This window comes from Danio rerio, chromosome 20 (genome assembly GCF_052040795.2).
Source record: "Danio rerio strain M-AB ecotype USA chromosome 20, GRCz13ab, whole genome shotgun sequence".
Classification (NCBI taxonomy): Eukaryota; Metazoa; Chordata; class Actinopteri; order Cypriniformes; family Danionidae; genus Danio; species Danio rerio.
This window is the reverse complement of record NC_141040.1, coordinates 55465564-55609742: the sequence shown is the minus strand read 5'-3', so window position 1 is coordinate 55609742 and position 144179 is coordinate 55465564. Positions and strand designations below refer to the sequence as shown.

The 144179-nt window shown below is 37.0% G+C and overlaps 6 protein-coding genes and 4 long non-coding RNA genes across 21 annotated transcripts in view; 7 read left to right on the top strand and 3 right to left on the bottom strand.

Annotated features, from left to right (window-relative positions):
- mia3 (MIA SH3 domain ER export factor 3) overlaps positions 1–23394 on the top strand; it is a 449841-nt gene extending 426447 nt beyond the window's left edge. Inside the window, exon 29 of the transcript XR_015518871.1 lies at positions 23054–23394. The gene's annotated coding sequence lies outside the window, so the exon portion shown is untranslated. The remainder of the gene's footprint in view (positions 1–23053) is intronic.
- Positions 1307–5119, bottom strand: si:ch73-91k6.1. The gene is made up of 6 exons (XR_015519058.1): positions 5015–5119; positions 4326–4363; positions 3946–4020; positions 3484–3650; positions 2987–3172; positions 1307–2598 (listed from the first exon to the last, which is right to left on the bottom strand). It is a non-coding gene; the product is annotated as a si:ch73-91k6.1 (long non-coding RNA).
- On the top strand, positions 13387–16250 carry si:ch73-91k6.2. The gene is made up of 2 exons (XM_087298899.1): positions 13387–13461; positions 13605–16250. Exon 2 carries the CDS (start codon positions 13719–13721, stop codon positions 14958–14960), a length of 1242 nt encoding a protein of 413 aa, XP_087155025.1. The 5' UTR covers positions 13387–13461; positions 13605–13718; the 3' UTR covers positions 14961–16250.
- Positions 23395–25964: 2570 nt separating the features above from the next.
- Positions 25965–48843, top strand: rnf8 (ring finger protein 8, E3 ubiquitin protein ligase). 2 transcript variants are annotated; one of them, NM_205766.1, is given in 9 exon segments: positions 25965–26200; positions 28338–28466; positions 28679–29072; positions 35171–35463; positions 37757–37819; positions 37903–37992; positions 41825–41932; positions 42135–42346; positions 48512–48843. In NM_205766.1, coding segments are annotated over 9 exon segments (1458 nt in total). In that variant the 5' UTR covers positions 25965–26074; the 3' UTR covers positions 48555–48843.
- LOC147832355 (uncharacterized) lies at positions 38237–41524 on the bottom strand. The gene is made up of 3 exons (XR_015519206.1): positions 39124–41524; positions 38860–39068; positions 38237–38691 (listed from the first exon to the last, which is right to left on the bottom strand). It is a non-coding gene; the product is annotated as an uncharacterized LOC147832355 (long non-coding RNA).
- Positions 48844–56742: 7899 nt separating the features above from the next.
- drc5 (dynein regulatory complex subunit 5) lies at positions 56743–68399 on the top strand. Of its 6 annotated transcripts, none has more exons than XM_087298869.1 (5): positions 56743–57052; positions 57281–57450; positions 59198–59766; positions 63412–63861; positions 68162–68399. In XM_087298869.1, exons 1-5 carry the CDS (start codon positions 57018–57020, stop codon positions 68327–68329), a joined length of 1392 nt encoding a protein of 463 aa, XP_087154995.1. In that variant the 5' UTR covers positions 56743–57017; the 3' UTR covers positions 68330–68399. The 6 variants fall into 6 exon arrangements, 5 of the variants coding, with proteins under 5 accessions (XP_087154995.1, XP_087154999.1, XP_087154998.1 ...); XM_087298873.1 differs by having other exon boundaries at positions 57029–57168; positions 57290–57450; XM_087298872.1 differs by having other exon boundaries at positions 57029–57168.
- Positions 68400–74181: 5782 nt separating this feature from the next.
- LOC147832354 (uncharacterized) lies at positions 74182–78482 on the top strand. The gene is made up of 2 exons (XR_015519136.1): positions 74182–77287; positions 77463–78482. It is a non-coding gene; the product is annotated as an uncharacterized LOC147832354 (long non-coding RNA).
- On the bottom strand, positions 78176–99907 carry tmem151ba (transmembrane protein 151Ba). 5 transcript variants are annotated; one of them, XM_087296182.1, is made up of 4 exons: positions 99764–99907; positions 99541–99685; positions 82064–82211; positions 78176–80486 (listed from the first exon to the last, which is right to left on the bottom strand). In XM_087296182.1, exon 4 carries the CDS (start codon positions 80406–80408, stop codon positions 79023–79025), a length of 1386 nt encoding a protein of 461 aa, XP_087152308.1. In that variant the 5' UTR covers positions 80409–80486; positions 82064–82211; positions 99541–99685; positions 99764–99907; the 3' UTR covers positions 78176–79022.
- Positions 99884–101146, top strand: LOC147839501 (uncharacterized). The gene is made up of 3 exons (XR_015519201.1): positions 99884–100343; positions 100518–100828; positions 101002–101146. It is a non-coding gene; the product is annotated as an uncharacterized LOC147839501 (long non-coding RNA).
- Positions 101147–104867: 3721 nt separating this feature from the next.
- nfkbie (nuclear factor of kappa light polypeptide gene enhancer in B-cells inhibitor, epsilon) lies at positions 104868–140350 on the top strand. 2 transcript variants are annotated; one of them, XR_015518029.1, is made up of 6 exons: positions 104868–105447; positions 119584–119686; positions 131057–131267; positions 133918–134027; positions 134138–134856; positions 136506–138340. XR_015518029.1 is itself a non-coding variant. In NM_001080089.1 (6 exon segments), coding segments are annotated over 6 exon segments (1032 nt in total). In that variant the 5' UTR covers positions 104885–105136; the 3' UTR covers positions 139879–140350.
- Positions 140351–144179: the final 3829 nt, after the last annotated feature.

The window sequence follows — 144179 nt, the reverse complement described above, 5'->3', positions numbered from 1 at the left end:
ACCTCACAGTAATGTAAATACAGTCATTATACTAAGTTTTATTTATATTGTGTATTAAATTACCCAATAAATTAGATTTTATTAACGTCTACCCCATCCTAATTCTTAAAAACTGTAAATACACTAAGTATTGTTTATTAAATTTCCCATTAATTCTTATGTATTAATGTCTCCCCCTACCCTAACCCTACTGCTCAAAGTGATGTAAAAACAGTCATTATACTGAGTATTATTCATATTGTTTATTAAATTACCAATTAATTGTGTTTATTAACGTCTAGCCATAACCCAACCCTCACAGTAATGTAAAACAGTAAATATACTGAGTATTATTCATATTATTTATTAAATTACCAATTAATTGTATTTAATTATTGTCTACCCCTATCCCCTATATTATACTGAGTATTATTGTATGAGTGTGTATGGTTGCTTCCCAATACTGGGTTGCAGCTGAAAGGGCATCCGCTGTATAAAACATATGCCGGAATAATTGGTGGTTCATTACACTGTGGCAACCTCTGAATTTAATTTAAATGAATGAATGAAAAGGTCGACTAACTTATAAAAACGTGTGTGAAGAGAAAACAGAAATGCAAGCTGGGACTCGAACCAGTGACCTTAGGCCACTGTCCTAACCCCTGAGCCACCGTGCCCCATTATTTACACAATAGATGTTTAAAAAAGTCATATGGTAAGCTAAATTGACCATAGTCAGTGGCGTACTGACCCCACTTTTCCCTCTATAGTTTGTGATCGGCACCCTAACCCCAAACCCCCCCGGTCCTCTTTTTTAGATCGCTCCACCACCACCCACACCCCGCTCTTCTCCAGAGGGCCCCATCAATAATCCGTGCAGGGGGGGCTGTATTTTGCGCAACGCTACTGGCCGTAGTGTGTGTGTGTGTGTGAATAAGTGTGTTTGGGTGTTTCCCAGTACTGGGTTGCATACAGAAGGGCATCCTCAGTGTAAAACATATGCTGGAATAGTTGGCGGTTCATTCCGCTGTGGCAGCCCCTGAACACTGTCAGAAAAAATGTGCAAAATTTGTACCTTTTGGGGTACAATGGCTTGTCACTGGGGCAGTACCCTCAAGGGTACACCTGTTGTACCCTTTCACATGGGTACATATTTGTACCCTAGCAGTATGTACCTTCATGGGTCAAATATGTACCTCTGCTGCCTAATTTGTACCTTACTTGGGCTATGGTACAATAATGTACCTTTAAAAAAGGTACAATTTCTCCTCCATAGGGATGAATTTTGTACCCTTTCATTTCAGATTTGTACTCCATACACAATAAATTTCATTTATCACATTTATTAAACATATTAAATATCAACATTTTTACAGGATGAATGTTTAAACATTACATCATTTTAAAAGAATAAAAAGCAATCTTTTTCCATGAGTACAAACTGCACGATAATTGTAATTTTATACCTGTAACATTTTATCACAAACACACATGGAAAGATTCAAAACAATTACATTGTCACCTTTTTAGAAGATGAAAGTTTTAAACTATCACAAAGTCATACCAGATGCATAAACTTAAAAAATAGCTGCTTAAACATTTTAAAACATTTTATAAAACAGCAAAAAAACTTAATATTATTTTTTTAACATCAGTGCATCCCATTTCACTGAGCATTTTTACCAATGTAACAAAGTAATTTTTCTAAAACAACAGTAGACCTAATAAAGTACATTTTTGTTAGTGCACTGCATTCTACATTTTCTAAAAGCATCAAGAATCTCAAAGCAATCTTTTTTCCATACAGTACATTGAAACATGTCACTTAAAGTATACCCTTAATCATTTTAGATCTCAAAAACACTTTTGATCAAACAGTTTTACACATTTGATTTGAAATTTCAAAACATTCTTAAGAAACATTTTATCAGAAGAGTATGTTTCAAGAGCCTGAAAGTCCGTCTGTCTTGGTTTATAACACCCCATTCAAAGTCAAACTCTTACTGTATTTGCATGGAAATATGAATCATACAACAGCAGAATTAAAAACTTGCTACACAGAAACCAGTGCAGTATTGACATTTAAAATGTATTTCATTAGGAAAGAGTAATTTCTTCTCCATTAGCGGTCTCACATGCACACGAAAACAGTTCAATTTGAACACCTGAATGTGTCAATCTCATCAAGGATGTTGGGCGGAGAAAATTCTTAGCATTGTTTCATCTTGTGCTTCTCAGTTGATTTGGGCAATGTTATTGAAATGTCTATAGCTGCTAGTCTTAAAATACTGATGCAGACTCGAAACGCATGCACCAAAGTAAATGCAAAGATCCAAGCATTGCTGTTTGATGCAGACCCAGCAATACCAGTTCTCTCGGACAGCTGCACTGAGTTGTTTTTCTTGTAATTTTGGATCTCCATCTTCACACCGTTGCTGACGTTCAAATTTAAATTGTTGTTCCATCTTGGGGAGTTGCTGATGTTCATCCTTTGCATTCTTTATGTAGCGTGGATAAGCCAAGTTGAAAACACAGTAAACGGCGAAGGATGTAATAATGCCTCTAAAACGGACTTTCAGCCATCTGTAGAGTTGGGTATGGAGCATCATCATCATCCCACTGTAAAAAGAAAAAGTAAAGGACATCAATAAACAATGTAAAATCTGTCAGAACTGCATAACATCTATCAGAGTATTACAAAGTGTTTAACCAACAGTACCCAAACCTCTTCCAGTGTAATTACTGTAAGCAATCATCTTCCTCTTTAAGAATATGGGGGAGCAAAATTAGAGCAGCACGAAAGTCAGAATCTATTGCAAAATAAAATCATCCATCCATTTATTTTATTTTCGGCTTAGTCCCTTTATTAATCTGGGGTCGCCACAGCGGAATGAACCTCCAACATATCCAGCATGCGTTTTACACAGCGGATGCCCTTCTAGCTGCAACCCATCACTGGAAAACACCCATACACACTTATTCACATACTATGGCCAAATTAGCTTACCCAATTCATCTGTACCGCATGTCTTTGGACTTGTCGAGGAAACCGGAGCACCCGGAGAAAACCCACGCCAACATGGGGACAACATGCAAACTCCACACAGAAATGCCAACTGACCCAGCCGAGTCTCAAACCAGCAACCTTCTTGATGTGAGGCGATCGTGCTACCCACTGCGCCACCGTGACAACCTAAAATAAAATAAAGACAAATAATGAAGTACTCTTAAATAATTTAATAATATAAAGGACCTGTTTTTAAAATAAAGAAAAAAATATTGGAATGTTTAGCAAATGCTGAATAAAAGATATTGATGTATTTTTATGAATTACATTTTTTTAAAGAAAAACATTAAGGAATGTTCTCTATATAAAGGGTTTGTATATAAGGCCCATGAGTTTGAACTTGCTAAATGCAGCTTGAAAAGGCACTTAATGATCACATCCAAAAAATAAGGGTTTGATCTAGCAAAATTATTATTACGTAAGTTTTATGTTAATACCTGTTAGATCATCTGCAAACTTCTATTCTCTTGCTTTTTTGTAGACTTTGGCCAGTGGAGATGCTTTTTTTCTTAATCAAGCTCAGGCACCTTTAGCACAAGCTGTCCTTGAAGCTCTGACTTGGTTGGAGATGGTTGATGAATGCATTCAGTCAGGTTCACCATTACTATAATAAACAAAAAGGAAATTAGTGATTCACTTTAACTAAAAAAATTATCTAATATTCTTTGTTGCCATTTCCCTTTAGTTATCATTGTACAAATAGTTGTAAGCTTGAATGCACATATGTTCACCACAAAGCTTAAAAATTAATTTTTTTTTACAATAGTCATAACATTTATAATAGTCATTTGATCCTACACTTTGGCTATTACTGACATTAAACTTTTCATTTAAATTGAGAACTGATTTAAAATGTGTGATCTCACTGACAAGGGTGTTTTTAATAAAGGGTCACACACCTTATTTCACTGGATACACAGGACATTCGCATTACTCTCAAAAGATGATGCATCCTCACCAATTGCAGGAATCACCTATTGGATCAAATATAAGTCCATAATAATGACAATCATAAAAATTCAAATATAACTTTAACACTTCACCTAACAGTTTCATAGAAAAAAGGAGATTAAATTTAAGACTGCACAATGAATTCCTGGGGGAAAAGTATACACACACACACACACACACACATACATAATATATATATAAAAAAAAAAAAAAAAAAAAAAAAAAATATATATATATATATATATATATATATATATATATATATATATATATATATATATATATATATATATATTATCAACAAACAGATAAAATACTAAATACTTACGTTATTACACTCTACTGCTTCCTCGTCCACTTCATTTTCTGAAAGAAAAAAAATTATGATCGTTGTGAACTTGAGGTTAACAGCAAAAAAAAAAAAAAAAAAAAAAAGCTTTAAATTAGAAACTTTGATAAATGACCCGCACCTCGATCTGACACGACAGATGATTATGACTCTCTTGGACATGCATTTATAACGTTATTTAAATATGTAACGTTCCAAAATACAACTGCTATAAATGGACGTGGGTCAAGATATGCATAAACTAACGTTAAAGTTATATTGTTTCAGACATAAAGGCATTCACTTCACTCCTTTCCGGAGTAAACATGGACGGTAGCATGGACGTTAGCTTCCCAACACTAAGGAAATTCTGAGTTTATAAATAACGTATGCAATAAAGACTTAACCACATTATCCAAACAAAACTAACTTAAATGTGTTTGAACTGTTTCTCTGGACGTTTCACCGCTGTTTTGCCAGTGTCTCGAGCTCTGTCTCATGGCCAGGTTATGTAAAAAATCATATTTTAATTTCTGGTCAACCTTAAATTACAAAAGGGTCCCCTCACGCGGCAGGTAACTTGACGGTAACGTTAATCTTAACTACATACACAAGGCAAAGTAACGTCAAATATGAATTGAATATGACCCAACGGATATTTACAATAAGTTATTTAACATTAAACTTGCCTGCAAATGTCTGTGCTTCGTCTTCCAGCTTCTTTGCGTCCTTCAGGTCCATCCTCCATCGACGCCGAGAAGAGCGTCAGAACAACAGTGCAACAGCTGGAGATTAACCGTCACACGTAATCAGATGGCATTATGAATGCACGGCGCGGGCAAAAATCCTATTGGACAACACGAATTCAAATTTGCTGGCTGCTAATGCTAAGTGAAAGTCAATGGACAATGCCCCGCTGTGCAGACCCGCAAGTTAAAAAAAATATCATCTAATGTTTCACAAAATGTAGTTTTAAGAGTATTTCAGGCGAGAATGTAGTTGTTTTAAACTCGAATCGGCAGTTTATTTAAAAAGACAGCGCTTCTTTGACAATGTGCTTCAGTGAAAGCGGACTCTGTCAGCGGGAGCTTTATGATTCTCTCCCCCGCCGACAGCAGCTTTTACTTCGGCCAGTCAATCTCGCATCTGCCGCTGGATTCAATCTCCCTCTTGTAGTTAAAACACGATATTTATTACATTTTGTGTATATCTAACGGCCAGTTTTTGGTCTTTTAAATCTATTATTTGTTCTCAGCTGTATTATTTTGGCAGTATTATTCTGTTACGTTTTAAAATTGTTTTATTAATTAATTTATTAATACTACAAGGTTGCACTTTGTCTTTGTTTACCAAGCTGGTTACCTTTAATTCCTATTGTATTCATCTACTTTATAGTTGTATGTCCATTCTAGTAGTTTATTAAATCTGATAATCAAAGAAAGGTCTGTGTATAATTAGCCATTTCACTTTACATTTAGGGGGATTTATGTTAACATTTTCTTAAATCAAAAATATTAATTTATAATATTTATAAGGCCATGTTTTATATAATTAAATAATTTAATTTATAATGTACAGTTTTTTTGTGTGCATTTCTTCCAAATAACCAACAACTCATGACATAAATTAAGGACCATTTCATACACGTTGACTTGCTCCTTTTTCACACAAGTGATTGTACCTTTCTTTGGGCCTTAAATGGCCCAAACATGCACCCTTTGACAGTTGGGAACATATTTGTACCTTTTTTACCCTTAAATGGTACATATAAGTATCTTAGGGTGCTACTTTGAACCATTGAGGGTACAACTTCACCATTTGTACCCCAAGTGTTCACAAATGTACCCCAACCGTACCCTTTTTTCTGACAGTGAAGAATAAAGGGATTAAGCTCAAGGAAAATGAATGAATTAACATTGTTTTTATATAGAAACTTTGTTTAGTTGTTTGTTTAGTTTCAGGGGTCGCCACAGCGGAATGAACCACCAACTACTCCAGCATATGTTTTACACAGCGGATGCCCTTCCAGCTGCAACCCTGTACTGGGAAACATCCATAAACTCTCACATTCATAAACTGCGGCCAATTCAGTTCATCAGTTCCCCTATAGCTCATGTGTTTGGAGTGTGGGGGAAACCGGAGCACCCGGAGGAAACCCACGCCAACAAGGGGCGTAGTCTGTACATCTCAGCACTGAAATGAGCTTTTTTTCTCCGTCCTGTGCCTGTCTCGGATCTCTCCTTTATCATCACATGTCCAGAGACGGCGTTTATTATATCAGTGCTGACCTCCATTAAACCCTCACCACTGAATTCAACCACAGCTTGTTATTATGACAGTAAGGCCTTTGTTTAATAGCCAATCCTGGGAGCGCTGTTTTTATTAAGTAAAATTGCTAATGCGGGTTTTTAAGAACTGCAGATCCACCCGTTCATTAAAAAACCTCAGCGAGACCTCAGTTTACTGAAAGCAGCTCATGTTAACGATCCTGTTGGTTATGCAGTGCATTGACTGGAAGGTTGAAAATAAGTTCACTTGCAGTTTCATTGGTATTATGCATTACATTTAATTTAATTGCTGTTTGTCATCCTAAATATGACTATATATAAAGACTTCTTAAAATATGTAGTCTCTTGTTTTTTAAAAGAAATGTTTTAAAGACCCAATTATACAGTCAAAAATATTTGAGTTAAAATTTTTATTTGGAGAAATTATTTATTTATTTATTTATTTATTTATTTATTTATTTATTTATTTATTTATCTATTACCTACTTTTTTATTTATTTATTTATTAGTTTTTTTATTTGCCTACATGTTTATTTATCCATTTATTCATTTATTTATTTATTTACCTACTTATTTATTTATTTATTTATTTATTTATTTAATTGCCTACTTGTTTATTTATTTACCTACTTATTTATTTACCTATTTATTTATATACATACTTGTTTATTTATATATTTATTCATTTATTTACCTATTTATTTATTTATTTATTTATTTACCTACTCATTTATTTATTTATTTACCTACAAATGTATTTATTTATTTACCTACTAGATTATTTATTTATTTACTCTTTTATTTAAATATTTACCTACTTATGTATTTATTTACTTACTCGTTTATTTATTTATTTACCTACTTATTTAATTATCTATTAATTTATTTATTTATTTATTTGCCTACTTATTTATTTATCTACTAATTTATTTATTTATTTACCTACTCATTTATTTATTTACTCATTTATTTATTTATTTACCTACTTATTTATTTATTTACCTTCTTATTTATTTGTTTTTTTACTTATTTATTTATTTGCCTACTTACCGACAAATTTATTTATTTATTTATTTATTTATTTATTTATTTATTTATTTATTTATTTATTTATTTAACAACTTATTCATTTAGCTATTTATTTATTTATTTATTTATTTATTTATTTATTTATTCATTAATGTATTTAACTCCTTACGTATTTATTAATTAAATTATTTATTTATTTAGCTTTTATTTATTTATTAATTTATTTATTACATATTTATTAATTCATTTATTCATTGATTAATTAATTTATTTATTTATTTATTTTGCTGTAGGTTTATTGGTTTAATTACCCACTTATTTATTTATTTGTTTATTTACCTAATTATTTACTTACTTTCTTATTTATTTGTTTATTTATTTATTTACCTACTTATATATTTATTAATTTAATTTATTTATTTATTTATTTCACTATAGGTTTATTTATTCATGTATTTATTTATTTATTGAATGCATTTATTTATTTGTGTATTTATTTATTTATTCACCTACTTACCTACTTATTGATTAATTAATTAATTAATTTACTTATTCATTTATTTTGCTGAGGGTTTCATTATTAATCATTTAATTTTGTGTATTTACTTACACATTTATTTATTTATTTATTTATTTATTTATTTATTTATTTAAAACTTAAATAATTGTTTATTTATTATATAAAATAATATAATCATTTTATTATACTAATTATTTGATAATTCTTTTTATAACACTACACTCTTAAAATGCTGTTTTGTATTATTGTAACCAACTGGCGAGTGACGGGTTGCAGCTGGAAGGGCATCTGCTGTGTAAAACATGTTTGGGATAAGTTGGCGACCCCAGATCATTAAAGGGACTAAGCCGAAAAGAAAATGAATGAATGTAACCCATATTTTTAATTGAATTTAAAGACATGGTTTAACCCAACTGTTGGGTTTATAGATTTATATATCACAGGAATGGGTTAATAAAACCCAGCATTTTTAAAAGTGTGTGCAAAGTTATGTTAATGTTTGTTTCTTTTTGTCTTTTTAGTACTATTATATGAATTAAAATATTTTACATTCACTTAATACATGTATTTTCTTGTGGATATAGCAAACTAAATAATGCAGTGAACACGAGTAAACATTATGTATGATACAAAGTTAGACATAAGCATTTGATTACTGCATTAATAATGCCAACAAGCAGAAATGTCATGTTTAATAAAGTCTGTTCCTTGCAATGTCTTTGTTTTTGATTGTTGAATTAATTCATTAATTCTGCTTATTTATCAGGGGTCACCACAGTGGAATGAACCTCCAATTGTTAAATTACCAAGGATTTTCATTCATTTCAGTTCATTTTCTTTCCTTTTTCTTTCAGTGCACTTACATACTTCACCAGTAGAGGGAGTCAGTCATAATTTTAAATGGAAGTCTATGCCTTTTTAAACTAACATTTCAACAATACAACACAACAATTGGATTTGATGTCGATAGTAAGAATATTATACAATAATACACATGTAATCAGTCATAGATGGAAAGAAGACCTCTTGGTTAACAGGAGCTCTGTTTATTTATGAATTGTGAATTTATGCAATGCATTTAATATATATGATGCTCTTCTTTCGCCATCTAGAGGTGATCTGAATAATCAACAAGAGAGCTAAAGTCAGGTTTCACCCTATGGTTTCACCTCTTTAATGTCATGCTAAACAAAAAAACAGGTTTTTGGTCTTGGTCTTTTGTCATGTAAAAACTGCAGGACACTCCAAAGACGGTATAGATACACACGATTCACATGTAGCCTATTTGCGTTTACTTAGACATTTATATTCAAAAAGCCTTTTTTCAGGTTTATGAAATACCCAGGGCCCGGTTTTTCAAAAGGTTTAATCCGGATAAAATTTATCCGGATTTAGTAATCCTGTTTTTAAGCCCTTATGCTGAAAGATTATAACAGTCTGATTTCTAACTGCAGGGCCCGGTTTTTCAAAAGGTTCAAATTGATCCGGATTTAGTAATCCTGTTTTTGCGATCCATGATCACGTAATCCAGCTTACTTTTTGAGCCAGTTTTTCAAAGCAACATCGGATTGGATCAATCTGATCCGGATAGGAACTTTTCAGGATCACTAAATCTGGATAACCAGTGCTCAAACAGGATCGGAAATCACAATGTAGAACTATAGATATGTAAAGAGTAGAATAACCAGCATGGGGTCAATATAACTTTATTTTTATTTGAAATGAAAATTTAATAATTATTAAAATAATAATAATAATAATAAATAAGAAAAACAAGAAAAACCCCACCCCATCCTCTTCCAGCAGTCCGCTCATCTGAGACCTACAACACTGAGGATATTTATAATAAGTTTCAAATATAGATGTAAATACATTAAAAAAAGACTTAATGTCAAAAACTGCACAATAAGTTCAGACTTCCTCATCTGATGTGGAGAGAGCAGCTTGTCTGAGCACAGCCTTTAGGAGGCGGATTTCAAGTCATTGGCCTTGGTTTGCTGCAGTTTGGTTAGGGTCAGTTGTTTCTCTGCCAGATGAAGCTGCGCTTCTGCCCTTTCAGTCTCTTTTTGCAATTGTTGAAAGAGATTTCAAAAATCAGCGATTGCCATTCTTTGCATTTTTTTTGTTGTTATTCTGTAATCATTGCATGCATCACTAATAAATATTCTAAAAAGAAAAATATTTTTCATTGTGATGAATATATATGTCAACTAGTGACAAAATAAAATGTATTGTTTTTGGTCAGTTTTGACAGCTGTTTGGCAGCTGTCATTATTTTATGAGGCCAAACTCGTTCTACTTTGTTGTAGTCTGAAAGGCTGAATAAGTTAAAGCCTATACTCACTATAGCCTGACAGATGAACAAATAAAATGAAAACCTTATGAATAAATAGTATATCTCGTAAGATACTGTATGATCCAAAAATAGTATTATTCAATAAAATGTTTAAGTTTTCATTACATTTTGGGCATGAAATCCACACTAAATCCACCCTTCTGATGGGATCAGTTTAATCCAGGTTTTTTGGATCAAAGTGATCCAGATCCTACAAAAAAGGTCTGAAAAACCCAAACTAAAGGTTTGATCCGGATCAAAACCAAGATTGGATTACGTGATCTAATCCGATTATGTAATCCGTTTTTTCTTTTGAAAAACCCATTTTCAAGATTTTATCCAATTCCTGATCCAAAATCCCAGTGGATTACTTTTGAAAAACCAGGCCCTGAACATGAAAAAGAACATCTGAAATGAACACATGAAAATTCATTCATAAAGGGAGTAATCTACTGTATGTAGATGTACTCATGAATTTTATTGACACTAAAGTATCTGTGAATGCCATTTTGTGTAAACAGCTGATTTCTATTGACTTTTGTGTTTAGCTTATACACTTAGGGGTGTCAAACTTAATTCTCGGAGGGCCGCAGCCCTGCAGTTTAGTTCCAACCCTGCTTCAACACACCTATCTGTATCAAACAAGCCTGAAGCACTCGATTAGTTTGATCAGGTGTGTTTGATTAGGGCTGGAACTAAACTGTGCAGAGCTGCGGCCCTTTAGGAACTGACTTCGACACCTGTGACATAGATATTAATAGAAAATAATGTCACGTACATGTGTGTTTGCAGCATGTGTACTGTTAAATATTATGTCAAACACGTTTCGCTATATAAATGAAGTTGTTAATTTTATATGAATGTAAATCTATACAGTGTATAATGATGTTTTTAAATGTTGTATTTTTTATGTATTTTATAAATGCATTTTATAAGATGTAGATCAAATATGTACCATTAACAACATTAAATATTATATAACTACAAGATATAAAAATGTGAATAAATTACATTAAACATTCTGATCTAATTATATTAGTTGATCATTAGTATAATCTAAAAAAGTGTGTGTATATATAACTTTCAGTGTATACAATAGTGTAAATACATATTGAGATTTTATAAAGGAAAGACTAAATCATTTATAAATGTACCTATTTAAAAAAATCATCCTATTTGAGACAAAACAAAAGCCATGGGTACATCTTTAGATTGAAAAGCTCACTTCTTAATCTTATTGTCTTTAATGTATATATTAATATCATGACGTTTTATATGTAAATATAAATGTAAATCTGCAACTCTATAATAGGCCTGGTTTCACAGAATAGGGCGCACACTAAACTAGGAATGTATTTTTTTATAATAAAAAATGTTTTATTAATATCCAAAACTACAAATATAATACTCAATAAGCTGAAAAATAACCAATTCAACAATTAGTACAGACAGGACACACAATTAGTTCAGAGACAGCACACAAACTAAACTAAAACTGTAATTTTTTTATATATATAAAAAATATTAATATCTAAATTTACAAAAATTATATCCAAACTTATACTCAATAAGTTAAAAAATAACAATATCAACAATTAGTATTATGTTCCTAACATAATTTCCAGTGTAAATAGTGACATATTGAGGTTTTATAGGTTAAATTATTGTAATTTTAATATTATTTAAACAATTTAAAGGGGGAAAGCATCAGTGGTGTCCATTTTGAGACAAAACAAAAGCCACGAATATATTTCAATGAATAATAAGCGAACGTTTCTTTCAGCTGAAACAGATTAACTTAGGTTACAATTTAAACTAAGAAATAAAGTGTGTGTGTTTCTCATTGTGTCTGATGCAATTGTTTTTTTAATGTATAAGCTAATAATGTTTTATATGTAAATATAAATGTAAACCTGCTTCACTATTTTAGACCTAGTTTCACAGACACGCCACAAACTAAACTAAGAATGTAATTTTTATTAACAAAACTATTAATATCCAAAATTAATTAATTAATTACTAATACTTTCCTTCTTAGACTTTACAGACCTGAAACTTGCCAATAGCACTTATTCATTGTTGCTCTTATAGTTGTGTAAATTGCTTCCTTGTCCTCATTTGTAAGTCGCTTTGGATAAAAGTGTCTGCTAAATGACTAAATGTAAATGTAAAATGTAAATGTAATGTAATACTCAGTAAGCTAAAAAAAAAAAAAAAAGGAATTTAACAATTTGTAGAATGTTCTTGACATAATTTCCAGTGTAAATAGCAACATATTGAGATTTTATAGGGCAAAATTATTGTTATTTAAATATTATTTAAATAATTTAAGGGGAAAAACATCAGTGGTGACCATTTTGAGACAAAACAAAAGCCACAGACACATTTTAAGATTATAAGCGCAAGTTTCTTTTCATTTGAAACAGCTCACTTATTTCTTAATCAAGTTTTTAATGTATATTATAATAATGTTTTATATGTAAATATAAATTTGCTACACTATGGGGCACAGACTATACAAGACTGTCATTTTTATTTAAACATGTTCTCAAATGAATATCTAAAATTACAAATTTAGTCAAAAAAATACTTCAACATTTAGTACTATGTTCCAGTTATTATCATTTTAATATTATTTAAATAATTTAAGGGTAAAGGCATCAGTGGTGTCCATTTTGAGACAAAACAAAAGCCACGGATACATTTTAAGATTAATAAGCGAAAGTTTCCTTCAACTGAAACAGATTACAACACATTTTAAATAAACCAAGACTAGTAAAACCGTGAAATAAATAGTGTGTTTCTCGCAGTGTGTGTCGTGAGTGTTTATTAGCACTTGTGAGGAGGAGCGAGTGTGTGTGTTCCTGTTGACTGTAAGTACACGTCAGCAGAGAGAGAGACCTCCTCATCCAGTTCACTTTCTCTTCCTGCTTACAACTTTGTTGCACATGACACTTTATCAGGGTGAGTAGCTCTTGCTTTACGAATAAACACACTTTCTACATTGAATAAGTGACATTATTAGCGCGCGCTTTGCTTGACGAGGCGCGAGTTTAGTTCGCGCCTTTATTCATGTGACAAACTCACCGTTGAACTTGTCTTGACAGAAACCACAATGTCCGCGTTTCACCTGAAAAATGCCCGGATTCTGCCCTCAACAGGCGTATAACAACAGTAAACATCCCATAATTCTGCTTTCCATGGTGCTTTGACGTCGAAAAATGAGATTCCGGTTGTTGAAGAAGAACTTTATTGTGTTCCTCGTTATTGTGATCGTCTTCATAATGTTGTTTTACACCATACGACGGACTAAAGATGACTCAAACATGGAGGAAACTGATAAAGAAAGCACACATACTGCTGTGATGGTTAAATTTGACTATGGAACCATCCAGAATATGAGAAAATCCATCTATGACAGCAACTACAGACAGTTTATCCAAAATGGAGATCAATTTCCCTTAGATCCAGAGGTGGTGATTGTGGTGCAAGTCCACAACCGGCCGGCGTATCTCAAAATGCTCATACAGTCCTTAGAAAAAGTCACTGGAATACAAAACGCACTTGTGATATTCAGTCATGACTATTTCTCTGAGGAAATTTCCGGTATGGTCAAGGAAATTGCGTTTTGCAGAGTTCTGCAAATTTTCTTTCCCTACAGCATTCAGCTTTATCCGAATGAATTCCCGGGACAGGATCCTCAAGATTGTCCGAGAGACATATCCAAGGATGACGCCATCAAAAAGGGTTGTTTGAACGCAAAGCATCCTGATTCCTACGGACACTACAGGGAAGCGTCGATAACGCAAACTAAACACCATTGGTGGTGGAAGCTGCATTTCGTATTCGAGCGAGTGCGAATTCTCCGAGGATACAACGGATATGTCGTATTCATAGAAGAAGACAACTATCTTCTTCCTGATTTCCACGAATACTTAAAATCAATGTCCGAGCTCAGGAAAACCAGTTGTGGTGATTGCGATGTTCTCGCATTAGGCAACCATAACAGTTTGTCAGGCTTTCACGAACTTTCTAGCAAAACCGAGACGTCAGGATGGCTGTCTACCAAACATAACATAGGAATGGGAATCACCAGAGAGCTCTACTACAAACTAATGGGATGCAACAACGCGTTCTGCACATACGACGATTATAATTGGGACTGGACCCTGCAGAACTTGTCCGGCACGTGCATTTCGAAGCCTATCAAGGTTTTGGTGGCACTCGGAAGTCGCGTTATTCATACTGGAGATTGCGGCCTTCATCAGAAAACGGACTGTCGGCCGGAAATGGCTCAGGAGAAGGTGGATTCAGCTCTCAAGGATGTCAAATCTATTCTTTTCCCGCCAATTTTAACGTTGACGGATAACGGGCCGGTTGTACATCAGCCTCACATGAAGAATGGAGGTTGGGGAGATATTCGAGATCACACGCTGTGCGTCAACTACGCCGCTCGACTCTGAACTTTATAAACGAGTGCCATTCAAAATATCAGGTTTACACGTTTCAGGATTAAAATTTTGCTTATACCAAAAATAGGAAGAGCTATAATGGTGTGTTCATGTAAATCTCACAAAAAATGGGTCGACATTTCACCACATAATCAAAATACACAAAAAAAATGATTGGGTTGTTATGACCCACGCTGTAAAAAATGTCCTTTATGTTGTCAGAGCAAAAATTGATTGGTAATTTGTTTTTATAAATTTAAGTTGATTGACCATAAAACAATTAAGTTGCCCCCCAAAAAAACTAAAAATTGTGTTTGAACTCCTTTGACATTTTTTTTATTGCAAAATTGGGTCAAATATGGACAAACCCAAGTGTTTTTGTTTTGTTTGTTTGTTTGTTTATTTATTTGTTTGTTTAGTGTCATTTTTGTTTTATTGAAAAAAAAAAATATCCAGCATTCGGTTTGTTCGTATTTGACCTAATGTTGGCAAACCTTCGGTTTTTAGACTATAGTTTATGCAGTTTTATTTTTATTTATTTATTTATTTATTTTTACCACAGATGTGTTGTAGAATTTACGCTTTAAAAATATGGGTTGTTTGTGGGTCAAATGTTGAGTAACTTGGGTTGGGTTGAAAAATGTAATTTAAATTTCATTTTAAAAAAGTTACTTAAAACAGTTGGGTTAATTATAATAATATTACAACAGGTAAACCAACTTTTTAATTGAGTAACTTTTTTTCAAAATTAAATTTAAATTACATTTTTCAACCCAGCGTAATATTTTTCTGGTAACCCAGCAGTGGGATAGTTCGGCACCAACCTGCTGTTGGGTTATTTTAACCCAATCCATTGGGTCGGTAAGGTTAACCCAATAATTAGAAATCCTATTCCAACTAGGTGATTTATTATGGATGCGATTCATTAAGCATTCAGATTGATTCAACATAGCAGCAATGTTTTTAAACCCTCTATTGGGTAAAATTTTTAACCCAACTTTGAGTGTACCAAACATTGGGTATGACAATTTTGGTCCCAATATTGGGTTAAAGCATTTCCACTAAGAAAATGTTTATAAATTTAGTAAATTATGGTAAATAACTAATAAAGAAAACAAACTAACTAAATTTTTTTTATTGTAAAATAAAGTAAAAACAAACTAGTTTTGCAGAACATTTTGCAATATTTACAATAATATTGGAAAAATATATTATAATAATGACCCACATTGAAATTTCATTTTTTTTTCTAATAAATGCAAACGAATGACATTAACCGATTGAAAAAACATAAAAATAAAAGCATTTCCTTGTAAAAAAATAAATAAATAAATTATATATATATATATATATATATATATATATATATATATATATATATATATATATATATATATATATAGACAGCTTTGAAAATGTTTTTTCAGTGCAGTTTTTCAATCATTTACTATAATACGGTTACTGTATAATGAGAGTTTTACTTTTTCATGATTGTAAAAAACTAAAAAAAACAAAAGCACTGAATTAAAGGTGAAATAAGTAAAAATGGTATAATAGTAATACTTTACTATGCTAAAACCCATCCAAATGCAAAAATAATCAATGAAAGCTATATATGAAGTAACTCTGCATATTTTTCAATGTGATAATGAGAATTTGACAGCAAATGAGCTTGATTTGTGTTAAAGTTCACACCAAAAACACACTTCTGCTAAATCTGGTTTAATTTTAGTTATGGGTGTGTCATCATTACAATAAAACACATCACATGGTTGATTTTGTGGTGAAATTTGACCCGATTCCTGAGATGAACGACATTTACACCAAGTTAAAAATTGCTTTATATCACTGACACTGTTAAAAGCTGGGGTTTGGGTCACTGTGTTTTATTAATTTCTTTTTCTTGTGAGGGAATTTCGTTATGAACCTTCCAGTGAACATTACACTGTAAAATAGCTGTTAATTAACCGTATTTTGTGTGTTTTCTGTTTGTTTACGGTTGTGAATTGCATTATGGGATGTTGATCTCTGATCTGTCGACTTCTGATGTTTAGAATTCTACTCTACAGTTTAACAAAGTGACTTTTATTGATACTTTAGTCTGAGATAATAATGTATACGTAATAATTCAAAGAGAAATAAGTCTGTAAAATAACAGATAATGTACTGGCAGTTTATTACTAGGTGTTTTTAGCGTAATATACAACACCAACACAGACAATATATAACTTTAAGTTATTAAAAATGCCAATAAAACTCACTTTTTTTTAACTTCTCAAGGTTAAAAAGTTGTTGCAAGACATATCAAGATCCCATAATGCAACTTGGAAGCATAAATAAACTGAGAAAATTAAAAATATAAGTCACAAAATACAGAAAACTGCTAATTTACAGATTATTTTTTACAGTGTAGTTTGAATGCAAGTCTTCCTTTTACTTGTGTTTTATAAAACTATTCCTGGGTTGTTCATTATTTGGGACCTATTTTGGTGGTGTGGTTTAGACGTGCGACTGTTTTGGACCTGAATTAACATGCCTTAAAAACAATGTTTGATTTGCGTATGGCTGTTTTGCATAATTTGCATGTGCGCTTTCCTCCTTTATTCCTCATCTTCTTGGTGAGTTTTTTTCTCACAGACAATAAGTCGATAATTTCTTTATCGCCTTAAATTGTGTTTAATATTTTTTGCATTAATATATCTGGAAGACAGGATTGTAGCATCAGCTTTTTTGGATTGGTTTGCATCCATTTTTTTTTTATTTTTTTTTAGGTTTTTGCATCCTATTCACTGTGATTTGATTGATTTTTCACAAATACGACACTTAATATATTTAGTGCACTCTGCAAAAAAAAGTCTTAAGTTAGCAATTTTCCATATTTTGTCATTCATGTTTTTATATTATATATTACAGGGTTCACACGCTTGAAAACACATAAAAGAAATAATGGATTTAAGGCCTGGAAGGTCTTGAAAATTTGAAAGGAAATTTGTTTATGGTTTTATTTCAACAAATGTACTCTTGTCAAAAACAAAAAACTGACAAAACCTATAACTATTAAATCTATTAAAATCGTTTACAATAACACTGACAAACAATGCACTTTTTATCAATATTTCAGAAACCGCATTTGAATATTACCAGCATTAAATTCGACATTGACATTTTTAGTGTACATAATAAGTATAAGTGAAACGTAAAGACTTTCATGGTGCTGCATAATGTATGGTGGGGTATGCTGACAAAGGCGCTTGATTTAAAACTAATGGTGCTTTAAAAGGTCATTGAAAGTCCTTGAATCTGCTGTTCATGAAAGTGTGGGAACCCTTATATTATTATTTATTTCTGCTTTTGATTATTCATTATGGGACCTTTATCTTTTCTCCAGCAATTTTCAATGTTGCAAAGAATGAAAGTGTTTATTTATTTATTTTTTTTTTAATAGTTTGCAGTACTATATTGTCTGCTTTGGTGTTGTATATTATGCTAAAAACACCTTGTAATAAGCTGCCAGTACATTTTCTGTTATTTTACCGACTTATTTCTCTAATTATTATTACTTATACATTATATTATTATCTCAAACTGCTAAAATGTGAATTAAAGTCACTTTGTTAAACTGTAGAGTTGTTTTTTTAACTTCAAAAGTCGACAGAGCAGACATCAACATCCCATAATGCAATTCACAACCGTGAACAAACACAAAAATAAATGATTAAATACGGAAGCTGTTAATTAATGGATATTTTTACAGTGCATGAAGTCTAAATGTGAAAACTTTAATTGCTTCAACTTAAAAACATTGAGTTTTTTTTTTTCAATTTAATCTGTGGTGGTTTTCTGAAGTGAACTTAAAAACTTAATTATTTTAAATTGATTTGTTTAAGTCAGGAGTGTCAAACTCTCTGCGCAGTTTAGTTCAGGGGTGTCCAAACTCAGTCCCGGAGGGCCGGTGTCCTGCATAGTTTAGCTCCAACTTCCTTCAACACACCTGCCTTGATGTTTGTGTGTACCTAAGAGCTTAGCTGGTTCAGGTGTGTTTAATTAGGGTTGGAACTTAAATATGCTGGACACTGGCCCTCAAGGACCGAGTTTGGGCACTCCTGGTTTACTTCCGACTCTAATTAAACACACTTGATCAAACTAATTGAGTCCCTCAGGCTTGTTTGAAACCTACAGGCAAGTGTTTTGAAGCGGGGTTGGAATCAAACTGTGTTGGGCGCTGGAGTTTGACATCGCTGTTTAAGTTGATGCAATGTTTTATTTACCAGTGAATTGTTTAAGTAGTGAAATGTTATCTGTACTTGACTTAGAGTCCAAGATATTCACCTTTGTGCTTTTTTTGGAGAGTTTTGAAGGTACAAAGGTACAGCTGACCTCATCTGTTTCCCCTTACACTGTAAAAAAATATCTGATAATGAACAGTTTCCATAATTAAGTGGTGTTTTTCATTTATTTCTGGTTGTGAATTGCATTAGGATGTTCATCTCTGCTCTGTCCACCTTTGATGTTGAAAATTCAACTCTACAGTTTAACAAAGTGACTTTTATTGACATTTTAGTAGTTTTGAAATTATGTATAAGAAATCATACATAGAGAAATAATTCTGAGTAGAAAATGTGCTGGCAGTTTTTTGTAGCGTAATATACAACACCAACCTAGACAATATAGCACTGAAAACTAATAAAAATGTCAATAAAAGTCACTTTTTTGAATTTTTCAAGGTTAAAAGTTGTTGGAGGAAAGATTAAGCTCCCATAATGCAATTCAAAACAGAAATAATTGGAGAGAAATAAATAAAAACATTATAAAATATAGAAAACTGCTAATTTACGGAGGTTTTTTTTTTTTTTTTTTTTTTCCAGTAAACACTTCCCCTTGAACTGTAAAAAATATCTGATAATGAACAGTTTCCATATTTTAGTGGTGTTTTTTATTTATTTACGGTTGACAATTGCATTATGTTCATCTCTGCTCTGTCCACCTTTGATGTTGAAAATTCAACTCTACAGTTTTATAAAGTGACTTTTAGTGACATTTTTAGTAGTTTGAAAAAATATAATGTGTAAAAAAAAATCATATATATATATGAGCGAGAGAGAGAGAGAGAGAGAGAGAGAATAAGTCTTTAAAATAACAGAAAATGGCAGGTTATTGCAATTTGTTTTTAGCACAATATACAACACCAACCCAGACAATAAAGCACTGCAAACTATAAAAAATGTCAATAAGTCACTTTTTTCGAACTTTTCAAGGTTAAACATTGTTGTAATAAACTATTAAGCACCCATAATGCAATTCAAAGGCATAAATAAATGAAGAAAAATAAATAAAAACGTCACAAAATATGGAAAACTGCTAATTTATGCTTGTTTGTTTTTTTACAGTGAACAATTGCTTTTTCCAGCTGTGTGATTCCTTGCACTAAAAATATCTGATAATGAATAGTTTCCATACTTTAGTGGTGTTTTTCACTTTATTTACGATTGTCAATTGCATTATGGGATGTTGAGCTCTGCTCTTTCGACTTTTGATTTTAAAAATTCAACTTTACAGTTTACAAAGTGATTTTTATTGACATTTTATGTATAAGAAGTAATATATAGAGAAATAAGTCTGTAAAACAACAGAAAATGTGCTGTCAGTTTATTACAAGGTGTTCGTAGCATAATATACAACACCAACCGAGACAATACATCACTGCAAACTATTAAAAATGGTCATAACAGTCTCTTTTTCCAACTTATCAAGGTTAAAAGTTGTTGAAAGATCAGGTTCCCATAATGCAATTTAAAACAAAAATAGAGAACATTACATAAAAACTTCATAAACTGAAAAACCACTAATTTATAGTTGTTGTTTTTACAGTGAACGCTTGCTTTTTTTCCAGCTGACCTCATCTGTGTTTCCTCACACTGTTAAAAACATCTGATAATGAACAGTTTCCATATTTTAGTGTTATACTGCATTTGTTTACAGTTGTGAATTGCATTATAGGATGTTAATCTCGGCTCTGTCGACTTTTGATGTTAAAAATTCAACTCTACAGTTTAACAAAGTGACTTTTATTGGCATTTAAGTGGTTTTGAAATTAAATCATGTGTAAGAATACATTAATATAGAGAGAAATAAGTCTGTAAAGTAGCAGAAACTGTACTGGCAGATATTTACAAGGTGTAATATAAAACACCAACCCAGACAATAAAGCACTGCAGTGCAAACTGTTAAAAATGTCAATAAAAGTCACTTTTTTTTTTTTTACTTTTCAAGGTTAAAAGTTGTTGGAGGAAAGATTAAGCTCCCATAATGCAATTCAAAACAGAAATAAATGGAGAAAAATTAAAACAAACATCACAAAATATGGAAAACTGCTCATTTACATTTGTTTTTTTACAGTGAACACTTGCTGTTTTCCAGCTGACCTCATCCGTGTGTTTCCTCTCTGATTTCCTGTCTTTGATTTCCGTTTTAGACTTTAGGGAGGAAAAGCTGACATGTTGAAAAGAGTTGCCAAAATGTGTGTGTGTTTGTCTGTCTCTGTGTCTCCAAACTAGAGGGCCAGTGTCCTGGAGAGTTTAGCTCCAACTCTAATCAAACACACCTGAACCAGCTTATCAAGCTTCTATTAGATCAGTGTTTCTCGACCACTTTCCTGGAGAACCACCAGCACTGCATGTTTTGGATGTCTCCTTTGTCTGGCAACCATTACAGGTCTTTCAGTCTCTGCTAATGAGCTGATGGTCTGAATCAGGTGTATTTGGTTAAGGAGACACGGAAAATGTCCAGAGCTGTGGCCCTCCGGTAACATGGTTGAGAAACACTGTACTAGATATACTAGAAACTTCCAGGCAGGTGTGTTGAAGGAAGTTGGAGCTAAACTCAGCAGGACGCCGGCCCTCCAGGACCGAATTTGGACAAACTCTTGTCCTGGAGGGCTGGTTTCCTGCATAGTTTAGCTCCAAATTCCGTCAACACACCTGCATGGAAGTTTTTGTAAACCTGGAAAGAGCTTGATCAGCTGGTTCATGTGTGTTTAATTGGGGTTAGAACTAAAATATGCTGAACACCAACCCTCATTATTGAGTTTGGGCACCCCTGGTTTATTATATGAGACATTTGTTTTGCTCTAATGCAGTGGCCACAAACTCAATTCCTGGAGCGCCGCAGCTTTGCATAATTTAACTTCAACCATCTTTAACTCAACCTGCTTAATACAGTAGTCTTGAACACCGTGATAAGTTGGATCAGCTGTGTTTGATTTGGGTTGGAGCTAAACTGCAGAGCTGCGGCCCTCCAGGAATACAGTTTGACACTGACTGTTTTTCTTTTGTACGGGTATAAGTGACTGATTTGTAGAAGCGAGTTTTCCTTAAGCAAATCGCAATGCTATCTGTCTTTAAAAGCCATATTTACATTTGTTCTTAACACTTTGAGCCAAAGATGCCTTGATGTCTTGAGTTTAGTTCATGTAGTGGTGTAAATGTTCAGGTGGGAATTCTGTTGTTTTCTCTGATTTAATGAGTTTATAAGTGAATGAGGGGTACTTTCTGATCATTTGTTTTGTTTTTGTTGTTTTGGGAAGTGTTTCCCCAAATGCCATTTTGGCTGTTTGTATTAAAACGTTGATTGTATGCTATATATTCTTTTGTGTTTGTGTTTCTCTTTCTAGCTTATAATCCAGTTAATCTCAAGCTGAAATCATAAAACGACTTATGAATCGATGAAAATTGTTTAAAAAAAATAATTGATTAAAAATAATAATATTTGACATTAATAAAATAAAATAAAATTTGGCTGTATATGGGGACTGGTTGGGGCACTAAGGCACAGCGCACACCTCCCACCAGTGCCAATATACAGCCATATCGCACTGCTACTCATGTCATATATATATATATATATATATATATATATATATATATATATATATATATATATATATATATATATATATATATATATATATATATATTAGGGGTGTCACTATTTCGATTTTTGATCGAAATTTATGCTCAATTTCAATTATCGAATCAAAAAATAGAATCGTCGATGCTGCCACGCCCCCATGTCACGTCAGCTTGGCTTGCCAAGCGGGAAAAAAACAGGCTTGTTGAAGTGCTTGTTAAACTGCAGACGCAGGAGACCCGTCGACAGAACTTAAACCCTCTCCTCTTTCAATGAAGTCGCCGGTGTGTAAGCATTTTGGATTTCCAGTGAGTTATGTTGACAACGTTCGTGTTGTCGACAAAAAACACAGTTTTGCAAGCTCTGCTATGTACGTATTACGTACGGTTCGTCCGATAGACAACACCGGCATCGCGATCCTCCGCCCGCCCCCGTTGCAAATCCGCTCGCGAAAAGTTCACACTCAGGCCCTGTTTACACTGTGTTTGTTTTTAAATGGCATTTTAGAACGACAACGATTTGACATCCACAGTGGCGTGTAGCATTTCTGAGCAGCCCTCCTGACCACACAGACACAGACGCACACACAGCCATATGAGCTTGAGACAGCAGGTCCAGGCAGTCAGAGGACTGCTTCAATCTTTCACTCACTTGTACTTAGTCATTTTAGCGAACACCTCAGATACTGTTGGCTGGTTCCTGTTGGTTGTGCGTCTTTTTTACCGACGCCATTATAACGACACAGATCACTGCCTATTCACGAGTCCCGCAGAAAAAGTGATTGACAGGTGGTAATTATGTGCGTATCTTGCCTTTATTCATTTACTGTATGATTTGTTTATGGGTAAAACAAAGACCATGCAGGTCAGGTAGTTTAAACGGTAGGCTACTAATAATTAATTGGTCATTAATTAATTATTCATAATCGAATCGAATCGTGCCTTTAGAATCGAAAATGTAATCGAATCGAGGATTTGGAGGATCGTGACACCCTTAATATATATATATATATATATATATATATATATATTTATTTATTTATTTATCATGATGATAGCCATGACTACATAGACAGACTATAAACAAATATTGTATAATCCAGACGGTTATTTTGCCAAATAATATATATGTGTGTATTTTTACATCAGCCACGACTCAAAACGAGTGTTTATGTGAACCAGCCTAAAACAGTACTACAGTATTTCTTTTATTAGGTGTCGCTAGGGCAAGGCAGTGGCGCAGTAGGTTGTGCTGTCGCCTCACAGCAAGAAGGTCGCTGGTTCGAACCTCAGCTCAGTTGGTGTTTCTGTGTGGAGTTTGCATGTTCTCTCTCTGTGTTGGCGTGGGTTTCCTCCGGGTGCTCCGGTTTCCCCCACGGTCCAAACACATGCGCTTTGGGGAATTGGGTAGGCTGAATTGTCTGTATTGAATGTGTGTGGATGTTTCCCAGCGATGGGTTGTGGCTGGAATGGCATCCGCTGCGTAAAAACTTGCTGGATAAGTTGGTGGTTCATTCCGCTGTGGCGACCCCGGATTAATAAAGGGACAAAGCCGACAAGAAAATGAATGAAAGGTGTTGCTAGATTTACAATAAATACCCACCACATATGTTTGTTTTTAAATATGATTTCTGAGCAAAAACGCACTGGTTTGTCATGTGAAGTGTTACTTTTTTCAGCGCTGGTCAGAGTAATCCAATCACAGACCAGTCCAATCACTATATATTCGATGAACTTTGAGAAGAATTTAGTCAGAATTACTACCTTTGTTTCCAGTTTTTAGGACAGGTATTTGTGGGCTTGATAAAGTAATTTATAAATGTCTTTATTAAGACTTTCTTCTTAACAACATTGATATAGCAAACTTTTTTTATGTCGCAAATAAAGTCCAAAAGTGAAGAATTGATGTTATTTATTCCTTGATTGTTCAAGCTACCTCACAGAAGTGCTCTGTTTGTTCAGAGAGTTGTTGAATGTTAAAATAAAGTGAATTATTTAAAAAAGACATTCTTCCTAATTAATAATAATTAAATAATAGAGATTTTGTTTATTGATTTCAAAAACGGTTAACAATAAAAATCTGCAGCAAACTTGGAAACTAGAAAAATGCAGAAATTGCGTTACATTTTGTATATTACATTTTAAAGAAAGATAAAAATGAAAAATACATAGAAATTAAATAAACATGAGACAAAAACGAGAGGGAATATTATATAAGGTTATACATTGAAAGCCATTTTTGACTTTTAAAAGATTTTTTTACGCCCATTAAAGAATAAATAATATGACTTATAGTTAACAAAAAATAACGAGTATTGGAGTCTTTTCCAAAAATGTACATTTGTAAATAAAAAAACGTGTCAATTATAATAAAAAGATTAACAATGTACTGAATGCAAGCAATTGTAATAAAAACAGTTATGTGAAGAGAATTTAAATAACTTTCAACATTTATCTTTTCTGAGAGATGGGTGCATCGTTCAGTCCAAAATAATTTCACATAAATACATTCACAAAAAAGATGAACAATGGCTGGATGATAGAGGAACCGTAGAGGACTTCTAGAGGTCTCCATAATCCTGGACCAGGCCGTATCCTAAGCAGATGCTGTGGTGGTCATGGAGGAGTGGAGAGCATGTGACTGATTCCTGAAAGACACCAGTGACAGACTGAGCACCCGCCAGTGATCTACTCACACCTGCAGCTTCTCCACGATGGATGCCCAGCATTCTCCAGCCTCTGGCGCCTAGACTTGCAGCTCTGCACAAGTTTGGGCAGAGGAGAAATGGCCAGTATATATATATATATATATATATATATATATATATATATATATATATATATATATATATATATATATATATATATATATATATATATATATATATATAAGTAAATTATTACACGTATAAGATCTATGTAATATTTTATATGTAATTTCTTTTACTTTGTTGGTTAGAAACTCTGATCCGCCAACTGCCATCTAGCGGAGAACCATGCGCTGTCATTGGTAAAGTCACAGCAACTCAGCCAATTAGATTCAAGCTCCAAACCTAGCAGCCAATCAGATTATACGTTGAGCGTCACATGACGTTCACTAGCGCGTAGAGTGGAGGTGCTGTGTTCTTGTGAAAAGCTCTTGCGCAGCTTTCATGGCGGAATGTGGCGGACAACACACAATAAAAACAACATAATTTGGCATGAATTAATGGAGCAGGAATAATGGAAAAGACTGAGGAACCTCCTTCCTCAAATAACGAAGAAGACAGTCCTGCAAAAGAGAAAATCTGGTGTTTGCAGCGTGTGGGAAGAGATTCTGACTGGCTGCGTCTGTTCGAGGATTCTGAGGTGCATGTTTGCTGAATAAACCCCGTGAATTAATGTATAATTGTTTAAATTAATATAATAGCATTGATATTGCAGCTTCATGGGGCGAAATTAAGGCATGTTTTGCTCTAAGATTGCATCTATCATCCCAAATCATAACAACACTGTCTAACGTTAGCATTGGTGATGCTAGCTTCGAGTATTTCGTAATAATATATAACGTTATGCAAGGTATATTTATAAAATGTTCATATTGACTGTGATATTTCAGCTTTGTGGGGAAAAATTATGTCATACGTTGGGTTGTTTTCTTCTCATTTTTACCTATTAATTCCAAATCATAACATCAATGACTAGCATTGATGATGCTAACGTTAGTCACTAAGTTACTTTTCAAGTTGTTCGTTTTAATATATGTTTATTTATAACATTTACATGCTGACTTTGATATTGCTGCTTTATATGTCAAAATTAAGCATTATGTTGGGTTGTTTTGCTCTAAAATTTCACCTATTCCAAATCCTAACAACACTGACTGACGAGCATTAATAATGCTAATCACTGTTTTTTTAATTTCACGTATTAATATATGTATATTTATAAAATGTACACACTGACTTTGATATTGCAGCTTTATAAGGCGAAATTAAGCCGTATGTGATGTTGTTTTGCTTTTAGGTTTAACTTACACCTATTCCCAATCCTAACACTGACTGACTAGCTTTAATAATGCTAGTTACTGCCTATCCAGTTTTTCATATTAATATATATGTGAGCAATTCCATTCATATGTCAACCTTGCCATGAAAAAAAAATTAAGTTTTCACCAAAAAAGCAAAACCGTTTCTGCATTTTTTGTGTAAGCAAGCTTTTTATAGTGCTTTAAAATACTTTAAATATCTCTGTCAGTGTTTTCAAACAATTGTATTTGATTTACCAAAGTGCTAATTTCAAATCTGTCACATCCATAACGAAGCTTTCCCCTCATAATTGCAAAAATGTAAAATCAAATGAAATCGATCATGTTTGTTCTACAGTGAGCCGACTCTTATCTATTTGATCATCATTGTTTTTTTTTGGGTTGTGCAGTTTAATTCACAGAATTTCTGCACAGTATGTTGTGTACTGTAAACTCGCAGACGTTTTTGTCACGTCCATAACGCATGTTTATTTCCCTCATTTTAAATAAAGAACTTGTTTACAGATTGGTATTTTTCTGATCCCACATCTCTGTGGCTAGTTGTTTTGAAAAAGTATAAAGAGCTGTTTCAATATAATGTTCACAAATACTTCCTCTGTCAATTTATGTTTTGATATTTTACTGCAAATGTCACATTCATAACGCTGGAATTGCTCTTGTATATTTATTAAATGTACGTATTGACTTTGACATTGCAGTTTATAAGGCAAAATTAAGCATTATGTGGGGTTGTTTTGCTCTCATTTTCGCCTATCAATTACAAAACAACACCTACTGACTAGCATTGTGATGGTGCATCACTGGTAGCATCGCTGCATTTCGAGTTGTTTGTTTTAATGTATGCAAGTATATTTATAAAATTAGCATAATGACTGTAATATTGCAGCCTTCTTGGGCAAAATTATGCATTATGTGGTGGTGTTTTGCTCAAATTTTTGCCTATTATTTCTAAATCCTAACAACACTGACTGACTAGCATTAATAATTCTATTCACTGCTTTTTGAGTTTTACATATTCATATATATGCATATTTATTAAATTAACATACTGACTATGATATTGCAGCTTTAAAAAGCAAAATTAAGCATTATGTGGGGTTGATTTGCTCTCATTTTCACCTATTAATTACAAATCATAACCACACTGACTGGCATTGACGATGCTAGTCACTGCTTTCACATATTTAAGTGTGAATTAAGTGCATTTTTGCTGTGGAGGTAAAGTTGGGTTTATGTGCGCACTTTCTGACCTTCTGCTTAATAATTTAATTTTAATGTTCTTGTCACTGTTTTAAAATGATTGAATGAACTAAAACCCAAACTTGACCTAAATGTTTCTGCTGTCTCTGAATTCAGTGTGAGGGTTTTACTCTTTAATTGATCACTCGTATGTCTTCGTCATGAGCTAATGATCTGAATGTGTGTTTGCTGACTGCTCCTGTGTCTCCTTTGCATCAGGTTTCTGTTGGCCGTGGTCTGAATGTGACCCATCAGATTCTGTCATCCAGCTGCCCGCTCATGATATCCAGAATCCACTGTGTGTTCAAGCTAAATGAGGGCAGACAGTGGACCGTGACGGACAATAAGGTGTAGTATTCGTCTGTTAGACTATTTGTAGTTCTGTCTGTCTCTCTTTTAGCTCACCTGTTTATAGGAATATCTTATTTTCCACTGTTTTGGTGGAGTGCACGTAGAGCTGTAAAAAATACTGATGCTAACAAACCTTATATAAATTTTTACTGGACGTTTAATGAGTTTGTTTATTGTGTCGAACTTCTCATCGTTGTATTGTTACCCAGAGTCTGAATGGCGTGTGGGTGAACGGCAAACGGATCCCACCCTCGAGTCCCTGCATCCTCCACCAGAGCGACTCTGTGAGACTCGGCGTCCCTCTTGATGGAAACCCCGTGGAGTTCGACTACATCCTCGTGCAGAAGAATTTCGATGACGTCAAGTCATTCCTGTCTGGGAATCTCGGAAAAGACTCTGGCGCTGCGTCATTAAGCCAAAAACTGAAAAACTCTAAGCGCAAGTTTGATGGAGGAGATGAATCCGAGCCGTGTCTCACTCAGCACTCCAAATCCAAGCTGTACCGCAGCTCCGCCCCAGATAAATCCCGCGCTCAGCCCTGTCCATCCGGGGAACGCAGGGAGACTCTAAAGCTTTCCTCTAGACCGCTGGAGGAGGATAGAGGTGAGCAATTCCATGCAAATGTCCACCCTGCCATGAAAAAAAGAAAGTTTTCACCAAAATAGCCAATAAGTATTTTGTGTGGGCTTGTATTCTACAGTACTCTAAAAATACTCAAATTTCTCTCTCAATGACTAGCCAAATCCCTCCGTCAGAGATGAAACCTTTTATCAACGCTTACATTTTAAACAAGTGGCAAAAGGAATGGGATGCATTAGAAAACAACAAATTACATAAAATCCAACCTGAAATTTCACACAGAATTTTAAGACATTTTAACAATCGATTTGATCAAGTAGTTTTTACCAGATGTCGTGTTGGGCATATGAGAATTACACATGGTTTTTTGCTCCAAGGTGAAAACCCTACTCAGTGTTTGTGCTGCAAAACTCATCTTACTATAAAACGCATTTTACTGGACTGTCCTGCTTTTACTGATTCCAGAAGACTTTTGTATGAAATGAACTCTTTTAAGGACATTTTTAAAGGGCCATGAAACCCCCCTCGTTTCAGCAGGGTGTTTTCACACCTCTACTTTGGAAAAAGTCAGAAAAGTGGGCGTGTCCAGCTCTGTTTAGGGGGGAGTGTCGGAGGAACTAAAGTGGGAGGGTGTGTGAGTGTCTATTTGGGCACGCGCGAGTTTCAGTCAAAATACACACAGGAGAAAGAGATGGTGTTTAACCTACATGGACATCTGTAGTCGAATTATTTGCCAGATTATTAAATGTTGGACTTTAACTGCAGTTTGGCTCTTTCATTCAGGGAATTCATTCATGCCCCTCGCGACAAACAAGATATTTGATTCGAGGAACTGCTCTAAGCGTGTATTTTTCATGCAATGTTTGATACCGCACGGCGAATGAGAGAAAAAAACCCTCCGCATTTCCCGGAAACTTAGATGCACACGGCAGGTAGCGTCAGAAAGCCGCGTGTGTTATTCCGGTCACTAAATGCGGTGCTATGTTTGCACTCAGTGCAATAGTTAACTTAATTCGATACGAACAAACTGAATAAACAAAGAGCACTGGTCGCTCACTTACCAAATCTGTAGAGACAGGACAATCACCAGCAACTAGAGCCGCGTCTTTATGAAGAGAATACTAACGTTACAAGCGAATCCGGATTTCAGCGTTTGCAGATGAGAACAGCTCTCAGGTAAACAATAATCCTCCTTAGACACGTAAGTTATTGTTGTCGAGCGTCGCGTACACTGTTAATCCACACGTGAGTCTGAGCTCTCACAGAGAGAAAAGGAAAACGAAACTTAATGGCAGCAAACTATAAAAGCAACACTTCACGCTTGTTTTGCCAACACAACGTGGCGTCTCTGGTGTAAACAGTGACACTAATGAATATTAATGAAGTTGCAAAATAGAGCGCGCTGATTGGTTTGAACCAAGCCTTACTCATGCATTAATGCATCACACTGTAAGACGTAATAAGACTCACTCTGGCACAGACGCCCAGTCTGCACGCTGGAATACACGCTATTATGTCATGACCGTGACGCAGCTTCAAAAATTTGTTTCAAACAGGAAGTACAAATTTGCTTGAAATAACGCAAAAACAACCAATTTACACTTTTTAGTGAAATATAGGTGTCCTAATAGTGTTTTTAGCAGTGTGGGACACATATACGACTGTCAACAGCTCAAAAAATGTGTTTTGGTGTTTCGTGACCCTTTAACAAAGTGAAACCAGAAAAGATTTTAGAATTTTTATCATGTATTAACACAAAAAAACTTATTTAATTCATGTTTTATTTTGTTTGTTGATTTTTAATTTGTATATTTATTGTTGAAAGATTCCTGCCATGAAAATAGCCTTGGTTGCTGACATGGCATTAAATAAAAAAAAAAAACATTTCATTACTCTCAATGACTACAATTACATGGACATGAGTAATCTAATGATTTGCCTTAATCTGAATAAGACAATAATATGATTAAGGTGTTTACATGAGCTGCTTTTTGAATGTTACTTTCAAGTTATAGCATATAGATCGATTAACGTCATTACGTCACCACGTTCTCTGGAGTTTCATGTAATTTCGGGAGTTTTATTTTTAATTTTGACTGCAGTTTGGCACTTTCATTGAGAAACATTTCATTCTTTCCCCTTATGACAAACTCTGGGACCCCGTTTACACTAGTGCGTTTTAGTTTTAAAGCGGCGTTTTAGAATGAAAACGATCCGCGCCCACACTAGTGTTTCACCAAGCAATTCTGAACAACTCTCCGTCTACACTAAAACGCTAAAAACGCACATCACGTGACCACACACACACACACTCTGGCATGTGCTGCAGCATATCTACCCCAAAGGAGAGCTGTGCTCAGAGTGTTCATAAAGGATCCCCCGCTGGATCTAATCTCACTATATTTGTTAAACGTAATATTTAATTGATCTTCTTTTCTATATTTAACGACATATTCCCGACTTTGGTCTTTTGAATCTATTACTTGTTCTCAGGTAATGTGTTTTGACTGAGCGCAACGATAAGTTAATGATTAATGTATTCACGTACATTCTGTATCGCTTGCTTTTATTTCCTTTAATGTTTAAACTTATTGTGCGTTATACTTTTATAATGGCCATTATTGATTATTAAACTGATATTCAGCAAAAGAGAGGGTATGTTTCGTATTTTCACTGAAAACGAAGAGAAGGCAGTAATGGTACAGGCTACGTTTTGTTCTAAATATGCATACAGTGAAGATGACGCTCATATGTGCTGCACAACGGCTCAACATTTCTGCTGTCTGTTCAGTTGTAAATTTATAAATGAAAATAGCAGATCCTTATGTCATGTTTTCATTTTATTATTAAGATATAGTGAAACAACGTAGCCAGGATAAAGTGAATATGGTTATAAAGTACACTGCTCCCTTTGAAGACTTACCTGATGTGTCCTCGGGAGTCTGTTTTCCATATCAACTTGCAAAGACTGAACTTACAGGCAGAGGATGCAGTACTGAAGTGTGTGTGGGCTACTTAATATTGAGGAAAAAGCCCCAATCAGAGAAGCGAAGGTCGGAAGCCCCGCATCCGTTTTCAGATGTCTCCGTTTTCCCCCATCTACACTGGGACGGAGCAGCAGCGTTTTAGAATGAAAACGGCCTCTTCAGCGTATCCAAAACGCTCCGTTTTCGGCACTCGAAAACTCCAGCGTAGTGTGGATGAATGGCGTAACCGAAGCAAAACTTATGCATTTTCAAACTAAAACGCATTAGTGTAAACGGGGCCTGAGGTATTAGATGCGAGTATGAAGTAAGGACTGCTGGAAGAGTGTTGTTTTAACCACCTAGGGCTTGAGTGTCCACATACGTGGACAGCACGCTTTAGCTCTTAAGTGGCTATTTAAAATACTTTAAATTGTTTATATATTGTTACAGACATATGGTGTCATCCTGCAACTGTCTTGCAGCATATGAAATGTCCCAAACACTATTTTTAACTGTCCAAAATGGGAAAAAAAATCTTGTTTTTAGTCTCTGATAGTCAAAGCAAGTTAAAAAAAATTCTATGCATGAAAGGCACATAGTTTACCCCTTTTTAAGATCTAATATTAATATTATGGTTCTTCTGCGTGTGTCAGTTTAGGTTCAGTTCAACACATAGTTCGGATGTTTTTATTTTAATGTGTTCAAAAGTGTTATTTTGGGGGCGTGTACACGGCTCGCTGTTTTAGGGGTGTGTTGCTTCACAGTTTCAAATTCCTGCCCAACGTAACAAGGAGGCGGAGCCAAGAGCTCACCACTCTGTTTGGCAACAGACAGGCAGACAGAGAGAAGCAACATGACTGAGAGGATCAGCATTCGGCCTACATGTACGACTCGGACACAGACCAAGCAGAGAGTACACAATCATTTGTGTCTTTGTATAGTTTTACAGACAACTGTGTGCTAGTTTAAAGTTCCGAGATTGTACAACGAGACTAATAACCATGCACATCGCATTAACTTTGACTGAGGCACCGGATGACCCGCTTAGAGCCATGACACGGCACACCAGACATGCATTGGTTACATACATTAAAGGTGCAGTAGGTAAATGCTAACCGCTTAGCATATTATCTTTGTACGGCGGGGAGGGACTGTGATTCAAAGCCACACCCCCTGAAATCGCGAGCGCGCGCACCACGTCACAACAGCAGACAGAGCGAATATTCAGAGTAGCGGTAAACAGTATAGGAATGCTGTCATTGTTCAGAAATGACCCAATGTGAATATAAAAGCAACTTCAGCTCAATAAAGCAGGCTATAGGCGGAATATCACCATTTACTGAAGTTTTGTTGTTAAACTAAATATAAATCTGCATTATCGATGCTGTAAAAGAACCAATCACTAAAATAATCACATCAATCTTTCACCGGGAGATTTCAGTGGCTGAACATCACGTCTGAGCATATAAGTCATTCATAACAGAACACAATCTAACATCAGCTTAGCCTGACTAAAATTGTTTTAAAACAGAACATGACCTGTCTAACAGTAGTACTCCAGCCATGGTGTCGTCCTTCCTCCAGCGTGCTAAAGTAACCCCAATATTGATTCAGGTTTTTAAAAGTTTCAATTCAGCATTTGATTTCTCCCGGTCTGTCTCGTGACCGCGTAGCCGCTCATGCAGATGGGCATGCTCGAATGGCGGATCTGCGTGAACAGATGCGCAGAAGTCTGAATCTACATTTGCTGACAGACTGACTGAGCGGCTTATCGGAATTAAGAGAGATGTCGGTCCGACTCTATTTAATTGGATGAACATTTTTTAGTTTTATGCTTTACCCAGAATATAAAAATACATATAAACGCATTTAGATCATTTACTGTAATCATTACTATTGGACTGAGAAGAGACCTTCAACCAGCACAACAAAAAATGTTTCTGAAGACAATCCCCTACTGCACCTTTAACATGTTATTTGAAATGAAACCAATCAGATGGAGCTCTGTGGCGCGGCAGAAATATGAAGTGTCCCGAATTGTGGCTGGGCGCCGCAGACAGCTGCCGACATGAAGCGCCGTTCTGTGTACCTTGATAGAAACCTGATTTTAGAATTATAAAATGCATGGCGCTGCGCGGCGCTTCTGGTGTGCGATCTGCAGGCAAGTTTGTTATTTAATTTTCAATGGAGCGACACTCACGTGAGGCAACTCGCTCGCACTTTCAGCTGTACCTAGTTAAGATCACCCTCACAGGGAGCTGAGTTACAAACAATAGTCCCGATTACAGTGATCATGTGGTGAATGTTGAGCCCAGTGAGCCTTACATCTAAAAAAAAAAAAATAGAGCAAGGGTGTTCCTCTAGTGACATCGCTTTTACTCGCACGCTGAAAATGGCGGACGTGAAACAACAAACTGAGGATCTGGTGATGCGCCTGTAAATTAATATTGGTGGGTGGGGGACCGCACTCCTATGTCAAGTTGTGGTCGCTCTGAAAACCGCTCCAATAAATCCACAGTTTTTATGTTGTTAAATTTGAAAAAAAAAAAGACACTGTGTGTGTTTATATCAGCCCAATATGACTGTCTATACAATATACTTACACACGTCTGTCCAAACAGCTTAAAAATAGATTTTTTACCATAGGTGGCAGTTTTTTTTTGGCATAACATACTTCAACAAGACAATAGAGATGGCTAGTCGTAATCGTGTTTAGTTAAGTTAGGTACTCCTCTCAATGAAATCAAAAGAAGGTCAACCTTTTGGTCTAGCAGGGAGTTAAAGGGTTAGGCAATATTTTGGATTTTGCCTCCAGAACAAATCACTGTTATACAAGGACTTGCCTAATTACCCTGACTTAACCCTAATTAACCTAGTTAAGCCTTTAAATGTCACTTTAAGCTGTATAGAAGTGTCTTGAAGAATATCTAGTCTAATATTATTTACTGTCATCATGGCAAAGATAAATTAAATCAGTTATTAGAGATGAGTTATTAAAACTATTATGTTTAGAAATGTGTTGAACAAATCTGCTCTCCATTAAACAGAAATTGGGGAAATAAAATATACAGGGGGCTTATAATTGTACTTTGTGAATGTATATTGTAAGTTTTTACTGCAAATGTCACATGCATAACGCTGGACTTGCTCGTGCAGATAAAGCAGGCAGCAGCTCGAGTACGTGCAGTGACAGCAGTCAGCATCTGGCGACTCTGCATCGATACAATAGGAGTCTGATGGTGCTGAAGGGCCGCGTGGGCGACACGCAGAAGCGGGCGGCGGAGCTGGAGCAGCAGCAGACGCAGACGCCAGAGCGAGAGAAGGAGATGCAGGACCTGCAGACGCAGCTGGAGGCGCTGCGGGGTCAGCTGAGGTCACAGCAGGAGCAGGCGCTCAGACGCATGGAGACGCTGGAGAAATCCTTCTGTGAGGAGGAGCGGCGGCTGGAGGTGAGACGACAATCAACTGTTCCATTCACTTGATCTTGTGCAGTTTATTTATAAACTAATTTCCAGAGGATCACAGGCTCATGATTGACCATGACTGGTCCCGCATTAACTAACACATGATTTACCAATCAAACAAATCCAAACACGCATAAATAACCAGATTTCCTTAGCTTAGATATCTTCTTCTTGAAGAATCCCCCAAGCCTCCCTGACTCCTCCCCCTTTTTTTCTAGCTTAATCCAGGGTATGGGTGGCACGGTGGCTCAGTGGTTAGCACTGTCGCCTCACAGCAAGAAGGTCGCTGGTGCAAGTCCTGTCTCGGGCCAGTTGGAGTTTCTGTGTGTAGTTTGCATGTTCTTACTGTGTTGGCGTAGGTTTCCTCCTGGTGCTCCCCCACAGTCCAAAGACATGCACCATAAGTGAATTAAATACCTTAATTGTCCATAGTATTAAAGCGAGAGAGTGTGTGTTTATTTTTGATTGTATTCCGCCATATTCCCTGATAAACAAAGGAGTAAACCGAACTAATTAATTCAGGGGAGCTTGAGACCTACATGACCTGGGCTTGAGAATCTTATGAGCTTAGAGCTCTCTTTAGGGCACATTTATTTATTTATTTATATATATATATATATATATATATATACAGTTATAAATACAGATTAAGTCAGAATTATTCGCCCCCCTTTTTATTTTTTTCCCACAATTTTTGTTTAAGGGAGAGAATTTTTTATTTCACACATTTCTAATCATAATAGTTTTAATAACTCATTTCTAATAACTGATTTATTATATCTTTTCCATGATGACAGTAAATAATATTTGACTAGATATTTTTCTATACAGCTTAACGTGACATTTAAAGGCTTAGCTAGGTTAATTAGGTTAACTAGGCAGGTTAGGGTAATTAGGCAAGTTATTGTTTAACGATGGTTTGTTCTGTAGACTATCGAAAAAAATATATAGCTTAAAGGGGCTAATAATTTTGACCTGAAAATGGTTCATAAAAAATTTAAAACTGCTTTTATTCTAGCCGAAATAAAATAAATAAGACTTTCTCCAGAAGAAAAAATATTATCAGACATACTGTGAAAATTTCCTTGCTCTGTTAAACATCATTTGGGAAATATTAAAAAAAGAAAAAAAAATTAAAAGGGGGCCTAATAATTCTGACTTCAACTGTGTGTGCGTGCGTGCGTGCTTGCGTGGGAGTAAACAAAGTAAAAACAAATACTACCCTTTGTTATAGCCCCAGGGCCCAATGTGTTGTTCTTCTGGTCCTGCAAACAACTATTAAAAAACTAAACAATAAAAAAACATTAAGTAAGCAATATTAATTATTATTATTATTATTATTTAGGCCTACAGTATATTTTCCTTTTTTTGTTTGAAAACGGATGTGGAATAGACGAAAGATACCCTGATTGTAAATGCAGCCTCTCTCTGGTCTCTGCACTGCAAGAAAAGGTTTTCTTTCTTTGTTTTTTTTTTTTTTTTTTTTTTCTAGTCCAAATATCTTAAAATTCTTAAATCAAGAAGCATTTTCTAGACTAGCAAAAAAGAGTTTTTTTGTTTTTGTTTTTTTTTTAAACAAATTATATGCCAAAATTAAGGGAGTTTTTTTCCTTAAAACTAGCAAAATAATAATCTTGTTTTTCCTTTTGCCTACCCCACTGGCAGATGATTTAGCTTGTTTTAAGGATTATTAGTTGTTAAAATGACTATAATTAAAATGAAAGATTCTTAAGATTAAAATATGTGTTCTTTGGAAGAGTGTACTTACATTGTGATGCTATTATTTTGTCATTCATGCATCATATAAGCGGCAAATGGTGCTAAAATGACAATGTCATTTATCGCAATATATGTTGGTGCAATATATCATACAACAAAAAATAGACATCATGACAGGCCTGTGTGTTACCACAGAAATGTTTTTTTTTTTTTTTACTATATTAAAATTTGATCTGGTTAGTTTTGTCTTCTTTTCTTTGCTTGAAGATGATCGTCTCATTTCATCACATATTTAGATGAATTAATAAAGCATAAGCTGTAGCTGGAATGTCTTGCTTTATAAAAGTTGTATGATTTTTTGGAAACTTGATCTGCTTGCTTTTCTGAGTCGTGATCTAAAAGCTGGGTCATTTTCCAATCCTGTTCTGACTTTCATATCATTTCTTTTTCCTCTCAGTAATAAAAATAACAGTTTTACTATTAATCCCTGCCACAAGGGGAAGCTGTAGGTCATGGTATCGTCATCTGTATGTTTACTCAATTATTTTGTTTTCCTAAGACTGAAAAAGCACAACAGAATGAGGTGGGCTTGAAAAAACAACTGGAGGAGGCGTTGAAAGAGGTAAGAGAGCAAAAAGCTGCAACTCATGAATATTTCATACGTTCAAGAGCAAGTGTTGCATAATGGTTCCTTTACTTTGACAGCACCGGAAGGTTATTGAGGAGCTCAAACACGCTCGGCAAGGATTCAAGGAAGTCCTTCAAGCCAAAGATAAGGAGCTGGAAGTTACAAAGGTAATCACGGGAAAGCATGAAAACGCATATAGAGTCACATTATCTTGCATGTAAGGAAATTTAAAACGAATGCAGAGAAATAAAGGAGGACAGAGGCTTACGGAGTTGGCTAAAAATTACTATTCTGCTCCATATTTTTCCCCAATTTCTGTTTAAGGGAATGAAGCTTTTTCTTCAACACATTTCCAATCATAATAGTTTTAATAACTCATTTCTAATAACTGATTTCTTTCATCTTTGCCATGATGACAGCATATAATGTTTGATTAGATATTTTTTAAGATACTAGTATTCAGTTTTAAGTAGACGTCTGCATTCCTGGCTTACCGCAGGACCTGATTTCTTGTGGCGTGGGAATACATTTTCGATTAATGCCGAGTTCAGACTGCATGATTTTCAAAGTAGTCGTGTCACCAATGTGTTCACACTGCAGGACTATCTGGGCTGGCGTTTCGTCGCTGCTTTGTTTACACTGCAAGATGGATCGGCGACAGGGGCTTTCACATTGCATGACTTTACTATAGGAAGAATCGCCGACAACTTCGTCCAAACTACGTCTCACAGCCAAAAACACGTCGTATATCTTTTGTTATTAACTACATAATGAGAAAGAAGCCTTTAATGGGGTAAAAAAATGTACATATTTGCTCTAGAGCTGCACAATTAATCGTAAAAAGATTGCGATCTCGATTCGACCCCCTAGACCAGGGATGGACAAACTTGATCCTCGAGGGCCGGTGTCCCTGCAGAGTTTTGTTCCAACACTAGTCAAACACACCTGAACAAACTATTTAGTGTCTTCAAGATCACTTGAACTCTATAGGGAGGTCTGTTTGAATAGGGTTGGAGCCAAACTATGCAGGACACCGGCCCTCCAGGATCAAGTTTGCCCACACCTGCCCTAGACGATCTTAATCCAGCATTTCTACGATTCTGTCAATCATATTTTCAAGATCAGGAGAGAAGAAAAGGCGGCTGCACGAGTCTTCATTGTGTCACATACGTTGCTCAGTGACATGGACACCTCCAAATGATGTTGAATGTGTCACATACTGTATTTATAAGGTATAGTTCACCTAAAAATGTCATTTTTGTCTTCATATAATGATGTTTTTGCGGCCGGGAAATCACACGTGACGTGAGCTGCTGACCGTGAGCTGTTATCACAGAGAAGGCGCAGGTTCTGTTCACTAAAGTAGATGCGCGCGCGACTATCATTAAGTAGAGCGCGCGTCTACTTTAGTGAACAGAACCTGCATATGTTGCGAGTAACAGGTAATACAGCTGTAAATAATATTCAGTTTGTGGCACAGAGTTTGGGAGCAGCGTGTGAAGTATGAACAAGCACTTAGTAGTCAAAATGAAACCGAAAGTGTTCTCTTCATTTAAATGATCATATCGCATTTTAGAGTTATGATTACGGCAAGCATTTGAGATGTTTTTTCTTTCATAGCGAACCCACAGTTGTGCATGAAAATAAATGTTTACAGTGTCTGTATAACTACTCTATCAGATTATATTCAACAATATATAGGCTAATGGCAAACGTCTGATTTTACCAGTGAATAAATTTGTCTAATATGACAGATTGCAAGCATATATCTCAAACATAATAATTCAACATCAGAATCATTATAAGTAGAATACAATTATTTATAGAAACCAGTAGACCTACACATAATATTATTGATGTTGTGCCATATGTTTGTTTTTACCATACCTTTATTTTACATCTACAGAATCGTGAGAAAATCGTGATCTTTATTTTGAGCAAAAAAATCGCGATTCTCATTTTAGCCAGAATCGTGCAGCACTAATTTGCTCACATGGGTTTAAAGGGAATTAGCCATTTCTCCTCAACTTAAGTTGATAATAAACTAATTTCTTTCTGTATGAAACGTCAAACAGACACGGTTGCTCCCGAGTCCTGTCAAACCTCCACTAGTTTTTCCTCCATTTCGTGGGTCCAAATAAACCGAAAAAGAGCGATTTTAACTTCTCCCCCAGCCTCCCGCTGGCGTGCAGCAGGTACACACAAACGCACACACAAGTGAAAGCTGCTCTCTCATTGGCTGTAGGCGATCGCTGATGTTATTTTCAGTCAAAACTCAATTCACACGGCATGATTTGAATCGCCGACAGCTCCAGATATTCAGCACGCCAAATATCTCGCAGACATCGGCGACTCATCTCAGATCGCGTCTTTGATAGTTCATACTGTGTGATTGTCACTCACGTGCACGAGCAGTGATTTGCCTGAGATTTCAGGCATTTGTCTGCGATTTCTCAAAACCTGTCGGCGAGCCAAAATCGGGGCTAAAATCACGCAGTCTGAACTAGGCATAAAACACGGTAGCGGTCGGTAACTCTGGTGTAATTTGAACGGGAGCAGGCGGTCTAACAATATCGCTTCCGAGTTCTGACGTTATTTCAGAGCAGCATATCTGTGATTTACTCTTGGCTCATGGCTTTACTTTGGCAGAGCAAAATATAGACGCGCTGTCCTTGAAGGTCAGTTTACTGTGAGGAAACCCACATCAGGCAAGACTGATATATGGGAGTCTTTTACATGCATCATAGATGCAAATGGAAAACGAGTTACTCTTTGCGTGATGTGATACCTCAAAGGTTTACCCTCATTCAAGGGGGTTGCACACCTGATGGGCTGCAATTTAGTATTTTGAACAGATTTCTATCAGGAAACGCATACAGTCTGCAGCTGTCCGCAGCGCCCATCTATGACTCAGGACTCTGTTCATATTTCTGCCACCTGAATAGTTTCATTTTAAATGACATGCTTTGAATTTGATGCGAGCAGCAACTGGCAGCCAGTGCAAACGGATGAGTAGCGGAGTAACATGTGCTCTTTTAGGTTCATTAAAGACCACTCGTGCTGCTGCGTTCTGAAGCAGCTGAAGAGGTTTGATAGAGTTAGCTGAGAGCCCGGCTAGTAGAGAGTTGCAATAGTCCAGTCTGGAAAGAACAAGAGCTTGAACAAGGAGTTGAGCTGCATGTTTAGATAGGAAGGGTCGGATCTTTCTGATGTTGTAGAGTGCGAATCTGCACGATCGAGCAGTTCTAGAAATGTGGTCAGAGAAGTTTAGTTGGTCATCAGTCGTTACTCCAAGGCTTTTCACCATTTTGGATGCAGTGGTTGCCCCGTCCATCTGGATTGAAAAGTTGTGATGTGGAGTCGGGTTGGCAGAAACTTGGGTAGCGGGTGAAAAAAGACTGAACATATGGCGATAGCAGTTGGGTGCAGACCTCTAGCTTAAAGTGATATTTAAAGGCTTAACTAGGTTAATTAGTTGAGTTAGGCAAGTCTTTGTATAACAGGGGTTTGTTCTGTAGACAATACAAAAGTAATATTGCTTAAGGGGACTAATAATATTGACCTTAAATGAGTTTAAAAATGAAAAACTGCTTTATTCTATCTGAAATAAAACAAATAAGACTTTCTCCAGAAGTAAAAATGTTATAGGAAATACTGTGAAAAATTCCTGAAACTGTTCAACATCATTTGAAAAATATTTGAAAAAGAAAAAAAAATTACAGGAGGGCGAATAATTCGGACCAAGTCAAAGCAAATTTAGAAATCACTACTATTTTTTTTTAATTTGCGTTTTCCATACGGTCTTAACCTTTTCTGTTTTGGGATTGTCGGTTGAATGGAGAAAATTTAAACTGTCAAGTCACCCTAGCACCCTTGCTAGGGTGTTGGGTGCACCCTAGCACCCAACACCCTAGCAAAGGGCCTTCTCGTAAAACAGCCCATCATGGATCACTATAGACTGACGATTCTTGAATTAAATTATATTGTGTTCTCCCACAGGAAGAGAAAGAAAAGGCCAAGGCTCAGAAAGAGGAAGTGGTCACACAGATGACTGAGGTGCTGGAAAGTGAACTGCAATGCAGCATTTGTTCAGAGCTCTTCATTGAGGTAAAACAACAACAACCCGTGATCAGCTGTAGGAATGACAGGGAAAGAACCCAGACTTACTGAAAGATCACAGCCTTTTTTTTAAAGTTCACTAGTGTCTAAAACGGTGTGTAGGATGATGTAAAAGTCCATTGGAATTATACAAAGAGCCCAAAAGCATTTGAAAGGTTCCCCTGTTGCTCATGACCTCTGACCCCTGCAGGCCGTGACTCTGAACTGCGCCCACAGCTTCTGTCAGCACTGCATCAGCGAGTGGCGCAATCGCAAGGATAAGTGTCCGATGTGCTGGCAGAACATCACGTCTCAGACACGCTCGCTGGTTCTGGACAACTGCATCGACCGCATGGTGGAGAACCTGAGCGCAGACATGCGGGAGAGACGCCTGGTGCTGATCAATGAGCGGAAAGGTGAGAGGTGCGTGACGTCACTCCTGTCTAGTATGAGTTATGGTCTTTGCACACTGAAGTTAGAAATATACTTATGTGTTTTTCCTGCATTGTGAAAGGTGCTTTGTAAGTGCAAGAGGGCTTTCACAGCTGTAGATTGATTGTTTTGTTCCGAAAACAGGGATCAAAAGTGTTTCAATGCTGCTTTTTGTTCTTGATGCTGTAAACTTTCACACAGCCAAGCTTCTACAACAAGTCACGTGCAAGTAAACTCGAGTTTGCTTTATTTTCTAACATTCCACTCCATCATACGACTAAGGGTGTCACGATCCTCCAAATCCTCGATTCGATTACATTTTCGATTCTAAAGGCACGATTCGATTTTCGATTATGAATAATTAATTAATTAATGAACAATTAATTATTTGTAGCCTACCGTTTAAACTACCTGACCTGCATGGTCTTTGTTTTACCCATAAACAAATCATACAGTAAATGAATAAAGGCAAGATACACACATAATTACCACCTGTCAATCACTTTTTCTGCGGGACTCGTGAATAGGCAGTGATCTGTGTCGTTATAATGGCGTCGGTAAAAAAGACGCACAACCAACAGGAACCAGCCAACAGTATCTGAGGCGTGTGCTAAAATGACTAAGTACAAGTGAGTGAAAGATTGAAGCAGTCCTCTGACTGCCTGGACCTGCTGTCTCGAGCGCATGGCTGTGTGTGCGTCTGTGTCTGTGTGGTCACGTGATGTTTCAGAGGCAAAGAGGAAGGAGGGCTGCTCAGAAATGCTACACGCCACTGTGGATGTCAAATCGTTGTCGTTCTAAAATGCCATTTAAAAACAAAGACAGTGTAAACAGGGCCTGAGTGTGTACTTTTGGCGAGCGGATTTGCAACGGGGGCGGGCGGAGGATCGCGATGCCAGTGTTGTCTATCGGACGAACCGTACGTAATACGTACATAGCAGAGCTTGCAAAACTGTGTTTTTTTTTGTCGACAACACGAACGTTGTCAACATAACTCACTGGAAAACTCACTCCAAAATGCTTACACACCGGCGACTTCATTGAAAGAGGAGAGGGTTTAAGCTCTGTCGACGGGTCTCCTGCGTCTGCAGTTTAACAAGCACTTCAACAAGCCTGTTTTTTTCCCGCTTGGCAAGCCAAGCTGACGTGACATGGGGGCGTGGCAGCATCGACGATTCTATTTTTTGATTCGATAATCGAAGTTGAGCATACATTTCGATCGATTTCGATTAAAAAAATCTAAATCGTGACACCCCTGCATACGACGTTACTTTAAAACCAGTTAAACTCTGCAGACCCGGTACCGGGACCGTGACGTCATCGACTTTCGCTTTAAAATTTAAAGGGCTAGCATTGCACCAGACCCCCGTAAGTTGTTTCGTTTGAAAGTGTAGAATCTATATTTTATGCACATATTCTTTAAACTTTTGTACAGTAGAATAAAAACCAAAGTGATGCATAAGTTATTTACACTTATACACAGTATTTTGGAGACCCGAGCTGGGTATTTTACATTGGTTCATTTTCATATTTTTTATATGACACATGTACAAGTTGTAGCTCAAATGAAAGCTCTTGCCGGTGCTTATACGGTTCTAGCAATCTTTTACTGAATTATATTCACATATCAAACAGTTGCCGAATGAGTCGCAGTGTTTCCATGGTGCAGAAGTGAAAACAATACATTCATGATCAATAAGCAGCCCCAGATAGCACAGACAGCTGTCATCTCTTACCTTATGTTGTGCGCTTCAGGGCCATTTCTCCTCTGTTTTTGAGGTGATGTGCATAAGTAATCCTTTTATATGTCTGACGTGGTCCAAACACAGTGAATTATGTTTGATCAAACAAAAGAATAGTGAAATATGAAAACAATGATCGCTCCCTTTGGCTTGTACAGCACCTCTCATCAGCTGGAATATAATAACTTTTGCATAGATTATGGTGGAGACATTTCTCTTATTTCCTATGATTACAGACATGTGCAGGAACCACCAAAACTAATTACAGCACTCTAGACCACACAGAACCTAAAAGGTAGACTCTCAAATTTGAGTTCATAAAAAAAAAAAAATACAAAAAGCGCCTCTTTTTTTAGGTGTTTATTATAACACAGACGACACATACAGATATTTTAAACACTTTCAACAGTGTTTCATGAAAATTCAAAGGGTTTTCTTTAAAATGATAACAAATTTTTGCATTTACACCTCTGCATGTGGATTTAGGAAGCTTTTAAATTTGGGTAGGCAAAATCCAGGTGGAAATCCCAAAATAGCAGCAAAGTTTAACTGGTTAATTTGATGAGAATTAAGACAAGTAAAAAGGTGCGCTTTCATTTTGAAATGGTGACACCCACAGACATCATTATCACCAAATATATATCACCCAATTTGCATACTTTTACTTCACCCTAAAAGTGTGTACTTTTTTTTTTTTTTTGTGAAGGAAAAATATACACTGTTGAGTGTGTAACAGAAGAGTGTACAAGCTTTGGGACATACTACTTCCTTGTTAGCAGATCGTTGTGTTGCTTAGTTAGGAGCCCTGCCAATCATCCACATTTCTCTCATATTGATTTTTTTACCTTCTTGGAGAAGCAGCAGCAGGTTAATCTCCCGTCCGCGAGTCTTTCATGCAGAGAAATCATCTCAGGTCTTTGGATAATTCTGCATTGAGACGTTAATGTCCAAACATATCTTTATACAAGTACAGTATTGTTGTTGAGTTGAAATGTAACACAGAAAAGGTGATTGAAATATCTTAGTTGATATAGTTGGCTAGGTATTAATTACCAGTCATGCAAACATCTGTACCGAAGTCTCTCTACTTGATGGTTGGTGTCGTGTGTTCATCATGCTTGTAGTTTATTTACACTCTTCACAAGCGTTTGCAGTTCTAATTGAATTCATGTTCAATGCGCAATGTATTGTGGGCAATATCAGTGGTTAGAGTATGAACGCTTCTACAGTTAATACAACATACTACGATTTGGGACTGTGGCAAGGGGGCGGGGGGCGAGAGCCGTGGGAACGGAATGAGGTCGCCGCGTTAGTGAATACACCTGTGGCCTGCACCGGCCTCGAATCCCAGGAAGGAGCATTGGGCTATAAGGGGAGGAACGATGGCAGAGGAAGCCGAGAGAGGACCGGGCCTGGACATGTTGTTTTACTTTTGCTTTCAGTTTGACTGCCATCCCTGTTATTAATAAATATTTTAAAACTGCGTCGGTTCTCCGCCTTCTTCTTATCGGTGGCCAAAAGGACATAAACTTCATTGCAGCCGAAACCCGGGAGAAGGAGGGACACGTTGTCCAGTTGCCCTCGCTGCTGAGAGGGGGGCGAGTGTTCGGGAGAAACCCATTCGTCTGCCCAGAGTGCTTGGGTGGCCTGAGGCTGGCGAGGTAAGGATCTGCCTGCTGTCTTCTCCCGGCATGGGGAGGAGCAGGGGACGTGGGGCTCACCAACAGAAGGGAAAGCGCTGAAGGGAGCCATCCCACAGAACCCGGGGGAGTGGCCGCGATTGGCCATGATGCCATAGCCTGCATCCGTCCACCGAAGCAGGAGACCAAAGATGCCGCCAGCCAGCCAGGAGAACCGCCGCCGGACACCAGAAGATGGACGGGTGGGTGGATTTCTCCACAGGGCTCCCAACACGTCGTCGCATCTGTCAGCTGGTGGAGGACCGAGTGCAGCATATCTAGAGAACCGAGCCCCAATTTTTTTTTTTTTTTCCTCTCTCCCCTCTCTCGGTCTACTGTCTTTCCTCCTTTTTTTTTTTCCATCTCCTTTTCTTTCGGCCCGTCATATAGGTCTAGCGGGTGTTTTGTTCAGAAATTAACAAAACAATAGGCCCAATACAAAATATTATATATTAAAAAAATATGGAATGAATACCAAATGGTAATTTCAGTCAATTTTCCTTATGGATAAACAGCTCTCGTTAATATTTTTAGCATATTCAACATGAAACGCACATTTACATTTAGTAATGTTGATGTCATACTGTACGCTCTACTTATCATTCTCCTGTATATTAAGCCGTATATAAGACTATTACAGAGCCCATATCACAGTGTATTATGATTGTTTCATTGGATCAATTGCTTTCTCACTACAATCAATCTGCTCCCGCGTGTTTCAAACGAGAGAATACCTCATTCAGGCGATCTCGAACCAATTGGTGTGTCGCGGAACTGAGTGCTCAGTTCCACACCAAGCCAATTGGTCTGAGATCGCCTGAATGAGGTGGTCTCGACTCGGTTAAAACTAACTCTGCAGCGGTTCGGTTGTAGTGGGAAATCAATTGAACTCACAAATGAACAGTAGCTATATCATAGTGTATTGTGGATATGTAATGCGTATACACTCATCGGCCACTTTATTAGGGACACCTTTCCAACTGCTGTATCATGCAAATTTGAACTTTGAACGTGACATGGTTGTTGGTGCCAGACGGGCTGGTCTGAGTATTTCAGAAACTTCCGATCTGCCGGAATTTTCATGCACCGCCATCTCTAGGGTTTACAGAGAATGGTCTAAAAAAAGAGAAAATATCCAGTGAGCGGCAGTTCTGTGGGCGCATATGCCTTTTTGATGCCTGAGGTCAGAGGTGAATGGCCAGACTGGTTCCAGCTGATAGTAAGGTGACAGTAACTCAAATAAGCACTCGCTACAACCGAGGTCTGCAGAAGAGCATCTCTGAACACACAACACGTCCAACCTTGAGGCGGATGAGCTACAGCAGCAGAAGACCACACCGGGTGCCGCTCCTGTCAGCTAAGAACAGGAAACTGAGGCTACAATTCACACAGACTCACCAAAACTGGACAATAGAAGATTGGAGAAACGTTGCCTGCTCTAATGAGTCTCCATTTCTGCTGACACATTCGGATGGTAGGGTCAGAATTCGGCTTCAACAACATGAAAGCATGGATCCATCCCGCCTAGTATCAACAGTTCAGGCTGGTGGTGGTGGTGGTGTAATGGTGTGGGGAATATTTTCTTGGCACACTTTGGGCATATTAGTACCACTTGAGCATCGTGTCAACGCCACAGCTGACCTGAGTATTGTTGCTGACCATGTCCATCCCTTTATGACCACAGAGTACTCATCTTTTGATGGCTACTTCCAGCAGGATAACACGCCATGTCATAAAGCGTGAATCATCTCAGACTGGTATCTTGAACATGACAACGAGTTCACTGTACTCAAATGGCCTCCACAGTCACCAGAGCTCTATCCAATAGAGCAGTTCTAAAGGCAAAAGGGGGTCCAACTTGGTACTACTGAGGTGTACCTAATAAAGTGGCCAGTGAGTGTATATGGGTATACAAAGAGAGAAGGCAAGATATTATTCCTACTGGTAAAAGTCAGTTTTATGTGGAACATGAAAGTGAAAAGCTGTCTAACTGAACTAATAAAAAAAAATTATAATGTCATTAAACTTTTTGTTAACTTCTGACACAGAATCGATATACATTTTACAACCCTTGACAATTAAAATGAGGCTCTGTATGAGAAACTCTTTCCTCTGATTTATGTCCGTGAGTGCCTCCGGTTCGGGCATCTACCCAAACGGTCAGCATTTTCGTGTTGAGTTCATGTTCTCCCCGTGCTTGCGTGGATTTTCCCCGGGTCCTCCGGTTTCCTCCCACACTCCCAAAAACATGACACTTAAGTAAATTGACTAAACCAAATTAGCACCAAATTCGATGCAATTCTGTCAGCAACGCATCACCTTAGCAACCCTCACGCAGCAGGAGAGGGGGGAGGGGGGTTCTCGAGATCTACCCGAGCTCAAACTCCCCTCTCGCCCTGCAACGGGAGGGAGCCCCGGGCTCGAGGCTCTCATGAGCTCAGGCTCTCTCCCGGGACAGCGTGCCAAACTAGCTTATTACCAATCATCAGCTAAGTGTGAACTCTTGAAAACAAATTCTGACCAATCTGAGGAGAGTTTACTTGTTTTACTTGGTTTACTTGAGTGACTTTTTTTTGCTATTTTGGTCCGATTAGAAGCTTTGTTGTGCTGTGATCTGCACCGAGAACGAGCAGCATTGTAACAGTCTCTATTTCAGAACAAAACGATTGATTTACAGTTGTGAAAGCACCCTGAAAAACACACTAAAATATACATGAAACATACTCTGTCCGCAGGTCTAAAAGTGAGAGCATCTCCAGCAGTGGTGGTAATAAATGACGACAGCGACAGTGAAGACAGCAGTAGCAGCGACGGCGACACTTTCTTTCAGAGCAACAGCTCCATATTCCCGGACTCATCCGGATCAGACGACTCTCTGATTCTAGAAGATTCATCCTGGACTGAGGAGGACGATTATCTTTGAGTAAAAGCACTCGTCAGGACGCAGGCACAACCCGTTTCTTTTGGTTTGGTTTGGTTTAGACATGCTATTTTTTATGTTTGTGGCTCACTGTATGACACGTTCGAGCTTTCTCCTGTTAATAATAAAATTTCTAATTATTTTGCACTCGTTTAAGTGCTCTTTATGTCAAATTTAGGATTTATACATTTACATTAAGTCGTATAGCAGACGCTTTTGTCCAAAGTGACTTACAATTAATGCCTTGAGACGAAGAACTATAGTCCATATTTTCACATGTTGAGTAATAAGATTTATTTCGTTGGATCGTGAACATTATATTATTTATTTATATTTTACCTGAAGATAGATGACAAAAGCTTCTCAATTCTAAGGAGATTCCAGTGTCAGGATTATAAATCAAAAGTTCATTCATTCGTTCATTCTCTTGTCGGCTTAGCCCCTTTATTAATCCGGGGTCGCCACAGCAGAATGAACCGCTAACTTATCCAGCAAGTTTTTACGCAGCGGATGCCCTTCCAGCCGTAACCCATCTCTGGGAAATAAATCAAAAGTTATTGTGGATTAAATTTCTCAAATGTGGAAGAGCTAGTGTGTAATAACCAATCGGCAACCTCCCGCTCTCCCTCTTGAGGCTAATACGGAAGTAACTGAAACTGCCATTCATTGAAATTCCGCTAGTCCTGGCTTCATAATAGAGCAAATTTCTAATGCTGCGTTCACACCAGACGCGGAACGTGCGAGTGATTTACATGTTAAATCAATGCAAACGCGTGAATAGACATCCTGCGGCGCGATACGTGCGAATGACGCAAATTGCGCGGTGCGATACGCGCGAATAGCGCCACGCGAATTGAGCGTTTTGCGCATTTGACGCACTTAACAAGCGTTTCACGGGAATCACTCGAGTTCGAAAATTTGAACTTCAGCGGACATTTGCCCTGCGTTAACCAATCAGGAGCTTGCTCTTGTGGGGGCGTGATTGTGACGTATCGCCTGTTGTCAGTGTTCCTAGGGAAATCCTCCAGCCTTCGCCAACAACAGTTCATCAAACTGGGCTTGGCTCAGTCATAAGCACCACTGAAAGCCTCCGTCAGCCAGGTTCAGTTTCTGGAGAAGTTTATGAGCTCACAGAACTACATGCACTTCTGAAAGGATGTAGTGGACTCAGACACGACCCTAAACGTATCGACGCTGTTTTTCAGTCTTCATAAAGGACATAAACACTGTTATTTTCTTCATAATATCCATGTTAGCCATTTAGCTATGAAGCTAGAGTCACCGGGCAGACAGAAGCCCTGCCCATCACGCGAATCTGCGTCTGTTCTGAAGCGGGGTTTGACGCGCGAATGAAGCAAGTAAACTCAAATGTTCACGCGCGAATCTGGTTTGAACACAGCATTATAAGCCCACTGATAAAATGGCTGACTATACAGCAGAAACAAAGGTGTTTACAGCCCGGTACAAAAAACGATTTTGGTCTATATAGCTAATAATACACTTCATGACAACTGTGAGGGGGTTAGTTTTTTCATAACTCATCCGTTTCCTTTATATTAAGTTTGCATAATTAATTATGGGCGTGGCCACCTAAGTGACAGCTTGTTCTCGCTGGTCACCGTCACTTCACCTCAGCTGATTAGCCGCTGAACTTGGCATATACATTGTATTTTTGTTTTGTTAAATGTTTCTTTACAGTCAATTACTTTTTTGGAATTACTTCCTACAATTATCAGATGATATGGCATGCTGTGTGCACTTAATTGAGATCACAAACCATTCATGTGGCCTCCATTTCACAGGTGAGTAAAGTTACATACTTATACCATCTCTATACATGTATTTGTTTTATTTAAGATCATTTATATTTTTCTTTAGAGCTGTAATGCACTCCAGAATCTGTCAGATTGATTAGCTGTAGGCTCTAGATCAGTCATCTGAAGCGTTGTCATACAGTGTTATGCTGGATTTCATCAATAGCCCTGCATTAACTAACACAGACTATATCTGAAGTGTTTGGAAGTAATTTGTGATTTCCTCCTGTAGAAAAGCATCATAAGAACAATGTTTAGTGGCCCAACATATTACAACATTGTTTTTAAAAGTCTAAACACTAGGGCTGTGCAATTAATCGCAATCGCAAAAAAATCTAATAAAATATAAAAATATATTTTGAAATAAATAATGACATTGACATCAATTGGAGGGGCCAATTAATTCGAAGTAGGCTACGGAGAAAAAAAAAAAAAAATTGGTGGGATTTCAAAGGGCCCTCTCCCTAGATGGGGCCCTGGGTAGTCAGGTCCACGTTTCCCCCCACTACCACACCCATGTGTATGTGTGACTATTTATACATGCAGAAAAGTGCAGTGCTTGTAAAATATAGATCTTTTGAGTATGCTTTCATCTACCAATAAGAATGCGGCACGTTTGAACTCATTTGAATGTTACAGGAAATTAGCTCTGTTCAGAAATGTTTTGTCTAAGTATGAGCACATATATAAAATGCACATCATATGATAACACTGTCACGCCAAGACTGACTTCATCCTAATAGGATCAGGTATGTTTTGTCATGAAGCATTGCTTTCATTGGTCGTTTCCCATTATCCAGTCTCTGACACACGAGGGCAGCATTGTCATATGATTGATAATAAGTGCATCATTTGGCATCTAAGTCTGCAGCTTTACATGTTGCATTGCATTCTGTGGCACATGTTATAATTCCTACATGATTTCTAATGGATAAATAGGCTAAAAATTGTAACTAGATATCGTCACCATCATTTTTTAAACCATGGAGTGATTAAAAGAGATGGCTCTTAAAAAACATTATCAGCAAAATGAATAACACAATAATTTGTATTATGAGATTTTAATTTATGGTGATTTATTCTTCTGACTTAAAGGTGCAGCGTGCAGGAATTTTGCAGCCTTGATCAAATCCAGTTACAGGCCAACCCACTCACAACACACTGACCGTGGGAAGATGAGATATTTCACAAATATTTAAGTCCAAATTGTTCATCCTACAATAAAAATTTGCTGTTACTAGAGCTGCACAATTTATTGTGCCATCATCAATGTGCACATTTACAATAGTCACATTGCAGGATATGCAATGTTGAGTTATCATTATACACTACCTGACAAAAGTCTTGCTGGCTATGCAAGTTTTAGGAACAGCAAATAATAACTTGACTTCTAGTTAATTATTTGGTATCAGAAGTGGCTCATATGAAAGGCAAAGGCCTCTAGATTACACTTATTTAACCTCAATAAAATCTGATCATGTCTTGATTATTAATGATTTCATTAGGACAGTAAGGTCTGACTCTGCTTAGACTAAAGTCTCATCACTGAACAGAAATAATGTCCAGTATAGAATATAAAGTCATGCTGCAGTGGAAGCAGAATGAATATTGTGTCTGACTCCATCATGAGCTTGGAGGACTGCATCCATACATCTCTGACATGACTCAAATCACTGATTAATAAAGTCATCTGGAATGAAGAAGAAAGCGTTCCTGCAGGACTCCCAGAGTTCAATAAGCGTCTTTGTGTTCATCTTCAACGCCTCCTCCTTCATCTTACTCCAGATGTGCTCAATAATGTTCATATCTGGTAACTGGGCTGGCCAATCCTGGAGCACTCTTTGCTTTCAGGAGCTTTGATGTGCAGACTGAAGTATGAGAAGGAGCGCTATCCTGCTGGAGAATTGTCCCTCTCCTGTGGTTTGTAATGTAATGGGCAGCTCAAATGTCTTGATACCTCAGGCTGTTGATGTTGATCATCCACTCTGCAGATCTCTCGCACACCCCCATACTGAATGCAGACCCCAAACCATGATTTCTCCTTCACCAATCTTGACTGATTTCTGTGAGAATCTTGGTCCATGTGGGTACAGTAGGTCTTCTGCAGTATTGGTGATGATTGGGATGCAGCTCAACAGATGATTCATCAAAGAAATCCACCTTCTGACACTTTTCCAAATGATCAACTAGAAGTCAAGTTATTATTTGTTGCTTTTACAACTGAGATCCACGACAAGACTTTTGTCAGGTAGTGTAATTGACAAAGAGCTAAGTCCAGGACACATGTGTAGTTATTTCAGAGTTTATCCATAATGGAGTGAGATTATAATTTTCACTTTTTTAAGGCATGGCAGAGTTCAAAGTATTCAGGCACCAGACAGTTTACCATTTGTAACTTTATTATTGCTGTAAAAACTTTTGCAGTGTTATTTTAGATTTGATTTTTTTAAAGTCCTTTGCCTGGATACTATTTGACTGTCCTGAAAATCATAAAACACTGTTTATGAGACTTTTCTCATTGCTCTTTTGTATATTTGTCATTTGTTTACAATTTATGGATAATTAACTTCTCTACAAAATTGTCCCAATCAATTGAATTTAATAAGTGGACATGGTCAGCAACAGTACTCAGGTCAGCTGTGGTTTTGACACGATGCTCAGTTGGTACTAATGAGCCCGAAGTGTGCCAAGAAAATCTCCCCCACACCATTACACCACCACCACCAGCCTGAACCGATAATACAAGGGAGGATGAATCTATGATTTTATGTTGTTGACTCCAAATTCTGAGCCGAGCATCCGAATGTGGCAGCAGAAATGGAGACTCATCAGAGCAGGCAACGTTTCTCCAATCTTCTATTGTCCAGTTTTGGTGAGTATGTGTGAATTGTAGCCTCAGTTTCCTGTTCTTAGCTGACAGGAGCGGCACCCGGTGTGGTCTTCTGCTGCTGTAGCCCATCTGTCTCAAGGTTGGACGTGTTGTGTGTTCAGAGATGCTCTTCTGCAGACCTCGGTTGTAGCGAGTGCTTATTTGAGTTACTGTTGCCTTTATATCAGCTGGAACCAGTCTGGCCATTCTCCTATGACCTCTGGCATCAACAAGGCATTTGCGCCCACAGAACTGCCGCTCACTGGATATTTCCTCTTTATCAGACAATTCTCTGTAAACCCTAGAGATGGTTGTGCGTGAAAATCCCAGTAGATCAGCAGTTTCTGAAATACTCAGTCTGGCAGCAACAGCCAAACTCACTTAAATCATCTTTCTTCCCCATCATGATGCTGATTTGAACAGCAGCAGATTGTCTTGAGCATGTCTGTCTAAATCATTTGGATAAGTTGGACAGGTGTACCTAATAAAGTGACCTGTGTGCGTTTGTGTATTATATATATATATATATATATATATATATATATATATATATATATATATATATATATATATATATATATATATATATATTTATATTTATATATATTTATATATATATATATATATATATATATATTTATATTTATATATATTTATATTTATATATATTTATATATATATATATATATATATATATATATATATATATATATATATATACATACATATATACATACATATATATATATATATATATATATATATATATATATATACATATATACATATATACACACACACGCACAGTCCTACTGTATACAATTGCAAATGTAAATGGTCATTTCAGCATTTTATTACCTTATGGAATTAACATAACAGGTAATGTTTTTATTTTCTAATTTAAATAGTAAAGTAAAACATTTAATTTTTTAATGAGTTTTATTACTTTAAAATATATATTTTTTTGGGGGGGGGGGGGGGGGGGGGGGATTTGTTAGTTATTTATTTTTCGTTAGCATTTCTGATTAAACCGTATATTTAATGTTTTATCTAAATTGAACTTCATCCTATCTCATTTCCGTGTGCTGATCCAAGGGGGCAGCCGTCTTAGGAAAGAACCCCAGACTTCCCTCTGCCCAGACACTTCCTCCAGCTCCTCTGGGGGGATTCCGAGGCGTTCCCAGGCCAGCCGAGAGACGTAGTCCCTCCAGTGTGTCCTGTGTCTTCCCTGAGGCCTCCTACCGGTGGGACATGCCTGGAACACCTCCATAGGATGGCGTCCAAAACAGATGCCCGAACCACCTCAGCTGACTTCTTTCGATGTGGAGGAGCAGCAGCTCTACTCTGACCACCTCCCGGGTGACAGAGCTCCTCACCCTGTCCATAAGGGTGCGCCCTGCCATCCTGTGAAGGAAACTCATTCCGGCCACTTGTATCCAATATCTTGTCCTTTTAGTCATGACCCAAAGCTCATGGCCATAGGTGAGGTGTACATTAATATAACACATATAAATAATGTTAGTTGGTGTGTTTGGGTGACCGTGTGATAACCCTGACTGTGAGAAGGGCTGCTTTTGATTTACCACCAATCATAACAGTTTACACTACAGGTTGCAGGGCTTTGGGTTATTCTTACATGTAGGTCTGCCTTGGCTTGACTTTGTGTGCCTAAAAAAACTGATGTTTGTTTGTTTGTCTGCTTTTGCCATCAAAACACACCGCCTGCAGAAGCGTGATGTGAGCTTTCAGTGCAGAAGTGTTGAAGAGTCTGAAATCTCCAACATTCAGCAGCTTTCAGATTTCTGCAAGCTGATGCTAGCAAAAGCAGCGTTCGCAGGTTAGCGCTGATCATGCAGTTGTTCGTCTAGACAGTATTTAAAGGCATAGTTCACCCAAAAATGAAAAGTCTGTCATCATTTACTCGTGCACCAAAACCAGTTTCTGTTAAGCACAAAAGAAGATATTTTGAAGAATGTTGGGCGCCGGTAACCATTGACTTCTATAGCAGGTAAAACTAATACAACCTTTACCTTATTAATTAGTAATAAACAGCGAATTAGTAGTTTATTAAGCTAGCAGTGTTAGTTAATGGTTTATTAATACCTTGAATTGTGACCTAAGCTAAAGTATTGCCCTAAACACTATATAAAATCTTTTCAATTTAGAAATAACTGTAATAAATTTTGCATTTAAAGGGATAGTTCACCCAAAAAAGGAAATTCTGTCATCATTTACGTGTTTCAAACATTTATTATGTTGAGCACAAATGAAGATATTTTGAAGAATGTTGGATATACCGGCAACCATTGACTTCCATAGTATTTGTTTTCAATGGAAGTCAGTGGATACAGGTTTTCAGCTTTCTGCAAAATATCTTCTATGGTAGAAAAAGATGGATAGAACAGTATAAGAAACCCATAAAGATTAATTAATCTTAAGGGAGAGTACATATGAGTAAGTTTTTTTTTTGGGGTGAACTGTCCCTTTATTAAGAAAGTAATAATGTGTAAAAAAAAAAAAAAAAGCTAAAGGTGAATATGATGGGAATTTCATATACTCTAGTATAGTGTTTCCCAACGGCACACCCAACAGTACAGTTTTTAACCTCTCTCTGATCAAACACACCTGAATCAACTCATCAGAACAAAAGAAGAGACTCCAAAACCTGAAGTTAATGGATCAGATAAAGGAGACATTCAAAATTGTTGGTGTGCCTTTAGGAACAGGGTTGGGAAACACTGCTCTAATAGTCTGAAATTGGATTTGTGAGAAAATATTCAATATTTCTCTTATATTTCACCCCATAATAAAAAGAAATCACCCTGTTCTCATGAATGTAATGTCAAAAAATGACACATAAATTTATGATAGCTTGTAGTTTTCAGGTGAATTGCTTGCTAATGGTTTCTACACTAATGTTTGCACACTTTTAAAAGATTGTTACTTGTAAACATTGTGTTAATTTAAATAAATATTTAACCTTTAAAATGTCGAAGTGTTGCATAATTTACAATATTTTATACCCCTCAGTCAAACCTCATAATCACCAAAAACATTATAGACTATTATAGAAGGGGAAGAGAAACTTTATTTATTTATTTATTTATTTGAGGAGTACGAGGCTGACATTAAAATCCAAGGACTCTAATAAACTGATTTATATTTAAGAAATAATAATAAAGTAGCCTTGTGCCAAAACTACTAATTAATAAACAGTTTATGCTTAAAACAATATGCAAGTGTATAGTTCATAACTTAAAAGTCTAAAAAATAAATTGGAAGTCATGTTAAATGAAAAAAAGCGAGGGCAAGGCTGAAATCCTTACCCTTAACAACATAATTACAAATTTAATAATTAAAGACACACTTGAATAAACTATTTTATAAGGATATGCAATGTCATCTGTAACGTGAATGATGTTTTATACTAATATTTACAATGGATAGAATTAATAATGCGAGAGAAACCTACATGACTGATATATGTTGTACAGCTTAAGGCTTTAGATCTTTGTCCTGTTTTACTGTTTTTATTGATTGTGAAAATTATGTTTGTTATTATTTTAGTGACTGATTATTAGCATTTAGCATTTCAGCGGCTGGTGACATGACAAAGCGCGCGAGCAGGTCTTGTTACCATGGCAGCATCAAACTTTCCCGAGGAACAGAAAGTGTGAGTCGACATTTAGAAGTCACTTAATTAATTAACGTTCAACGTTTTCTTTAACTAAGATTCGTCTTTTATTTTGCGTTCATATACTAAAAAGCTACATTTATTCGAGGACAAAGGTAAAAATGACGTCGTGAAAGAAAGTCGTCCATACAGGCAGCAGTGATGAGGTAACGTCATCTGTATTATTTCATGCGTATTTATCCAAGATATTTGTTTTATATCTGTCAGTTTTAGCAGTATGTCTCGGAGTCAGTCTTCTCAGAGATCCGGGGTCATGAACTCCGCTTCTGACGGCCAAAAAAGGCGCAGTATCATCGCGGAGGATCATGAGTGGTCGCTGGCGCTGGTTCCTCTGCTAACAACACTCTGTTTACAGCATATTATAAAACACTTCGAAGGTAAAAAACCCACACAAGTCTGTCAGTTAGTTTACACTCTCATAATCACCGTAAGGATTACAAATAAGCCTTACATGCACTCAGAATTGTCAGAGTAGCATGTATTTAAGTTACTAAATGAGCATTTAGGTAACGTTAATGCTTGTTATTATTATTTTTTTATATTATTATAAAGTAGTGCTTTCAAACAGCTTGTTAATGGAGACAAGGTTTTAGTAAATATTTTTGTAAATATTAATAATTTCTTTAATATCTTTGCCACAATAAAGTGCAAATTAATGTTGTTAACTTTAATTTACAGTTAAAGTTTACAAATATATATATATATATATATATATATATATATATATATATATATATATATATATATATATATATATATATATATATGTATAATATCTGTTTGTGTGTGTGTGTGTGTGTATATGAGCAATTCCATGCAAATGACAAAAAAATTTTCGCCAAAATATCGAAACTTTTGTGTAAGCAAGTATTTTACATTGGTTTAAAAATACTCAAAAATGTCTCTGTCAATGTTTTCAAACTATTATATTTGATTTGCCAAATCACACATTACATACTTTGTAAAAATTCTGTAAATTAAACTGCACAAGCCAAAAGAAACAATGCTAATCAAAAGTATAAGAGTCGGCTCACTACAAAACAAACATGATTGATTTTATTCGATTTTACGTTATGGATTTGACATCTGTCTGTTATGGATGTGACAGATGTGAAATTGCCACTTGTGCGATTTTGGTAAATCAAATACAATTGTTTGAAAATACTGACAGAGTATTGAGTATTTTTAAAGCACTGTAAAATACTTGCTTACCCAAAAAAAAAAAAAAAATATATATATATATATATATATATATATATATATATATATATATATATATACATATATATATATATATATACATATATATATATATATATATATATATATATACATATATATATATACATATATATATATATATATATATATATATATATATATATATATATATATATATATATATATACATATATACATATATATATATATATATATATATATATATATATATATATATATATATATATATATATATATACATATATTAATCCAGAAGAACAAACAAAAAGCGATGAGGGGTAATTCAAATATTTGGTCGGTGCTCTTTGGATAAGGGATTCATCAAAACAACAACAAGAATTAGTCCAAGGCACTCGAGAAATATATATATATACATACAGTCAAGCTTAAAATTATTCATACCCCTGGCAAATTCTAACTTAAATTTACTTGATTTCAACAATGAAGTTGTTTTATTGACCATAAATGACACAGGCTTCTCCTAAAAGATAATGAGAAAAAGTACAAGAGGCATTATTGTGGAAGAAAATATTTCTCAGATTTATTTACATTTGAAAAAACCTTAAAGCTGTGGTCACACTGCACTTTTCACCCGATATACTTACAAAACGTGACTTCTCTGCACAGAAATTAAATATATGGAGCAATCACTTAATCAATACTTTATTAGTGTCTAATCGTCTTGTTTAATCCCGCCCCTTTTCACATCACCGTACAACAGAACTTCGTCAGCTCAAACTCTAGTGTGACCAAGGCCTAAATGAGAGTTTGCCTGGGGTATGAGTAATTTTTTTAAATCAAAGAAACTCATAAGCTCATAAATAATAAATAGTAATAAAATTGGCATTTTCGTGTGAACTATCCCTTTAATATTTTTTGCAGAGAAGCCCATTCTGCATGAGCTCCAACCCAGCTTTAAAACATACGTCCTCCAACGACTGCCAGCATCTCTTCCGTTGACCATCACTGCAAACCTTATTAGCGATGAGAGCTACTGGAAACGCTGCTGTGAAGCTCGCTGGGGACTCGCTGACATCTCCACGTATGATAACAGCTGGAAACAAATGTTCTTCGAGCGTCACCTTCAGAGCATCATTGAACTCTTTATACCAGACACAACTGACACCAAAACAGTGCTAGATGTGCTGCCTTTGTGTCAAAACTATGTCAAGCAGCTGCGGGTTTCTCAGCTGCTGCCGCCCATTAAAGAGCCGTCCCGGTTTGACGAGGACGACGGGTCAGAGTCTGCCAGTGATATGGGCAGTGATGGACCCTCCATGGACCACTTTGATTTCCGAATGCTGCTGGACAAGCTGCCGAATCTGAAAGAGCTGAGCGTGGTTTATTGCGTGAAAGGATGTGGCATGAACTTTGAGTGGAATCTGTTCGAGTTCACCTTCAGAGACTGCGAATCCCTGGCTAAAGCACTCAATTCCTGCAAGACTTTACAGGTTTTTAGAATCATGTTATTGGCAATAGGGTATACATTTACATTTAGTCATTTAGCAGACGCTTTTATCCAAAGCGACTTACAAATGGGGACAAGGAAGCAATTAACACAACTATAAGAGCAACAATTAATAAGTGCTATAGGCAGGTTTCAGGTCTGTAAAGTCTAAGAAGGAAGGCAATAGTTAATTTTTTTTTGTTTTGTTTTTTTTTTAGTATAGTTAGTGGTATATCCAGAGAGACAATTGCAGATTAGGAAGTGAAGTGGAGACTAAATAGTTGAGTTTTTAGTCGTTTCTTGAAAACAGCGAGTGACTGTGCCGTTCTGATGCAGTTAGGGAGTTCATTCCACCAACTGGGCAGATTAAATGCGAGAGTTCGGGAAAGTGATTTCTTCCCTCTTTGGGATGGAACCACGAGGCGACGTTCATTCACTGAACGCAAGTTTCTGGAGGGCACATACATCTGCAGAAGTGAGAGCAGATAAGAAGGAGCAAAGCCAGAAGTCGCTTTGTAAGCAAATATCAGAGCTTTGAATTTGATGCGAGCAGCAACTGGCAGCCAGTGCAAACGGATGAGCAGCGGAGTGACATGTGCTCTTTTAGGTTCATTAAAGACCACTCGTGCTGCTGCGTTCTGAAGAGCTAGTATACAGAGAGCTAGTGTTTTTTCCCCTACCGATAAACCTCCGGTGAAATGTTTTCAATTTCATACTGTTACAGCATCAATCTTGTAGTATATTTGAAGTATAATCAGTTAAATAGATTTAAACATTCATTTAGTTGTTCGAGTGTAAAACGAGATGAAAAGCCCTTTGAACAAGCGCTGTCAGGATCAGCAGGCGAGCGCAGAATCCCCATTGAAAATTGATACATGTTCATATTTAAAAGATATGGTGCATAACAATGTAGTTTAATGCAGTGCTTCTTGTACATTCTGAGACCCACCTTATATTGTATATCTATCAGGCAGTGAAGATCACTGATTTTTAGAGAACATAGATATTAAACGCGCTGATTTGTAATGGTATACAGTTCACCGAACGCGATTCAATTGGGTTACTTAAAATTAAAAGTCCTTCTGCATATACCCTATTATATTTTTGATGATTCTGAGGTTCGACCAAGGGGTATAGGATATTATAGTGTCAATACATATTTAAAGGGTAAATATTTATTTAAATGAATATAACCAATCAGTGTTTCCTCTAGGATTTTTTCCAGCTGTGGCGGCTGACTCTGTTGGCCATTTTACACCGATCTACCTCTATATGTGGAGTTATTTCATTAACAATGTCATGGGCGCAGTATTAAGTCGTAATCGCATTTATGTAACAGCCTACAAGCATGTCAATGAGCGCTGATTTCCTCTGTTCGTGCACAAAACTTCTTGCGTGCCCTCAAATAAACTCGGCTAAAGTGTGATTTAGTGCGTTTATGTACCGAGTATGTCTCCATCATTTATTATATTTGCTAGGAATATTTATGAATGTCTCCGATAGACTTGCGGAGCGAACCACTGCATTAATGCATCCTGAAGTAAAGTGAAACGGCTATAAACTCCAGCAAGATAAAGTCATTATATGCAGAGCCACAGACCTTCATCTATAAATAAAGTATAATTATGGAAACTGTTTATCATAACTGAAAGCTACACCGTGTTTGCTGGCCTCACGCATCGCGCACCTGTCAGTCAGTCAGTCAGCACATCCCCTTAAAGGGTTAAACAGAACGCACAGCACTACACAGAAAAGTTTGCGCTGTTATTATTGACTTTTTCCAATGTTTTCGGTGGGATTTTAACCCGCTATTTAAAAAAAACGGATTGAATATTTTGAATAAGAAGCTGTAATGTAGCCGAAGCGGGATGAATTTTGGTGTGGTGCGCCGCCACGGAAGAATGAATGTAGCGGAAACCATGCCAATATCTAAAAAATACATACATTGAAATGCAAATCAAAGTATAAATAGCAGAAGTGAACAAATAGATTTTCCATACCAGCAAATATTAACCAGACACCAAATATAAAAGCAGACACTAACCCGTATAACATCATCCCCAATGACTAAATCTCCAAAAGACAGACGGAAACATCGGTGAATTGTAGCTTTGACATGGTCATGGTCACGCAAATTACAGCTGCGAGTGAAGTATATTGATCGCAGGTGCTCAGTTTGTGATCGCATCTCGGTTTTGTTCTGTTGATATGTAATTTAAAATATTCGTAGCCTGAAACATATGAAAATATGACTGGATTGTATTGTGACGGCTTAAACGGAGCAATGCTCATAACATCGAGCGAAAGAAGAGAAAAAGACAGCTGGGAAACATAACCTGCTTAGTGTTTCTGTAGGAAACGCAGTTTAGATCTTTTTAGGGTGAGAGGTGTGTGAGTTATTGCCGTCTATTACTGAATGTGTCAGGAATGTCAAAACCAACTTAACCTGGCTTGTTAAGCGCCCCTCACACAGCTTGATCCATCCTGGCATTTCTCCTCTTGGGTTTTAGATTTTAAAAAGGGAAAAAATTCCACTTCCCCGTCCAAACTTTTATGATACCGGGTATCAGATTTGCACAATCCATATGCACAAGGCTTTAGCTTGTTTCCCTTGCTCGGAAGCTTGACAGACCTCCTGCGCGTAGCTACAGTTGCTTAGCCACGATTGGTGTGTGGCAATTTTCGGGTGTGGCTTAGCAAAGGGTCAATTGTGGATGAAAAGCATCGTCAATGCACCAAGATATCGAATTGGACAGAATCGATGGCATAATAATTGTAAACAAACCCTGAGGCTAGTGTAGGTTCACACCCCTATTTAGAAATGTGTTGAAGAAAATCTGTACGTCAGGGTTTTTCAAAGTCTAAGACAGAGGGCCTCCCTTTTGGCACAACTTATCCATTGGCGCCCCCCTCCTCCCAAACACGCACGCACACACACACACAAAATTCTGGAAGTTTTCCTGCTACCTCATCATGCTTGGTTTCAAGGTGTCGCCGAAGTTTAGCGGGTCTCATGCTGTCATTAGCCAAAATATCTTGACAAACCACACATAAAGGTCATGGTTCATCAGCTGGTCCTGTCCACGTAAATCCTAAACTCAAATACTGATCATCATATCGTCGTCTTTTGGGTTTAAGCCCTGAACTTGAAGGCTTTGAATCCGGGGGTCTCAGAAACCGACCCATTGTATTAGCAGGCATATACCTGTATTGGTGGGCTTGCCAAACAGAAGCGAATTCACAGCTGTGGCCTTTTGGGTAAAAAAGGTTTTCTTATTTTTGACGTATTATTTTTTTTAGCTTTGTTTAATTAAAACGTTTAAAAATAATACAAAATACATATAATAATTAAACTTAATAATTATATTTTTATTATATGATATTTTTTTCCCGCGCCTCCCCTGACATGCTTTGGTGCCCCCCAGGGGAGGCGCACCTCACACTTTGAAAACCCCTGCTGTACATTAAACAGGATTTGGGGGAAAAATATACAGGGGGGCTAATAATTCTGACTTCAGCTGAATGTTTTTAACTTTGTTTTCTAACTAAGATGTTTTCACTGGTCTTAATATTTAGTTAGCATTCACACTGCTTTTTTCGGAGCCTCGTTGTTGACATTTAGTTGTGTATATTCCCACTTTTCTCACAGGTCTTCAGGATCCATCGCAGTAAGGTGGACGATGAGAAGTGTTGCGTGATCGTGAACCACCTGCTGGATCATCCGTCCCTGCAGGAGCTGGACTTTTCACATAATCACATCAGTGACCGTGGAGCCCGAGCCATCGCGAAACTCCTGAACCGCAGTCAGCTGAAGACACTGATCGTCTGCAACAACCAGATCAGAGGTGCAGGAGCTCAGGCTCTGGCTCACGCTCTGGCCAAGAACAACACTCTGACGTCCCTCAACCTGAGACTTAACCGCATCGCAGATGAAGGGGGACAGGCACTGGCTCAAGCTCTAATCAAGAACAAGACTTTGGTGAATCTCCACCTCGGGGGAAATAACATGACTGAACCCGCAGCCGTGGCTCTGTCTCAAGCCCTGGTGGAGAACTGTGCCCTCAAGAGTCTAAACCTCTGCAACAACAGACTGGGAGCTGTGAGTACATGTACATCAATCCAGATAGAGTTGTCAAAAGTATCGGCAATCAATGCTGAAATATTCAAAAGGTGGGGCTTTCTCTGATGACGCGTAGGAAAATGTCAATCAAAGTGTTTCTGCAGACTGTTTTTATCAAGTCTGATCATAACAAATATAATGAATTATTTTTACCATTAGAGGCTGGTTATATTCACACACTGCTGCCACATAAGTGCTATTAAACCCCTTTTTTGCACAATAAGTCCCCTTTAAAAAAATTCCAGCTGTCGTTTTTTTACATTCTTTACTCTTTATTTTCTTGACATTTTAACAAGTTTAGGCTACTGAGATTGGTTTGTTGTTTGCTTTATATGTGCAGTAGCTTTTAAAAACAAGTCTGTGGCCCTTAATTATTTATATTAATTTACCATTTGTAAAATGATGTTCTCTCTGTTCAGTTTTGGAAAATCATCAAATCGAATTGAAAGCTTGTTAAAATCAAATCAAGAATCAAATTGAATTGAAAGCTTGTTAATCAAAATCAAATCAAGAATCAAATTGAATTAAAAGCTTGAATAATTGAAATCGAATCGAAAGCATGTGAATTGAAATCGAGTCGAGAATAGGATTGAATCATGAATAGGATTGAATCGAGAATAGGGTTGAACCGAGAGTAGAATTGAACCGAGAGTAGGGTTGATCCGAGAGTAGGATTAAACCGAGAGTAGGGTTGAACCGAGAGTAGGGTTGAACCGAGAGTAGGATTAAACTGAGAGCAGGGTTGAACCGAGAGTAGGATTAAATCGAGAGTAGGGTTGAACCGAGAGTAGGGTTGAATCGAGAGTAGGGTTGAATCAAGAGTAGGACTGAACCGAGAGTAGGATTGGACCGAGAGTAGGATTAAATCGAGAGTAGGGTTGAACCGAGAGTAGGGTTGAACCGAGAGTAGGATTGGACCGAGAGTAGTGTTGAATCGAGAGTAGGATTAAATCGAGAGTAGGGTTGAACCAAGAGTAGGAATAAATCGAGAGTAGGGTTGAATCGAGAGTAGGGTTGAATCGAGAGTAGGATTAAATCGAGAGTAGGTTTGAACCAAGAGTAGGAATAAATCGAGAGTAGGGTTGAATCGAGAATAGGACTGAACCGAGAGTAGGATTGGACCGAGAGTAGGATTAAATCGATAGTAGGGTTGAAACGAGAGTAGGATTGGACCGAAAGTAGGATTGGACTGAGAGTAGGACTGAACCGAGAGTAGGATTAAATCAAGAGTAGGGTTAAATCGAGAGTAAGACTGAACCGAGAGTAGGATTGGACCGAGAGTAGGACTTAACCGAGAGTAGGATTGGACAGAGAGTAGGATTGGACCGAGAGTAGGGTTGAATCGAGAATAGGGTTAATTTAAGAATTGAAATTAATCAAGAATAGGGTTGAATCGAAAATAGAATTTAATCAAGAATAGGATTGATTTGAGAATAGAATCAATTTGAAAGCTTGTGAATTGAAATCAAATTGAGAATCATATTGAAAGCTTGTGAATTGAAATCAAATCGAGAGTATGATTATATCAAGAATATGATTGATTTGAGAATAGAATTAGCCTTTATTCACATGGCTAATCTTTAAAAAAACCTAGGCGTTTTTAGAGAAAGAACTGCCTTTATCAGGCTAACAAACGAATATTTGTTCAGCATTTTTCGAGTGACTTGGACTGATTTTTATGTTTTTGTTTTAGTATTTTACGGTTTTACAATAACGTATTTTCTGAGAAATTTATTAAAAAGAAAAAAGTAAAGAAAAATCAAAGGAAAATTTAATTCCCTTTAAATTATGTTTGATTTTCTTTTCCCACTGACAATTTCTTTGCCGTTTTTAAAATAAACTTCACTTAATTTTTATATTTAATGTTTATATTTTTAAGAGAATTTAAAATGTTTATCTTTTACAGATATTTTGCATCTCAAATTAACATATTTTGATTTAATAATGCTTTACTATCAGCACTGCAAAATAAAATCCAAATTATTGAGTGCATTTTGATTTTAAGACCTAATTATAATTTCATCATTTCATCTTTAGCTGTTAAAACAACCTGAAATAAATCATATAAATAAATAAATCACAAGTATATACGCCAATGACGTTTTGACAACCACTAGCAACCCCCTTGCATTTGCTCTCATTTTTCTTAGTCCTGTGTAACATTTTTCTCATTGCTTTTAATTGCCAGTGAAGAGATGAATATGAAATGATGCAGCGCTGTCTGTCGTTCATGTTCAATTATTCACGGCCGCAGGATAGATGTGCTCTAACACACAGACATGTGGGATGGGGATTACCTCTCTCCTGGGACTGCATGCATCCGCTCCTCCCATCTCCATTTCAAGGCAAAGCACATTCCCAGTATTCAGAAGAGAGCTCATACATTAGTCTGCAGACTCGGAGTCAAGGCTTCTGCAGAGTGTGATATGCTTCGTCATTGGAGCACCTCAAACTTGATATGTGAGAGTGTGCTGCTGTTTACAGCAGAGATATGCACCAATAAAATGTTAAATAAGATAATATGTCACACACTGAAATTGTGGCTGCATTTATTTAAAAATGGCATCCTGTAGAAACATTCAATTCAACATTTAGTGTATGTGGATGAAAAGAACTGACGTCATCAAGAAATCACTGTAGACGCTATATAATTAAATGGGTTTCTGGTCTGATTGTCTGCCAGCACATGTTGTTGTTGTTATATTTAGTAATGGGCATCTGCTAATCCAGATTATTCAAAAATATTTACACACACACACACACACACACACACATCTATAAGTAGTCTGTATTATTTACATACATTCACTGGCCACTTTATTAGGTACACCTGTCCAACTCCTCATTAATGCAAATTTCTAATCAGCCAATCACATGGCAGAAACTCAATGGATTTCGGCATGTAGACATGGTCAAGACGGGCTGGTCTAAATATTTTAAGAAACTGCTCATCTACTGGGATTTTCACGCACAACTATCTCTAGGGTTTACATAGAATGGTCCGAAAATGAGGAAATATCCAGTGAGTGGCAGTTCTGTAGACACAATTGCCTTGTTGATGTCAGAGGAGAATGGCCAGACTGGTTCCAGCTGATAGAAAGGCGACAGTAACTCAAATGAGCACTTGTTGCAATCAAGGTCTGCAGAAGAGCATCTCTGAACACACAACACGTCCAACCTTGAGACAGATGGGCTACAGCAGCAGAAGACCACACCGGGTGCCGCTCCTGTCAGCTAAGAACAGGAAACTGAGGCTACAATTCACACAGACTCACCAAAACTGGACAATAGAAGATTGGAGAAACGTTGCCTGCTCTGATGAGTCTCCATTTCTGCTGCCACATTCGGATGGTCGGGTCAGAATTTGGCGTCAACAACATGAAAGCATGGATCCATCCTGCCTTGTATCAGTGGTTCAGGCTGGTGATGGTGGTGTAATGGTGTGGGGGAGATTTCCTTGGCGCACCTTGGGCCCATTAGTACTAATTGAGTGATGAAGAGTAAATCATCTCAGACTGGTTTCTTGAACATGACAATGAGTTCACTGTACTCAAATGGCCTCCACAGTCACCAGAGCTCAATCCAATAGAGCACCTTCGGGATGTGGTGGAAGGGGAGATTCGCATTTTCTTTTCGCCTTAGTCCCTTTATTAATCTGGGGTTGCCACACAGAATGAACTGCCAATATGATTCACACTCATACGCTACAGACAATTTAGCTTACCCAATTCCCCTATAGCGCATGTGTTTGGACTGTGGGGGAAACCGGAGCACCCGGAGGAAACCCACACCAACACGGTAGGAACATGCAAACTCCACACAAAAACACCAACTGACCCAGCCGAGACTCAAATCAGTGACCTTCTGAGCCAACGTGTCGCTCCCGTTTGTCTGTTTTATTAATATCTATATATTTTTTTTTAACTTGTTAGACTAACACGTACTTTATACTTACTTTTTCTTTTGCATTATTTACAGAATGTTTGTTGTGTAGTGTGGTGTTGCATAAATCAAAGTTGATTTGATTTGATATACTCTAGCAACAATTCATGATGTATGAAATCAAATCTCGCCTACAGTTTTTCTCATTTAAGGTGCTTTACTTCAAAAGATGTCGTGTTGCACAAGAAAAATGGGATTCTAGTGTCATTTCATGTTGCCTTTTGTTAAAGGAGGAGGCTTTAACTGAAACAAATCAGCCCTTATTCTCTCACAGTTATTATTTATTTCTGTGCTCGGTAATCTGAATGTAACACCACATCTCGTGTGTGTCCTGCAGGACGGAGGGAAGGTTCTTGAGGAGGGAATGACCCATAACTGCACTTTGGTGGAGTGTGACATCCGTCTGACCGATGTGGATCAGGACAGTGAGTACAGCATCTGTCAGGCTCTGCACGCCAATCAGATCAAAACCAAACACAACCACGATCCCAGTGCCAAAGTCTGAGCCATGCATACTGTACACGCTATTATTAGTCACCGGAAAACTCTGCAAGCTAATAAAAATATTAAAATTACTTGTATATACGTCTTGCTTTAATACTGTTATACCAATGGACAATTACAAGCATCTAATTTTCCAAAAAAATTTAATACAACACTGTAAAAAATAAGTTGACTCCACTTAAAATTGTTAGGGCATTGTTTGGACTCTTTAAATACAAATACTGTACACTACCTGACGAAAGTATTGTGGTCGATCCTACTTGTAAGAGCAACAAATAATATACCCGCATGGACCTAAGGTCTCACAGAAATCAGTCAAGCTTGGTGAAGGAAAAAACATGGTTTGGGGTTACATTCAGTATGGGGGTGTGCGAGAGATCTGCAGAGTGGATGATCAACATCAACAGCCTGAGGTATTAAGACATTTGTGCTGCCCATTACATTACAAACCACAGGAGAGGGTGAATTCTCCAGCAGGATAGCGCTCCTTCTCATACTTCAGCCTCCACATCAAAGCTCCTGAGAGCAAAGGAGGTCAAGGTGCTCTAGGATTGGCCAGCCCAGTCACCAGACATGAACATTATTGAGCACGTCTGGGGTAAGATGAAGGAGGAGGTGTTAAAGATGATTACAAAGACAAAGCCGGACCAATGTAGCTCCACCTTTTGGTGCCCTTTCTAGTTTCTGGTACCCTTTCAAATGAGTGCTGAAAAAGTGGTATAGTACGGTTTAGTTTGGCACGCTTATTGACAGTGGAAACAGCCATAAAAACGTACCAAATCGAACCATACCGTACTACTCAGTGGAAACTGGCCATTTCCTTACAATTTTAAGTTGAATCAGTGTTTTTTTTACAGTGAAATGCATATGCAATAATTACTGTCGGTGCCTTTTAATGGCTAATCTTATATAGCAAAAAAAAGGATTTGCCCTGATGCAAGCTTCAAAAATCTTCCCTTGTTTTCTGAATAATAGTTAATGAGGCATAAACATACAGAAGTGAGAAAGGGTGTCATTTTCTGAAGAGCGACTGGAGGTTTGTTTGCTGACAGACCGTATGACCCCCACAGGGAGAATTAGCTCATAATTAGCAAGCCGTTTATTTAGTGGCAAAGGTCAGTGTGAGCGAGATATTGAAGATCAGATCAGCTGTTTTTACGCTCAACTTAATCACTGTTAGCTGATTATACAGATTAGGGCTGCACAATATATCGCAGAATTATATGACTCCCAAATACGGTCATTTTGAATACATGCTGACAGTAATGTCATCCTGATTCAAATTACAACACACAGTCTCTGCAGTTTTATCGAGTTTTATTCAACTTGGACACACATATTTGGCCCCCAACCTGAGATATGCCACAAACTGTTTAGGCAACATAGTGTTTACAGACTCAGTGAGAAATGACAGATTATTGTGCAAGCACTGTTTTCACTGAAGAGTCCTTCATGGCAGGATAAAAACATTGTGCATGGCATCAGAACGGCAGAAAACTACAATAATCAGGGCGATATTTAATGAATCCACCCAGTTTTATGAAACATTCAGGAAGAATGTTATGATCTGTATCGTGATGCTGTATGTAATTCTCTTTACACAATAATGCACACACATGATGTCAGTATGAAGTTAACAAATCTACACTCAAAAAAATCAACTAGGCATGTATTGGATTTACAAAATAAAAATTTGTCAGATTGAAAAGAACAAATCAAGTTTACGTATGTTAAATGATTAATTCATGTTATTTGAAACTGAATCAAGAAATAATCAAATGAATTTGATCAGAACATGTTGATTCAATGAGACTGAGACGCTTCAAATCGACAACTCTCACTCTGGAGAGTCACTTCGCGCATATCAGTAGGTGGCGGTAGTGTGTTTGGATGTCACCATACGAAAACAACAAGAAGAAGTATCACCGCGTGTTTTCGGCACAGTTTGGGAATTGGTTTTCCCAAGAGCTTGAATGTTATGCATGTTATGTTGTTGGCTGTATGTTTCCTGTACATTTTATACTTTTACATTTTGAATAGGAGTACCAAAGTGAAGAAAGCTGTTTAAACTCAATTGGTAAAAAAAAATTATGTTAACATCCTACAGGTATTGCTTGGGGATCAGTTTTCTTAAGAGCCAAGGTTATCTTGTTAGCTAAATGTTTCTTATACATTTTATATTACATATTACAATTTTGGATATTATATTATATAATATATTATATATATTATATAACATTTTGTATCAGAATATTAAAGAAGAAATTTGTTTAAATGTGATTGATGCCTGCTAAAGGCTATAATAAAAAAATAAAAAAATAAATAAATATATATATATATAACATGTTTTCTGTCCTTTTTGTGTTGAATTACTTAATTTTAAATCTTGCTTCATAGTATTGTCATTTAAAAAATGTAATTTAAACAACTGAGGTTCCAACTGAGGTTTGCGTAGGTTTCTTCCGGGTGCTCCGGTTTCCCCCACAGTCCAAAGACATGTGGTGCAGGTGAATTGGGTAAGCTAAATTGTCCGTAGTGTATGAATGTGTGTGTGAATGTTTCCCAGATGGGTTGCGGCTGGAAGGGCATCCGCTGCGTAAAAAAACTTGCTGGATAACTTGTTGGCGGTTCATTCCGCTGTGGCGACCCCGGATTAATAAAGGGACTAAGCCGACAAGAAAATGAATGAATGAATTTAAACAACAATATTGAACAAGAAATTTACTAGCTGATTTAACAAGACATAATTTTGTTAAAGTAAAGCTTTAGTGTTACATTGAGTAAATTAGAATCATTTTAATTAGAATAACACAATACAAACATTTTGAGTCAATTAGTTGCAAAGAAGTTAGACTGACATATTGAAACCATGTTTTATCTACAAATGTGCTTTGTGTTCATACAACATGTTCAAAGCAGTTTAGGTTTACTTGATTGGATTAGATGCATAAAGGGTGCCACGATTAAATCATGTTCATTCAACAAATTTTTTTTTTGAGTGTATTGAAAATTTCCACATTTTTCTCTGTAATTTAAAAAGTACAAAATGTTTTTTATTATATCAAGACGTACAACAGGTTTTATTTTTCAAAGTGTGATCGCTCAAATACAAATGAGGAAACAGCTGTTTATTGTTTAAGTGAAATCAATGATAAACTGTAAATACAGTGCTCCGCATAACGAGTTCACCCCATTTTGAAAATGAATATAGGCTGTGTATTTTGGTGCATTTAAACAAAACAGATTTATTAAACAGATATATTTATTAAAATAATATTTTAGTCACCAAACATATTTAAAAATTGAAATATAATACAATTAAATTCAAGCAAAATATTGCGAAAATAATTACAACCTACAAAACTTCAACTAAATATTTTATTATTTTTGCTTCTCTTGATTTTTCCTCTTTTTAAATTTGTATTTAATATTTTTCTATAACATACATTTGGCTGTACTAGTTTTTGGAACATTACTGTAAGTTATTTTGTTAGAAAAGCTCCAGATTTGGTTTCAGTACTGACTAATCTAATGTATATGCACAAATGCAATATTGTATGGCTTCCTATTACAAATAGGAATTTAAAAGGGGTGTTTATATCAACAAAGGCTCATTCTGAAAACGTACCTCTACATTTCAAGAGCCTGCAAAATACGTCTCAGGAGTTATGTATTTTTGCAGTTTTTGTTTTCGGGAATCCATGTAATCCATGCCGCTGTGTAAGCTTTTTCATATCTCAAATTTCTCTCGCGAGTGCCATTCACACCTGCTGTTCATAAACCCACCAGAGGCCGCTGTTGACTTACTGTTTGACTGACTGACTAACTGACCGAACTATCGACCGACCCACCCTCCTCCTTCCCTAAACCCAACCAATTTTACCGATTCTCAGGTTTCTCGCCTTCAGCTGGTCCAAAACGCTGCTGCTAGATTTATTTGTAAAAGCAGAAAATATGACCACATTACCCCTCTTCTAAGAAGCCTTCATTGGCTGCCTGTGCAATTCAGAAATGATTTTAAAGTGCTTTTACTGGTTTATAAATCCCTCCATAATCTTGCCCCATCCTATTTCTCAGAGCTGCTTCATCCTTACACTCCTGTTAGATCTCTTAGGTCGAGTGAGCAGAATCTTCTTTCAGTTCCACAGTTTAGGCTGAAACGTTGAGGAGACAGAGCTTTCTCTGTGGCAGGTCCTCGCTTGTTGAACACCTTGCCCCTTGAGATCAGAATGGCTCCATCATTATCCATTTTTAAATCACTTCTTAAAACCTGCCTTTTTAGCTTGGCTTTTTAAGATTATTTTAATAGTTCATTCTATCGCAATTTTTTTTACATTTTTGCAGATGTCTCTCTTGCTTTATTTCCATGTTTTTATATTCTGTCTTTTTATTTTTTACCTTGTCTTATGTACAGCACTTTGGTCAGTCTTGTGACTGCTTTTAAATGTGCTTTATAAATAAATGAACTTAAACTTGAACTTTATTGACCCGCCCACTCACTTCTCTAAACCCAACCAACAATTTTCAAAGGCAATCTTAAAAAAGAAAAGCCTTCGCCTGATTTTTACCACGTTTTCAGATTTCATCACTTTTTTCACCCTGTTATTTACTTGTTTACTTAATTTTTTTGGATTCTGTTTTTGTCTCGCCTGCTTTCTGGAACTGTTTTTCATCGGACTCTAATTCTGTTGTCGTGGTCAACTCCTCTCTGTGTCTCAAGTCTGCCGACGTGCATGACGAGGACAAACTGGTTACAGCCTTAAAGCTGTCCAAACGGAAGTAAGAAGTCAGCTGCTAAGCGCAAAAAGGAACGACATCATACCGCCACGTAGCGTTAATTTAAAAAATGAAATGCAGCCACAGGGTTTAACGCTAAGGATTTTTTCTACTGGCCTGATCGGACCAGTGGTTTAGATTTTTACTTGCCCTGCAAATATTTTCACTGGCCCTACCGAAAAAAAAAAGTTAATAGCTATTTCTTAGCCACAAATAAAAAAAAAATGTGTCAAAATGTTTGTTAATTGAGAATTTAAATATTTAAAAAAGTTAATAAATGCATAATAAGCAAAATTCAAAGTTATTTGCAAACAAAAGTAGTAAAATGTGCAGGTATTTTATTGCAAAACAAAAGATGGCTGACCTGCCAAACTGACGACAAACATTTTTTAGTCGTGGTGTATTCTCGTAAATGTCTGCTTCCATGACGTTAGAAACAAAAGTTTTCCATTAGCATCATCACTTGATGTTGCCGCCATGTTGCTGTCTCTACGCTGTACTGGTTGTTAAGAAAAAATAACGTTCTCACAACATCCAATCAGATAAGAGGAACTGAGAAAGTAGCATTTGACGGCTTAAAAACACAAACTGTTTCTCCATTCTGACTGTATTTGCACGCAATTGACAAATAGTCACAGGCAAATTAAACTTTAGTGACCGGGCATCAGTGGCCCGATTGGGTCAGTAATGATCCTGTCTACTGTCCCGAGAATCTCACATGCTGGCTCCGGGACATCGGGCAGTCCTCATTGTTGAGCCCTGAGCCATACGTACTTCTGGCTGCATTATTTGCGATCTCCAGAGATGTATATAGGGCTTCGTTTTCAGAATGAGCCTATGTTGGTTTATATATGTCAAGCACTGTATTTGTGAATTATTAAAGTACAAGATGTGATAACCTGGAAAGTCCTCTGTTTATAGCGTACATTTTTACTTAGTTGGTTGTTGTACATAATAAGAGTTTCTTGAAATGTATGAAGAAAGACTTTCTGGTTTTATTTCATCAATAAAACATAAAAATGAACCCCAAATTAGTGTTTTAAATAATTATTTTGTATTATTTTCATTTTCTTTTTACTTCTATTGAATGCACTCAAAAGAAAAACATGAATGTTTCTGCGTGCAACATAGAATTTATTTTTCCTCCTCTTGTGTGGAAAATGATCCAGGTTTAAAAAATAAATCTCATAATTGTGACCTCGAACCACAAAACCAATATTATGTTGCATGGGTTTGTTATTGGAAATAGCCGAAAAATACATTGTATACACTACCTGACAAAAGTCTTGTCATCGATCTAAAAGCAACAAATAATAACTTGACGTCTGGTTGATCATTTGGAAAAGTGTCAGAAGGAGGATTTCTCTGATGAATCATCTGTTGAGCTGCATCCCAATCATCACAAACACTGCAGGAGACCTGCTGGAACCAGCATGGAGCCAAGAATCTCACTGAAATCAGTCAAGCTTGGTGAAGGAAAAATCATGGTTTGGGGTTGCATTCAGTATGGGGGCGTGTGAGAGATCTGCAGAGTGGATGATCAACATCAACAGCCTGAGGCATTTGTGCTGCCCATTACATTACAAACCACAGGAGAGGGACAATTCTCCAGCAGGATAGCGCTCCTTCTCATACTTCAGCCTCCACATCAAAGCTCCTGAAAGCAAAGAAGGTCAAGCTGCTCCAGGATTGGCCAGCCCAGTCACCAGATATGAACATTATTGAGCATGATGGAGGAGGAGGCGTTGAAGATGAACACAAAGACTCTTGATGAACTCTGGGAGTCCTGCAGGAACACTTTCTTCTTCATTCCAGATGACTTTATTAATCAGTGATTTGAGTCATGTCAGAGATGTATGGATGCAGTCCTCCAAGCTCATGATGGAGTCAGACACAATATTCATTCTGTCTCCACTGCAGCAGGACTTTATATTCTACACTGGACATTATTTCTGTTCTGACTTTTTTAATCATGATCATATTTTATTTTGCCAAAATAAGCGTAATCTAGAGGCCTTTGCCTTTCATATAAGACACTTCTGATACCAAATTATCAACTAGAAGTCAAGATATTATTTGCTGTTCCTAAAACTTGCATAGGCGACTTTTGTCAGGTTATGTAATTCAAAATTATTGATTTTTCTTCTATGCCAAAAATCATTAGAGTGTTAATTGTGCTTCAATAATTAAATTTTGCTCCATTAAGCCATTCAGTAAATTTCCTAATATAAATATTTATTTTTAGCACTAATATGAACTAATTAATACAGATTTAAGAGCATTTTTCTCAGTATTTAGACTTTTATGAACCCTCAGATTCCAGATTTTCAATAGGCAAGTTTATTTATATAGCATGTTTCATACACACTGGCAATTTAAAGAGTTTTGCTCAAACCAAGAATAAAAGAAATCTAAAATACAAGTATAAGAAATAAAAATGATAATAGTTGTATCTTGGCTAAATATTGTCGCATCCTAACAAACATAAATCAACAGAACGCTTTCAGATGATTAAAATTTGACTCTTATTATTGGTTTTGTGGTCAGTGGTCACATTTGACAACCTCAGTTTACCAAATTAGATCTCCACTTAGACCATATTAATTTATTATTTAACTTTATTCTGTCACTTTCTGTCCACTCTGATATTTACAGGATGTTTATATGTCAGAGGTCATGCAGAAGAAGTCAAGTGGGGCTTTTATAGATTATTCACCAATGCTTTATACAAATGACTTTTAATACTATGAAACGGCTATAAACGTTTTAGAGAAGATGTATTCATAAACTGAAGCAAACATGTTTCCTTCAACTTGCTGTTTCATGATTTGACAGCACAGGAACATCTATATTTATATTTCAGATTCATTTTGAACATCCAGGGTGTTATTTTTTTTCTTGCAGGGGTTGATCTCATGCACAAAACTTCTATTACATTTCTTTCACAGTAACTTGAGAAACATATACAAGTGCAATGTCAACACATAAGCTTTATAAATAATTAAACAGGGGCACTAAAATAACACTGAGGCACTTACATTCCTATAAAAAGAAGAGGTAGTTGTAGACAAATGTAAAATCAGAATAACTGGAATGATTTATTCGATGCGAAACGTACAGATGACATATTTTCTGAAATGAAAGATGATGCTCATTTCTTATCTAGCAGGATTTTCAAAGATGATGTGTTTTGTGTGAGGTTTTTAGGTCCTTCAGTCTGCATGATTTCAATTATTTATAGCACCGACTCTGTTTCTGTAAATAGACCAAAGTGTTTGGAAATAGTTTTATAGATCATTTCTGTTGTAAAGCATCTTTTTTTATTAAAAGTAATGTAGGAAAAACAGGACCAAAGCCATTTTTTCAGATGCAAAAACCTTTACGTGCCATCTGATTTTTATGTCTAAAATATAGATTTTTCTCTGCCTATATGTTTATGATCAGTTATCATTTATTACCAACCCAGGATCATTCTGATTAGGTACCCTTATATACATTTCTGGAGAGTGCCAAATACATCCCAGGCGGTATGTTTTTTTTTGTTTTTTTTTTGGCAGTTTTTGTTTTTGCAAATCCACCAGAGGCAGTTGTGTACGCTTTTTGACACCTCAAATTTCTCTCGAGAGTGCCATTTGCACCTGCCCATCTCACATAAATCCACCAGAGGACGCTGTCGACTGACTGATCAACTGACCCACCCCCCTCCTTCCCTAACCCCAACCAATAGTGTTTTCAAAAGCACCGATCGACAAGCTCACTCCCTTCCCTAAACCCAACCGACAGTTTTTTTTAAAAACACCAATTGACAATCCCGCTTTTCCCTAAACCCAACCGCTAGTGTTTTCAGAAGCACTGATTGACCAGTGCCCACCCACTATCCTAAACCCAACCGACAGTGTTTTCAGAAGCAGCGATCGACAAGCCCACCCATGATCCTAAACCCAACCGCTAGTGTTCTCAGAAGCACTGATTGACCAGCACCCACCGACTATCCTAAACCCAACCAGTAGTGTTTTCAGAAGCACCAATTGACCAGTGCCCACCCACTTCCCAGAACCCAATCGATTGTGTTTTTAAAAGCACAGATTGACCAGCGCCCATCCACTTCCCTAAATCCATCCGGTAGAGTTTTCAGAAGCACCGATTGACCAGCGCCCACCCACTTCTCCAAACCCAACCGATGGTGTTTTCAAAAGCACCGATTGACCAGCGCCCATCCACTTCTCTAAACCCAACCGATAGTGTTTTCAAAAGCACCGATTGACCAGCGCCCATCCACTTCTCTAAACCCAACCGATAGTGTTTTCAAAAGCACCGATTGACCAGCGCCCATCCACTTCTCTAAACCCAACCGATAGTGTTTTCAGAAGCACCAATTGACCAGCGCCCATCCACTTCCCTAAACCCAACCGATGGTGTTTTCAGAAGCACCGATTGACCAGCGCCTATACACTTCCCTAAACCCAACCGACAGTGTTTTCAGAAGCACGGATCGACCAGCGATCACTAACTTCCCTTACCCCAACTGGTAGAGTTTTCAGAAGCACTGATTGACCAGCATTTTCACAATGAACCTGTGTTGGTTATTACACATTAAAGGCAACGAAAATAATAATAATCTTTGCCATAAAAGTAAAATTACTGAACCTACACACAGGAGCTTGAAAAAAAAAATGTTATATGGCAGTGAGAGGTTTTTGCATCAGGCCTCTTTATAAATATTTGATCTGGTTTCTGTTAAATATTGGGATATTTTCTACTTTTTTCTACTGTTTTTAAATACATTTTAATTGTATATAATAGCCCTGCTTCTTCTTTAACGTATTTTAATGTGAACGATTTGTTGCTGCATGTTACTGCAATAAAAAGAGTGGTTTTGATGTCTTTTCTATCAGTTTGTGCCATGGATCCAAAATGTTATATTTTTGCAACAATCATTTAATAAATTTTTCTTTGAATAATTAATTGAGAGTCATCAAGGTCATCAAAAATGGCATTTGGTTTGAAGCTTATGTAGGCCTACAGTTCAACATTCATGTTATTGAATAAACAGTAAGTAAACACAAGCACATCTTATTGAACATCATTTATTTTCATCACCAATTATCACAGTAGAACAGCTTCTCAAGCAGTTTGTGATGCTTTTTGGAGACAGGAGATGAGCCCCTGGTCTAATGCGCCACCTGGTTTGATAAACCCGTTCTCAAAGACTTACTTTTAGTCATTATTTAGGTAGCACACATATTCTGAATGCCTTCAGCAGAATTCAAATGAGCCATTTTAATCTAGATTAATTCCAAAATTACAGGGAGATTAATCTTGATTTAAAAAATTAATCTATGCCCACCTATAGTTTTAATACATTTATAATGGTGTTCGCGTTTTACGTTCATGCTTTTTCAAAAAACCATATAAAAGAACAAAACACTAAATTTGGCTATTCATAATCCCTAATAATAACCCCTGTATAGCAGTCCCACAACATACCTTCACATGTGTCACTCGATGACACTCAAGGTCTAGTGACTGGCAATGATAGCCTAGTGTCAATCAAATCAAGCCTAGTGAATGGTTAATGTTGTTTTGGTGTGTTTACATTGATGAATATGGCCACAGTGTAAATGCACAGTACAGTTACCATCTTATTGCCACATTATATCGTTACGATAACCTGATATCGCTAACTCCAGTGATTTCCTGAAGATAAATACCAAAAAATTACACAACTGGAATAACTACAGCAGTCGCCGTCATCGATCTTATATGAAGTATGATGACGTGTGCAGCTGTTGTAGTGCTGTCCCATTCCTTAGGGGTAAATTTGAAGCCCTTCCTACTCTGTTTCAAGGGCCAAAAAAAGGATAAAAAATAGAATTGGGATTGGGCCCAAGTTTGTATTATGTTCTCTTTTGCGAATGCTATAACGAAGTCTCCACACAGGACCCGTTGCGATGCAGTGAATGGTGATCATGAGCAATGCAGCCCTCGTTTCGATGTATAATCAGCACTGGGAAATACAGCGCGTCCTGATAGGCTGGTGGAGAAGGCGGGCTCTCCTCATTGGCTAGACATCTTGTGCTTTCCGTTGGACATCCAGGATCATTTAGGCTACTACTGCGACTTTGCCACAGACAGCTGCGCCGCGAGCCATACAAGCGGCCTAGGGAAAACCGGCTGCTGCTAAATGCTAATCGTGGATTGCTACTATTGCAGATGCTCAACGCGCTGCGCGAGAATATCGACGAGCTGCTGATGGAGCGATGACATCGCTCGCAGTTTTGTCGGTATCCACCAAAACCATTTCCGCCCGCTGCACCAATCCCACGAGCCGAGAATGTGTTGCAACTTGACTGTTGCGTTAAATTCATTAGCACTGCTTCAGAGTAACTAGGAACTAGCTGTTGGTTTGAGCGAATATGCCACTCGAGCTCTGTGCTATCGATTGTGTTCACACGCGGGATGTGTCGACAAAATGGCCGCTCTTGATCCAGCGGCGTAACTGAGACATAATCAAACCCAAAAAGCTTCTCCACGTGATAATGAAGATACGCCGTACGATACTCCGTCAACACCCTCAACGGCCACGATAACGTAAACGCCGCCGCCAACCAAAAGCTACATGTTGATGCATACCAAGGAAGACGATTCGGGTCAGCAAACGCAACCATGTACTCCTTAAATTCCACATTTTTAAGATGCATTCCTTCACGCGCCTCCATGTAATCGTCCAATCCTTCGTTCTCAGTGAAAAAGCGAGCTCGCTGCGTTAGGTAGGAGTTCTCGGATTCGACGTTGGCGAAGCTAAAGCACTTTGTGAAGCGTAGCTTGGTCACTGGGAAGCCATCCAAACCTGCGAGGTGTTTCGAAATATCCTTCACACCGCAGTTACCGTAATCGAACTCCGCTTCAGCGACGTGCGTGTTTACGCGTTCATGGTAAACCTGCGTGCTTGTGTACGCATCTCCATTTCGGTAGCGCGTTACTTGTCTCGTCCGTCGTATGTAATGATAACTTATAGCCTTCCACCAGATGCATGGCGTAGCTTGTTGCATGCGCTGCACACGTTCGGTGACGCTCTCCAGGTCCACTTTAAATTGAAGTTCGTTGCGTGAGTAGCACTGCCAACATTCGACGAGGTAAACCACGTAGAGCATGACGAGAAAGGCCACTGGGATGTAGATGTAGCCGTTGGAGCAGGGGCTGTCGTGGTATATCATGGACTTTACCTTGAATGTGCTGTCGAAGCTGAGACGCGTGACTTTCGTGACTTGGCACCAGGTCATTGCGATCACACAGCAGTACATTAGCAGAGACAGAAGCAGACATTTCCAGTGCGACTCGCGACACAGGGACTTGCTCAGGGACTGCTTCAGGGGCCGCTGCTGTAACGATATAAAGGATAAAAAGAGAACAAATATGACTCAGGGTTCTTACGGGTGCTGAAAATCCTGGAAAATGCTTGATTTTTAATATAGTGTTTTCAAGGTTAGAAAAGTGCTTGGATTTTGGACAAAGTGTTTGAACCTGATTAAATTTGAAATTGCAAGGCTCAAAATTGTGACTGTTTTCTTGGTTGCATATGCGCAGTTTAATCTATGTAACCTTAAAATATATTTGCGAGCATATGTGCGAGTGCATAAATTGTTGTCGTGCGTGTTTTTAATGCAAAATGTTCAGCGCATGCGCGTATTTATGGAGCTAATAATAAGCCAAAACAATCTGAATTTGAATTGTGTTCAAAGTTAATAATACTGATTATGTCCTATTAGAAATGTTTTGAATTTGTATTTCTTAACTTTATTATTGAACTGAAACTTTATTTTTTATGTCAGATTTTTATAAACATTTTTAAACTTCAGTTGTTGTTTTTTTTGGTTCTGAATTCAAAGACTGCAGATATTCGGGATGTTAAAATACAGTTTTAAGTTTTTAAGAATTCAAATTAACACGATTTAAATTCAGATTGTTTTGGTACTATTAGCTTCATATGTATTTAGTAGACATTCACCCAGAATGCATCTTTAGACCTGAAACGTCAATCTAATGACTGTAAAAAATAACGACTGGTCAGGAAAGTTTGGTACAACACCCAAACAAAATCTGACTGTAAGCTCAGTTCTTGAGATATTAACTTTAGGTAGAAAGAGACCAAACTTAAAAATATACTTCATCCATTAACTGAACTGAAGTCTAAAATACTCAACGATTTAAGTTGAAATGTCATATTGTTACTTAAAATAGCACAATGGATTTAAATGTGAAAAAGTACATACAACATATATAAACATAATTAACCGTGGTTATTAGGTGCTATAAAAGCATACAAATGCACCTCGAAAGTGCTTGAAAAGTGCTGGACTTTGAAGTTGGAAAAGGTGTAAAAACCCTGATGACTGTTGTGTGCTAAATACAAGTGAATTATTTTTCAAACATTTTCCAAATGATGTTTAACAGAGCAAGACATTTTTCACAGTATGTCTGATAATATTTTTTCTCTTCTGGAGAAAGTCTTACTTGTTTTATTTTAGCCAGAATAAAAGCTTTTTTAAACCATTTTAGGGTCAACATTATTAGGCTTCTTAAGTAATATTTTTTTTGACTGTCTCCAGAGCAAACCACTGTTATACAATGACTTGCCTAATTACCCTAACTTTACCCTAATTAACCTAGTTAAGCCTTTAAGGGTGCTTTCACACTAGCACTTTTGATCCGCACCTAGGTTCGTTTGACGTCGTAGTATGGTACGTTTAGCTGGTGTGAACGTGTCTTCTGAACTCGGCTGCGCACCTGTGAACCGTACCCGAGTCCGCCTGAAAGAGGTGGTCTGTGGTATGGTTCATGCAAACTCTCTTCTGATGTGAATGCAATCGTACCAAATCACGGAAGTGAACAGCCAACTGTACAACAAACTATCATTTTCATAACATTTGTTCGTGTGTGTCTGTGTCACGTTTCGTACCTTGGTGACACGCGCGGGACTGAGCCAGGGCAAACACAGTGATACACAGTGATGTCTGCTTGTCTCCTCCAAAAACAGCCTCTGCTGGCACTCTGTGATGTTCTGAATGTTTAAAACATTTTTGCGGCAGATGGACACATGTCGCTTTCTGTATGTACAAAAGCTTCAGTTTAAGCAGAATGACTGTGATGTGCGCTTGCTTTTGTGACCGTCACCTAGCAACAGCCGTAAACAAAACAGCAGCTGGATGATGCAAGTGTACCGGGGTTCAGAAGGAAAAAAGACAGTGTGAACACAAACCAACCGAGGAGGTGGCAGGGGGAGACAATCGCACTTGGGTACGCTCCAGGCAAATGAACCAAGTGTGAAAGCACCCTAAATGTCACTTTAAGCTGATTACTAGTATCTTGGAGAATATCTAGTCAAATATTATGTGTTGTCATCATGGCAAAGAGAAACGAATCAGTTTCTAGAAACGAGTTAGTTAAAACTATTATGATTAGAAATGGTCATAACCCAATATTTCAACACAGGCTCATTCTGAAAATACATTTCTGGAGAGCGCCAAATACTACCCAGGAGGTATGCTTTTTTTTTTTTGGAGTTTTTTAAGCCACCAGAGACCGCTGTGTACCCTTTTTGAGATCTCAAATTTCTCTCGAGAGTGCCAATCGCGCCTGCTGTTCTCGCGTAAATCCACCAGAGGCCGCTGTCGACAGACTGACTGATCAATAACCTTACCCAATCCCTTCCCAAAACCAAACCAACAGTGTTTTCAAAAGCAATCCAAAAAAGAAGAAAAACCCTCGCGGCTGCCTGATTTTTACCATGTTTTCAGATTTTACCATATTCTCACCCTGTTTTTTGCTTATTTAATTTTTTTGCCTTTTTTTACCTGCTTTCTGGAACTGTTCTTCATCGGATTTGTACCTTGTCATCAAGGTCCACGTCACAAGTCCACTGATGTACGGGGCGAGCCACTGAGCAAACTGGTAACAGTGGGAAAGCCGTCTATGTGGAGGTAGACGGTCAGCTGATAAGCGCAAAAAGGAATGGCATCATACCACCCTGTACCATTCATTTTAAAATCGAAATGCAGCCATACGTAGCTCTGGCTAGATAATTCACACTCTCCAGGATTGTGTATAGAGCCACGTTTTCAGAATGAGCCTGAGTTGCAACGTTTGGTTCAGTTTTAATTAATGCTGTCAAAATTTGTGCGTTAACGCATGCGATTAATTTGAAATAATTAACACGATAAAAAAAATATTACGCAATTAACGCAGTTGCAGTTTTTTTTTTCCTGTTGTGGCCGTGGTTGTTTCAACATACAAAGAAATGTAGATAAGACCACGGAGGCACTTTTTGAAGGCAAGTTTCAGTATACAACAATTATTGTCGCATCACCAGACTCTCCAGCGTTTCCTCCAGAGTTTCATGCAATTTCAGGTGTGTCATTTTTAACTTTCGACTTCTGTTCAAATGGAATTTGATACCGCATGGCGAATGGAAAGAAAAACCTCAGCATTTCTTGACTAGGTGGTCCTTTAAGGTAATTAAAAATTGCTGCTTACATGGTAGACTGTTATTAAGAGTATTATCTTAATCATATTAAAATCGGAATAGTCGAGAGCTGTCAAAGTCAGTCTTTCAGCATGCGCCCTCCAATGTTTCATTAAGTTTGCCGTGTTTCATGCTTTAACGCAAGTTTTGTAAAGTGTCTGCTTCGCAATTAATTTTCAAAAAATGTATTAAAAAATGTGATTAATTAGTTAATTTTTTTAATCGATTGACAGCGCTAGTTTTAATATAAAATGTATTATTATTTTGGTAACACTTTAGAATAACTATCCATTATAACTAGGTAATATACCATTAATAAACTGGTAGTTAACAAGTTATAAATGACTTATTAAATAAAAGTTAAAGGTTTGTTAATTATTTTCAACTGTGCCTTATAGGTGGCTAATAGATAACTTACAAGCTGTTAGTTAACAAGTTGTAAATGACTTCTTAACTGTATTTTAATGATTTAAAAATATAACTAATAAATTAGTAATAGATCATGAACAAGCGCTTAATAAATAACTTAATAAGACTTGTTAAGTATCAGTTAATAGTGTATATATGTTATTGGGACGTTATTCTAACGTTGCAGCTGTTTTTAATTTATTAACTGTTAGTAAATGAGGAATAGTTGCAACTTTAGAATAACGTCCCCATAACATACGTAAGCTATTAACAAACGCTTAACTAATATATTTACTCACACTTTACAGAAAAAATTCCATTTCATTTCATTTTCCTTCGGCTTAGTCTCTATTTCTGAGGTCGCCACAGCGGAATGAACCGCCATCTATTCCAGGATATGTTTTACACAGCGGATGCCCTTCCAGCTGCAACCCAGTACTGGGAAACACTTATACACCCTCATTCTCTCTCACACACACTCATTAAATAAGGCTAATTTAGTTCATCAGTTCCCCCATACCACATGTGTTTGGACTGTGGGGGAAACCGGAGCACCAGGAGGAAACCCACGCCAACACAGGGTGAACATGCAAACTCCACACAGAAATGCCATCTGACCCAGCAACCTTCTTGCTGTGAGGCCACAGGGTTAACCACTAAGCCACCGTGCCGCCCAAAATTAAATACATAAACTATAATAATAACGAGACTAAACTTGCAGCATGTTTTTGCATATGCTTTACAGATCAGAATGACTGAAACAAAACCAGCCATTTCATGCTGAGAAATGTCTATATGCTCCTGAGCATGCAACCTCATGCCTGTCTTATATATGCCCTTAACATGGCAGCTGGCATTAAATAATTGATGATGCTCTTCCATAATTATCCGCTCTGCCTTTTTAACCGCGGCCCCTGAAGCTCTCAGAGAGAGCCGGAGCACTTATGACAAGCAGCCCTTATGAAGTATTTCTCAGCCATTAAAACGCAACGCATAATACTGTCAGCATGCTTTTATAGCCGAATTTCTTTGTTGGTTATTTCAGGGGATTCAATTCTAGGGGATCCTAAAGAGCTAAAATTGTATATTTTATACATTTATTTATATGACTTGTGAGTCAGCAGGCATCTCTTGTTTTCACAAGTCTTCTATGAGGAAAAAGTATGCGAATAAGAGATTATTTTAGCCAGAATTACATGACTTTTCAGGAATTGATGAACTAAATTGGTCGTAGTGTATGACTGTGTGTGTGAATGCGAAAGTTTATGGGTATTTCCCAGTGCTGGGTATCTAAAAGAGCATCCACGGCGTAAAACATAAGCTGGAAAAGTTGGCGGTTCATTCCGCTGTGGCGACCCCTGATAAATCAGAGATGAATGAATGAACATGACTTGTCTTTAAAAAAATTAATACATTTGATTTTTAATAATATTGAGAGTTAAATAAATCACAAAAAAATCCTGCACAGGGAGATTTTAGATATAAATGTTTGTCCATGAACCACAATTATGTTTACCAAACACCAAAGAATAATATTTGAATGTTCTGAAGTGTATTTGAAATAATTATAATAATAAATAAATAATATTAATAATTATGAAGTTTTTGAACAATACATTATCTTGCATAGTGCATTAAACCAAAATACTCCCTAAATACTATTATTATTGTTCATTAAAACTGTGAACTTTGTAAATTATTTATAGCTATAGCTAGCTGTTCTTTATTTTATGCACAAATATTGAACGTATTAAAAACCAATAGACAAAAAAGATAATAATAAAATCTAAATAAAGCAAAAAAATCAAACTGCAACCATTTTTCTAAAAGTTTAATGAACAACAAAAACTTTTTTATTTACTTATTTTAAAATAATAAATGTGAAATTCATATTTCTGTAAATAAAGATTAAAAAGAATAATAAATGCAAAAATAATCATAATATATTTGCAAAATCAGATTAGAAAAGAATAAAAAGAATAATAAATGCAAAAATAATAATAAATAATAATAAACTTTATATAATACAAACTAAATTGAACTGCAACCACATTTCTAAAACTTGAATGAAAATTACAACAAAAACTGATTTTAAAAAGAATAATAAATGTGAAAATAATCATAAATAATAAAATTTAAATAATACTAAAAAAATAAAACTGCAACAAAACTTCATGAAAGTTGCAACAAAAACTGATTAAAAAGAATAATAAATGTAAAAATGTGCATATATTCATAATAAAATCATAATATTTCTTCAAAAACTGATTAAAAAAGATTAATAAATGTATAAATAATCATAAATAATAAAATGTAAATAATACTTAAAAATAGATCTGCAACCGAATTTTAAACGTTTAATGAAAATTACAGCAAAAAACGATTTAAAAAGAATAAAAAATATTAAAATAATCATAACTAATAACATTTTAATAATAGAAAAGAATATAACTACAACAAATTTTCTAAAACTTTAATGCAAATTACAACAAAAACTGATTTAAAAAAGAATAATAAATGTAAAAATAATCATAAATAATACTGAAAAATTATAATAAACTTTAAATAATACAAACAAAATCGAACTGCAGCCACATTTCTAAAACTTTAATGAAAATACAACAAAACTGATTTAAAAAAGAATACATGTAAAAATGTGCATATATTCAAAATATAATTATAATATTTCCTGCAAAAACAGATTAAAAAGATTAATAAATGTATAAATAATCATAAATAATAAAATGTAAATAATACTAAAAAAGATCTGCAGCCGAATTTCTAAACGTTTTATGAAAATTAAAACAAAAACAGATTAAAAAAGAATAATAAATGTAAAAATAATCATAAATTCATAATATTTCTGCAAAAACAAACTAAAAATAATAATAAACATAAAGATAATCATAAATACTTCATTAAAAAAATGTAAAGAATGCTAAAATATAGAACTGCAACCACATTTCTAAACTTTTAATGAAAATTACAATAAAAACAGATGTCAAATGTCCAAAATATTTTACAATTGATACTAAAATAACAGCACATCCAATTTATTCTGCTACCAACTGATGCATTTGTGCTTAATACAATAAAATAAGATGAAAACCATGCGTCAGCTGCTTACTAAACATCAGGGACCTCCTTTTGTCTTTAAGAAAGAAACGCTGTTTGATTTTGTAAACACTAATCACTTTCTTTGACTACACAAGTGCTCCAGCCAGTAATTTCTTGTCACTTTGAAGCGTAATTACCCAATAAAGAGCTTTCATTGACCCAGAGGGGTTTTTATGCACGAGGAAATAATGATCAAAGCGGTTAATCAGCATCTTTCAGCAGCCAGATGATGTGTAGAGAGAAGAATAAGAAGCTCTTTGCTAACAATCTGTCTTTGCAATGGGAGATGAAGTGTATTAAAGGGGATCGCTCACCCAAAAATTAAAAATGACCCCATAATTTACTCATCCTCATGCCACTAGATATGAACACGACTTTTTTCTTTAGTAGAACAATAAAGGGGGCAGCGCAGTGGTGCCTGGGTAGCAGTGCAGTGTCGCCTCACAGTAAGAAGGTGGCTAGTTCGTGTCCCGGCTGGTCAGTTAGTATTTCTTCACTTTTACTCGAGAGCTTTTTGCGTCTGGAAATGGTTCGCCGCTCGTCTCCTTTTAAAAAAGACGTGGCTCCAGTTGGTGTTGATTGTCCTGCCTCTACAGATTTAGTAACCGATCAGTGCTGTTTGTTTGTTTATTCAGAGGCAAAGTTAGTCTGTATCGTCAGCAGTACTCTTTCAGTGTTTAAAGACAGACCTTAGTCACAATGATTGAGTTACTACGTTTACAGTACGTTAATATGACTACAATATTATGGACTGAAAGATCCGCGGTAAATGCTGCTCTGCGAGTGTAAACATGTAAACATCTAAATTAAACTACTACCGTTGTGTAGGATTTTCGCTGCATTTTGTGACAGGAATAACACACACGGCTTTCTCACGCTACCTACCGAGTGCATCTAAGGTATCGAGAAATGCGGAGGGTTTTATTTTTCTCCCATTCGCCGTGCTGTATTAAAACTACTCTACCAGCAGTTCCTCACATCCAATATCTCGTTTGTTATATAAAAACATCTTTACTGCTTGGTACAAAAGACGGCTTTGGTGCATATAGCCATGATTAACCTTCATGACAACTGTGAGGGGGAAGAATTTTCATCCGTTTCGTTTTTATTAAGTTATATTAAGTGTGCATAATTAAGGGCGTGGCCACTTGAGTGACAGCTAGGTCTCGCTGCTCGCTGTCTGATCACCTCAGCTGATTCCGGCTGATTGTTAGCTGAACTCGGCATATACATCGTATTTTTGTGTTGGTTAGTGTTTCTTCACGCAGTCAGTCGCCATTTGGGGTTATTTCCAACAATTATCAGATGATATGGCCTGCTGAGTGCACTTAATTGTGCTCACAAACCATTCACGTGGCCTCTGTTTCCCTGGTGAGTGAAATTATATACTTGTATACCATCTCTATACGTGTATTCATTTTATTTAAGATAATTCATAATGTTCTTTAGAGCTGTAATACTCTCTAGAATCTGTCAGATTGATTAGCTGTAGGCTCTAGATCAGTCATCTGAAGTGTTGTCATACAGTGTTATGCTGGATTTCATCAATAGTCCTGCATTTACCAACACAGACTATATCTGAAGTGTTTGGACCAAGCGGCAACCTCCCGCTCTCCCTCAGGAAGCCAATACGGAAGTAACTAAAACTGCAATTCATCCGAAATTCCGCTAGTCCTGGCCACTCCTGGCTCCAAAACAGAGCAAATTTCAATTGAGCCCACTGTTAGAATGGCCAACTTTACAGCAGAAAAAAAGGTGTTTACAGCCTGGTACAAAAAAGATTTTGGTTAATACAGCTAATATCACCCTTCATGACAACTGTGAGGGGGTGATTTTTTTTATAACTCATCCGTTTCCTTTATATTAGGTTATATTAAGTTTGCATAATTAAGGGAGTGGCCACTTGAGTGACAGTTAGGTCTCGTTGGTCGCCGTCACGTCACCTCAGCTGAATCCTGCAGTTTAGCCACTGAACTCTGCATATTTATCGTATTTCTGTGTTGTTTTATGTGGCTTTACACAGTTGACTGTCTTTTGGACTTGTTTCCTACATTTATTAGATGGCATGGCATGCTGAGTGCACTTAATTGTGCTCACAAACCATTCACGTGGCCTCCGTTTCCCATGTGAGTAAAGTTATATACTTGTAACAACTACTTTTTTTTGAAGTTACGGTAAAGAAATTGAGAGACCACAAAACAACTTTCAGAGATTCATGTGTATTTAGAAATGTATATGACAGCAGGTATGAATAATTATTGTTACACACTGGGGATATGAAATGATCAGCAGTCAACTCATTAATGATCACTATTAGACAGAAATAAGCATTCGATAAGTGTCTTTCTCATTGAATCTAGTATTTATAGCAATCCAAAAAAGATACCAACAGTCCTTAAGTGAATCACATGAAAGATCAAGTTCAGCAAACAGTTCATCAATGGCTGGCCACAGAATCAGTAGGAAAGTGGATGGAAAAAGTCTGTGGATATGAGGATGGATTGTCCAGGTCCTGTTTTGATGACTTAAAGTGGATACCAAAAAACCCTATCTGAGATAAGAACAAAAATGTTCCTCAAATAAGTGCAACAAACAACAGCGCAGTGAAGAAGCCTTTCCATGTGCTAGGCACCATACTTCCTACCTACTGCTTCTTCTCTACCTCCTTTTAAGCAGATTGGAGACTTACTACCTAGATCGCCCTCTAATGGGTGAGATAGCTACTACAGGTAGAATTTTCAAATAGTAACAGGAAAACTGTTACATACTTATATACCATCTCTATACATGTATTTGTTTTATTTAAGATCATTTATCGTTTATATTTATATTTAGAGCTGTAATGCACTTCAGAATCTGTCAGATTGATTAGCTGTAGACTCTAGATCAGTCGTCTAAAGCGTTGTCATACAGTGTTATGCTGGATTTCATCAATAGTCTTACATTAACTAACACAGACTATATCTGAAGTGTTTGGAAGTAATTTGCGTTTTCCTCCTGTTAAAAAAAGTCATAAGAACAATGTTTAGTGGCTCAATGTATTACAGCAGTGTTTTTAAAAGACTAAACACTTTATTGATATAGTGTACAACCAAGCACAAGTGGTCAGAACACAAACGAGTCGCAGGTGATGAAGTATTAAGCGTTCTCCCAAAGTAAAATGTGTCTGAACCAGGTCCAAGCTAAATGCCAGCAGGTGTCTGTAGCTCCGCCCACTCTCCGCCTCTTTGCCCTTGTTTGTATCCCACCGTGGGTGTAATGACGCGCGAACATAATGGCGACGGTTGGCCACGCCTACTTGTAGCTTCATTTGCGCTCTTCAGAAACCTATGGGTGACGTCACCGATACTACGTCCATATATTTTACAGTCTATTATTTGAATCAAGTCTTACTCATTAATCAATGCAGCACACTCAGAAACGTAATACGGGACTCTCAGGTACAGACGTCCAGTCTACACCCTGGAATACACGCTAAGATCTCATGACCGTGATGCAGCTTCAAAAATTTGTTTCAAACCGGAAGTACGAACTTGCTAGAAATAACGCAAAAACAACCAATTTTCACCTTTTAGTGAGATATATTTATCCTAATAGTGTTTTTAGCAGTGTGGGACACATATACGACAGCTCAAAACATGTGTTTAGGTGTTTCGTGACCCTTTAAAGCCTTTATTCGTGTTTTTAAGAGCACGAAAGAGAGTTTGTGCTATACATGCAATATAGGGATGTGTGTTCCCACCAATGTCAAGAGCAAATTATTATTATTATAATTATTTTTATTATTATTATTATTATTATTATCATAACCTTTATTTTGCCAGGAAAGACACATTGAGATTAAAAATCTCTTTTACAAGGGCGTCCTGGCCAACATTAGGTAGTAAACAAGTCACATGAGTCCACCAGACAACAAACAAATAACAATTACCAGTTAACATGAATCACACTGACAAACTATTCAAAACATCTACAAAGCTGTGTTTCAACGTCTAAATCTTTCATAGTCTTTTTAAAAGCATGTAGTGAAATCAATTCTTCAAACTGCAACTGTGTTTGCAGATTAATCCATGCAAAAGGTGCTGCATACTTAAAAGCCTTTTTCCCATCTCAGTCCGCACTGTAGGAACAGACAGTATACAAACATCCTGTGACCGAAGGCCATAGTTAAGAACAGGCTTTGTACAAATGTAATTCTGTAGATACTGTATGATGGGAGTAAACCCAGTATAGATTTGTAAACGAGGATATGCCGATGCTTGAGCCTACGAATGGACAAAGCAGACCAACCTACCCTAGTATACAGCACACAACAATGAGTAAGGGATTTTACATTAGTTATAAATCTTAGTGCACCATGGTAAACAGTATCCAATGCATGCAGACTTTGAGATGAAGCATGCATATGTAACGGAGGCCAGCTAGTGAGTGCTGTGCAGGTAAACTCACTCCTCTGACCTCTAATGGTGCTCTAGCGACCTATGCAAGAGACCATGGTCTTTAGCCTCCTTGTTAGAGCGACCGACTCCCATGCGGAAGGTCACTGGTTCTTCAATACTAGCTCGGGGCAGGATGGGCGGTGTTAAACTGGCGGGGTTACACATATAGATAACATCACTGTAGTCCAATATCGACATGAATGTTGCATCAACCAGCTTCTTTTTAGCATCAAAAGGCAGATCTTAATTCTAAAATAGAAACCTAAATCACTTTTAATTTGTTCACCAATTGCTGAATGTAAGAACCAAAAGAAAGTGTATCATCAATTGAAATTCCAAGATATTTGTACTGGGACACCAATTCAATCTCTGCACCATGGGTAGTAGCGATAGGACCTAGCTTTTGCTTGGCTTGTTGTGAATTTGAACATGACATGAGTTTTGTTTTATCGGCATTTAAAAGCAGTTTTCACTCAGCTAGATTTTGTTGAAGTACATTGAAAGTGATCTGTAGTTGAGAAAGGGCCAGATTAGGTGTAGATGCAGCCGTGTTTATAACCGTATCATTCGCATAATAATGAAAATTGGCATTTATGATATTTTGACCAATATTATTTATATATAGTATAGTAAAAAGAAGAGGCCCCAATACTGAACCCTGTAGAACACCTTTAATTACATTTAAAGTACTAGAAACAAGGCCATCTAAATCTACCAACCCAAGCTCATTCTGGAAACGTAGCCCCGCAGACGTTTCTGGAGACCGCGATTTACGTGGTCGGAGGTACGTACGGCCGCGTTTAGTTTTTTTTTTTTTCGAGCGAACGCTACGGGGCGGTGTGATGCCGCTCCACTCCTCCTCTTTGCGCTCGCCGGCTGACGGCTCGCCTCCATGTGGAGGGCTTTCCCGCTGCAACCAGTTTGTCCGCTTAGCTCGCAGCGTTACGTCGGCGGAGCGGAGGCCTGGAGGAGGAGGAGCCAGCCACGGGTACAACAGGGATTGAGTCGGGGGAAGAGTGGTTCCAGAAATCAGGTAAGATGAAAAACAGAATCCAAAAAATAAGGGTGAGAACGCGGCGAGATCCGAAAATGCGGTCGAAATCAAAGACAAGGGCTTTTGCTTTTTTTTTCTGGACGGCTTTTGCAAACCGTCGATTGGGTTTAGGGAAGGAGGAGGAAGAGGAGGGCGGCCGAGTCGGCTGATTGGCCGGCTGCCCGGTTGATCGTTCAGCCAGTCAGTCGGACGGACGGTCGCTCCACAGCGGCCTCCGGCGGCTTTTCACGCGAGAACAGCGCGGGCACGAACGGCGCGCGCTCCTGAGAGGCGTTCGAGACACGAAAAATCACGCACAGCGGCCTCTCGCGGATCCGCAAAAACAAAAACTGCTCGAATCCGCTTGTTAAGTCATGACGTGTTTGTGACGTATGTAATACTGTTTCCGGGTCCAAGTGGCCATTCACTTGAGTGGAGAAATCCTTCGTTTATGATCACTTTTTATTCCTATCACACATTAAAGTTAATTTTATATAAAGTCATAGTGTACACAACAATCTCTGGGCTTGCTGCATAACAAATACCAATATTTTAACAATTTATAAAACAATGAATCACTTTCTGGCCATTTGATATTAGGCATGGACATATATATTGCGATCGTGACTTTCGAAAGTATTAAATCGCTTTGTAAACGTTTATTATTACCATTTCGTCAGTCTCCCCATTCAGTTAAATAGAGCGCTTGGACCCGGAAGCCGCTCCGCATGACGTCACACTTAACAAGCGGGTACGTACCTCCCGGGACGTATTTCGTGGTCTGCAGAAACGTCCGCGGGGCTACGTTTCCACAATGAGCCCGGGTTCAAATCTACACAATTGCCTTTAATACAAATAAAAGATGCTGTATGTTTATTTTTGACTCTTCTAAAGCATGAAAATATCATAATCTGTTTGCAGACAATTAGGAGACATGCTGAACACATCTGAAAAATGATGCTAAAGTATGAAGCCAGATCGGTCTCATTTACAAAACTAAATTTACAAAATAAAATTCATAGACTAGCAACCTGATTCACAAAATCTAATTTCATAAATCCATAACACGTATGACAGCACATTATATTAGACTAGATATTCTTCAAGACACTAGTATTCAGCCTAAAGTGACATTTAAAGACTTAACTAGGGTAATTAGGGTAAAGTTAGGGTAATTAGGCAAGTCTTTGTATAACAGTGGTTTGTTCTGGAGACAATCCAAAACTAATATTGCTTAAGCGGGCGAATAATTTTGACCTTAAAATGGTTATAAAATAATTAAGAACTGCTGATATAAAACAAATAAGACTTTCTCCAGAAGAAAAAAATATTGTAGGAAATACTGTGAATAACTCCTGAATCTGTCAAACATCATTTGGGAAATATTGGAAAAAGAAAACAAAAATTCACCAGGAGGGCTTATAATTTTGACTTGCACAGCCATAATGACGTACATCTTCAATAGTCTGAGGCTGAGTAAATCAACTGTGCATTTACACTTCTGGATGAACTCTCCCTTTAATGCGAGTTCAGACTGCGTGATTTTAGCCTTGATTTTGGCTCGCCGACAGGTTTTGAGAAATCGCAGACAAATGCCTGAAATCACAGGCAAATCGCTGCTCGTGCACGTGAGTGACAATCACACAGTATGAACGATCAAAGACGCGATCTGAGAGAATCGCCGATGAGTCGCCGATGCCTGTGAGATATTTGGCGTGCTGAATATCTGGAGCTGTCGGCGATTCAAATCATGCTGTGTGAATTGAGTTTTGACTGAAAATAACATCAGCGATCGCCTACAGCCAATGAGAGAGCGGCATTCACTTGTGTGTGTGTGTGTATACCTGCTGCAGGCCAGCGGGAGGCTGGGGGAGAAGTTAAAAGCGATCATTTTCGTTTTTTTTGGATCCACGAAATGGAGGAAAAACTAGTGAAGGTTTGACAGGACTCAGGAGCAACCGTGTCTGTTTGACGTTTCACACAGAAAGAAATTAGTTTATTATCAACGTTGAGGAGAAATGGCTAATTCCCTTTAAACCCAGGTGAGCAAACATGTACATGTTCTACCCTATTAAACGATTCTTTCTCATTATGTAGTTAATAACAAAAGATATACGACATGTTTTTGGCTGTGAGACGTAGTTTGGAGGAAGTTGTCGGCGATTCTTCCTATAGTAAAGTCATGCAATGTGAAAGTCCCTGTCGTGTAAACAAAGCAGTGACGAAACGCTGGCAGAGATAGTCATGCAGTGTGAACACATCGGTGACACGACTACTCTGAACATCATGCAGTCTGAACTCGGCATAAGACTGAAGCTCGAGCACTGGGGATGAATCTGTCCTCTTAACCCTTAAAGACCGAGACAGCCGCCCGCGGCTAAAAATAAGTATTGCTCTTAAATGTTTAATAACTTTTGATCCGCTGATCCGATTCATACAATTCAAAGATTGGCATAAAGAAGAGAATCTCAGCTTTCCAGCGCTGTAACATAGTACATTCGCGGACTTTCAGAGGCTCCGGAATCAGTGCGGTTACGTCATCAAAATTTGACAACGCTGATTTGACAAAGAAACGCTCGTCACTGTGTCTCCGGACAAACCAGACATGAAACATTGATGCATTGTCCCTCCTCCATGCCCAGATTGGTTCAAACTCACAATCTCTCAACCAATAAGCATAGGTTTCGCTTTCTGGACCAACAATGAGCTTTTTGAACAACACGGAATGAGAGATAGGCTGTACATTTACGCGCGGCTAAATAAAACGCAAAAAAAAAGTTTTGCATGAAATAATTCTCATACTAAGTACTTTTGCATGCACAGCAGCACAGAAACATGACAAAACAGTGACACAGCAAAGACGAACTGCTGTTTTTGCCGTTTTCAAAAGACGCAAATGAAGGTGCGGCTGTTTGTCTGCATTGCAGACAGCCATATCCATATCCATAGACAATCATGTCCATGCTGGCACATAAAACCTAAGGATGGTCCATATTGAATCTAGTTTAGTTATGTAACTATTTATAGTATAGTAAATATTTATATCCATTTTTTTACTGAGGATTTGCACCATGTTTATTTGGACTTTGACGCATTATTTATTATTTTCTTATTTTTTTATTTGTTCATTGTAAGTGGTGTTGTTTATAGTAACTGAGAATATATTATTTGGAAAAAGTCAAAATTGCTTCACTGTTCTGTTATTTTGTAACATTTTTTTTTCTGTTTAGTTCATTCCCAAAACTTTTGGGCAAATACATTGTCAGTAAATAAATGCATTTTTTCCCCCATTGAAAAACGCCTTGGAATAACATTGAAATAAATTGCTATAACTTGCTCAGGGAATGGTGGATGTAGACAAAATTTATTTTGGAAGTATAAAACATCATAGCATGTATTTCTAAAGAAAGAAAAACAAACTTCATAAGGTTTTGTTTGTAACAACTAGAAAATGCCACTTTTTTAAAAATCGTTTCTGGAAAATTCTGGAATATTTTCTGTCTGTTCATATGTTTTTGGACCAAAAAATTTTTTAGACTGGACCTTTAAATGATACAGATTAAAACTTCAGGTTCTCCTGTTTAAAATGATATATGACACTTGAGGTTGACTGCTAAAATAAAAATAAAAACTGCTTTTAAAAAAATAATAATATAGGCCTATTAGGTGCCCACAAAATACCTCTAGGTCTTTAAGGGTTAAGCCCTTCAGCGGTGAAGTAAAGCCAGTGTAAAGTGCTGAAGGCCGAACCCCGAGGCTCTTCCAATATACTGATATACTGAGAATTTTCTCTGCTGCTGTCAGCCTGTGTGTTTGGGGACGTGAGCGCGAGGCGGCCCACTTTCATTCTGACTAATTTTAGTGCTCAGGAGCTTGTCATTTTAGTAACGTGACATAACAGACTGACCTCACCATCACTTCAGTGGCTTTTTAGCTACGCAGCGGGTCTGTAACATGCACTTTGACTTTACTGTATACATATAAGCATGTGAAAAAGTTTGGACACCCTAATAAATGACAGATTTTACAGACCCAGCCATTAGTTAAAATGTGACATTTAATTTAGTTGAGAGGCAACATGGTGGCTCAGTGGTTAGCACTGTCACCTCAAAGCAAGAAGATCGCTGGTTCGAGTCCTGGCTGGGTCAGTTGGCATTTCAGTATGGAGTTTGCATGTTCTCCCAGTGTTGGCGTGGGTTTCCTCCGGGTGCTCCGGTTTCCCCCACAGTCCAAACTCATGCGCTATAGTTGAATTGGGTAAGCTGAATTGGCCGTGCGTGTATGTGTGTGTGTGTGTGTGTGTGTGTGTGTGTGTGTGTGTGTGAACGAGCATCTATGGGTGTTTCCCAGTACTGGGTTGCAGCTAGGTGGACATCTGCTGTGTAAAACATATGCTGGAATAGTTGGCGGTTCATTCCACTGTGGCGACCCCTGATAAATAAGGGACTAAGCCAGGGTTGTCCAAACTCGGTCCTGGAGGGCCGGTGTCCTGCAGATTTTAGCTTCAACTTGCCTCAACACACCTGCAAGGATGGTTCTAGTAAGCCTTGTAAGAGCTTGATTAGCTAGTCCAGCTAATCAAAACAAATTAAGCCTATAGGCAAATGACAAACTGGCCAGCGCATTAAGCTTTCTTCAGTCAGAATTTGGTCATTTGAATAATAAGAAAAATCTAAAATAATAACAATCCAACGTTTGGTGTTTCGAACCACCAGAACTCTCTTGGCTACGAAACTTAATAAAAACTGAAACTTAATAAATTGTATGAAGAGAGGATTAATTATTAATATATATGCATATATATACAGTTGAAGAATTATAGCCCCCCTTTGAATTTTACATTTTTTTATATATTTTCTAAATGATGTTTAACAGAGCAAGGAAATTTTCACAGTATGTCTGATAATATTTTTTCTTCTGGAGAAAGTCTTATTTGTTTTATTTTGGCTATAATAAAGGCAAATTATTATTTTTTTAAACAAGATTTTAAGGACAAAATTATTAGCCTCTTTAAGCTATATTTTTCTTCCGATAGAGTCCAGAACAAACCATCGTTATACAATAACTTGTCTAATTACCTTAACATGTCTAGTTACCCTAATTACCCTAGTTAAGCCTTTAAATGTCACTTTAAGCTGTGTCTTGAAAATATCTAGTCAAATATTATTCACTGTCATCAAGGCAAAGATAAAATAAATCAGTTATAAGAAATTAGTTATTAAAACTATTATGTTTAGAAATGTGCTGAAAAAAATCTGCTCTCAGTGAAACAGAAAGTAGAGAAAAAAAATAAACGAGGGGTCTAATAATTCAGGGGGGCTAATAATTCTGACTTCAACTGTATATATATATATATATATACCCCCATGTTTGATTCACCCGTCCCTACGAATTTCAAGTGCAAACCTACGCCCCTGTATGCAACGTTGCATTTCTGCATATTCGAACCAATGTTGGGTCACGAAAACATTTTTTAACCATTTTTAGAGTGAATTAATCTTGTTATCTCCTCACACTCTTGTACACACACACACACACACACACACTGGGATATAAAAACAAATACTCTCTCACTCTAAAAGGTGCTTGTTGTAACCCAACGTTGGGTCAGATAATAAAGACAAACCCAACCATTGGTTAAATAGTGTAATTAAAATTTAATTCCCCACCGGGATATAAAAACAAGTACACACTCTTTCTCTCTCTAAAAAATGCTTGTCGTAACCCAAAAATGGGGTCAGATAACATAGACAAACCCAACAACTGAGTTAAATAGTGTCATTAAAATTTAACTGGAAAAAAATAACACTGTTTCTCCAACACAATCTCACGACAATTCGTATCTTTTTCATTTAGTGGCTAATTCATACGAATTTGTACGATCTAATTCGTACAATTTAGTACGATTTGCTAATCCCCCAATGACGGTTGGGTTTAGGGGTGGGGTTAGGTGCCACGCCTCCTTTTTAAAATCGTACTATGTTGTACGACTGAACTCGTACGAATTAGCCACTAAACTGCCAAAACGTAAAATACTTACATTTTCTCATGAGATCAGGCTGGTTTCTCCATATTCGAACCAAAGTTGAGTTACGACAATAATGTTTATCCATTTTTAGTAAGATTTTATCTTTCTGAGTAGCACAGTGGCTTAGTGGTTAGCACTGTCGCCTTACAGCAAGAAAGTTGCTGGTTCGAGTGCCGACAGGGTCAGTTGGCATTTCTGTTTGGAGTTTGCATGTTCTCTCTTTGTTGGCGTGGGTTTCCTCCGGGTGCACCCCAATCCAAAGACATGCGCTATTAGTAAATTAAATTGTCCATAGTGTGTGTGTGTGTGAATGAGAGTGTATGGGTGTTTCCCAGTGATGGGTTGCAGCTTGAAGGGCATCTGCTGTGTAAAACATATGCGGAAATAGTTAGCAGTTCGTTCCGCTGTGGCGACCCCTAATAAAAAAGGGACTAAGCCAAAGAAAAATTTATTAATTTCTTTTTTCTCCTCTCATTCTTAACACACACACACACCATAAAGCATCTATATCTTTCTCTCGCTCTCTCTCTCTCTCTAAAAAATGCTCATTGTAACCCAAAATTGGGTCAGATAATATGGACAAACCCAACCATTGGGTTAAATAGTGTAGTTTAAATTTAATTGAGAATAAATAAACAAATAAAACTACGCAGCGTTGCGTTTCTCCGGTGTGTTTTAGAGTTAAACCATTGTTAATGTGAATTAATCTTGTTAACTCCACACACACACACACACACACACTCAATCCATCCTCTAATATTCCAATATAAGCATAAATCTAAAATGCATTCATCAGGCTTTCTGTGTGATCGTCTGTTAAGCACACGCATCAACGCCGTTCATTCTGCTTATTCGTGGTTTGCAACAAAGCGTCGTCAGATCGACTCACCGGTTCCCGCGGCGCGTCCGTCTGCTCGCGGTGCACTTCAGCGGCACTGCTCTCGGTAACCGGAGCCGCTGGAGACATGCTGGATCAACAAGAAGAAGATCCTGGAGACATACTGGATCAACAAGAAGGAGATCCTGAAGACCTACTGGATCAACAACAAGAAGAAGATGATGAAGATGATCCCGGAGCATCATCCATGTGTCATCCATGAATGAAAACAGACCGTCAGCGAGGCAGCATCCTCAAAATCACAGTCCGATAACAGATACAAGGAGGGAGTACGAGGAGCATCCTCTCCTTCAGGACCAGTGTTTCTGTCAACAAAACTGAGAATCCGACCCGCGTCCTGATGCAGAAGACGTATGCTAATGAAGCGCGTTCACGAGAGCACGTGAACGCGGAGTGAATGACAATGAGAGAGAGGTAGGCTGGCTATCACACACACTGACACGCTGAATTGTAAATTGTGTTTAAAATTTTGATTAATAAATATTCTGTTTAATTATTGTTGTATCCTCAAATGTTGATTGTTAAATGTACTGTTAATTATTGTTTTTGTTATTTTATGTATCAGTATTACGTCATTTGTCTTCTTATGTTGTGTTTAATGTATAATGAAAGTGAATGAAAGCTAGTGTGTGTGTGAGAGAGAGAGATATCACACACACACACACACCGCGGAAAAGTACTGTATATAAAACCAACTAAAGCATAACTGTAAAAATCAAAGTTGTGCATCATACAGTATAATATTTAGACAATTTTAGAGTTGATTTGAATATTTAATCTCAAATGGTGTCAGAGTTTAATTCATTTAAGTGTTTATTGTGTATCTGAGAGACTGGAAATATGGATTCATTACTGTATATAAAATCAGCAAAGGCACAACTGTAAAAAGCAAAGCTTGTGCATCATAGAGAATAATATTTAGACACTTTTTAGAGTTGATTTGATAATTTTATCTCAAATGGTGTTAGAGTTAAAGTCATTTACAGTAAGTGTTTACAGTGTATTCGACTTAATAAAAATATGGATTTAGTTCTGTATATAAAATCAACAAAGGCAAAACAGTCAAATACAGAGCTTGCACATCATACAGAATAATATTTAGATAATTTCAGAGTTGATTTGAATGTTCTATCTTAAGAGTTTAATCCGTTTAAGTGTTTACATTGTATCCGATATACTGAAAATATAAACTTATTACTGTAAATAAAATCAGCAAAAGCAAAACTGTTAAACACAAAACTAGTGCATCATAGAGAATAATATTTAGAATTTTTTCAGAGTTGATTTAAATATTTAGTCTTAAATAGAGTCAGAGTTTAATTCATTTAGGTGTTTATGGTGTATCCGATATACTGAAAATATCGATTTATTACTGTATATAAAATCAACAAAGACATAACTGTAAAAAACAAAGCTAGTGCATCATAGAGAATAATATTTTAATAATTTTAGAGTTGATTTTAATATTTTATCTGAAATGGTGTCAGAGTTTAATTCGTTTAAGTGTTTATTGTGTATCTGGTATACTGAAAATACAGATTTAATAATGTATATAAAATCAACAAAGGCAAAACTGTAAAAAAACAAAAAAAACAAAGCTTGTGCATCATACAGTATAATATTTAGACAATTTTAGAGTTGATTTAAATATTTTATCTGAAATGGTGTCAGAGTTTAATTTGTTTAACTGTTTATTGTGTATCTGGTATACTGAAAATATAGATTTAATAATGTATATAAAATCAACAAAGGCAAAACTGTAAAAACCAAAGCTTGTGCATGATAGAGAATAATATTTAGATTTTTTTTAGAGTTGATTTTAATATTTTATCTCAAACGGTGTCAGAGTTTAATTTATTTAAGTGTTTGCAGTGTATTTGATATATTAAAAAATATGGATTTATTAATGTATATAAAATCAACAAAGGCAAAACAGTAAAAAACAAAGCTTGTGCATCGTAGAGGATAATATTTATAGATTTTTACAGTTGATTTAAATCTTTTATCACATATGGTGTCAACATCTCATTGACTTTTACCATTTTTACATTAAAAGCTATTTTAAAATAATTATAAAATAAATAAAGTGATATAATTCCAAGAACAGAGGCTTGTGCAATAATCAGGACGTTTTTCTGAACATTGTGGTCCTGGTATTATCGTACAATTACATGGTTGAACTGTTTAATTTATTCGTATGGTTAATTCTTTTTAAATCGAGAAATTAAGCCTTGTGCAACATAAAGGGCACATTTTTATGGCTATCTGACTTATTTTTGGCTTAAACTATAAACAGGAGCAAAGAATGTCTAATGAATGTCAAACTAACTTTACCGCGGTATCACACACACTGACACACTGAATTCTAAATTGTTATAAATGAATACTAAAAACATTCATTTTAATTTCGGCTTAGTCTCTTTATTAATCTAGGGTCGCCACAATGGAATGAACCGCCAACTTAATCAGCATTTGTTTTACGCAGCAGATGCCCTTCCAGCTGCAACCCATCTCCGGGAAACATCCCAATCATTCACACATTCGCTACGGACAATTTAGCCTACCCAATTCACCTTACGCAATTCACCCATAGATATTGGAAACATCTGACCATTGACTTTCATAGTATTTGTTTTTCCTACTATGGAAGTCAATAGTTACAGGTTTTCAGCATTCTTCAAATCATCTTATTCAGTGTTCAACAGAAGAAAGGAACTCATATTATAACCACCTGAGGGAGAGTAAATATGTACGTTTTCATCTTGGGGTGAACTGTCCCTTTAAGGCAATGGTCTCAAACTCAACTCCTGGAGGGCCGCAGCTCTACACAGTTTAGCTCCAACTCGACCCGCTTAATATTCTGCAGTAGTCTTGAATGCTTTGATTAGTTGAATCAGCTGTGTTTGATTAGGGTTGAAGCACAACTATGCAGAGCTGCAGCCCACCTGGAGTCTAGTTTGAGACCACTGCTTTAAGAGAATGTGTGATATCTCCTCAGATTACGGATGTAAACACAGACTGTAGCACCACCTGCAGGACATTTGTGGCACTGTTCCTTTTGTTTAATCAACATTTAATCGTGTACTTTAAAAAAAAAAAGCTAAATCTGCACTTTAATACGTATCTGTGAGGAATATTTGTTGCTGGTTCGAGTCCCGGCTGGGTCGGTTGGCATTTCTGTGTGGAGTTTGCATGTTCTTCCCGTGTTGGCGTGGGTTTCCTCCGGTTTCCCCCACAGTCCAAACACATGCGCTATAGGGGAGTTGATTAACTACACTGGCCAGAGTGTGTGTTTGAACGTGAGAGTTTATGGGTGTTTCCCAGTACTGGGTTGCAGCTAGAAAGGCATTCGCTGTGTAAAACATATGCCGGAATAGTCGGTGGTTCATTCCGCTGTGTCGACCCCTGATGAATAAAGTGACTAAGCTGAAGGAAAATGAATGAATGAAACTGTGGTGATATATTATGCCCTAAATCTGTAGAAAACAACATTTTTGGTAAGTTATTTATGCTAATGTAATTGTTGCATCGCCATACCAATTAAAACTACTGAAAAATAGCCTATTAATTCAGGTACTTTCCTATAGTATGGTTCAAAAACACTATTAATTACTATGGTATTTCTTCATGTGGGCATGTCCCTCTGAACGTCATACAAGCAAACAAACAATCACAGAACAGACACAGAATCACACCATACACCAGAATAAAAAAATAATTGCATCTAAAATAAATGTTTGTTTTGACATTTGTGTGTGCCGGCCACTTTATTAGGTACAACGTACTAGTTCCGGGTTGGACCCCCTTTTGCCTTCAGAGCTGCTTTAATCCTTCGTGTCAGAGATTCAACAAGCTACTGGAAATATTCCTCAGAGATTTTGCTCCATATTGACATGATAGCATCACGCAGTTGCTGCAGATTTGTCGGCTGCACATTCATGATGCCAAACCCCCGTTTCGCCACATTCCAAAGGTGCTCTATTGGATTGAAATCTGGGCACTGTGGAGGCCATTTGAGTACAGTGAACTTATTGTCATGTTTAAGAAACCAGTCTGAGATGATTCACGCTTTATGACATGGTGTGTTATCCTGCTGGAAGTAGCCATCAGAAGATGAGTACACTGTAGTCATAAAGGGATGGACATGGTCAGCAGCAATACTCAGGTGTGCCAAGAAAATATGCCCCACACCATTACACCACCACCACCAGCCTAAATTGTTGATACTAGGCAGGATGTATCCATGCTTTCATGTTGTTGAAGCCAAATTCTGACCCGACTATCAGAATGTGTCAGCAGAAATGGAGACTCATCAGAGCAGGCAACGTTTCTCCAATCTTCTATTGTCCAGTTTTGGTGAGTATGTGTGAAAAGTAGCCTCAGTTTCCTGTTCTTGGCTGACAGGAGTGACACCCGGTGTGGTCTTCTGCTGCTGTAGCCCATCCGCCTCAAGGTTGGACGTGTTGTGTATTCAGAGATGCTCTTCTGCAGACCTCGATTGTAGCTTATTTGAGTTACTGTCGCCTTTCTATCAGCTGGAACCAGTCTGGCCATTCTCCTCTGACCTCTGGCATCAACAAGGCATTTGCGCCCACAGAACTGCCGCTCACTGGATATTTCCTCTTTGTCGGACCATTCTCTGTAAACCCTAGAGATGGTTGTGCGTGAAAACTTAAATCCCCTTTCTTCCCCATTCTGATGCTCGGTTTGACCTGCAGCAGATCGTCTTGACCATGTCTACATGCCTAAATGCATTGAGTTTAGAAAATTGTGTTAACGAGCGGTTGGACAGATGTCCCTAATAAAGGGGCCAGTGTGTTTGTATTTTATATAAATATACATAAACATTTTCTCAAATATATGCAAATAGTTATTAAATATATGCATAAATATATAGTACATCTTCTTAAATTATGTCAAAACAAACTTTTTTTTTGGATTTCTGCCCAACACAATATATATATATATATATATATATATATATATATATATATATATATATATATATATATATATATATATATATATATATATATATATAAACAACGTGATTCTGTGCAATCTGGGGAAATCCAGTCCATTTAAAGTACTGTCGCAATTCAGGGTTTGTGAAGGCTTTAGAACCAGTCAGGTCAAGTCACAGGTGCTTAAAGGAAGTGACTGGGATCCCAAAATCAAGAGTCTACGGTCTTTCAGGAGATTCCATGGGGTTGTCATGTGTACTTGCACTGGAATCTGGATCTCTCATGAAAGTTTTGCCACTCCCAGTGGGGAATTCCCACTGTAGAATTAAAAGCCGCTTTGACTCCGCCTACAGCATCGCTTCCCCATGCTCTTCACATTACCGTCTGCTCTTTTGGCATAAGTTTCATTACTAAGTCTGCTAGTCTACACTTTAGCTCAAACTCGCGCGTAAATAAACCAAGCAATCATATAAAATACATCTGTAATTGGACTATTTGAGGATTCATCAGTGGTGGGATGAGAAACAAAAGCGAGTGTCTCTGGTGTCATAATGTCACGGTGATTTCTTTACGTGCTTTTATTGTTTTTCTGCTAAATTGACGATACGCATCGAAGCTTCGAAATGTCGCGGAGCGGCGGCGGCGACCAAGATGGCAAACCCGATCTCGACGAAAATCGGATCGACTCCGGAATCGACTATGCACCCAGAGAACCCAGAGAACAGTTTCCGAGTCTGGCCAACTCTGAGGAGAAGGATAAACACAGTACAGATGAGCGACTGGACTCTGCTTACGGCTCTTCGTCTCTAACAGTGGACAGTTTGGGGGATTTTATCGAAGAATGCCGCATTTCTAAATGTGAAAGCGCGACGGAATGTCAATACACTGAAGAGGAAGTGAATTTCTTAACCACTGTCACTGAAGATGGAGACACGTACGTTAAATCTTCATTGATACGTTCAAATGTATCGCCTGGGTGCACTTTAAATGAGTTTGAATGTCTAAACATTGAGTTTTATTTACAGTTTTAAGTGAGGTGCTTACGTTAGGTGTTGATTCGTTGCGCGCCGCGGAGTGATATTGAGAATAGATCTTCATTGACATGTTGAAATATATAACCGGCGTTATATATTGTTAATTATTAAATTAAATTAATTTTAATGTGTAAATATGGGTTGTTGTGAGTTTTGTAAACTAGTTTTAAGCAATAAGGTCCTACTAATATTAAGTTTTGATCATGCCGCGGAGAAATTTTATTTATTTTGTAAACGCATCCTATTCGTTTTTTATGTATTTATTCATTTATTTACATAAAAATGCACGCATTCTGTATTACAACAATATGAAATACACAATTTTGTGGTTAATCTCAAGTGTGTAAATTCTTCACTGCAATATAGTGCGTGTTGTTGCTACACTTAATAATATTTGATCAGTGATAACAGGTGTTTGGTTAATAATTAATTCCGATGTTGTTTCAGTGTTGAGAAACTACTGAAATATTGTGACAGTTATGTCATTAGATACATATTCTCTGTTTACATGCAGCACTACTTGCATCACTATTTTATGCATGTTATATTAGGGACTATATTTTCCAGCGGAAGGATTGTGTTTATTCAATAAGTATTTTGCTGATCCTTATTTTAAAGACGCATTCATGTTCATATACAAACCAACAAGGGACTTTACAGTGTTTTATTGTGAGTGGGTTGCGGTCTGTTTTTTGGACTCAATGGGTTAATTTTAATCCCCAACAAAGCAAGACTAAGAATATGCTAAACGAAGAAAGATGGCTTTACACTCTACAAATGTCCACTGTGGCATGATTATAAAGTCTTAACACGATCAAACAAGTTTCATTTTAATTTAACATGCCTTAAACATTTAATAAATGTTATATTAAGCTGATTAGAAAGGCTTTGTGCATGAAAAGAAGTTAGAATACTGTAAAAAAAAATGTAAGTGAATATTTTTTTCTATGTTGCTTTAACTTATTTTAATAGGTTTGAAGTACATTTTTAAAGTTATACACAGTTATATTTTTATTCAATTTAATTGATGTAAATTCAGATGACTAGACAAGTTATTGTGATTCAACTTAAAAAATGAAGACAGCAAGACTTTTTTTATTTACAGTGACATAACTTTAATAATAAGGGTAAAGTTTTAAATTATGATGGCAGGACTATATCATCATCCTTTTTTAAGTGCAAGAAAACAAATAAGCTCTCCTTTCAATGCATGCACATTCATTTGTATGCATTTTTTAAAATTCATTCCAATTGAAACATGATTTAAAATAGCTCATTCTTCCTTTTTATTTCAGTAAGCGTCAAGAATTTTGCTAGTGCATTCTTTAAAACAACGTTGAGTGATTTGTTTAAGTTGGCTGAGTGACACATGCTCATATGACAGATGCAGGTTTGATCACAGTAGCAGGCTTTTCTGTGTTAACACTGCAGTCAGTTAACAGACGTCTAGAAACTGGATCTGCCGTTTATGGCGCATGAGAAGCAGAAAGCAGAAGTATGCAGACAAGCGTGGAATTCCCCCTCATTGAGTCAGAAAACACGCTCTGATGGCAGCGCTTTTGAAAAGTGCAACGCTTTAAACGCGCACATTCATGTGATTTTTAATGCTTTTAGAGCACGTGTCGTGTAATAAACATGTTTATGCAAGCACTGACCTTTACACCAGTTAGTGGTTGGGTCTGTAACGTATGTGTTCAAAAACAAGTGGGCACGCACACACGCATTCTGGTTAATGTCAGCCTGCTTTCAATTCAATTCTGCACTGTTTTCATAGTGAAGGTGGTGGTATGATTGTATTTTGAGAACGTCTTGATTCACTTTGAGTCATGCTATTGGTTTTAGGTGCTGTTGCAAGAACAAAACTCCATTGTCTTTTTTTTTTCCTGAGTGTCATCAGAGTAAAGAAAAGTCACAGGCCGTATAAAATCCCCAGGAAGTGTCTAGAACTGAGTGTTGTCCCGCTCCAGCAATGCACTTTCATTATTGGGGTTGAAGGTAGTGGTTTTATAAGCATTGCAAACATCGTAAATATGAGCCTTTCAGAGTATAGTTGACGTAACAAATGAAGTGTTTATAATGGGATGCATGCATTTCTGATTATACAGCTACTTTAATGTTGGTAATTGTTACTTGCATGTTTTAAACAGTTATATCCTGTGCTTAAAGGCACTCTATGTCAGATTTTTTTATCTTTGGCATGATGAGAGTACATAATATTTGACTAGATATTATTCAAGATACTAGTATAATGGATTTTAAAGGCTTACCTTAGTTGATTAGGGTAATATTAGGGTAATTAGGCAAGTCATTCTATAACAGTGGTTTGTTCTGGAGACAATCCAAAACAAATATAGCTTAAGGGGGCTAATAATATTGACCTTAAATAGTTTTTAATAAATAAAAAAAACTGCTTTTATTCTAGCCGAAATTAAACGAATAAGACTTTCTCCAGAAGAAAGAATATTATAGTTAATACTGTGAATAATTCCTGAATCTGTTATACATCATTTAGGAAATATTGGAAAAAGAACAAATAATTCAGAGGACGAATAATTCTGACTTCAGCTGTATGTGCGTACATTATACCAAATCAGAGTTTGTACGTATGCCAATTTTAACGACCGTGCATGTGGTGTGTGTTCATGCTAAAGACGTCACACACCCTTTATTTCCATTTTTTTAAAAGTATTTTGGGCTGCCCAATTCCAGAAGAGAACTGGTCCTCTTTAAAAACCGCAACGCTTTCGTATTTCAGCTTCGCGCTCAAGAAAACACACAACAGTTTTAATCCAAGTTTATTATGCTGTCCTGGCGCCATCTTGTGGATAGACAACATCAACCGTCTTTGGTCTACTACACAATGGCAGGCTAATGGCGGCCGACGAGCTCTCTTAGAAATTGTAAATATTTTAAAATAGGCACTATTCTTGCAAATAAACCGCATAGTTGTAATCTAAACAACTACATTCTCGACTAAAAAAGCCTCAAAAGTACATTTGGTTGTCTAACAGCAGTAGTATTTGTCAAGCTGTAGCGTCTCTGTGCTTGTTGCTGGCTGTATGTGGGCGGAGTATTACACACAGGTGCATGCACAAGCCCCGCCCGTAATAGCAAAAGTGGGCGGTGCTCACGGAGTAATCCTCTTTAAACTTTGTGAAAACCGTTATTTGAATATTATTTATTCACGATGTAGTCATTTGCTCATTTCTTTTAAGAAAACGAACTGCTCGAAACCAAAATAATTTTATCGAACACATCTGGGGTCCGTACGTGGATTACTCAATTAGCTGTATTTGGTTATTGACGATTTGACATGATCCAGGATCAGTTCGTTCTTTAAAACTCATCCGAGAGTTGTTGTCATAGCATCAGTGCTGGTAGCTCAAACTTGCTCGGGAGCAGCAGCTTATTTCATATAAACTGGATAAGATTGGGTCATTTCAAGCATAGGTAATAGACTGATTTCACACGGCCGCCAATTTTAAAAGCGAAATCGAGGCTGCGGTGGGAAGAAACCTGAAAGTATCGTTGGGAGTTTCATAGGAACGTTGTGTAGCTGGCTGTATATCTTATCAGCGAAGAGAAAGTGACACAAATTTATAATTTCACTGCCCTCCGAGAGACCCGAAGGTCCGTTCTGAATGAATGGTGAAAATGAAAAGGGATATCAGAGCTCATTTAAAGCTAAGTTACGGGAAATGGCACTAGTTTGCTAACGTTTTCTAACCCAAACACACGTTTTAGATGCCATTTATCAAACTTAAGTTAATGAACTGATGCTTTCACTATATTAGACTCGCCACGATACTGAATTAAAAGAAAAACTGTCAATTCCCCACTAACATTTAAAGCACTGTTAATGGCTTTCTTAAAACAGCGCTGATTTGCCATTGTGTTCATGTGCTCAACAGAAATGACTGTGATTGGCCGAGAAGATCATCAGTTCACCCTCTGCTGTTTACCGAGTGCAAACACAGACGAGCGATCTGCTTGATGACTCGACTGATCTTCACAGCTGCTTCACACTCCAGTGTCCGTGTATCTGTGTTTGCACTGGGTGAAGAGCGGTAATCTGATGAGTACTGGGGAATACTATGGTAAATCAGCGCTGTTTATGAACGCGCTCAGTGGCACTTGAATGTTAACAGGAAATGGACGTTTTTAAAACTTCAGTACTGGGACAACACTATAACAGACAACACGAGGGTGTGCTGCAGATGACTACATTGTTTTATTGCTCACCGAGTTACATAGGCTGAAGCAGGAAAGCGTCCTCACGGTGTTTAACTAGTGCCATGAACTGAAGCCTAGGAGGACACTTCAGCATATTACTCTTAAAGAGATCTTGTTTGATTCTAATTTGCTTTTAATTGTTTAAATTTAAACTTACTGAATGATATTAAAGTGATGTTTACACCATTTCTGCATTTTAAAGTCTCTGCAACAGCTGGCGGTTTGTAGTGCACAGCATGTTACTGCAATGTTTACAGTGCTGGTCCTATACTTCTAGGTTTCTTCCCACCGCAGCCTCGCTTTGGTTCTTTAAAATGGCGGCCGCGTGAAATAGGCGTATACTAAAAATCTGTACCGAATGCTGACATTTTCTTACCGTACGTTCACACCGGAAGCGGCGAGAGCGTCCAAGGTCACTCTGACCACCCTGGCGACAACGCTGTCTGCCTTCAGCTCCAGAGCGTCAAAACTCGCTACATTGATCTCGTATTTAAAGGAGCCGTTGCAGCATATCAGTTAAATTCCTGCATAAAGCATGTTTCTAGCATGAGAATGTTGCGCACTTCATATCAAATTCATTTAACAATGGAAGATCAAGTTGCGTGTGGTGTGGCTTTGCTCTATTTATCCAATATGTGTCCATATGTCTGAAATATCCTGAAGCAGCAGTACTGTTTTGTACTGTTTTGTTTCCCGCTTTTTTAAGATTAATTTATATAACATTAATGAACATCAGTAACTCGCCAGTAACTTATTTAATGCATCTTCCTGTAAGACAACATTGTAAATCCGGCGACCGCAATCATCAAACCCTTGGGAATAACTGTGGTCGGAACCAAAGTTCACAGGTCTGTGTTCTCTGAACTGCTATCAAGCGGAGGACGTCTTCATTCTGATTGGTTGCCGCCGAACCGCACCATAGCTCATTACCATAAAGTTGACTTGATTTCAACTCTCCTCGACGCCCACGCCGGAGATGACGCGCCGCGCTGCTCCTCGCCGCTTATCGCCGCCGGCTCTCATTGAAAATGAATGACTTCCGGCTACTTTGACGCTCTCGCCGCTTTCGGTGTGAACGTACGGTTACAGTAGTAACCTATAGATTATATACACTTAAGAATAGTAAAATAGTAAAAAAAACATATATAATAATTACGTATTATATCGAACGAACCGTTTATTGCTAGTTTTAATGTAATTTAGCTCACATGGATAATTGAATAATAATCAGATGATGTCATTACGCTGCTGTGCCGTCAGCCAATCGTTGCATTGCTAATCATGATTTCGAGGATCGATAGGTCTGTCCTTTATAACACATGCAGCGGTCTCAGATCAGTTCATCCTGACATTTCAGTCTGATTCGCAAACTTGTGTGAAGAACCAAATTAGCGAGATTCTGGATCTGTTAATCGTGATAACTGATCTCTGTTTAGATCATTTAAGCGAGATATGAAAAACAGACCCAAGGTCTTTTTTAAATACTGTGGCTTTTCCTCGTTTCCCTTCTTTCCGTCTTCCTCTGCTTCATACTAGAATGATAATAGGTGTTGAATGCTTTACTCATCCATCAACATGATTTCTGCTGGAGTCCTGTTGGATGATGAAGACTACAACCCCCATCGTTCCACACTCAGGGCCCTATTATATACCCGGCGCAGTGTGGCGCAAGGCGTGGCGCAGTAGTCTTTTGGTAGTTTCAGCTTGGCGCAAGAGTCGTTTTGAGGCGTTGCGCTACGCTGTTTAAATAGCAAATGCATTTGCGCTCAGATGTGCGCCCATAGGCGTTCTGGTCTAAAAAGGGAGGCGTTCTGAGGCGGACCGCTGGCGCGTTGCTATATTAAGAAACTATAATAGATTTTTCATTAGACCAAAACTAACCCGGTCTAAACTCCAGCGCAGAGTTGCGCCTCGCTTACACACTGCTTAATACACACAAGAGAGCAATAGGCAAATATCTTTACATATGAAAAAAATGTAAATATTAAGGATATATATAGGATAAAATAAGAATAGATAAAGGATATAAATATAAAGGATTAAAATATTACAAAACATATTATTTTCTAGCCTACATAAATATGAAAAAACACTGCTTTTATGTCTTCTTCATCTCGGGAGGCTTTTTCAGTTCATTCATAACAATTTGTTTTTGTATAATGTTATTATTATTAGCAGTATTAGTTATTATATCCATATTTATATTTGTTTTATTAAAAACAAGCTTAGATTTGTTCACCTGTCAGGTTTTAGACCATATGGGGCACAGCATGTGTTTTAGGATATAACTCAGGTTTTTGAGCACATTTTGTTATTATTGTTCATTTATTCATTTGCTGGAAATTAGAACTGAATTTAGAAATAGTTTTGAAACGAATATTTTCGCTTAACAAACAAAAGTATTTATTTCTAGACTAATTGATGTCTGTGCGTAAAGGTTTCCCTATCCAAGAGCGAAAGTGAAAGTAGATCATTTATCTCTCATTCTCACGCAGTAGATGCTCTGTTTAACAGTTTTCTGTTAAAAAAAACTGTTAACTGTTTGCTTGTGAAATGCTCATTTTTTCCACTTAGACTTACTTTACGTCCTGTAAATAGCGAATGCGCTCTTGGCGCGACGCAGCTAACTCTTAAAGGGAATGGGAGATGAGACTCTAATTGGTTTATTCTTTAAACACACCTATAACTCATTAAGAAAATAAACTCAACCCTTTTAGACCATGCGCTGAAGCGCAAGGCAGATTTCCCGTCCTTAAATTAGCAAAAACGCGTCCTGACACGCCCTGAAAGCGTTTGCGCCCTGCGTTTTGGGCTTTGCGCATGGACCGTCAAAATAGAGCATTCAGTCACTCAAAATATGTCTTTGTTTGTTGTGAACACATGCCCTCTAGTGGAGAAACTGTGCTTTTAACCCCATCTATAACTGACAAACTATATATTTTAAGTGTGTGCATATTTGACCAGCAGGAAATATTATATAAATATTATATATAATAATTTAGTAATATGCAACCAAATAGTTATTTTCACTTTCATGAAATGGTGAAAAAAGCAGGGTAAACGCTCACTTTGTTTGTGTTTCACGAAGCAAGGTCATGAAGTGGAATAAACAATGACCGAATGTGCATGTTTTGGTGAGAAAATCCTGCAAATTTCACACACACAAAGTGAATCATGCTTCATTTTCCACAGTCAGATTGATCACACCGAAGCCCTCTCACAATATTTACATGCTGAAACCGCTGGCTTCTACCTGTTTCCTCCTGGTTTACTGTAAAAGGTTATCGCATGTGGGGAAAGTAGGTGAGAAATTACACACCTGAGAGGAAATATTGCAGCTAGAGGATTGGAAAAAAAAAGACAATGAGTATGTATTAATTTATTTTCCTGCACGCATCATTTACCGGTTATTTGTGACTCAGATCGAACATTTTTATGCAACCAGTTCAGGCCATATTTGAATTCTTAAATCAGTTTTGTTTCCCCCTCACAGAGTCTGCATTTGTTTGATCAAAACTACACTGTAAAAAATTCTAATCTGTCTCAATGCAAATCAATCAAGTTAACTTAATGTTTTTTTTTTTTTGTTTTTTTTTTTTTTTACAATTTTAAGTTGATTGAACATAAAACAATTAAGTTTTCCATAAAAATAACTCAATAACTCATTTTAGGTACGAAGTTTGAACAACCAGCAACATTGTGTTGAGTGTACAGTAAAATCCTCAAAATACGCCTTTGTTTGTTTTAAATACACGCCCTCTAGTGGAGGAAATCACACACTGTGTGTTTAATCTGATCTAAAACTGACAGATGTATTGTTGGAAGGCGTTAAGTAAGTGCTTTTTATATTTAACCACTGTTTAGCAGGAAATATTAACAATAATTTATTCATTTGTGACTAAAAATGTAGAAAAAGTGAATATAAACACATTTGCAATAATTTCAAGTTCAGTTTTTGTTAATAATTGAAGCAATATTTTCTCTTATTCGTCTAAAAATGTTGAGAATGTAACTGAAAATGCATTGACTTGTCATGGATGATGTAGGAAGTCTCCAGGGAAAATATTGCATGTCAAGTTGAAAGGATGTAAATAATTATGCATAGTGATGTCCAGGGGCCTCATGTATCAACGCTGCGTACGCACAAAAACTTTGCGTACGCCAGGTTTCACGCTCAGAATCGCTCACGTTTGGATTTACTAACAATGAACTGAACGTGGGAATGTGCGCAGCTTCACGGCAGCTTTCTGGCTGGCGTACGCACATTTTTTGTGCGTGTCTGTATTATTTCCATTGGCGACTCCTAGAGGCAGTTGTGTTAAATTCCTCTCTACAAAGTGTCTGAGCCTTGCAATGGCAGCTGTATGAGACGGGTTCATATAGTAGGTATGTAAGATTTCCATACCATACAGTTGACCAGCCAAACATTAAAGCACAATTTGCAGCGGTCGCCTGTTTTCCCAATGTAATCTGAGCAATCTACTGCACGCACATTGCTATAAAGACACTATCTGAAGATGAATTTGCATGCGTGAATCAGAAACATTTCCATTCAATAAATGTGCAAATAAAATATGATGCACAAACTTATTGATGATTCCTACTTGTCTTTCTCGTGATAAATAGTAGGCAAAATATGATATGTAGCGGGGGAAAAAACAAGAATGAGTTCATCAGACGCTGGATTCGAACCGAGTTCATGCTCGAACGTGTCAGTACATGAATATATGCGTCTTACGAGCTGCGCCACTAAGTCTGCTAAGGGTACTGCAACATTTTACAGATATAAACCACACTATTTCTTTTTTTAATTCACTCAGTGCGATGTTCAGACCCAACTGTGTCAACCGCATCAGCTAAACTCTCCCACTCTATTTTTTTCTTTTGTTGTTAATTCCGGAGAACAAACTTGCAAATAACACCGCTTTTCTCCGGTCTACCTCCGAAAGCAGCACCTCCAATTCACATTCTGTTCAAAGTTTCTCTTTTTGCTTAATTTTGCCATTGCTTTTTCGTTGGGTTTTGACATTAGCATAGTCATTAGCATATTCATACGGGGGAGGAGGCAGGGAGGGGTTTTGTGCTCGTGCATGTTGCGCTCAGTTTCACGTTCATTCAGATGTACAAAAGAATATGCGTGAGATTCGGCGTACGCAGTGTTTCATACATCTGAATTTTTTTCTGCGTACGCACATTCACAGCTTTGTGCGTACGCAATGTTTTAGTAAGATTTCCACGCAAGTCTTCGTACATGAGGCCCCAGATGTATGAATAGTTATTCATATTAGTGCCAGTAGTTATTTCGATAGTATAATTGATATTCAAAAATGTTATACTTAAAAATAACTGAAAAACTGTGTTGAGTCAGCTCATTTTAAGTAAGAAGTTTGAACAAGCAGCAAAAATATCTATAATTTATTTGAGTGTGCAGTAAAATCTGCAGTGTTGTGTAACGACATTAATGGAAAGTTTTAATCACAGTAGATCTCTGAATAACCAGAGACAAATCATGCACACACTCAAAATGGGTCAAACAAAACACAAACAGGACGATGTTGATGATCGTAAAAACAATACACTGTAAAAATGCTGGCTTCCACACAATTCCAATATGTTGACCCGGCACAAATCGATCAAGTTAACTTGAACTTTTTTACAAATTTAAGTTGATTGAACATTAAACAAGTAAGTTTCCTTTTTTATAATTATACTTCTAGGGGTTTTTACCTTTATTATATAGGACAGTGAAGTTGAGACAGGAATACATAGGGAGCAGAGAAAAGGGATCAGGATGAACTCGGGTCGTCATGAACACCTTAGGACTATACAGTATGTCGGCACACTTTTTTTTTTTTTTAAGATTTATTTTTGGCCTTTTTTTGCCTTTATTATTAGATAGGACAGTATTGAGACAGGAAGCTAAGTGGGAAAGAGAGAGGTTAGGGAAATGTCGTCGAGCCGGGATTTGAACTCGCGACGCCTTGACGTGCTATTGCCCCATATGTCGGCGCACTAACCACTAGGCTATTGCAGTATGTCGGCACACTTTACCACTAGGGTCTTAAAATCAAAACCTTGATTAATTAAACATTTTAACTCGATTACAATTCATGAGAGATTATTTATTTATATAAATTTTCGCCCTCTAGTTCACTGACAGGTTTCGTACAGTAAATATGCTCACAAATTACAAGTGAGAGATTTGTGAATGAAGGGTGCGTCACTTCATTTGAAAATAATTGAAGGAAACGCACACCATCTACTATCATTGATTATTTATTGAACATCAATGCTGTACAATTGTAATTAAAAACACATCTCTGCACCGCCCACTACCAACCCGACCAACTACAAAGCTTGCGCTACGTGTCGTTGTGGCGTTTAGTTAAATATTTTTGAGAGGTGTGCAGGTATGCTCATATTATAAAGAAAGATAATATAAATGCTCATATTACCAAGACATGGCGGGGGAAATGTAATGTAATGCAGTGCTTCTTGTACAATCTGAGACCCACTTTAAATCGGATATCACTCAGCCAGTGGAGATCGCTGATTTTTAAAGAAAACAGACCTTAAACGCACCGGATTTTGCATTGGCATTCAATTTGCCGGAAGCGCTTAACCCAGGTTTCTGGCAAATTAAAAGTCCTCTTAGCATGCTTCAGCATATACCCCATTGTCTTCAGATGACCCCAAAGATAAAAGTCTAAGAGGATCAGATTAGGAGACCTTGGGGGCCATTTAACTGGCCCACGATGACCAATCCACTTTTGTGGATGATTTGTGAAAAGATTTGTGAAAAGATTTGTGAATGAAGGGTGCGTCACTTCATTTGAAAATAATTGAAGGAAACGCACACCATCTACTATCATTGATTATTTATTGAACATCAATGCTGAACAATTGTAATTAAAAACACATTGGCGGCTTTCTGCACCGCCCACTACCAACCCGACCAACTACAAAGCTTGCGCTACGTGTCGTTGTGGCGTGTAGTTAAATATTTTTGAGAGGTGTGCAGGTATGCGAAGACTGCGCCGGACCGTACGCATGAGCTTGGCAGAAGTATATCAGAATAATATAATGAGTATAAATAATAATACAGATACATATCCATTTATATGGATACACCTTAATAAAATGGGAATGGTTGGTGATATTAACGTCCTGTTTGTGGCACATTAGTATATGTGAGGGGGCAAACTTTTCAAGATGGGTGGTGGCCATTTTGAAGTCGGCCATCTTGGATCTAACTTTTGTTTTGTCAATAGGAAGAAGGTCATGTGACACATCAAACTTATTGGGAATTTCACAAGAAAATCAATGGTGTGCTTGGTTTTAACGTAACTTTATTAATTCAAGAGTTATTTACAAGTTTCTGACCACTTCTAAAATGTGTTCAATGTGCTGGATGTGTCCATTGTGTTGGATTGTAAATGCAACCCTCTTCTCTCACTCTTCACACACTGATAGCAACACCGCAGGTGAAAGGCTTCAGACTTCCAGAATCTGTAGTTTCATGTGCTGCACATCTTGTATCTTCACACCATAGAAAATAGGGTATATGCCGAGCTAGTGCTGTTCCCATGCTGATACACTTCCGGTGACCTGTTATTGTGAACTTTTTACGATTTTATACGGTTGCTTATACAGCATCGATGTTGTAATGTCATTAAAATACACTCAGTTAAATAAACTTTAGCATTTATTTAGTTGCTAAAGCGTAAAACAAGAGAAAAAGCCGTTTACTCGCACGCACCCGTCAGAATCGGCAGGCTAACGATGAAACTCCATTGAATATACTGGGGTAAAATAAATGCTCATATTATAAAGACATGGCGGGGGAAATGTAGTTTAATGCAGTGCTTCTTGTACAATCTGAGACCCACTTTAAATCGGATATCACTCAGCTAGTGGAGATCGCTGATTTTTAAAGAAAACAGACCTTAAACGCACCGGATTTTGCATTGGGATACAGCTCACCGAAAGCGCTTAACCCAGGTTACTGGCAAATTAAAAGTCCTATTAGCATGCTTCGGCATATACCCCATTGTCTTCAGATGACCCCAAAGATAAAAGTCTAAGAGGGTCAGATCAGGAGACCTTGGGGGCCATTTAACAGGCCCACGATGACCAATCCACTTTTCAGGAATCTGTTGATCTAGGAATGCTCGGACCTGACACCCATAATGTGGTGATGCACCGTCTTGCTGGAAAACTCAGGGAACGTGTCAGCTTCAGTGCATAAAGAGGGAAACACATCATCATGTAGCAATCTTAAATTGAGAGAGTGGCCTTGAGGTTTCCGTTGATGAAGAACGGCCCTGCTGTCTTTGTTGTCTATGGTGTGAAGATACAAGATGTGCAGCACCTGAGGCCCCGTTTACACTAATGCGTTTTAGTTTGAAAGCGCATAAGTTTTGCTACGGTTACGCCATTCATCCACACTACGCTGGAGTTTTCGAACACCGAAAACGGAGCGTTTTGTAAACGCTGGAGAGGCCGTTTTCATTCTGAAACGCTGCTGCTCCGTCTCAGTGTGGATGGGGGAAAACGGAGACATCTGAAAAAGGAGATTCGCTACCTGATTGGGGCTTTTGTATCATTGCGTATCCTTCCCTTATTCGTCAAGCCCCTATCACATGACTATACACATGGCTACCGGAAGACAGCAGACCAGCCTTCACTGTAAACAACAACACGGACACAGAAATGAGAGCGTTGTTTGCACTGTTGTCTGTTTTAGGCGCCATTGTGCAGTTATTCATTTGTCACGTTTAGTAACAACTCGCCCTCGTCGTCTGTCCACAAAAATACCTCTCTTGCTTTCTCTGCCATCGCGTTCATTGTTCAACCGGCGTTTGTTGACAAGCAATAACCAAAGGCTGTGCGAGACACATGCTTCCTGTTTATACTAGAACGCGCATGCCCAGAGTGCGCGAATAGTCACGTGATACACGTTTTTGGTGGCGTAGTAATGTGTTTAGAAACGCTGGTGTGGATCATTTTTGATCTTAAATGGCAATTTAAAACTAAAACGCACTAGTGTAAACGGGGCCTGAAACTACGGATACTGGAAGCCTGTGCTGGCCTTTCTCCTGCGGTGCTGCTATCAGTGTGTGAAGAGTGGGAGAAGAGGCTTGCATTGACAATCCAACACAATGGACAGCACATTGAACACATTTTATAAGTGCTCAGTAAATGTTTTTAAATGTTCAATCATTCAGAAAGTTATTAAGTGGAGGAAATCAGGCTTTACTTTTCTGTTTCTTTGGTTGTATGTAATAAGCAATAAAATCCATGTGGGGTGGTTTGCAATGGCAGTACTCCACTATTCAGAGCAGGGTAGGGCCCTTATTCAGCTTGTACAGGGCCGGCCCTGGCTACCACACAAGTTAGACACTAAAATGTGAATTTTAAATGTCAATGTATGGAACGTTTTACAATCAAATTCAATGTGAAAATGTCTTTGCATATTTCCTCGACCCCACAACCGGCTTTGTTCTTGTAAGTGCGAGGTTTTCAGTAACCCATGCAGTTTTTAATCATTAGATAGCAAGACGAGCTCTGAGGTGGATGCGTTTATAATAAAGTTCCATCGTTGCGCAATGCTTGAATGCAAGCCGCTGCCATTCGCTTTACTCTGACATATTTCTCAGTATCATTCAACCTAATTATTTTTTTTTTCCATCACACATAGAGCTGCTTTTAGACTGCGGTTTGCATGACAGTTCCTTCCCTTTACCGTCGCCGGCTCTACTTCAGCTTTTAACCATCAGCTTTTCTTGTTTTTGTGTTTCCAGGATTCTCCACTTGGCCATCATTCACGAAGAGCTGAAGTTTGCACAGTATTTGGTAGACCTGTTCCCTCCGGAGCTGATGGATATCCAGAACAACTTGTATCAGGTATCGGGTTATGATTGCATAACAGAATGAGCATGCGTTCAAAGAACTGCACACGTCGCGCTCATGTTTCATGAATAAGACCCTGCAGGAACAGGAAAAAAGAAACTTGAGGGAAATCTTGCATGAAAGTTGCAATGAGTTTGGTTATTTTTGTTTCCCCTTTGAGGGGAAACTCCCTGAATGTGTATCAAAGAACGATGGGGGTTTATTACACTCGTTTGGCAGCCTCCGGTTTCAATTGTTATTTTGAAATTTGGGGTTTATCCGGTGACAACAGATGAGGGGCTTTCTGAAGAAACCCCCCTCATAACTGTTGTACTTAAGAAGCCTAAATTGAGTGTTTATTGACTCTTTGTTGGCATTTTGGTTGAGGGAAGCTGCAGTGTGGGCAATTCAGCATTCACAGTTTCAATTAAATAGCAGTGAATAACCTTTAAAGGGGGATGGTTCCCTTAAAAATATAGGTTTGATGGCTATTCACTGTATCTGAAGTGTTTCAGAACATGTATGAGTTATTCTGTTGAATACAAAAAAATATTTTGTAACAATATTGGAAACCGGTAACCATTGACTTCCATTTAAAAAAAAATAATCATATGGAAGTCAATGGTTACCGGTTATCAGCATTCTTCAAAGTATCTCCTTTTGTGTTCAACCGAAATTTTAACCGCTGTTTACTCTCCCTTAAGTGTTTCTGAACATTTATAAGGTATTCTGTTGAACGCACAAAAATATATATTTAACAGTGTTGTAAACCGGTAACCATTGACTTCCATAAAAAATACAACACAATGGAAGTCAGTAGTTTTCAGCATTTTTCAAATTATCTTATTTTGTGTTTAACAGAAAGTTTAATCACTGTTTACTCTCCCGCAAGTGTTCCAGAACATGTATGAGTTACTCTGTTGAACACACGAAAATATATTTTTAACAATATTGAAAACCGGTAACCATTGACTTCCATAACGTTTATTCCACAGAAAGTTTAATCGTTATTTACTCTTCCTCAAGCAGGGCTTAATTTGTGCCGGAACATGCCTGATCCGGATCCGGCACCTCTGCAATCTGATCTGGCACCTCATTTTACCGATCCCCTATACTCCCCCGTCCGCTGTTCACTTTCTTCAGCGACTCCTTAACCCTCTTCAAGTTCGAGTAGTTTATAATCTGTCAATAAACCTACACAGTAAAACATGCTGGGTTGTTTTGACCCAACATTTGGGTCAGACATTGACAAACCCAATGTTGGATTAATTTTCTAGATTAAATTTAAATGACACTTCTAAATCTAATGGTTTGTTGTGTTTGTCCATATTTAACCAAACATTGGGTTAAAACAATGCAGCTTTTTCTAGAGTCTAAAAACTTGCCTTTTCGTTTCTAGAAAGTAAAGCTCCTTCATCCACTCCATTCCAAATGGATACGGCCTCGATTAATAACCCCAAAAGAGTCACATCATTGAGCTAAAATAAGTTCACAAACACTGTTTTCTGCATTAAATGAGTTTAAAATCTTCAATGAGTCACTTTTCATCTTAAATTAAACCCAAATAGTTTATAATATGTCATTAACTGTACAAACTAAAACATGATGGGTTGTTTTGACCTAACATTTGGGTCAGACATTGACAAACCCAATGTTGGATTAATTTTCTCGATTAAACTTAAATCACACTTTTCACACCTTCACCCCCTACATTCCCAATGGATACGACCTCGATTAACAACCCCAAAGGTGTCTCATCATTGAGCTAAAATGAGTTCACAAACACTGTTTTCTGCATTAAATGAGTTTAAAATCTGTCTATCTTCAATAATCCACCAGTTTCATGTTCAATTAAACCCAAAAAGTTTATAATCTGTCAATAAACTTACACACTTAAACAGGCTGGGTTATTCTGACCCAACATTTGAGTCAAATATTGATAAACCCAATGTTGAATTAATTTTCTCGATTAAATTTAAATGACAAGTTGAACACAATAGTTAATCCATGTTTGACCAAACACTGGGCTAAAACAAACCAGCATTTTCTTGCACAGCCTTTTCTAGAAAGTAAAACTCCTTCATCCCCTACATTCCCAATGGATACTGCCATGATTAACATTCCCAAAAGAGTCACATCACTAAACTAAAATCAGTTACAAACAATATTTCATGCATTAAATGAGTATAAAATCTGTTTATCTTCAATGAGTCACTTTTCATCTTAAATTAAACCCAAATAGTTTATAATCTGTCATTAAATATGCAAACTAAAACATGCTGGGTTATTTTGGCGCAACATTTGGGTCAGACATTGACAAACCCAATGTTGGATTAATTTTCTAGATTAAATTTAAATCACACTTTTAAACCTAATGGTCGGTTGAGTTTGTCCATATTTGGCCAAACAATGGGTAAAACAATGCAGCTTTTCTAGAGTCTAAAACTTGCACCGTCTTTTCTTTTCTGGAAAGGAAAACCCCTTCATCCCCTACATTCCCAATGGATACGACCTCGATTAACAACCCCAAAAGAGTCACATCATTGAACTAAAATCAGTTTACAAACAATATTTCATGCATTAAATGAGTTTAAAATCTGTTTATCTTCAATGAGTCACTTTTCATCCTAAATTAAACCCAAATAGTTTATAATTTTACATTAAATGTGCACACTAAAACATGCTGGAATGTTTCAACCCATCGTTTCGTCAAACATTGACAAACCCAACATTGAATTAATTTCCTCAATTCAATTTAAATGACACTTTTAAACCCAAATGTTGGTTGGGTTTGTCCATATTTTACCAAACATTGGGTTAATACAACCCAGCATTTTTTAGAGTCTAAAAACTCGTCTTTTCTTTACTGGAAAGGAAAATCCCTTCGTCTACTCCACGAATAACCCAAAAAGTATCAAATCAATAAACTAAAATCAGTTTACAAACACTGTTTTCTGCATTAAATGAGTTTAAAATCTGTTTATCTTCAATAATCCACCAGTTTCATGTTCAATTAAACCCAAAAAGTTTATAATCTGTCATTAAACTTACACACTTAAACAAGCTGGGTTGTTTTGACCCAACATTTGGGTCAAACATTGACAAACCCAATGTTGGATTAATTTTCTAGATTAAATTTAAATCACACTTTAAAACCTAATGGTCGGTTGAGTTTGTCCATATTTGGCCAAACAATGGGTAAAACAATGCAGCTTTTCTAGAGTCTAAAACTTGCACCGTCTTTTCTTTTCTGGAAAGGAAAACCCCTTCATCCACTCCATTCCCAATGAATACGACCTTGAATAACAACCCCAAAAGAGTCACATCATTGAACTAAAATCAGTTTACAAACAATATTTCATGCATTAAATGAGTTTAAAATCTGTTTATCTTCAATGAGTCACTTTTCATCCTAAATTAAACACAATAGTTTCTGATTTTACATTAAATGTGCACACTAAAACATGCTGGAATGTTTCAACCCATCGTTTCGTCAAACATTGACAAACCCAACATTGAATTAATTTCCTCAATTCAATTTAAATGACACTTTTAAACCCAAATGTTGGTTGGGTTTGTCCATATTTTACCAAACATTGGGTTAATACAACCCAGCATTTTTTAGAGTCTAAAAACTCGTCTTTTCTTTACTGGAAAGGAAAATCTCTTCGTCTACTGCACGAATAACCCAAAAAGTATCAAATCAATAAACTAAAATCAGTTTACAAACACTGTTTTTTGCATTAAATGAGTTTAAAATCTGTTTATCTTCAATAATCCACCAGTTTCATGTTCAATTAAACCCAAAAAGTTTATAATCTGTCATTAAACTTACACACTTAAACAAGCTGGGTTGTTTTGACCCAACATTTGAGTCAAATATCGATAAACCCAATGTTGAATTAATCTCGGTTAAATTTAAATGACACTTTTGAACACAATAGTTGATCCATGTTTGACCAAACACTGGGCTAAAACAACCCAGCATTTTCTAGAGTGTAATAACTTGCACAGCCTTTTCTAGAAAGTAAAACTCCTTCATCCCCTACATTCCCAATGGATACTGCCACGATTAACATTCCCAAAAGAGTCACATCACTAAACTAAAACCAGTTACAAACAATATTTCATGCATTAAATGAGTTTAAAATCTGTTTATCTTCAATGAGTCACTTTTCATCCTAAATTAAACCCAAATAGTTTATAATCTGTCATTAAATGTGCAAACTAAAACATGCTGGGTTGTTTTGACGCAACATTTAGGTCAGACATTGACAAACCCAATGTTGGATTAATTTTCTAGATTAAATTTAAATCACATTTTTAAACCTAATGGTCGGTTGGGTTTGTCCATATTTGGCCAAACATTGGGTACTTAAAACAATGCAGCTTTTCTAGAGTCTAAAACTTGCACCGTCTTTTCTTTTCTGTAGTAAAACCCCTTTATCCCCTACATTCCCAATGGATTCGACCTCGATTAACAACCCCAAAAGAGTCACATCATTGAACTAAAATCAGTTTACAAACAATATTTGATGCATTAAATGAGTTTAAAATCTGTTTATCTTCAATGAGTCACTTTTCATCCTGAATTAAACACAAATAGTTTCTGATTTTACATTAACTGTGCACACTAAAACATGCTGGAATGTTTCAACCCATCGTTTCGTCAAACATTGACAAACCCAACATTGAATTAATTTCCTCAATTCAATTTAAATGACACTTTTAAACCCAAATGTTGGTTGGGTTTGTCCATATTTTACCAAACATTGGGTTAATACAACCCAGCATTTTTTAGAGTCTAAAAACTCGTCTTTTCTTTTCTGGAAAGGAAAATCCCTTCGTCTACTCCACGAATAACCCAAAAAGTATCAAATCAATAAACTAAAATCAGTTTACAAACACTGTTTTCTGCATCAAATGAGATTAAAATCTGTTTATCTTCAATAATCCACTAGTTTCATGTTCAATTAAACCCAAAAAGTTTATAATCTGTCATTAAACTTACACACTTAAACAAGCTGGGTTGTTTTGACCCAACATTTGAGTCAAATATCGATAAACCCAATGTTGGATTAATTTTCTAGATTAAATTTAAACCACACTTTAAAACCTAATGGTCGGTTGAGTTTGTCCATATTTGGCCAAGCATTGGGTTAAAACAATGCAGCTTTTCTAGAGTCTAAAACTTGCACAGCCTTTTCTTTTCTGGAAAGGAAAACCCCTTCATCCACTCCATTCCCAATGAATACGACCTTGATTAACAACCCCAAAAGAGTCACATCATTGAACTAAAATCAGTTTACAAACAATATTTCATGCATTAAATGAGTTTAAAATCTGTTTATCTTCAATGAGTCACTTTTCATCCTAAATTAAACACAATAGTTTCTGATTTTACATTAAATGTGCACTCTAAAACATGCTGGAATGTTTCAACCCGTCGTTTCATCAAACATTGACAAACCCAGCATTGAATTAATTTCCTCAATTCAATTTAAATGACACTTTTAAACCCAAATGTTGGTTGGGTTTGTCCATATTTTACCAAACATTGGGTTAATACAACCCAGCATTTTTTAGAGTCTAAAAACTCGTCTTTTCTTTACTGGAAAGGAAAATCTCTTCGTCTACTCCACGAATAACCCAAAAAGTATCAAATCAATAAACTAAAATCAGTTTACAAACACTGTTTTTTGCATTAAATGAGTTTAAAATCTGTTTATCTTCAATAATCCACCAGTTTCATGTTCAATTAAACCCAAAAAGTTTATAATCTGTCATTAAACTTACACACTTAAACAAGCTGGGTTGTTTTGACCCAACATTTGAGTCAAATATCGATAAACCCAATGTTGAATTAATCTCGGTTAAATTTAAATGACACTTTTGAACACAATAGTTGATCCATGTTTGACCAAACACTGGGCTAAAACAAACCAGCATTTTCTAGAGTCTAAAAACTTGCACAGCCTTTTCTGGAAAGGAAAACTCCTTCATCCACTCCATTACCAATGGATACTGCCACGATTAACAACCCCAAAAGAGTCACATCACTAAACTCTCAAATGAGTCTGCAAACCCAGTCTTCTGCATTAAATGAGTGGATACCAGATTTGGGTCAGACGGGCTGTGAAGTTTAAAGGAAACACGGGACAAATCTGACAGTCAGCACTTAACACTGTGAGTAATACTGGCCTGCTGTACTTTTACCAAAAGCCACGTAATCGGCTAACGCCAGGCCATCGGGCGAATTACTCACATGTTTCCCTTTTACACAGTCAGTGTGTTACTCCCAGATTGAGTAAACCCTCCTCGTATGTGGAATAAATGTCTTGATGTCATTCAGTCAAAAGGCTCGGTGGATTCATGTCGTTATTATGCAATGCTCCTGCTAGCCCACACAGGCTAACTCTTCAAGCTGAGTGTCTGTCTGAAGCGCTCGGGCTGTAAACTTCTCATTTGAGGCATGGGGACGGCCCCCGTACTATAGACAAACCAATATATCCGGTTGAATAAAAAAGGGGGGGAAATGGTTAGATGTGCTTCTCTGAAGTGTGTTTTTGACTTGCTAATTAAATTAAAGAGCAAAATGCACATTTAAAGGGGATTTAATATGCAAAATTCACTTTTTAAGAGGTTTAAATGCGGTTGCATGTCAATAATGTGTGAATATAACCAGCCTCTAATGGTAAACATTAATTAATTCTATTTGTTATGATCACACTTGATTAAAAGCAGTCTGCAGAAACACTTTGATTGACATTCTTCCTTTGTAGGTGTCATCAGAGAGAGAAAGCTCTGCCTATTAGTAATATACAATAAAAACAGCCCTGAGTGAGAAGCAGCCGTCCGTCATTAGAGTTTTGCGCTAATAAACACAGTAGTCCAGGGCTATTCAATTAGTTTGTCATGGGGTCGGTGTCATGAAAAGCATCCCAAACGAAGGGCCGGAAAGATTTAACTTACTATATGAGTGATGACACAACAGCATAAGAGTCCATATGCTGTATAGTTTTGCTTCTTAAGACACCCGCGTTAGCTTTTTCTACATTAAGATGTTAATATATTGTATTTTGAAACTACTAAAACTCTTTTTTATTTTTTTTTTTTTTCTCAAACATTCAAATGTTGTATTTCAGAGCACAACAAAAGCAGTGCAGTGCTGAAGTAGGCTTCTACATTCAGGGTGCTTTCACACCTACACTTTTGTTTCGGAACATGTCTCGTTTGCCCAGTTAGCGCGGTTCGATTGGCATATGTGAACAGGGCAATCGCGCTCTGTTCCGCGCCAAAGTAATCGCTCCGAGATCGCTTGAATGAGGTGGTCTCGGCTCGATTGAAACGAATTCTGGAGCGGTTCGATTGCAGTGAGAAAGCGATCTGATCCGAGCGCGGTTATATCACAGTGTTTTATGGATATGTAATAGGCTTACGGCTATATGAAGAGAGAATTATGAGTAGGGCGGGAAGTTTCGCGATTCTCCGGATGCCCGCAAACGAGTGATGATCTCCCGGTAATCTCGCGTCTCCCCCCCGGTCTTCAAATAGGCATCGTCCCGCACCCTTCTCACCCCTCCCCACCGCGTCTCTCCTCAGACACGTCACGCGCGAGGACCCTGTCAATCACCACCTCTCCTGACAGCTGAGCGGGACGCTGCAAAATAAACCCTGACACTCTGACCAATGTAAGGAGAGTTTACTCGCACGTGACTTGTTTTAGCTCTTTTGGTCCGATTAGAAACTTTGCCGTGTAAAAGCAAACCGCTCCAAGAGCAAAGAGCAACAACGTAACAATTGTAATCTCTGTTTCAGAACAACTGAATCGATTCACAGGTGTGAAAGCACTCTCAGACACATTCACATGTTGTGTTTTGAACTGCATAACAATTATGGATGCAACAATTATAGATTTTGGTTGTACGATTATATAGTCTGAAAAATAATCATTATTTCACGGTTATCACGTCTAATTTAAATTCAAGCTTTATATTAGGTAAGTAGCTATTTAGATTAACTGTTGTTGCCATCTGCGTTCATGCATACATAATCATTTTAATAATAACTCGTCTAACATATCTTTTGTTTACATTGCACTGAAAGGTGCGCACAACTCTCACCATGAGATGTTTTCTACTGCGTGCGCCCGGAAAGACGCAAGCACGTCGCTCCGCTGGTGCCCGCATATTGTCATAAATTCTTACATTAGAAATAACAAACTTGCAAGTGGAAAAGACATGATATGGAAACGGCCGCTGCTATAGTTAATCCTGTGTGCGTGCGTATTAGCCTCGGTGTACTTCAAACTTAAAACTAGCGCACAGGCAACTTGGCATTTCGCAGCGGTTTCGTTTCGTTCCTTGCAACAGAAATGCGGCTTAGAGAAGACTTCACGATTAATAAACTGTGACGAATTACAGCGCAGTTAATAGTGAAATCGGCTAATCGTTGCATAACGATATCAGTGCATTGTACAAATAGCCTTTTCTACAAACGTGTTTTCAGCTGCCCGCACCACTCGCTTATGATGACTCGCGCTCTGTACAGCCTTTAACTGCAGCTCGTGCTGTTATTAAACAGACGCACGTCACTTCATAACCATAGCCGACGTTTGTCGACTGAACTAAATTTATTTTTGATGTTTTGGTCATACTGTTTAGAGGGCCGGAACAAAGTGCCTTGGGGGCTGGATTCAGCCAGCGGGCCGCCAATTGAATAGCCCTGCAGTAGTCTCTTTACCTGAGACACTTCTTTATTACGGCGGATAATATTAGTTTTGTTTTGAATCTGCCACTATGCTGACACACAGGCATCTGTAGCCCCACCTTCTTTTGAAAAGAGCACGATCTCATTTGAATTTAAAGCGACAGTCACCAAAGTGACCCCATTTAGGATCTAAGTCTTTGTTACAATCTTGAAGACGGTCTGTAGCCCCACCCTCTTTTAAAAAGAGCACGATCTCATTTGAATTTAAAGCGACAGTCACCAAAGTGACCCCATTTAGGATCAAAGTCTTTGTTACAATCTTGAAGATGGTCTGTAGCCCCACCCTTTTTTAAAAAGAGCACGATCTCATTTGAATTTAAAGCGACAATTACCAAAGTGACCCCATTTAGGATCAAAGTCTTTGTTACAATCTTGAAGATGGTCTGTAGCCCCACCCTCTTTTAAAAAGAGCACGATCTCATTTGAATTTAAAGCGACAGTCACCAAAGTGACCCCATTTAGGATCAAAGTCTTTGTTACAATCTTGAAGATGGTCTGTAGCCCCACCCTCTTTTAAAAAGAGCACGATCTCATTTGAATTTAAAGCGACAATTACCAAAGTGACCCCATTTAGGATCAAAGTCTTTGTTACAATCTTCAAGATGGTCAGTTAAGGGAGAGGAGAGCAACATTAATTTTACATGAAACACATAAGCAAACACATAATATCAACGAGTGAGGGCCAAAATACCACAACTAACTAAATGCAATAAAGTGAGTTTTATTTACATAAAGATAGTAATTAATAAGTGTGAAAATATGTATATAAAAGCACAATAAATATTTACAACATTATATTGAAAATCACACACAGCAAACGGGACACAAAATGTTTAAACCGGTCGATGGGTGAGTTGGAGAGATGAGACGCGGGCATGTTAATTGTGGAATTATTTTTAAGTGAATTTAATTATTGGTGAGGACAATAGTGGATACAGAGTGGAGGAACTATGACGTCAATTTGTATGCAAAAACCCGAAAGCAAGTTAGCATTTAAGCAGTTCCCTTGTCCCAAAGTCAATGGGTTTTTTGTTTCAGTAAAATGGCTTAAATAAGGTTCGTGGCTAACAGAAACTCATGATACTTTCATGTTTTACTCTACGACATAAAACACATCAGTTACACCACACTCTTGAGTTTTTAAATTGGCCATGCTTCTTTAAAAAGACGGTTGCTATCAAGTTGCTAAATGGGACTACAGGCGGTGTCGGAGACATTATACGTCATCGAGCTGAACTGGTCTGAAGCGCAGCTCGCTTGTGTTGGCCATTTGGATTTGTCTGTGATTTAAGAATTTTCATGAATAGTATTTTATAGTTTGTAGTGTTTTTCTAATTGGGAATTCATAGTGTCTAGATCAGGGATCACCAAACTTGTTCCTGAAGGGCTGGTGTCCTGCAGATTTTAGCTCTAACACTAATCAAACACACCTGAACAAGCTGATCAAAGTCTTACTAGGTATACTTGAAACACCCTGGTGTGTTAAGGCAAGTAGGAGCTGAACCCTGCAGGGACACCGGCCCTCCGTGACCCTCCATGACCCAGAGTGGTCTAGATAATGCCTTCACATGTAGAGACATCAAGACGGATTCATTTGTTGATCATTTATTTTAATTAAACGATATTATGAAGATCCTGCTCACCAGTGCAGCCTGCCTCTCTCCTGCTCTCAGTAATACAAACCCGTGAATAAATGTGTAAAAATACAGACATATTAACTGTCATTTTACATGATCAAGGGATTTTTCGTCATTTTTTCCCCTCATCTTAACACAATTAACTCTGTCATAACTGCAATATTTTCACTCCTCCATAAATGTAAAGCAGATGTGACTGTATGGGCTGCTTTTCGCTGTACTTCGTGACATAAAAGGAATATTGAATGTTGCTCTGTGTCCATGATGGAAGTTGCAGGCATTTGGTAGACTTGTCCCTAACGCGTCATTTCTGTCATCTGTTAATGTAAGCAGGCTGTGTGCACACCAGCGATACACTTATTTAAGTATGTCTTATGATAATACTATGTTGGCACATTTTTATACATGCAGTTTTAAAACTTTTACAACAACCCTAAAGCAAAACAAAGTGTATCTCCCACGTAAAAACGATCTAAAAGGCACGTAGGTCTATGTGTAATTGCGTATTTATTTGTTCAGAATATATAGCGTGCATTATAATATAATAAACTGAGAGATAAAATCTTTGTCATGAAGCATATTTCTAAAAATAAGCTTGATAAGTCGTCTGTAGCAGGGCGGTGCTGCATTACAGGCGAGCGCCTCGAGAGCGCTGTAGTCTGTTTATAGCCTAACGTTAGCTTTTCTATTGTTGCGTTTGCATTTAAGATCTAAAAGTGCTCAAAGTTGTATTTTCGTGTGAGGATTATCCGGCTGGACAAAACGTGTAGGTGAAATGAACAGTGTTTGAACACAGAGCAATCTTCGAAAAGCCTATGGGAAAATCCTATAGGGATTTTATCGAGGGAACCAGTTTTAAGCTAGCAGCCGATACGATGACGTCATAGTTCCTCCACTCTATTGGTGAGGACACAAGGCTAATTCCATGCTAATTCTACACAATTGTTTTTTAATGCTGATTTTGTTGTCGAATTCACAGACTCCATTGCATTTGGCCACTTACCTGAACCTGCCGATCGCAGTGAAGATCCTGGTAGAGAAGGGTGTGTCGCTGGAGCTCCAGGACCAGGATGGAAACACTCCTCTGCATGTGGCGTGTGAGCATGGCTTCTGGGAGTGTGCCAATGAGATGATCCAAAACACCTCGCCCGGCAAACTCGCCAACGTGCTTGAAGCGCAGAACTGGAGAGGTAAGAGACTGATGAGAAGTCGTTATACGTGGGGTTATTGATTTGATAAAGCTTTACTATTAATTATTACACGGCTGACTGGTATACTGGATTCTGATTGGTCATTTGCAATATATTCCAAGGTATGTTATTTCTAGATAACCACCGCTAAATAAAGCAGACTTATCACATCAATATACTTACATTCACAATCATATGTATCTGCTTGTTTTTGATTGTTTAGCGCCATCTTGTGTCTGAATATTGCGCAGGTTAGTGTATACTCCATCAGCTGTTTTCATTTCTGTCAGCTTTGTGTTTTTGATTGTTTAGCGCCATCTTGCGTCTGAACAATGCGCAGGATAGTGTATACTCCGTCAGCTGTTTTCGTTTCTGTCAGCTTTGTGTTTTTGATTGTTTAGCGCCATCTTGTGTCTGAATAATGCGCAGGTTAGTGTATACTCCATCAGCTGTTATCGTTTCTGTTAGCTTTGTGTTTTTGATTGTTGAGCGCCATCTTGTGTCTGAAAAATGCGCAGGTTAGTGTATACTCCATCAGCTGTTTTAGTTTCTGTCAGCTTTGTGTTTTTGACTGTTTGGCGCCATCTTGTGTCTGAATATTGAGCAGGTTAGTGTATACTCCATCAGCTGTTTTCGTTTCTGTAGGCTTTGCTTTTTTGACTGTTTGGCGCCATCTTGTGTCTGAATAATGCACAGGTTAGTGTATACTCCATCAGCTGTTTTCGTTTCTGTAGGCTTTGCTTTTTTGATTGTTTAGCGCCATCTTGTGTCTGAATAATGCGCAGGTTAGTGTATACTCCCTCAGCTGTTTTTGTTTCTGTCAGCTTTGTGTTTTTGACTGTTTGGCGCCATCTTGCGTCTGAATAATGCGCAGGTTAGTGTATACTCCATCAGCTGTTTTCATTTCTGTCGGCTTTGTTTAATTAAATTTTAAATAAATTAAATATTTAAAAACTATTACAGCTTAGAACAATGTTTTGTATGTAATTTTAATGTTTAGTTGCAAGTAGTTATGCAATAAGCTGGATGAAGTAAATCTAGGATAATAGTTTTCGCAGAATAAAACCCTTCAGTGCCCCGCCTTATGTTATGCTGCTGATAAGCCTGTCGGACTTTAATCTGCAATAACAACCTCTTAAATGTACTTTATCCCTAACATATTAAACGAATCAGGGTGTTAAAAATGACCTGAAAAGCATAGCAACATTGCATTGCTCAAAACCATTAACAACACCCTAACAACTGCATAGAAATATAAACACCCATAGAAATATAAACACCCTAGTAACATGGCATTAGCGTTGACTCATTTTAAGGAATAATAAGTCTAAATTAAGTGAGTTTTTCCTTAAAACATGCAAAATAATCCTGTCTTTTCTTTGAAATAGGATTACTTTGCTTACACTGTAGCCAGATTATTGTCAATGGGAAACACAGTCAGTCATCTGTGATGTTTATGAGGTTGTTGATCATGAGGGTTTTAGTGAACAGAAACAACCATGCCAGAACAGGGAAGTTGGCAGCGATAATGTGCCCTGGAGTTTTTTTATTTTTCATGTTGTCATGGACTTCCAGTATCCATGTTTCATAACACCATGTTCATTCAGTTTTATTTTCATGTCAGCCACCGTCATTCCAGATAATAATAGTTTGGTTATCCTGAATGATCATGTACTGCTCACCACAGTTGTTATAGTTTTGCATTTTGACCTTTTGATACTATTTTAAGTTGGATTTGCTGTATATTTCAGTTTAGTTTTAGGTCGTTTCATTAATGGTTTCATTAGTTTTAGTTTAGTTTTTATTTTGTGAACACATTTCTATTTCATTTTTATGTCGTTTCTGTTTTAGTTTTAGTATTACTAGTTTAGCTGAACACATCTAGAGTCAGCCTGAGGAAAGTTTAGAGTTTTGTATAGATTTAATCAGGAGTGCCCAAAGTATTTCTTTATAAAGGGCCAAAAACCAAACTTGATTGAGGGACGTGGACTGAATATATATAGAACCCATTATTCATTCATTCATTCATTTTCTTTTCGGCTTAGACACTTTATTCATCAGAGATCACCCCAGCGAAATGAACCGCCAACTTATCCAGCATATGTTCCAGCTATCACTGGGAAACACCCATACACTCCCTTTCACACACATACAATAGGGACAATTTAGCTTACACTGTTCACCTGTACCACATGTGTTTGGACTGTGGGGGAAACCGGAGCACCCGGAGGAAACCCACTCGAACATGGGGAGAACATGCAAACTCCACACGAAAATGCCAACTGACCCAGTGCTCTTGCTGTTAGGCGAACGTGCTACCCACTGCATCACCATGCAGACCATTATTATAAATATATATTTCTAAATTAAATCTTTATATCTAATTCAATATATATATATATATATATATATATATATATATATATATATATATATATATATATATATATATATATATATATATATATATACACACACATTTATATGTAAATATTTTCATTTTTTATGTTTATCTATGTATGTTTATACACAGAGTACACACAGATTATGTAAATACAAGCTTTTATTTTTGATGGAATAAATCACGATAATACATGTGATGGCACAAATCAAAATGTATTAATAAAATGTGCGCGATCTGCTTTTTCAGGTATGACGTGTCTCCATGTGGCCACACTACACAAGCGGCCTCGTCTCATGCGGCTGCTGATGAAGAACGGTGTGCATCTGAACATAAAGGTGAGCTTTGCTAGGCTAACCGTTTTCCGTTAGTGAAAATCTGTCTTTCATTCATTCATTTTCTTGTCGGCTTAGTCCCTGTATTAATCCGGGGTCGCCACAGCGGAATGAACCGCCAACTTATCCAGCAGGTTTTTACGCAGCGGGTGCCCTTCCGGCCGCAACCCATCTCTGGGAAACATCCACACACACACTCATACACTAGGGACAATTTAGCCTACCCAATTCACCTGTACCGCATGTCTTTAGACTGTGGGGGAAACCGGAGCACCCGGAGGAAACCCACACGAACGCAGGGAGAACATGCAAACTCCACACAGAAACGCCAACTGAGCCGAGGTTCGAACCAGCGACCTTCTTGCTGTGAGGCGACAGCACTACCTACTGCGCCACTAACCCGTGAAAATCTGTGCGAAATTTAATATTACCCATTATACACTGCACGCTGGACTGGAATTTGATTAGAACTACAAACACAAGTAAAAAATATTAACAAACTACAAACATGGCGGATAAATGAGAACAATGCTTAAGTGGAGAGGCTTTGGTAAAGATGTTTGAATAATTCTTAATTAATATCTAACCTTCTGGAATATAATTGTTTCCCTTTTCGACATTTCGCCAACATGACCACTTTAGCACCAGCAACAGCTCGAACTTTTTAGTCGAGTCTTTTCTGAAATGATGTGCGATTCATTAGCAAGCATCTTTCAGCATTTCTAAGAGTTCCTCATTAGATTTAGCATGTTATATCCTTTTCCCTCCAGTTGAATCTCATATAATATTGCCTATACATACTGTATAATGTTCAGGTCTGGACTCTGCTGAGGCCATTTCATGTCTGTCTAATGTAGGGTTGGGCATCTAAGCTATAATGCCGATCCGATACGCATCTCGATACAAAGAATACGATCCGATATATTAGCGATACATTTATGACATATTGCGATGCGACACGATACGATTCACACCCATATCACGATACAATGCGATAATTCAGCACTAACTAATTAAATCAAGTTTATGAGATGATGTGAAAGAGGATGCTGTGCCATTGAATGAGTTTGATTATTTATTAACCAAGCAAAACCAAGACTTTTTTTACAAACTGGCTTTTCTCTCAGAGCCAGAGTGTCAGTTTACAGTAGAGGGCCATTTTAGAACATATAGCACATATTATTTAAGTATTTTCAAGATAAACAGAATGTATAAGTGCAATATATATTAAAATATATATATTTGCACTCTTTCAACATAAAGGTTGAGCATTGCACAACAAGAATTGTGATTTAACTTTTCAACTATGAAAACAAGTTTTACAAAGATATATTTTGCCACTGATTATTCAAAACTTAAGGTGGTGAACTAGCAGTGTTATGCTGCTTTGAAACATCACTGTCACTGTAAACAACAGGCTAATAAAAATATAACAAACCAGCAATCTTCTTGCTGTGAGGTGGTCAAACTACCCACTGTGCCACCGTGACACCCAATTATTTTTATCATTATTATTATTAATATTATTATTATCATTATAATTACATAAAAATTAACAGGAGGAGGTGTTTAAAACCGCCTAGTGCGGCAGTATAGAGAGGGCGGCGTCCGCAACACCCAGTTATATCCGCGCATAGGGTGGCAGAATAGAGGTCCGCGACACCCGCGCGTCCTCAGTTATATCCGCGCGTAGGGCGGAAGAATAGAGGTCCGCGACACCCGCGCGTCCTCAGTTTTATCCGCGCATAAGGCGGCAGAATAGAGGTCCGCGACACGTCACTTTATTTTCATTACCGGTCACTTTCGTTTTCACATTGGGGTTGAGGGCCGCGTGATCGTCTTTTGCGCATGGAAAAAAAATTTGCAATGCTTTTCTCACCACTTTTGGAGCTGGTAGCTACGGTTCAAGCAGTGCGAAAGCCGGAGATGTAGGAACACTGGAAGATGCTTTCACAACAACACCGTGGCGCCACTTCAAGTGAGATTTCAGATTACTCGTACTGCCCGCGTATTTTATAGATGCGCGGCACATTTTGCAAATTGCATCTGTCCTGTCAAGTCGTCCATCCTTAAATCTATAATGTTGCCATACTTTAGATTTAAAACTCAGTGGGGAATAAAATGTTTGTTTTGCTTCTCGTGCTTTCTGAGGGCGCACCACTAGCTTCATCCGCACACCTGATACACTGAGTTGTAGTGTGTGCACATCCGCAAGTCCGTTGCTAAGGCTTACTTTATGTAGGTCGATTAAATTATGCGCCAAAAACAGGTTGACAACACTTAATAAATAAAAAATACATTCTATATAAAAAAAAATAAGCTGTATCTCGGAAAAACCGATGCATCTCGCAAAAACCGATGCATCTCGATTTGCTTCCAAAATTTCATTCATCCTCTGCTGCTCAACCGATGCACTCGCATCGTGCACGCGCATGACCGCGTATCGATACATATCGATTAATCTTCCCATCCCTAGTCTAGTCTAGTTCATCCCTGAACTAGTCCCTAGTTCAGACTGCGTGATTTTAGCCCCGATTTTGGCTCGCCGACAGGTTTTGAGAAATCGCCGACAGATGCCTGAAATCACAGGCAGATCGCTGCTCGTGCACGTGAGTGACAATCACACAGTATGAACGATCAAAGACGCGATCTGAGAGAATCACCCATGAGTCGCCGATGCCTGCGAGATATTTGGCGTGCTGAATATCTGGAGCTGTCGGCGATTCAAATCATGCTGTGTGAATTGAGTTTTGACTGAAAATAACATCAGCGATCGCCTACAGCCAATGAGAGAGCGGCATTCACTTGTGTGTGCGTGTGTGTGTGTATACCTGCTGCAGGCCAGCGGGAGGCTGGGGGAGAAGTTAAAAGCGATCATTTTCGGTTTATTTGGACCCACGAAATGGAGGAAAAACTAGTGAAGGTTTGACAGGACTCAGGAGCAACCGTGTCTGTTTGACGTTTCATAAAGAAAGAAATTAGTTTATTATTAACGTTGAGGAGAAATGGCTAATTCCCTTTAAACCCAGGTGAGCAAACATGTACATGTTCTACCCCATTAAAGGCTTCTTTCTCATTATGTAGTTAATAACAAAAGATATACGACGTGTTTTTGGCTGTGAGACGTAGTTTAGACGAAGTTGTCGGCGATTCTCCCTATAGTAAAGTCATGCAATGTGAAAGTCCCTGTCGCCGAACCATCTTGCAGTGTAAACAAAGCAGCGACGAAACTCTAGCCCAGATAGTCATGCAGTGTGAACACATCTGTTACACGACTACTCTGAACATCATGCAGTCTGAACTCGGCATTAGTTTCATCAGCTGTTTTTCTCTCCAAATATGATTCATTACATTAGCAGTGTGTTTGGGATCATTGTCCTGCCGAAAAGCAAAACTATTACAAATTAGGCGCTTTCTAGTAGGAATTCCATGACGAACTAAAACCAGTCTGTACTTTCAGCTTTTACAATCCCATCAATTCAGGCAATACTGACAACAGCAAATGCAGATCAAACCAAGACAGACACTCCAGTCCTGTTCGTTCATTCTTCCATCTTTCTCCAACCTCTCTCTTTCATATGCCTTAAACATCCATTCAATCATTTTCCTTCAGCTAAATCCCTGATTTATCAGGGATTGCCACAGAGGAATGAACCGCCAACTATTCCGGCATATGTTTTACACAGCGGATGCTCTTCCAGTCACATCCCAGTACTGGGAAACACCCATACACACACTCATTCACACACTACGGCCAATTAGTTAATTCAATTCACCTATAATGCATGTGTTTGGACTGTGGGGCAAACCAGAGCAACCCATGCCAACACGGTGAGAGCATGCAAACTCCACACAGAAATGTCTTAAATAATTAGACCCAAAACATCCAACTAGATCCTGCATTCTCTGGTTATATTTTAATAAAGAGAATGAGAAGTAATATATAGTGTCATTACACCCTCGCAACAACTGTAACTGGGGGTCTAAGACTTTTGCACAGTGCTGTTTATAAGTTATCTTCACTTCAATACGTAGGTGAATTAAAACACAGCATTTATGACCAGATATCTGTTTGTTTCCTCATTCAGGAAGGTACGAGCGGGAAGACGGCGTTACATATTGCCGTAGAGCAGCGTGATGTGGCTGCCGTTAAACTGCTTCTGAATAAAGGAGCGAATGTGGACGCCAGCATGTTTAACGGCTGCACTGCGCTGCATTTGGCCGTGGGCCGTCAGGACGCCGCCATCGCCCACCTTCTGTGTCAGGCCGGAGCCGACAAGATGATCAAAAACATGGAGGACGAGACTGCTCTGGATCTAGCTGATGGCAATGATGATGTGAGGAGATGCACATTTTCTTATTTTCAAACTAGTTTAGGCCTTGTGTACTGTTCAAATTGACTCCCCTTTCGTTATGTTGGGGGCTGTTTTTGCCCCATTGACTTCCATTATAATCACATTTTTTGATTGCCAAGCCTTGACAGCATATAACCATGCGTTCTTGATATATTTCCCTGTTGGGTAGAGGTAAAATGTATAGTTTTTACTGTTGATCATCAATTGGCAGCATTGATCAGGGACTAAGCCGAATGAATCATGCTTTTAATTTACACTACCCAAAGTGCTTGTTACGTGCCGGCTCAAGCACGCAACAAAATGAAGGGAACCCAAACCAAGTTGAATGTAATAATGCAAAAAGATATTTATTTAAAGGTTACAAAAAGACAAAAATGATAAAACAAAATAATGTGCAAAAGGAGTTTCAAAGTAAACAAATTAAATGCCTAACATAACAATATTCAATACAACAAATTACATAGGAGCCAAGTTCAAATAAACAAAATTAGTATAAGCGGTGGGTAAGGCAAAGGAAGTCAAACGAAAAAACGGTCCTCCAAAGCAGTCTCTCCAACACAGTTTGGAAGCTCCTTTTATAAAGCCTGAAGATTAGCCGCACCTGCTGCATCATAACGAGTCACCTGTTTAGAAACAGAAAGCAAAACCCAGGAAACAGAACGAACCAATCACAAACCCATAACAGTGCTACATAAAGCATAATGCAGAAGAGACATATGCTTACAGTTGAAAGCAGAAGTGTACATACTAGGGTTGTAACGGTATGAATTTTTCACGGTATGATAATCGTCTAAAACAATACCACGGTTTGACGGTTTCGCGGTATACGGTATGTTACAAATGTTACAAAATAATAGAACAGTGAAGCAAATTTGACTTTTTCCAAAAAATATATTTTTAGTTACTATAAACAACACCACTTACAATGAACAAATAAAAATAAGAAAATAATAAATAATGTGTCAAAGTCCAAATAAAGTCCAAATAAACATGGTGCAAATCCTCAGTAAAAAATAGATATAAATATTTACTATACTATAGTTACATAACGAAACTAGATTCAATATGGAACATCCTTAGGTTTTATGTGCCAGCATGGATATGGTTGTCTATCGATATGGATTTGGATATGGTTGTCTGCACTTGGAGAGACCATTTTTTTCTGAGGTGGTACTTGATGGGAAAAGTTTGAGAATCACTGCCCTAGCGGACCAAAAATAGTAAACGTTTAGTATGATTTAACATCAAACATCTTTTTAAAAATGGTTATGTCTCTTTTTTTAGAGTGCATGTACACTTCTGGTTTCAACTGTAAAAAGTTTGCAACCTGTTACCTTAAAGCATTGAGTAATTAGCAGTTAATGACTTATTTGAAGCGTTTACATTTGCTCTGTTAGCTTGACGTCAGAGCGGGGATGATGTGGTAACCGTTTCTCCTTTTGGTTTTGCAGATTTTGGCCTTGTTCCCCTTCGATGACATTCAGTTCATGGGCAGGACTGTGATCAATTACTCGATGTAAACTAAACGAGAGTAAACTCCGAACCGGACTTTCCTTATTGCTGTACAGCTTTTTTGAAAACTACTTGTTTGCCTGAAACCTCAATCGGAAATTATTTATGCTGCTGCAACTCCTGGAAGAACGTCATTGGGTGATTTATGTTGTGCAACCATCATGTCGGACAACACAAATCCATTTTATTTTCATCTCTCAGTAGCAGTAATAATGTTTTGTAGCAATGCTGTGAGGTTGTTATCTGTTTGAGCAAATGTGACACTGCTTTGCAAACCTTTTTTTTTTTTTTTTTGACGGGTCATCGTACCAATAAATGTAATTTTTAAGTGCAGCTTTTCTTTCTGCTAAATTGACATGCTTGGTAATTATTGACTCGGGTCTGTTCTCACCTCAGTATGAGTGAGTTTGAGCTACTTTCAGAAAAAACAAAACACCCATGAAGAAACTCGACACAAGGGAATAAAAAAGCCTACTGCCAGCTAGCGTTTGGGAAGTGTTATTGCAGAGCAACACAAACAGCATGCAGACGTAATAATGCACGTGCATATCGTGGCAGATCAGTCTCAAAAATAAGAGATTTACAAAATAAAATTCATGCATGCACAGCACAATACTCATTTACAAAATACAAATCGTAAATTTCTAAACACACAATTCGTTAATTCACAAGTAAAAATCATAAATATTTTTGCCAAATAAATTGGATTTGTGTATTTTATAAATTGTTTTACATTTCTGAATTGAATTTGCATATTTATAAATCGTGTTTTGGATTTTACGAATTGGATTTGCATATTTCTGAATCGTGTTTTGATTTTTCAAATTGGATTTGTGTATTTTTAAATCATGTTTTGAATTTACGAATTAGATTTGTGTATTTTTGAATCGTGCTTTGAATTTTCAAGTTGGATTTGCATATTTATAAATCGTGTTTAAAATTTATGATTGAATTTGCATATTTTTGAATCGGGTTTTAAATTTACGAATTGAATTTGCGTATTTTTAAATCGTGTTTTAAATTTACTAATTGGATTTGCATATTTATGAATCATGTTTGGAATTTTCTAATTGGATTTGCATATTTATGAATAGTGTTTTGAATTTACGAATTTAATTTGCATATTTTGAATTCACATATTCATAAATATGCAGATTCAATTCGTAAATTTAAAACACAATTCATAAATATACAAATCCAATTCGGAAATTTAAAACGATTTGTAAATTCACAAATTTATTTATGAATCGTGTTTTAAATTTACGATTTGGATTTGAGTATTTTTGAATTGTGTTTTAAATTCACGAATTGGCTTCGCATATTTATGAATCATGTTTTAAATTTGCAAATAGGTTTAGCATATTCACGCATCGTGTTTTGAATTTACTAATTGGATTTGCATATTTATGAGTCGTGTTTTAAATTTACTAATTGAATTTGTGTATTTTTGATATGTGTTTAGAATTTACGAATTGGATTTGCGTATTTTTTTATTCTTTTTTTAATTTACAAATTGGATTTGTGTATTTACGAATCGTGTTTTAAATTTACGAATTGGTTTTGCATATTTATGAATCGTGTTTTAAATTTACGAATTGGATTTGCATATTTATAAATCGTGTTTAAAATTTATGATTGGATTTGCATATTTTTGAATCGGGTTTTAAATTTACGAATTGAATTTGCGTATTTTTAAATCGTGTTTTAAATTTACTAATTGGATTTGCATATTTATGAATCATGTTTGGAATTTTCTAATTGGATTTGCATATTTATGAATAGTGTTTTGAATTTACGAATTTAATTTGCATATTTTGAATTCACATATTCATAAATATGCAGATTCAATTCGTAAATTTAAAACACAATTCATAAATATGCAAATCCAATTCGGAAATTTAAAACGATTTGTAAATTCACAAATTTATTTATGAATCGTGTTTTAAATTTACGATTTGGATTTGAGTATTTTTTAATTGTGTTTTAAATTCACGAATTGGCTTTGCATATTTATGAATCATGTTTTAAATTTGCAAATAGGTTTAGCATATTCACGCATCGTGTTTTGAATTTACTAATTGGATTTGCATATTTATGAGTCGTGTTTTAAATTTACTAATTGAATTTGTGTATTTTTGATATGTGTTTTGAATTTACGAATTGGATTTGCGTATTTTTTTTATTCTTTTTTGAATTTACAAATTGGATTTGTGTATTTACGAATCGTGTTTTAAATTTACGAATTGGTTTTGCATATTTATGAATCGTGTTTTAAATTTACGAATTGGATTTGCATATTTATAAATCGTGTTTAAAATTTATGATTGGATTTGCATATTTTTGAATCGGGTTTTAAATTTACGAATTGAATTTGCGTATTTTTAAATCGTGTTTTAAATTTACTAATTGGATTTGCATATTTATGAATCATGTTTGGAATTTTCTAATTGGATTTGCATATTTATGAATAGTGTTTTGAATTTACGAATTTAATTTGCATATTTTGAATTCACATATTCATAAATATGCAGATTCAATTCGTAAATTTAAAACACAATTCATAAATATGCAAATCCAATTCGGAAATTTAAAACGATTTGTAAATTCACAAATTTATTTATGAATCGTGTTTTAAATTTACGATTTGGATTTGAGTATTTTTTAATTGTGTTTTAAATTCACGAATTGGCTTTGCATATTTATGAATCATGTTTTAAATTTGCAAATAGGTTTAGCATATTCACGCATCGTGTTTTGAATTTACTAATTGGATTTGCATATTTATGAGTCGTGTTTTAAATTTACTAATTGAATTTGTGTATTTTTGATATGTGTTTTGAATTTACGAATTGGATTTGCGTATTTTTTTTATTCTTTTTTGAATTTACAAATTGGATTTGTGTATTTACGAATCGTGTTTTAAATTTACGAATTGGTTTTGCATATTTATGAATCGTGTTTTAAATTTACGAATTGGATTTGCATATTTATAAATCGTGTTTAAAATTTATGATTGGATTTGCATATTTTTGAATCGAGTTTTAAATTTACGAATTGAATTTGCGTATTTTTAAATCGTGTTTTAAATTTACTAATTGGATTTGCATATTTATGAATCATGTTTTTAATTTACAAATTGGATTTGCATATTTATGAATCTTGTTTTAAATTTATGAAATGGATTTGTGTATTTTAAAATCGTGCTTTAAATTTACGAATTAGATTTATGTATTTACAAATCATGTTTTGAATTTACGAATTACATTTGTATATTTTTGAAACATGCTTTGTATTTTCAAGTTGAATTTACACATTTACAAATCATGTTTTGAATTTACGAATTGGTCTTGCATATTTATGAATCGTGTTTTGAATTTACGATTTGGATTTGCGTTTTTTTGAATCGTGTTTTAAATTTACGAATTGGATTTGAGTCTTTTTGAATTGGGTTTTAAATTCACAAATTGGATTTGTGTGTTTATAAATCATGTTTTGAATTTACAAATTAGATCTGTGTATTTACGAATAATGCTTTGAACTTACGAATTGGATTTTGTTCATGTGAATTGTGTTGTGGAGGTATGCATTTTATTTTGTAAATGTATTACTTTTGAGAGTGATCTGGCGTCATACGTGCAAGGCATGCGCTGTGGGTCATGCTGATCACTTGACGCAGAAGTATAAATCAGCCTTTAGGGTAATTAGGCAAGTCATTGTATAACAGTGGTTTGTTCTGTAGACAATCAAAAACAAATAATGCTCAAAGGGGCTAATAATATTGAGCTTAAAATGCTTTTTAAAAAATTAAAAACTTCCTGAATCTGTTAAACATCACTTGAGAAATATTTAAAGAAGAAAGTAGTGATGTAGAGCTGTAACCTGCCGGAACTACTTTAGAATAGATTAAGGCAATCAGAATTAAGCATTCAGCAGTTTACATGTTGCTTCCCGGTCTACTGGATTACTTCACAGTCATGTCATATTTTTGTGGAAGATTTGCATGAAACACACACTGGTGACAGACTCGCATGTTGGAGTTTTTGTAAGAGGAAACACAATGTGCTGCACTTCTCAAAGGCGTTGATGATGAGAAACAACAACAACAACAAGCTGAACATACAGGAAAAGCCACAGAACAACTTCCTGGTAGAGTTCATAAAAGAAGGGCATAGAGGGAAAGTGTGTGCGCGTGTGCGAGTGTGTGTTTATGTGTGTGTGTGTGTGTGTGTGTGTGTGTGTGTGTGTGTGTGCGCATATACATCTATGTACATATTTGTGTGCGTATCTCTTTGTGAGTGTGCACATTTGT

What these genes read in the sequence shown, in the direction of transcription:
- si:ch73-91k6.2 (XM_087298899.1), top strand. Translation starts at nt 13,719, where the DNA reads ATGAGATTCCGGTTGTTGAAGAAGAACTTTATTGTGTTCCTCGTTATT.
- drc5 (XM_087298869.1), top strand. Translation starts at nt 57,018, where the DNA reads ATGGCAGCATCAAACTTTCCCGAGGAACAGAAAGT. An exon ending in ATTCCTGCAAGACTTTACAG is followed by an intron (nt 59,767 to 63,411) that starts GTTTTTAGAATC and finishes CTTTTCTCACAG; the next exon opens with GTCTTCAGGATCCATCGCAG. An exon ending in GCAACAACAGACTGGGAGCT is followed by an intron (nt 63,862 to 68,161) that starts GTGAGTACATGT and finishes TGTGTCCTGCAG; the next exon opens with GACGGAGGGAAGGTTCTTGA.
- tmem151ba (XM_087296180.1), bottom strand. Translation starts at nt 99,618, where the DNA reads ATGTCTCCAGCGGCTCCGGTTACCGAGAGCAGTGCCGCTGAAGTGCAC. An exon ending in CGGACGCGCCGCGGGAACCG is followed by an intron (nt 80,487 to 99,540) that starts GTGAGTCGATCT and finishes ATATCGTTACAG; the next exon opens with CAGCGGCCCCTGAAGCAGTC.